Source organism: Ruditapes philippinarum, unplaced genomic scaffold (assembly GCF_026571515.1).
Source record: "Ruditapes philippinarum isolate M1 unplaced genomic scaffold, ASM2657151v2 ctg151_1_1_1_1, whole genome shotgun sequence".
Lineage (NCBI taxonomy): Eukaryota > Metazoa > Mollusca > Bivalvia > Venerida > Veneridae > Ruditapes > Ruditapes philippinarum.
In genome coordinates this window covers 248561-381324 of record NW_026852309.1, presented here as the reverse complement: position 1 = coordinate 381324, position 132764 = coordinate 248561, and the positions used below count along the sequence as shown (strand labels likewise).

General features: G+C 32.2%; 4 protein-coding genes across 12 annotated transcripts; 3 read left to right on the top strand and 1 right to left on the bottom strand.

Moving 5' to 3' along the window:
• The first annotated feature begins 23584 nt into the window (after window positions 1–23584).
• Window positions 23585–26515, top strand: LOC132756368 (uncharacterized). Its single transcript, XM_060747430.1, has 2 exons — window positions 23585–24537; window positions 25494–26515. Exons 1-2 carry the CDS (start codon window positions 23800–23802, stop codon window positions 26337–26339), a joined length of 1584 nt encoding a protein of 527 aa, XP_060603413.1. The 5' UTR covers window positions 23585–23799; the 3' UTR covers window positions 26340–26515.
• A 12197-nt stretch (window positions 26516–38712) lies between these two features.
• Window positions 38713–62101, bottom strand: LOC132756342 (uncharacterized). Of its 4 annotated transcripts, none has more exons than XM_060747404.1 (9): window positions 62006–62101; window positions 56657–57711; window positions 56260–56355; window positions 53995–54096; window positions 51853–51987; window positions 50719–50741; window positions 41240–41382; window positions 39784–39968; window positions 38713–39255 (listed from the first exon to the last, which is right to left on the bottom strand). In XM_060747404.1, the coding sequence occupies exons 2-9, from the start codon at window positions 57683–57685 to the stop codon at window positions 38728–38730; spliced, it is 2241 nt and encodes a 746-aa protein (XP_060603387.1). In that variant the 5' UTR covers window positions 57686–57711; window positions 62006–62101; the 3' UTR covers window positions 38713–38727. The 4 variants fall into 4 exon arrangements, with proteins under 4 accessions (XP_060603387.1, XP_060603401.1, XP_060603394.1 ...); XM_060747418.1 differs by having other exon boundaries at window positions 61986–62068; XM_060747411.1 differs by having other exon boundaries at window positions 61945–62059.
• An 8141-nt stretch (window positions 62102–70242) lies between these two features.
• LOC132756322 (monocarboxylate transporter 9-like) lies at window positions 70243–72359 on the top strand. Of its 3 annotated transcripts, XM_060747376.1 has the most exons (6): window positions 70243–70342; window positions 70590–70733; window positions 70898–71128; window positions 71627–71686; window positions 71816–71866; window positions 72088–72359. In XM_060747376.1, exons 1-6 carry the CDS (start codon window positions 70252–70254, stop codon window positions 72249–72251), a joined length of 741 nt encoding a protein of 246 aa, XP_060603359.1. In that variant the 5' UTR covers window positions 70243–70251; the 3' UTR covers window positions 72252–72359. The 3 variants fall into 3 exon arrangements, with proteins under 3 accessions (XP_060603359.1, XP_060603366.1, XP_060603350.1); XM_060747383.1 differs by lacking the exon at window positions 71627–71686; XM_060747367.1 differs by having other exon boundaries at window positions 70898–71686.
• Window positions 72360–75130: 2771 nt separating this feature from the next.
• Window positions 75131–125317, top strand: LOC132756301 (uncharacterized). Of its 4 annotated transcripts, none has more exons than XR_009629314.1 (20): window positions 75131–75350; window positions 77532–77675; window positions 79176–79514; window positions 79887–79964; window positions 80143–80247; window positions 80946–81003; window positions 81159–81266; window positions 81554–81673; window positions 82806–82971; window positions 83470–83599; window positions 83985–84055; window positions 84708–84883; window positions 86153–86288; window positions 86832–87401; window positions 87571–87631; window positions 88289–88407; window positions 88865–89036; window positions 89221–89317; window positions 90281–90504; window positions 90824–90886. XR_009629314.1 is itself a non-coding variant. In XM_060747345.1 (20 exons), exons 1-20 carry the CDS (start codon window positions 75164–75166, stop codon window positions 124920–124922), a joined length of 3054 nt encoding a protein of 1017 aa, XP_060603328.1. In that variant the 5' UTR covers window positions 75131–75163; the 3' UTR covers window positions 124923–125317. The 4 variants fall into 4 exon arrangements, 3 of the variants coding, with proteins under 3 accessions (XP_060603328.1, XP_060603322.1, XP_060603338.1); XM_060747345.1 differs by lacking the exon at window positions 90824–90886 and adding an exon at window positions 124878–125317 and having other exon boundaries at window positions 90333–90504; XM_060747339.1 differs by having other exon boundaries at window positions 90333–90504; window positions 90824–90904.
• The last annotated feature ends 7447 nt before the right edge of the window (window positions 125318–132764 follow it).

The window sequence follows — 132764 nt, the reverse complement described above, 5'->3', positions numbered from 1 at the left end:
AGGAATTTTTGGGCCGAAATGAATGAACGACATTATTGCTCATTCTTATATATTAGAATATAATTTTGTTCCGGGACAGTTTTTCTATAAATGTATAACGTTCATGTGTGTTAAATAAATGAAACAACTCTTTCCTTACCAAAATCGACAGTACATGTATATTTTGCCGTAGTTCTAAGAAATATACATGACTGAAATTAAGTTAAATAATGAAAATAACATTTAAATACTAAACGAATGAAGAAATATATCCAGATTTACCAGGAATCAAACTTAAAATCGTATTTTGGGTGGGATTCTTAGCCTGGGTTGAGTAAAAAGCTTTCAATGTCTTATTTTATTCTATCTTTTTCGGTCATTTTACATAATTGAAATATCTTTTTTGAAAACCAAAGTTAGAGAATGATTTTTGCACGCAAGACTCTTTACTCTAAACCAGCATCAAATTGTACATAATTTCGAAAGACCATTGCCAGTCTAGTCATATCAGAAAACCTCAGCTGAGTCCCTAAATAAATATTACTTAGTAAATATAATGCACTTTCAATCCGCATGATTTACCAAAAAAGTTTCAAAACATGCCATACATGTACGTCCTTTTATTCATCAGAAACGGGATAAAAGTATACTTGTATCTATACATATTTTAAAATCTATTAATGACAGCATGAACAATGGCAGAAACACCTTGTAAGTCGAATTTCTTTTATCCCAAAGTAAATGCCCGGTCCCCTGAAAATCGGGATACCGAGTCAACTGCACAATATTTATTTATCAATCTAATTTTATTTATTTATTTATTTATTTATTTATTTATTTATTTATTTATTCATTTATTTATTTATTTATTTATTTATTCATTCATTTATTTATTTATTTATTCATTCATTCGTGATAATATGTTTATCCCCTTTCTCAATGTTGATTGTTCGTCCGTCCGATTTGTTTTACTTTAAACTAGCAAATGATATACGAAAGTAAAACAAACACGTTCTTTTTCTCTCGTTGTTTTATTAACATTAATGAAAAATACAAGAGCAATATATCTTTTCTATTATTTGATAATTGAAAAGTAACTAGAATGATTTTTGCGTCGACTAAGTATAGCGGCAACATAAAGGGATCACTCCACCGTCATATGTCTGTCTCTCTGTCTGTCTGTCCGTCCGTCCGTCCGTCCGTCTGTAACAAAACTTAGCCTGGACTACCCCTCAGAAACTACAGATGTAATTTCATCGAAACTTTACAGAAATCAATGATTTTTATAAGAGTTATGGCCCTTTAATGACTTTTATTTTTAAAGATTGTCTGGACTTCTCCTCTTATACCACTAATGTAATTTTAATATATTTTTACAGGGTTGATTGGTAGCTCATCAAGACTGTGCATATTACACGTATTTTTGGATGAGTTATGGCCCTTTAATAAAAAATATTTCGGCCTATTAATGATTTTTGTGTTGCCAGCTACACAGTAGCTTTTCCGGACTACTCCTCAGAAACTACGGCTGAATTTCAGGAATGATCAGTGCCATATCGTCACCATTTTCAGGTTTAAAGTTTTTTGTAAGAGTTATGGCCCTAAAAGGGTTATTTCAGGTTGTATTTGTACATTTTTCCCTGTAATTCTGCAATTACTTGAGAACTTCACATTAATTATTTGAAACAGTAGCTGAGACAAAAAGACAAATCAAAACATTAACAAATCAAAGGGCTGCAACCTCTGTGGTATTTTCTGATCTTTGCAATCTAAATCATAGTGACTATCTGTATGTATTTTCCTGTATAAGTTTATTTTCATATACTATTATTAACAGTTTGAGATTGATACACATGGAATTTTGTATGACTAGAGTTGCATCAAAAAATCATTTTTCATTTTTTATGACAGCCACACTTTATCCTTGCATATCATGGCTACTTCCTTAAAAAAAGACACTTCAAAAAAAAAAAAGTTGCCTCGACTAGGATTTGAACCTTAAGCCTCTCACACCCTAAACGAGCGCGCTACCTCTGCACCACGGTGAAGTAATACATATGTAGCTTGAATAAAAACAAATACATTGTAATTTTAAATTGAGAATTTCCATTTGGTGTTTGTAATCCTTACTAATTTCGAGGTATTTTGTTCACGATAAACCTGTTGTTTAACACTGATGAAAATTTTTTAGCGAAAATCTTCTCGCCAAAACAATACGACATGTATATATTCCACTACTCGACAATCAGATTTATTTGTGTACTACGCTCTGGAGTATTCGGTAATCGACATAGCTAAAAATAGCATTTTCATTGATTAAGCTTTACGGAAATAGCCGAACATTTTTCATTGGGTAAAAAAGATATTCATCCACGAAATTTGTGATTGTAACCTCATATTTCTATTGACTACTCTAAACTTTTAATGCACTGTAATTCGTTAAATGCCTACATTAAAAATTATTCTTTATTTTAAATTGCTGGTTTTTAAGCAGTTTTGAGTGAGAACTATTTTGCGTTGTTAGGTCTGTTAGGAAATTTTGTGTTAGACCGTGGATGTTAGCTTTGTATTTACTGATCTTGCGATCAGAAAATACAAAAACCGTGATAACAATGATAATAATGATAATACAAATTTAGATGAATTAAAAAAATGGTAGTTAATGCATTGCATAGAACTTTGACCAACTTAAACTTCCTAACATCGCCTACCCTTCCCTCGACTTATAAAGCATTCTACACAAAAGGGTAGAATACTAAATAGAAGTAAATCAAATAATTGGTTAGTGATAGCCTCGTTCTGAGTGTTTTTGTTCATTTAATAAACAAGTTCTATTATTATACAATTCGATATTTATGTTACTGTAGCATATGCCTTTGAACTTTCATTTATTACATTTTATAAAGATGCAAAAGTTATACCAAATGTTGTATGTGACGGACGTAAATAACTCTCAAGCTAACAACACTGTACCATAGAAGTCACGTTATTTGCACGTAGTTTTGGTTTCATGTATGTATTTGTAATAAGATAGCTCTGGCGTCCATTTCTCGTAAAAAAAAATGGATGCATGAGGTATGGCAAAGATATTTGAGCCGCGTCACAACAAAACCAACATAATGGGTTTGCGACCAGCATGGATCCAGACCAGCCAGCGCATCCGCGCAGTCTGATCAGGATCCATGCTGTTCGCTTACAGACCCTACAACACGTAAAGAAACTGATAGCGCGCAGGCTGGTCTGGATCCATGCTGGTCGCAAACCCATTATGTTGGTTTTGTCGTGACGCGGCTAATTTATTTTGTGACATCTCGTATATCATGATATAATTACATAATTTTCCGAGAGAAATACCCTTTAGGTGTCAAAGGTCATTTGTCAAGGAATAATTACTACAAACCTTTGTTCGATGATGGAATAACTTTGTAATAAATTGTTAATTAACGGCCAAAACGTGCGAATTTATGACATAAATAAGGAATAAAATAAAATACTAAAATTGGAAATGAGCAAAAATATATGTAACGGAAACATGTTGTACAACGAAATTTCATAACCTCGAACATTGGACAGAATTTTACAAGTTATTGTATTTTACGGAAGTTGTATTCCACTTGGTAAGTAAAACTATTGTGGTTTTTATTTATTTATTTATTTATTTATTTATACATTTACGTATATTGTACACAATATATATATATATATATATATATATATATATATATATATATATATATATATATATATATATATATATATATATATATATATATATATATATATATATATAAATGTATATATGTAAAGAAAAGGAAGAAAAAAACTCATTTTTTGACGAAAAATATTACAAAATATCTTGGCTCAAATGTTTGAAATTAACTGATTTAATTAATTATAAGAGTAATCGAGATTCGTTCGCATGGGAACGACAACAAACAAAACATATACACATTTTAGGGGAAAAATTCGAAACAATTTCATTTATACCTATCTAAATTTATGGCTAGACATAAATTGTTATTACATATATAGAATATTATCACAGACAAGCTAACTTTCATCTGGACAATTTTTTTCTTTCAAATAATGATAATTATATGAGCCGCGTCATGACAAAACCAACATAATGGTTTTGCGACCAGCATGGATCCAGACCAGCCTGCGCATCCGCGCAGATTGATAAGGATCCATGCTGTTCGCTATCAGTTTCTCCACTTGTAATAGAGTTGGTAAGCGAACAGCATGGATCCTGATCAGACTGCGCGGATGCGCAGGCTGGTCTGGATCCATGCTGGTCGCAAACGCATTACGTTGGTTTTGTAGTCACGCGGCTCATATATTAATTCTCAGGATTGTTGGCCGAGTGGGTTCAAACCTCGCCAGTGGCAAGCTGTTTTTTCCATGAGAAAGAAACTTCACTCATTGTTTAGTACTTGTTGATTCCAGGAACGGTTTCGAGAGTGTTTCAATAAGCTTATAGCTTCCAACACAATGAAACTACAATTAATTCGTATAAACTAAACTAAAATTATAGGAGAGATAATAAAACGATTTATGATTAAATAATAGCAACAAATATAATTTTTAAAACATTAAAGCTGCTAACAAAATTGTTCAAGAAAATCAACTTTGAGAAAAAAATGTACCAATATTAAAAAAAAACAAATAAACATATTAGACAGGACTGATTTTGAGAATTTGGCTCCCTATAAGATGCTAGAGGCATTTTGTAGTACAAGTGGTATCTTGGTGTATTTTACCTATTTAATGTATGCTGAATCCGATGAAGGTGGATACCGAATTGAAAAACTTGATCTTGACCATTAAAATGGCCATTTAAAATGGCCGCCAAATTTCTTTATCATAAATGGATGATATATCAATTAAAACTTTAAAGGAAAAGGAAGAGCCTGAAATTTGTCACAAAGCATGTTTAGGTACAAACAAATTAGACACCAAAACAGAATTTAAAAAAAAAACAATCCAATATGGCCGAATAATCCAAGATGGCGGACATTTTTCTAAAGGCTAATATAATAGTAATGTAGAAGTAATATTAAAGATAGTACTGAAAACTTTCAGGCATTTAAACATATGAGACCTATATTTAGGGTTTACGCAGCGAACACTACACTCTTCCCTGCCCTATCTGCTAGATATAGAGCTTTCATGTATTTTATCTGGCACTCTATGCAAGAATATAGAGTGGCTACTGAGATTCCTACTTATATTTGCACAGCGTGCGTATGTGTGAGGCGGTTTAAACGTGTGCATGCATTAATATATATAATTATATTAATATACATTAATTAAAGGCACCTGTCTCTGACTACTCTTGGGTTTTGGTGTTCGTTTTTCTGTTATCGGTCGTCGTCTCTGTTCGCTGGTTGTCAGTTCTTTTGTTATCGGTTATTGGTCGTGATTTTCGTTCTTCAATCGGTCCTGGTCTCAGTTCTTGTGTTGTCAGATGTTCCGATTTCTCGTCTCTGTTCTTCTGTCATCGGTTCTCGTGTCTATTCTGCTGTAATCAGTCTTGGTCTCCGTTTTCTTTTTATCAATTCTTCAGTCATTGTCTTCCGTCCCGGTTATCAGTCCTCGTCTATGTTATTCTGTTATCGGTCCTCGTCTATGTTATTCTGTTATCGGTCCTCGTCTCTATTTTTCTGTCTCCGTTGTCTTATTGTCAGTCCTTCTGTTATCGGTCCCTGTCTCTTTTCGGTTGTTGTCAGTTCTGCTGTTATCGATCCCTGTAACTGTTATTCTGTTACTGGTCGACGTCACTGTTCGCTTCTTGTCAGTTCTTCTATTATCGGTCCCTTGTCTCTGTTGTTCTGTTATTGGTCTATATCTCTGTTCGGTTGTTGTCAGTTTTTCTGTTAACGGTCCCTGTCTCTGTTCTTCTGTTATCGGTCATCGTCTCTGTTAGCTTGTTGTCAGTTTCTGTTATCTGTCCCTGTCTGTGTACGCTTGTTGTTAGTTCTTCTGTTATCGGTCCCTGTCTCTGTTCTTCTGTTATCGGTCGATGTCACTGTTCGCTTGTTTCATCTTCTTCTATTATCGGACATTTCTGTTCGCTTGTTGTCAATTTTTCTGTAATCGGACCCTGTCATTGATCGCTTGTTGTCAGTTCTTCTGTTATCGTCCCTGTCTCTGTTCTTCTGTTATCGGGTCATCGTCTCTGTTTAGCTAGTTGTCAGTTTCTGTTATCTGTCCCTGTCTGTGTACGCTTGTTGTTAGTTCTTCTGTTATCGGTCCCTGTCTCTTTTCTTCTGTTATCGGTCATCGTCTCTGTTAGCTAGTTGTCAGTTTCTGTTATCTGTCCCTGTCTGTGTACGCTTGTTGTCAGTTCTTCTGTTAACGGTCCCTGTCACTGTTCTTCTGTTATCGGTCACCGTCTCTGTTAGCTTGTTGTCAGTTTCTGTTATCTGTCGCTGTCTATGTTCGGTTGTTGTCAATTCTTCTGTAATCGGTCCCTGTCTCTTTTCGCTTGTTGTCAGTTCTTTGTCTCCATTTATCCTTCTGTTATCGGTCGTCTTCGGTCTTTTGTACTTTCGGGTACTTGTTTCCTGTTCCGTTAAGGTCTTCTCTTGTATCTATCGTTTGACGTCATTCTTTGTTGATGTCCTGGTTTTGTCAGTCTTGTAGTCATTTATTCGTTCAGTGGAGTAGCGGGGGATCGAACTCACGACCCCTTGATTTGAAGGCAGACAGTGTTACCACTGCACCATAGCGCCCTCTCTGAATAATAACCATTTTTTTGAAAGTCCTTTATACTTTAAATACTATTTCAATGGCTAAACAAAGGGTGTATTACAATTATATTTTTAAAACCTCTACTATGTAGCCAACCCACGTGACTTTTTATATTATGGACAAAAGCAAATATTACTCGATTTATTACAAGTAATATTTTTTAAAAAGATAACTTTGCAGTTACTTTAAGATATTCCCGGACATTTATTGGAGGGAACCCAGAATTCTAGTGTATATCAAATGATGTGATAATCTTCTTGTAGAATTTTCTCAAAACCATGAACTGAATTCCAAAATTTTCGAGAGCTGCCATGGTATAGCAAGCACACGTAGCAATCTCCCGGTTTCAGACATTTCATGACTCGATGAAATATGGTGTTGTTATTGTTGTTATCAAAAACTTACATGCAGCATACATGCGTAATGTTCACAATGTGCTGAAAAAACGGCTCTTTATTAATTTCAACATTTCAGCAAGTGACACATTTTATATAAGAATGGGACAGAAATGTTGTTCTAACCATTTAAAAATTTAGGATTTGTAAATTTGTAAGTTGGATATTTTTTACCTAGTTTGCTCAACACTTAATTAACATTTTTATATATAAACCTGAGGTACAGAAAACAACTGTCATAGATTGAGATAGAGCCATAGTGTCGTAGATATTTGGGTTACAAAAGGAGTTTTTGATCCTGATAATGTTTTAAGTACAGGATAAACATATTACAAGCCTATATTCTTAAATTTTTGCACTGCCTTAATTCAATTTTTTAAATACGTGCAATTATGTAATTATTATGTCTTTAGTTAATAGTTTCTGGAGAAAAGGCTTAACAAAGGTGGTATCATTTATTTTATAGATAAATTTTATAATGTGTCACATGTCGCCTTTAAAAAGATATACTTAGTCCCGCTTTTGCATGTTGAACATATATATTTTATTTGTTTGTATACACAGCCTAATTGCTTATTTTGTATAGTGTTATTTTATTGACCTGTCAACAATGAATACATTACGTATACAACACTCATTGAAATATTAGATTCCACTTCGATTTCGTAAGTAATGTTTACGAGAATTAATATGGAGTACATGTACATGTATATAGAGGATATTTGTTTGTTGGTGTGTAAGATGAAATTTTATTTCATCGAGTGGACTTTAAAAACAGTATTCCCACGAGTGGCGTAGCCACGAGTGTGAAAAGTTCACTCGATGAAATAAAAATACATCTGACACAACAAACAAACACATTTTCTTTTTATTTTATGCTTAAAAATAAGTAAAAACGAAATTTCCTTGATATTAACTTTAATATTAAAATCTGTTTTCCCCACTGGTAGCCTCTATTATGTACATGTATTAGTCGAATTTCTCATAAAATACAAGAAATCTTGGGCTGAAAAATAAGTTCGACAATCAACGTTAAATTGCGATGATATTATTCATTTTATTAAAAAAATATGAATTATCGTTTATTTTAAGAATAAAAACAAAATATTTTAGTAGGAGAAAAAGTCCAACCATCAATCCATATTTCTGTTACTGCGAATTTATATCAGACCTGGCTCTGTAAAATGTAAGCGGTGGCCATTTTTTAAAGTTTTGTATTTCACGGGAGGAAAATAATTGTGTTTGATTCAGAGGGATACCATTTGGATTTGTTAGTCATACACCATTTTTAAAAAGAAAGAAAACTTATTGAGGATTGTAACAGACAATAAATAAGTGTTGACAGATGTGTAAACATTTAAAAAGTGGCTAGGAAATTGGAAAACTTGGAATTGTTGAAAGGCTGCCTTATTTCGTTTTAACGAAATTATAAAATCTTAATTACGAAATATTGATTCGTTATTACGAAATATTTATTCTGTGGTTATATTTATTAAGAAAGGATTTTGAAACTAAGTTTATTGTTAAATATAAGTCAAGTAAACAAAACATAAAAAGTGATTTTTTTTTTTCAATCTTAGTCTTATACCTTAACGCGCTTGTAAAACATTACTGTATATAACTGCTAATTGAGCCATTAGGCTTATAATCGTTATATTTGGTGGCCAAATCTCATTAAAATCTGTCATATTGAAATAATCATTTGATTTTGACAAGAATAATTAATTAAAAAAATAGTCTTAATGACCTATTTTAGTATTTTTAAGCGGCCATTTTGAATTGACATTTTGAAGGTCAAGGTCAATTTTATTTTCTTGGTATCCACCCTCATCGTCTTCAGCATACCCATATTAGGTTCAAACACTCAAGATATAACTTGTACTATAAAATGCCTCTAGCATTCATATTTTCTTAAAATCAGTCCTGTCTATGTTACATGCAATTAATGACTGATTTTGTAGAATTTGTCACCATATCTTAACTGCATGTTTAACGCAGTAAGGGCTGTTTTTGCATATGCTGGCCTTTTTGTAGATTTTAAGAGCCGCTTGTGTTACAGGGAAGTCAAGCGTCTCGGAGACATTTGCAATATGAAAATTAATTTCTTCGTTCCCTCAACAATATTTTGCTTTTTAATTAATACATTTTAGAGGGTTTTTTTATATAAAAATTAGCACGAATCTGTAGGCATGCTGCTTTAAAGACCTTTTTGGACAATCGTGAAATTCCGTTTATCACGACCTACGCTTGAATGTGATGTTTTTAAAGGCAAAGTAAGCCTCAGAAAGGTTATTCTCCTTTTCAATCGTGACGTGGGTTTTGCCGTTATGTGTCGAAACAGGTAATTATCATATACCTGGTCAAAACGACGCTAAATATAGCGCTATTGTCGCTAAATGTCGCGCAATTGCCGCTTAATGTCGCAACCGCCGCTAAACATCTCAAATATTTTGTTAATGTGTGGCAGTAATGACGTAAGATGTCGCACCATTTTCTCTAACTGTTACATGTCACAACACTGCCGTTTAATGTCGTAAAACATGTATCTCTAAATTCATAAAAACAATTGGTACTACGTCAATATCTACGTTATGTAAGTGATCAGGGGACTAGATAACTGTCAGACTGTGATGTACAGAATACTTGGGTGAAATTGGAGCCATGTTAGTCGGTATTATATAAATTAATGCCAATGAACCCCTTAGGGAATACATGTATTACTATTTTTCATTTAGCAACTCACATGGCGTGGATTCGAGCTACAGCATCAGCTTGAGATGGACCTGTTTATTCTAGAAAGATCCAGTTATAATTCAATATCACATCAAAAATAATTATTATTATTATTATTTTTATTATCATTATTATTATTATTAGTAGTAGTAGTAGTAGTAGTAGTAGTAGTAGTAGTAGTAGTAGTAGTAGTAGTAGTAGTATTATGTCACAATCAGATTACAGTTTTACAAATTCCATTGATACGATCAACACTTTAGGTCACGTATATAAAAATATCAACCCAGTGTGTCTTTTCTTGCGTGAAACGTATAAATCTTGAGGATAACAGTTGTATTCGAGTAAATCAATGTTATGGATTCATAGTCAACATCCAAAGAAGCATGCTAACAAATTTCTGGCCCTGTGCAAGCTTTACTTCACATGAATTTTGATTGAAAATAACCACACTATCCGATGAGATGCGGTATTTTTAGTTTGAAGTCACAAAAACATATATTTTCTCATGATAATTAATCCTTTTTTCATACGATTCGTTAACGTCACATTTCGTCATTAAACATTCCGAACCATACCTTCAAAAAAGCTTTTCTGTTAAAGTTATAAGGTATTTAAGTTTGTGTGTCATCAAAATTTTAGTAACGTTATCAGCTGTTCGCCTCTTTTTAATGATAACATCGACAGCAATTTATCGGCAAGAACGAATAACGCTGAAAGCTGTTCAAAGAAACAATTACATGTATTTACAACAGCGCTTTTGTCCTACAGTAACTAGGAAAGAGTAAAACTTTTTTGTTAATTAAGAATATTACTTTATTCATGATACTTTCTAATTATATTCTTTATATTATTACTTTCTATTATTTGTTATATCTTAGGTTAGAGACCTTGATCTCCATTTACCGCACTGTATTTCGATATAAAACGGTAGCAAAACCTATTAAAGGGACTCCACTAAGGTTTTTTGACACGACGGGACTGGAAATAATTTTTTGAGATTATTTCTTCTTTTGATGTAGATCTATACTAATAACTTATATGCAAAATTTCCGATCATTAGCTTGCTCCGTTTTTCCAGAATATTATAAAAGTGAAAAAATGACCCAAAGTTGAAAAGAGTTTAAACGCCTTTCACTCAAATCGGACTGAGAATAGCACAAACATATGATTTTCAATGTATTTCTCCTATATTTCTTGGTTATATTTTATTAATATTTATGTTTTAGTGCTCATGTTTTTTATGTAAAAAAAATAAAATTTCATGTTTTTAGGCTTATAAACCTCAGTGGAGTTCCTGTAATAGGTTTATGAAATGTTTAAGTCAAAAGGCAAAGGCAAATTTAACGCTTTATATTCAGTCTTGTAAATGAAGACATCCATCAAGTGTTATTATAAATAATTCATATAATGGACAAGTCCTATGCAGTGAATGGCTATGTAACCCAAATTATGAAAGTGCATGGAAAAACATGTTGTTATTTATCCTTGAAATCTGTTTTAATGTTTAGTGCAATAGAAATAATAACCATTCTTAAAAATTATACAAATTTTTATTTTTTAAATAAATCATTTTGCATGGCAGACATCTCGGGTTACACATCCATTTACTGCATGGGACATGTCTACTATATGCCATTATTTATAATAACACTTGATGGATTTAGTTATAATACAGAGTATTCGTATTAAGCGTTAAATTTGCCTTTACTTTCTTTGAATTTAACATTTCAGAAACATATTAATAGATCTTGCTACCTTTTTATATTATAATAAAAATAATAATAATAATAAAATAATATCTTTATTTAAAGAAGGTTATACATTATTAACATACAATAACAATCATATATATCTTATTTCCAATGTGGCTTTCTGAAATAGAAAACAACAACAACAACAGGACATGCATAGGAAGAAAATGAATGTATATTATGTAATTTTTAGAATATTACAACTCATAGACTTTCTACAGACAATTTGTTTTAACATACACGTATATTGCATCATTCGTTCGTGTGTTCATTCGTTCGTTCATTAATTAATGAATTAATTAATTAATTAATTAATTCATTCATTCATTCACTTGCTCATTCATTCATATGAACAATATCAATATTGAAATACAGTGCGGTTAATGGAGATATAGGCCTCTCAGCTAAGATACAACAAATGATAGAAAGTAATAATAAAGATAATACAATTAGAAAGTATCATGAACAAAGTAATATTTTATATAAACAAAAAAGTTTTTCTTTTTCCTAGTGACTGTAGGACAAAAGCTCTGAAAATTGTTTCTTTGAACAGCTTTCAGCGTTATTCATCCATGCTCATGAATTGCTGTCGATGTTATGGATATCACGTGACGAATATGGCGGACGTTATTTTTCCGATCTCGGATTTTTGTCAATTTTTTTGCTAAAAATAGAAAATCACGGAGTATTATGGATATAAAAGTGCTATTTTTGAAGGTTGAACTGTATGGTTTCTCAGTTTGAGTGACTTAAAAAGGAGAAATTTGAGTGTAAATGAGTGTATAGCGATATTTAGTTTGGTTTGTGGTTTGTGTGTTGAATGGAGTAAGCTTTTCATTTTCGATGGTTTGAATGGGTGGTAACAAGGGAAATAAAGGAAACAAAAAGAGGACTAAGTCTGATTCTTCTCCAAATTATACTAATGACCAGCCTGGCAAACGCGTAACAATGACAGACCAATCACAGGCATCGGTAACATCTCCAGGTATGTCAGGGAGTTTTTTGTCTCAGCTTCCACCTTTAAATGGCAGCTTTTACCCCGTAGCTCCCCCACAGTATATAAATCAACAGCCGACGGGTGTTCAACAATTACAAAGTAACGGTACAAACTTCAATCAAATAATATTGGAAAAATTGGACGCCATGGATAATCGGTTACGTAAACTTGATTCAATAGAAACACAAATAACCAAAATGTCACAAAAATTGACCTTGATGGATGAACGTGTGTCTTCTTTGGAGAGACAATCTTTTGACCTAAACAAACAAGTTTCGGATATAGAGCTCAGCAGGCAATATGATAGTCAAATTTGTGATGAGATCAAAACAAAACAAGCTGAAATTGATAATAAATTGATTTCTGAGTCATCAAAATTAAAACATATTGATAAACAATATGAAGCCATTAAGCAGGAAAATTCACGTCTATCTGAAGAGGTCTTAGACATTCAGTCTAGGTCCATGAGAGATAATCTTATGTTTTATAATTTTGACGAGTTAAACACAGTGGAGGAGAGGAAAAGTGAAAACTGTCTCAATAAAATTTTAGAATTTTGTGAAAAAGATCTGGGGATAGTAGGGGCCGGAGAATCCATTAAAATTAATCGGGCACATCGCATCGGTAAATATGTCAGTTCTAAGACCCGTCCGATTGTGGTCAACTTTAGCCACACCCCTGATAAAGTGAATGTTAAACAAAAAGTGTTCGAGAAGCGTGATGACATTGCTATCAGGGTCTCGGACCAATATCCGAAAGAAATTCAGGAGCGGCGGAAAAAATTAATTCCTGAACTTGTTAAAGCCAAAAATCTTAATAAAACAGCAGTCTTGGTCTATGACAAGCTATACATCGACGGACGTTTGTTTGTATCATCTTCAGATTAGGACAGCGATGAGAAGCAGTTTAGCTTTTTATTATGGAACGTTCAGGGGATTAAGAATAAACTAGACGATCCAGATTTTTTGAATTTCGTTAAATCATATGATATACTATTGTTGACTGAAACATGGAACTCCAAAACAGCAAACATTGATATTGATGGATATTACTCTTTTGTTTGTGCGAGACCAAAAACAAACCGTAGAGCGAAGCGTTTTAGTGGAGGAGTTATAATATACTATAAGGAAGAGTATCGAAATAAAATTGATCTAATAAGCTTAAATTCAAACGGTATTGTTTGGTTTAAATTAAAGAAAGAAACATTTTGGGACATTTAATGACCTTTATTTTTGCACATGCTATATACCCCTGAAGAATCTAATGTATATAAAAATGTTAGTTCTAACTTATATCAATTCGATTTTTTCGAACAGTTAAATACTGACATAAGGCACTATAGTTTTCTTGGTGACGTATTTTTGACAGGTGACCTCAATTCAAGGACAGGTCAAAAACCCGACTTCGTGCAAGATATTAATCTTGACCGTTATATCGATTTACCCGTGAATAACCAGTCCGTAATTGATATTCCTGCACGCATTTCTCAAGATAATCATGTAAATGGATTTGGTAATCGTCTGCTATCCATTTGTAAAGAAAATGACATTATTATTGCAAATGGTCGCCTTGAGAGAGGTGAATTTACCTGTCATAATTTGAGTAGCAAAAAAAATGCAGCTAGTGTTGTAGATTATCTCATAACGAGTTACACTAATTTTCCTTGTATATCGAGTATGAATGTGCATAGTTTAACTGAATTTTCCGATCACTGCCCAGTATCTTTTTCTATGAATATTGAAAATAACTTTTTCTATATGACTGATATTTTTACGTATGATAAAATTGTATGGGAAAATACAGACCCAGAACAGTTGCAAACTTTATTAGAGGAAAATAGATATACATTTGATGAGTTGTCACATAAACTGAACACAGGTGAAATTGATTTAAATGTATGTATAAATGAATTTTCAAAGACAGTATATGATATATCTTTTAGGTTGAATGGTCGAACCTACACAAGTCAAAAAAGAAAACATATTAAAAAGAAGAAAGCCCCATGGTTTAATGAACAGTGTAAAAGTGCTAAGGCTATTTTTCAACGCAATAAGAGAATTTTTTATTTTGATAAAACTGAAATAAACAAAGTTAATTTTCTTAAAAGTAGGAGTGAATATTCAATTATTAAACGGGCTGTTAAACGTTCATATTATATTAAAGAGAGGTCCAAATTAAATGATATGAGTAAGAAAAGTCCAAGGAAATTTTGGAAGTACATAAATAAGTTTAAAAATAGTAAAAAATCTAAATCATCAGATGTGAGTACAAATGATTTCGTAGAACATTTTAAGAATATTTCTAATACAATGCAAAATGACTTTTCATTTGACGATGTACATGAAGTGAGGTATGAGGGGGTAAACATTGATGAGCTTGATCGTCCTTTTGATGTTGAAGAGGTTACAAAAACAATTGCATCTATGAATAGGGGCAAAAGTTGCGATTATGACAGGAATGTAGCTGATTTTTTCATCGATTCTAATAGTTTTATCTCCCCATACCTTCTTTCTATTTTTAATAAAATTTATGATTCTGGTTTATACCCAGAAGCTTGGTGTAAGGGTATAATTGTACCAATTCACAAAAAAGGCGATGTAACAAATCCTTCTAATTACCGAGGTATTACCCTTGTGAATGTTATAGGTAAAATATTTTCTTTATTGCTTAGAAATAGATTGAATAAATGGTGTGAGCAAAATCATGTATTAAATGAAACACAATTTGGTTTTAGAGATAGTCATTCTACCGCTGACTGTATATTTTTACTCCATTCCATCATTCAAAAAGTGTTGACTAATAAATCGAAATTGTATTGTGCATTCATTGACTATGAAAAAGCGTTCGACACAGTTGTTAGAGATGCCTTATGGCTGAAACTTTTAAAACAAGGTGTCAGCTGTAAAATGGTTAATATTGTTAAGTCTATATATGCAAATGTTAAATCTTGTGTACAAGTGTCTGCTATGAATTTTTCAGAGTTTTTTGACGTGTCTATAGGTTTAAAACAAGGGGAACCACTCTCGCCATTATTATTTATTCTTTTCGTTAATGACATTAATGAAAATATTGATTTTAACCTATTAACTGAAAATGACCTAAATCAGTTAAATATGTTTATGCTTCTTTTTGCTGATGATATTGCTTTATTCACAACTAACCCTGAATCTTTGCAAGCTCAGTTAGATGTTGTTAATAACTATTCTATAAAATGGGGCCTTAAAATAAATGTTAATAAAACAAAGATATGTATTTTTGAGAAAAGAAGACAAGTAAATAATTTTGTGTGGAAAATTAATGATGCAGAAATTGAGGTAGTAGATAATTTTACTTATCTTGGTGTAAATTTTACTTATACAGGAAACATGAAAAAGTCTGTTAATGCATTGTCAGATCAAGCTCTTAAAGCCTATAAGTCACTTTTGTCTCTTTTTGATAAAGTCAATTTTGATATCAAAATGAACCTTGCGCTTTTTGATTCTTTGGTTGTACTAATTATTCTCTATAGCTCTGAAGTATGGGGTATTTACGAATTTCCTGAAGTAGATAAAATACACATACAATTTTGTAAAGTTGTTTTGGGTGTTAAACACCAAACTCTTAATTTAGCTGTTCTTGGTGAATTGAGTAGGTACCCACTTTCTGTATTTTGTGAAGAAATTGCTATTAAATACTGCTTAAAATAATGAAAAATCAGGATTCACCTAGCAATGTAAATAATGTGAATTGCTGCGCCTTTAAGATTAAACAACTGATAGACAATTTAGGCTACAGTAATCTTCTAATGAATTTTAGGGAAGATGTAAATTATTTTCCTGATATGAAACAGCGTATTAGAGATCAGATTATACAATCTTGGAATGAGACAACATTGAATATGTTTAAACTAGATTACTATAGAAAGTATAAAATATGTTTTGGTTATGAAAGTTATCTGAGCATTATAAGAAACGATAAATTACGAAAATGTTTAACATGTTTCAGAATGTGTTCTCACAAGCTAGAAATTGAATTCGGAAGATTTAGTGGTTCACAAAGAGACGAGCGAATCTGTAAAATGTGTAATACAAAAATGATTGAATCAGAATATCACTTTTTATTAACTTGTCCTGCATATGTTGATTTGAGAGCTAAATATTTGGGTAATTGTTCATGGCCCAATGTACAAAAATTTGTTAATATTATGTCTTGTAGTAGTAAATGTAAGCTGTATAAAACTGCAAAATACATATATGAGGCTTTCCAGTTAAGGAAGATATGTCTAGAAACGGAAGCTGCTTCTTAAACTTTGAAAATGTACACGTTTGTTTGTATGTTTATATGCTTATCTTGTAAACTATGTATGTTATATGTCTTGGCCATATTCGTCATTTGTATTTGTTAAATTGGCCAAAGGTATGTTAAATATGCCGATTTGCCAAATAAAAACTGAAACTGAAACTGTTAAAAAGAGGCGAAAAGCTGATGACGTTACTAAAATTTTGATGACACTCAAACTTAAATACCTTAAAACTTTAACAGAAAAGCTTTTTTGAATGTATGGTTTGGAATATTTAATGACAAAATGTTGACGTTTACGAATCGTATGAAAAAAGGATTAATTATCATGAGAAAATATAAGTTTTTGTGACTTCAAACTAAAAATACCGCATCTCATCGGATAGTGTGGTTACTTTCAGTCAAAATTCGTGTGAAGTAAAGCTTTTACAGGGCCAGAAATTTGTTAGCATGCTTCTTTGGATGTTGACTATGAATCCATAACATTGATTTACTCGAACACAGTTGGGATATGTTAAAAATAGATGAATACTTATCGTACGTCAATTGTATTCCCCGCGCCGACATGTATATACTGGTACAGCTGTGGACGCTGGAACAGCTGTCTGCCCATTTGATTGTACGGTGTGAGTTGTTTGAAGCAGCAATGAGCATTGTGACGTCATAGCCGGTTGCTTCCATTGTTTGACCACATTTTATCCCTCGTTTATCTATAAAAAGTCGATGAACAGAAAGAAATAGTGTTGTAGAAATCCAACAATAGTCGAGGGGAAAATTGTTGGCCCCAATTTTTTGTTCCTAAACAACGGTCTCATAAAATATCGCAGCAAGAAATAGCAATTTTCAGCCGCGATTTTCTGCACAGATACATTTCCCGGCACAAAAAGTCGAAGATTATTGCTCCTACTCGACTTTTTACAAGGTATGCATCAAAACAAAATGCGGATTATAATGGCCGCAATCGGCTCCCTAAAGTAGGCATAAATTATGTTTGTGTGGCTAAGTCTACTATGTAGACAGAAAATGTCGCGGCTTCCTTCGTAAAACTTTACTTTTTAAGACAGAAGTGTGACAGAAAAACTCGAGAGTTTCTACAAGCGGCGACATTTTATATGATTTCGCATAAAATATCGCGGGTTTAAAAGTTGCCCGCGACATTTTATAAACTGACGGTAAAATTTCTCGGGCTTTAAAATGGACATAGCAGAGGCTGATATCATTTTATAAAACTCGCTCGATAAATTCACTTATTTTGTATCCTCTATTTCCTCGATGCACCTTTCACATTGATAGCTTTTCCATCTTTTAAAACTGTTTCAAGTAAATAAATTCAGATGCTACCGTTAAATGAAATTAAAGGCAGATTGAAAATTGTTTAACAGAATTTGTTTAAACTTTGAATGAGCTTAGATCAAAAGCAATTGTGTCAGATTTCGGCTGTTCAAGTTTAATCTACATTGTATTTTTGTAGCCTCTCACATTACCTTTCCTATTAGAAATAGGATAAGTCGAATATAGAAATTAAATGAGTATTTTGGCAAAAAATGTCCTCAGGTTAATATTTGCAAACTAAATGTGAAATATATTTTCCATATTTAATGCATAGAAAACGTTTTTGAAACGTTCATGTTTTGCAAAACATATACATTGAATGAAAGGAAGAAAAAACAACAACTGTAAACTCAAAATTTTCCAAGAAATTTTTATAAATTATGATCTTTTTTCATAGCGAACTTATATAACAACCATTGTTTGGTTACTGTTTGTTGTATATAAACCAATTCAAGACGTACCGCCTTATCAATAACAATAAAGAAATGGCATATTTTAGTCTGCCCTTTAGTTATTTGGAAGAAAGCTCTGTCTGAAGGGGAATCCTGTTACGCGTGTATGTGGTCATTTTCCTCGATGCGTGCATGTGAAGTTTTTATTTTCAAGTGTTTTGGTACAGAACCGTCCGGTCTTTAATATTATTAAAAGTTGTTTAACTCGTAATAAGGAGTTTAAAGGCTTCATTTAAACTTTGTTACGATACTTTAATTAGAAGTTGTTAAAGCCTAATTAGGACTTTGATACTCCCAGTTACAACTAATTACGAATATTTTCTCATATTTAGTAGAAATAAACCTAACTACAAAAAGCCTTATTTAAACTTGAAACTTGAAAACTTGATTTAACGCCTATTTCTACATATAGAATACATATTCAATGGCGTTGTACAGCTGTATACCTTATATGTGCTACTCCCAGTGCTACCATACACAATACTCCCAGCAGTGCGACGGTCACAGTGATTGGGTCGATCCCCACCAACATGTAACAATCTACACCCCTGCACACCTGCACATGATAACACATGGGCTAGACTTTATTATATTATTGTACAATGAAAATAATAAAAACTGATAGAAATATACAAACATGCACAAAACAATTAGGAACATACAATGCCTTCAGCGTCACTTAAAAAAGTGCAAAAAAGTCCTTGAAGTAAAATGATTTCAGTTGTCTTTTGAAAATTTCAACAGATTCACATTTTCTCATATTAATAGGTAGTTCATTCCACAATTTTGGTCCTATCGTGCTAAAAGCTCTGTCAGAAAAAGTCCTCTTCTTATTAAAAGGAACAACATAACAACCAACAGAGGATTCAGATGATCTTAAGGTTCGTTTTGACACTTGATGAGACAAAAGCTCTATTAAATATGATGGTGCGTTTCCTACCGAACAGTTATACATTTATGTCTGTATCTTGAAACTGATTCGTGCTTTAATCGGAAGCCAGTGCAGATCGAATAATGCCTGTTTAGAACTATCATACTTGGAACGACCTAACACCAGTTTGGCACACATATTTTGAATACGTTGAAGTTTGGCTAATTCATTTTGAGATATGCCGTATAGAATGATGTTGCAATAATCTAAATGGGATATTACTAAAGATAAAAACAAGTGTTTTAGCGGCTCCCTTTGTCAGATACTTTCGAATGCTCTTGATCTTGAAATAGTTTAACATAGCAGTTCTACACTTTCTTTTAATGTGATCTTTGAAATTTAGAGACTCATCCAAAAAAGCACCAAGATACCGTATACAATGTTGTGATTCAATAACATTACCACATAATTATATTGATTTCTTTGGTGTTACACTTATTCAGCTGTGGACGACTTCCGAAAAGAATAAACTCTGTCTTTGAATTGTTCATTTTTAACTTGTTGCTGTTCATCCAATCATTTATATGCACTGCACAGTCCTGGAGGTCCTGAATTGCGCTTGCTTCTGCGGTAGGTGATGGTTTTAAAACGTTTATTTGCAAACGTGGTCGTCGGCAAATCCGTACACGGAAATGGAGGGAGGTACAATGTCAAAGATAGTTCCTGCGTACGTCAAGTAGAGCCAAGGGCCCAAACAGCTTCCCTGGGGGACACTACAGTCAAGTTCCCGTTCTGATGACACATTCGAGTTAACACTCACTCGACAGCTACGCGGCCTCAAATATGAATCTATCCATTCCAGCGCAGATCCAAAGACGCCATATTGACTTTCAAGAACATTTAACAGTATGTTATGGTCGACAGTATCAAAAGCAGCACTTAAATTCTAGAGCTATCAGTGCAGTGACCTCTTGATGCTCCATTGCATCAAGAATGTCGTTTACGAGTCTAAGAAGGGGCTGACTCACAGGAGTGAAACTGACGATAGGCCGACTGATTCGTTGGAAGGAGATCGTTTTTCGTTTACATGTTTATTTAGTCGATGAAGGGCGGCTTTTTCAATCAATTTGGACAAGAATGACAAGTTGCTGACGGGTCGATAGTTGGCAAATGTAAGTTCAAGACCAGATTTTTTTCAACAGAGGCCTGACTATTGCCCTTTTCCATTTAGCTGGAAAAAACACCTTGCGTCAGAGAAAGATTCACAAGCTGGGTAATCGTAGGCAAAAGTTCATTTGAAGAAATGATTTCAATACTTTGGTGGGCAGAATGTCAAGCTCACAAGATTTAGTTTGTAACTGACTTATGAGCATTTTAATCTCATCCTCTGTAAGACTTTCGAAAGATCCAAACGGTGGTACGTCTTTGACCAAAGGTTTATAGTTTTCAAAATCTTTCAGAGAATCACGTATCTTCTTGATCTTGTCCATAAAATGGTCTGCGAATTTATCCGCAAGGGTGTTTTCATCTTCCACTAATGGCATTGGGTTTTCTGACTTGCTTCACCAACTGATAAAGCTGGAAGAAATGAAATATTATTGAGAGTTGGGAATTAAACTCCTAATTAGGACTTTATTTCTCCTAATAAGTTTTTAAACTTGTAATTAGGACATGCAAAGTCCAAATTAGTTTTAACACATAAAAACAGTAAGGCCATGAAGCGACTTTCCAGTTTTACTGGTGAAGGAAGATCTCTGATGCAATTCCGGGAACGAACGTCTTGTATCTCGCTTGATAGCTTACTCACATGAAAGAATCCCTGGCGGGAGTTGAACCTACAGCAGTGAGAGGCAAGTATATGACCATCCGTCTGGTTCTAAATTTGCAAAAGAACGCAAAGCAATATACTTAAAAGATCAAGATTTTATGCAACTTGCATTATATGCTTAGTCGTATACTATACTTTAGGTTCTAATTGAGAACCATCAATTCTGATTAAGAACCCTCCGTTTTGATTAAGAACCCTCAGTTAAGATTGAGAACCCTCGGTTCTGATCAAGAATCCTCGGTTCTGATTAAGAACACTCAGTTCTGATTGTGAACCCTCGGTTCCGGTTGAGAACCCCCATTTTGATTAGCTTACTCACATGAAAGAATCCCTGGCGGGATTCGAACCTACAGCAGTAAGAGGCAAGTATATGACCACCTGTCTGGTTCTAAATTTGCAAAAGAACGCAAAGCAATATACTTAAAAGATCAGTATTTTATGCAACTTGCATTATATGCTTAGTCGTATACTATAACTTAGGTTCTAATTGAGAACCATCAATTCTGGTAAGAACCCTCCGTTTTGATTAAGAACCCTCAGTTAAGATTGAGAACCCTCGGTTCTGATCAAGAATCCTCGGTTCTGATTAAGAACACTCAGTTCTGATTGTGAACCCTCGGTTCCGGTTGAGAACCCCCATTTTGACTAAGGATGTAGGAGTGTAGGACAAAAGCCCCCACCGCCATCTTAAAATGACAAGGTGGACAAAAGCCCCCCTCATGAATTTCACACATAAGACAAAAGCCCCCCCCCAATCAAAAATACAGGTAGGACATGGGGGACTTTTGTCCACTTTGACATCTTTTAATTGAGAGAGGGGGGGGGGCTTTTGTCCTACACTCCATATAGCAAACTAGTAAATTAAGAGGTTAACTAGTTAGTTATATGGTTATCTGGTGGCAGAAATATGCCACCATATGTATGCATGAAATTTACGGTGCAGTATTCCGAAAATGATTTATAATGTTTTTGAATTCTTGAGCACTTAAGACGGCGTAAAAAGTGTCGTACACGTTGGACACATATAAAAGTAATTTCGTTAAAAAATTAGACGGCACTAATTATAGCAATCAGTATCGATCTATACAAAACAGAACAGAACATGAACTTTATTTTTTAGTCTTGAGCATTTCGCTCTTCTTTTATACAAATGTATACATTTTTGTTTAACAGAAAAATAACAAGTGTATTATCTTTTCCAGCCAAGTATTTTAGTAAATTGTCTACATTCTATAAGATGAAACTGTTCATTGTGTTACTTGCCACGTGTGCACGAGTATCACTACAAACTTCTGTTGAGGAATCATCAAAGGATGTCGTTCGTTATTTCCTGCCACAGCTATGCCAAGGTATAAATGCTTGTAATGGAAACCAAACATCTGGAAATGACCGGACACTGGAGCATTGCTGTACCGGTAAGGCTACTTTTAAATTGTATAATGTCAGGGATATGTAACGCCACAAGTGCACAAATCTCAATGTCTTTTAGTCATACAATAACTTGTATAAGCTAAATTATCATACCTTTAACTTGAAATCAAAAGGATTTTTCTTACTTTCATATTTTTAATATAACAATAACAATAATTTTGGAAAAACGGAGTGAGCGAAGGATCTGAAATTTTTCACTAAAGTAATTGTTCTAGACCTGCATCAAGTGGAATATTAATGTCGATAATTCTACTCCAGTCCTTTCATGTTCAAAAACTTCAGTGGAGTCCCTTAAACAGAATCAAAAACGAAGTTACTTCCGTTAAAAGAATCATCAAAACTTATAGACAACTTATTCAAATACGGCCATCTTCTTTAAAAGTAAAAAGTTAAAACTTCGCTAAAGAAAAATCACAACTAGGCCTACAGTGAGCACCAAAGTGTGTTTAAAGTTTATACAGGCTATAAACCTGAAACAGTATATATACACAATAGAGTTGTTAGTTTTATTATCGACTAAATAATCAAGGAACAAGTCATAAGTCGTCATTAAACACCTTAAAATTGAAAAAAGTGAGTATGGCTCAAAAAATATATATTTTATATATATATTTTTTAAATTTTACGGAAATTTTTTACTTGAAAGGTCTTTCTATCCACAACTAGACCATCTGCCCGTTGCATAAAAAGTCACCCAATGCATTGTGAATTACTTCCCATAGAGGTACACTTCTTTATTTAACTCAATGGAAATCTCGTTCGAATGAGATAATATGTTGTAAGAGCGAGATAATGTCTCGTGGCCATGAGATAAATAAAGATGTGCCTTGTCACCTCTGTGTCACTATTAACATCTAAAATATTGTAATAATCATATCTATTTTAATATCAGATTGCTCCTGCGACCCTTCTTGTGAGCTCAGTCGGAATTGCTGTTTTCCTAAAGAAAGTTCACCCACTGCGGATACTTCTGTTTCGGATAGGGAATGCCTTTACCCGATGACAATGCAAGTTCTAGGTTCATTTCGACGACTTTATCAATCTTACTGGATGGTTAACGATGTCAAGAACAATAACAAAATTAAAACATATTCTAATCAAACAGCTTTGAAATGTGGAGATGTGAAAGTTGCTCCCTGGGGATCATTCATGCCTGTATTTTCAAAAGAGAAACAGAAAATTTACAAAAACACGGCGTGTGCTGAAGAAGATAACGTGAGTGATGGCATATTGTGGGATTTCCAAATTATTTGTAAACAGTACGACTCTTCGGCGCTTACAAGAGATGCATCTAGTTACATCTCGAATTTGTACTTAGCAACAATTCCAAGGTACTGTCGCTTGCATTTCAGATATCCTGGGGATATCTCGGACCTTAAGTCTGAAAGATGCTTCATGGATTTGATAAACACATGCAAAAACAAAGAGTTCACTGTACCAAAGCGCATGAACCTAACTTCGTCCCAAATCAGAGAAGCTTGCACAAGCGGTCTTGTTTCTCCTTATAGAGCTCGTAATATGTATGCAAATGTATTTTGTTATATGTGCAATGGCTACCAATATTCAGAAAAAGAAACATGCTTTATTGATGTAGATGGTATCAGGGGATTTACTGGAAGTTTAATTACCATACTCCTAAACGGCCAGTTCGTGACAGAGAACTTTCGTAGAATAAAAGAAGCAAAAATAGTAAAAAGATTGCCACTTGCGTGCCCTAAACAATGTAAGGTTGACAAGGTGGGTATTTGTGTAGTTGATATGGTACAGTGTATCTGTTCTTTAATCTGTTTTAAGAAAAGAATATTTTGCCGTCTGTGCATTTAGCGCTATAAATTACTTCTTGAAAAGATAAGAAAAATGTCAACAGTTGACGCCGTAGAAATAACCTTCGCTGGAGTAATAACTACTTTATTCCACAATATGTTTACAATGACTACCCATTTTAATATGTTGGCAGAAAATTGCTTCTCCGAGTACAATATAGATTTGATATGTTTTATTGGACTAAGAAAAATAAAACGAGACTAGACTTAGTAAAATATGGATTATAGATAAAGAATACTTTGCACTCGGAATATGAAAACAATGCTAGATAGGGTATATTATTAATTTGATATGATTTTTTTAACTCTTGAAATGACAATGCGAAATTGATAAGATATTGGGTCCAATTATAAGTTCTTTTGGAACATCACGTGGTAAAAACGTTGAAAGTTTATTGGTTAAAATTTATTAGACGTGAAATAAAAAGCAATATTACACGGACATCTATTTAAATGTTACATCCGAAATACTCTTTTATTTGGAGTACCTGCAATGCATGATTTCTAATAAATGTCACTACTGGGCCACTGACCATGTATATCATCATTATCACAATCGTGATCATGATAATCAGTTACCATTATAATCTTATAATTATTATTTAATTATCATCATCAAAATCATCATCACAATCATCATTACAATCATGATAATCATTTAGCATATTATTTTATCATAATAATCATCGTCATCATCATCATTATGACTCTGGTAGTTGCTTCTGCCGTCGTTATTTGCATCATCATGAGTACATAAAAATTCACTTGTAAGTTTTCTAGTCTTTTTCCTCATCCCCCCCACACACCGTTTTCTTCAGTTTTGTTTGACTTGGTTTCGCATTTAAATTCAGCTTATTTCATATTTTTAAGGAACAAGACTCTTGCAGACCAATTCATTGTTCGTCTGGTCACGAACGAGATAGAAATAGTAACTGCGTGTTTGTGGTCAAGAAATTGTTCATGAAAAGATGTGTAGTTCACTTAAAGCTTACGGCAGATTCCGATTTTGACATTGAAGGCACATTAATTTTTAACAGCAAGAACTTTAGTTTGAGTCATCAATGGCCAAGGATCTGGACGATAACATCTGTCTCTTATGAAGTCCTTAGCACAAACATGCGCAGGAATCTCTATATTTACATGGTCAATATGCTTCCGAAGACGAACACAGCATGGTTGTTACGAAACATTCAAAAGTTCATAAAACTGCCGTGGACTTTAACATTGAGAAATGAAACCAAGGTATCCATGTTCGCGGAATTAGGATTCGCCACTAAGAACCTCTTCAATGACAATTCAGCAAGCGATTTTAATACAGAAGTGGCCGTCGAAAGGTTAAAACACAAAGTCCCACAGTTCAACTATTTGTATAACATTCAAAACCATCGGTCTGACATGAGTATGATTATCGTAACAAAACTGTATTTCTGTGAGCAGATAGAACTGAATTCATCAGAGTATGAGATTTTGGAGAACGATGTCTTATTTAACAAGATAACCAATCAAGTACTGTTTAATGGTGAATATTCAATTATAATGGCAGCGAATGTTGATGGAGAAGAAGCGGTTGAAAAGGCCAGAATCTGTCTTGAAGATTCTGGATTGGTGAAGATAGATACGAATGAAGATATAAACGCTGCAAGTAAATTTGAATCCATCGAGTATGCTGTATTAATGTTCCTGTTTCCAGCTATCATGTGTATGTTATTTGCCTGATAAAAAATATTGCGGACAATCCTGAATGTCAGAGTGATTCTTTGGAAGAACAGACTTTGCGACCGCCAGTATTTCTCTCTTGTAAATACATGTATACATATCTGTTAGTAACTTGCTTATCTTCCTGCAAATTCATTTCAAAATGCTTAAAAATATACCAAAACGCAATTAAAAGATGTGTACATAGGACATTTATGCCTCCACTTTGCTGTTAGAGTGGCACGTTTATGCACCCTCTTTGCTGTTAGAGTGGCACATTTATGCCCCTCTTTGCTGTTAGAGGGGCATATTTATATCCCCCTCTGTTTTTAGAGTGGCATATTTACGTAGTAAGAACATATTTTTTGTAATAGCCTCTCGTTCCGTTCCGTTCCGTTTCGTTCCGTTTCGCAAAGTACCAATAGCCTGTAATAGTATTATAACTACATGTTTCGCTTATCTATGACTGAAAAAAAACACTCTTGGTCTTGATTAGATAGATATCTTAATCATATGACCAAAGAAATTAATAGGCGTCTCCTACAGGTAATGGGCAATGTTTCTAAGAATCTTCATAAACATGAGAGTATGACGTCTAAAGTTAGAGGTAATACAAGGAATTAACGCAATGTCACTGTGACCTTGACCTCAATGACATCAAAACAAGCACGTGATTTTAAGTTAAAAACAACTTAGTCGTTTTCCTTCACATGGTGACCTTGACCTTATAAACTCAATGTGAATAGAGGTCATCTACAAGTCATGACTAACCTACAAACTTAATCACAATTTTACGCAAGCGAGTTTTCGAGTTTTTTTGTCGAAGGCATTTTAGGGATACATGTCACTTTGACCTTTGATCTACTTACCTCAAAACCTATAAGGGTCATCTTCTAATTTTCCTCAAGTTATTGATCAGGTTTGTTTTGTTTGATTTTGTTCAAATCAACACTGTGGAGGTTACATGTGGCGACTTTTCTACTTTTTTTCTGATTGAGTTGGAAACCTTATGTTCCTCTTCGGACATTATTTCAGGCACGAGCGGTAACCTGAGTAGAACCACCGACTTTCTGTAAGCAAGCTGGATAGCTTCCTCACTTAGAAGAAACCAAAGTGCCCAGCGGGATTCTAATCCACGGCGGTGACGAATTGCGAATACAAACATGTTTCGTCTTAAAATATTTGCAGAATCTGTTAAAGCTGCATGCCTCCAGAGCAGTGGAAATATTTCAAGAATTTCAAAAAGTAAAAAGGTTTTATTTAAGTTTCAAGTAATAATTTATACATTTTGTGTGATTAATGACCTATCAGTGAAATAAGAGTCATTGACGTGCCTATAGTATAACGTTAACGTTAAGCGCGTCTTTACACTATGTTTGTATAACGCTAATGACGTCACGTCAAAATATATGCACAGCCGTGCAATACCATATTTACGGAGTTGCAAAGTCGGTGTGTGATAAAAATAGAATATTAAATTCGTGTAAGTTCATTACTGAATTAATTGAACTCGTTGAATAAAATAATATTATGCTCGCCAGAGGCTCGCATAATATAATTTTATAGTACTCGTGCAATAAATTCAGTATTGAACTTACACTCATTCAATATCCTATATTTATTGGGATATTTGTAAGTTGTAGTCAAACTGATACTCTGAATTAAATGATTATGGTAACGAATCAGGGCCACCTGTTGATATATTCACTGGTCCTGCGCGCATTTAAAGCTGTTCTTTTCATTGTTTAAAAATCTGCAGTTTTTTACGCTTCAAATTTGGATCTTTGGTGAAATTATCATAATTTTTAACAAGAAATGTTTGTGAAATGTGTATTAATCGCCAATGGTAATCAACCAATTATCTCATATGGACCTCCAAACTGTTAACTGTGTTAAATGTCACATACATAGAACAAAAAGGACCATCTATACTTTACCGGAACATATATATATTTGATAATGATAAGTAATGGTATGTAATGTTTTTGTTTTGTTTTTTTTGTCAAAGATCTATACAAATTAGAAATAAAGTGCGGGGTTATGTCCACTCAAGTAAAATTAAAGGTGTGGGGGTATTGTCCACTCTATGAAATTTTGAGATGTTAGATTTTGACGTGCGGGGTTTTGTCCTTCTTCCCAAAAAGGGTCATCTACAGATAAGACCCACTGTGCCAACAAGTTTTAGGACTTCAAGTACGTTCTTTAGTTACTCATCAAAATAATTTTGATTGTCAAGGTCACAGTGTCCTTGACCTTTTAAGAACTGACTTCAAAATCAACGAGATACATTAACTTGATAAGACAATGCTATTCATTAAACCAGAGGATAACTGGTCATTAAACATATCTTTTATCAAGGGTACCTTGACCTTTTACCTACTTATCTCAAAATAAATTGGGACATCTGCTTTTCTGACTAACTTTCACCACACATAAACTATCTAGCTTACCTGATGTCTACTTTCACAAGAAAAGCTTAAAATGTACAGTATTGGTGCATGTAAAATCTAACCAATCTCTAGTTATTTGTTTAGCAAGATTTCATGGTATATGCAATCTCTACACTATCTTTACATTTGATCTACGGTCCTTTAAATAAATAGTGGTCATTAACTAGTATTGCTTAATATTCCCCATCAATCCTAATACGATAGACCAAAGCATTTAGTAGACAGACAGTTTGATGTAAAAGGTCACTGTCCTTGACCTTTGGTGTACTGACTTTAAAATCAATAGGGGTGATCTGATATGTCCTGAAACAATTCTTTTTAAACTTGTTAAGAATGGGATACATATATAGTTACTAAAACACAATCCATTTAGCAAGTTCATGGGCCATTTTGCAGTGCTGATATAAATGGGTCATCACCGGTTTGGTGATTACAGATTATTGACCACAAGAAAAATTTGATCTTTCTTTTATAAGGATAATATATTAACTTGTGTTGTAAACTTACATTGGTGTGAACTTTAAAAAAATCAAATTTGATTTATCGAATGTCTGTACATAACAATTATGGAAATTAAGTATATCTATCCCTAGCTTGTCAAGAGTTTGTGAAAAATGTGGTTTTGAGCAATATATATGGATGATCATTTCCATATCAAATCTACCAACAGAACTTGGGGCATCTGTGATGTTATGGCATGTATGACAGAAGGCTATAGCTTTATTTTAGTCAGGCAAGGTTTTTGATTACAGAGACTGACCAACCATGGTTTAGAGCAGTTGTGGCCTGCGGTGTCAGGTGATTACAATAGCTTGGCATAATGAATAAAAAGACAAATTCCACATATTATTACAATTCAAAAGTCAAGTCTAAAAAGACATTTTTAAACTTTTATTTGGAAAACATAATTATAAAAATAACAGACAAAAATATTTCTTAATCATTTTGATTGAATTGGACTGTTTTTTTTTTATAATCTATGTTCTTATATACACATCCAAATAATAGACAAGAGGGCCATGAAGACCACTCACCGAGATCCAGATGCACAAAAGGTCATATTTCCTTAATGGAAAGTAGGTCAGACCGAAGTGTGGCAACTTATATTGAGATCCATTTGGCCATGTTACATGCTGAATATCTAAGCTTCAGTCCATGTTATTTTACACAATGAGATTTAATTATGTTTTTCTATAGAAGTCGTTTTTTTTTTACCAAGTGACTATTGCGAACGGGCCATATTAACCCCAATTGGCATAAACCATGTAGCTTTTGCAAAGAGCCATAACTTGATAAGGTTATAATGTATAATAAATTGATCAGCTATGGCTTAGTAGTTTCAAAGAAGATATGTCAAGTTAGTTACTTGTATAATTCAATCTAACAAAAGAGATCTTACTTAAAAGAACAGACTCATTTTTGCCTTAAGTTAAGGCCATGATTCTTAAAACTTTTGTAAAGGTCCACTTCTACAAAAATTGCTTTTGCTTTACATGTCTAAACACAAAAAGAGTAAGTATAGTTCTTACAAGCATATTTAAAATTTTTAAAACTCTGGGTGAACAAGAACGTGTTAGTTAAACACAAATGCCCCCCGCTCAGATTCTTGTCAGTAACGATATTTAAAATAAAGGCTGTATGGGCAAAAGTGTAAACAATCTATTTTAGCACTGGTGACCTTGACCCAATTGACCCCTAACTCCATCCAAAGGAAGAATATCATGCAACTTATTTTCCTACCAAATATGAAATAAATCTGTCAATATATAAAGGCTGTATGGGCAAAAGTGTAAAAATCTATCTTTAGCACTGTTGACCTTGACCCAACTGACCCCTAACTCCATCCAAAGGAAGAATACCATGCAAGTTATCTTCCTACCAATTATAATACAAATATGTGGATAAATAAAGGCTGTATGAGCAAAAGTGTAAAAATCTATTTTTAGCACTGGTGACCTTGACCCAACTGACCCCTACCTCCATCCAAATGTGAATACCTCAATTTTATGTTCCTACAAAATATACAAGATATCTGTCCATAGAATAAGGTAAATACACCTGAAAAAGTGTAAAAAATCTAATTTTGACATTGGTGACCTTGACCCAAATGACCCCTTACTAAAGGAAAAGGAAGAGGACCTCTCTTGGTATGACTATTATAATCATGAAATACACTAACTTAAAAATAAAGGCTGTATGAGCAGAAATGTTTAGATTAATTTTTTTACACAAGTGACCTTGACCTTGACCTAAAGACACCTGACACCACAAAAAATTAGAGGAACATTTAAGCTATCCACCTACCAAATATGAAAGATATCATCAATAAGGTGAAATTTTTTTATAAATCCAACTTGGCGGAATAGGTTAACCATACAAGGCCCTATTTTCAAAGTGATAAAAAGGGAAATTACTGGGAATATGGATGACACATATATATAACTTGGCAATATCATGTACCTTGTATTGATAAGTAAGTGTGAAAATTATTAAGCCATTAGTTCAGATAGAACATAAGACATTTCCAACTTTCCGGTTAAGGTTAACCATTATTCATTTTCTAAGTGCTGAAAAGGGCCATAACTTGGTGCAAATGGAAGCCATAGTTATGTAACATGCCCAGATCATATACTTTGTATGAATTAGTAAGTGTGTAAATTAAAAAGCCATTGGAACAGGTAGAACTTTAGAAAAATCCAACTTGCCGTTCTAGGTTAACCTCATACGGACAGACGGACGGACGTTCCAACATTTTGGGTTTAGGGGCTATTTTCTTTGTTTTCTTAAGGGCTACTAGCCCCTAAACCCTTTGATCACGGAATGAACCTATTGTTCTCTTTTGATCTCTTTACTGTTATATAGCCCCTAAACCCAAAATGTTTGCTCGGACAGACGGATGGACGGACGGTTCAATTACTATATGCCGGGGGCATAAAAAAAATTAATAAGAACATCATTATCTCACAAAAATTCACACTTACCATTGTAGTATCTTGGCACATTCATATTCTATTCAACATTTAAGTTATTCAAATCCATCAATTTATTTCTTAAATGTGCTTGTACATTGATATATTTCTGTATATTTTCTTAAATTTCAGGGGAAGCAACTCCTGAATTACTAAAACTGACAAAAAATATATAAGCTTTATCAAAACCCATAAATTCCTTTCTTGGTATGCTTATAGATTGATATTTTTCTGCACAGTCTCTTCTGAGTTCAGAGGCTACAACTCTTGACTTTCATAGATGAAAATACTGAACTTCTTAGCCTTATTTTTCTATGGTGAGTGAAAATGTACAATAAATTTCATGTGAAAACAATCTAAACTTTGACAGATCTCAGGTTAAAAAGTATGATGATACTATAGTTATGCTTTTTAAACAAAAAAATATGTAAAGCATATGAACATTCTTAAAAAGTATCAAATCTCCAGAATCTAAGCATTCTTCGCATCATATGAACTGACAAATATCTATTTCCTGTTTGGGCGTCTTCTTTGGGCTCGTGCTACAGCTCTTGGTGGCCGTGGTGCTGTGTTTCCTGCTCCCACTGAAAATGAGCCGGGAGTTGCGCCTGTTTGGGCTCCAAAGCTTGGCGTTGCACCTGAAACATACATGTATATATATATATATATATATATATATATATATATATATATATATATATATATATATATATATATACATATATATATATATATATATATATATATATATATATATATATATATATTCATAAATATATGTTGAAAATTTAGACTAAAGTCTGAATATTTAACAAGGGAACCTTAATACCACATGGTCCACTCACAGGTATGGACAAGGCTTTTGCTACAGCGATTAGTGAAATGATCAGGCTATAAGCCAGAAAATCTGTGAATAAATCTATAAAAGCTGGACAAACTTAAGCTAAACAAATCAATGACATAAATCTTCAAAACTAATGGAAGGGGATACTCACTGTCATTAAAATGCCGGGGAATATTTTATCATTTCCATTCTGACAGAACGATTATTACTGACATTTGAAAAAGGCAAAGCAAAGTAGTATTTATTTATGTATAAGATTTCCACTTGAATTAAGCTGGTGCCACATTACCACCACAAACTGCCAATTTAACCAATTTTATGTAATAAAGTGATTTTCTATTCATTTGAATAAGAGAAATCAAATTGTTTGTAAATTTGAAGTTATCCATCATCCAAACCCCTAAATAAATTAGCAGATAGTGTTACTGTTTATATTTACCATTTAATCAACATAAACTAAGCTGTATTAGTGTTTGAAATTATTTTTTGTTTCAGGTTTTTTGTTGTTGTTCTTTTTACGAATGCAGTATTTCAAATGAATCGTTACACATTTACTTTGGTATATCGGCAAATTGTTAATCAGTCCAGTAAATCGACTGTTTGTAAAAATAATTTAAAACACTAAGCCAATTAAAAATTATTACAATTTAGTACAAATTAATTTTGTTAATACGTACTGATAAAGTTTAACCTATACTTAATTATTTTTGTAAGTGAAAGTGCTTTCTTTTGTTATATATTTTCTGCTAAATGCAAGTTATTCAAGACTAGCTAAGAATGGGAGGATTTTTTATATATAAATGGAGTCGAGGTGATGCGCCAAACTTGTTACATTACAAACGTATAGACTCCTAGCAAGCAAAACAAAAACATCAACTAAAGAAACATCATATAATTATGCTAAGCAAGCATTTTAAGGTCTTTAAAAAGGAGATAATGCAGATACCATGATGAAAAAAACCTTATCTCCCTTAAGCTATAAATAAATTATTAATTATTAAAAATGTGCAGAACATTTCATCTTAGTAAATTAGTATTACATAATTAAAATTTTGAAAATGAATTTACCTTTATATAAACAAAAGCTGTCAGTAAGACAGCAATGCTCGACTATTCTAGGTGCTTGTTGATAGTAAAAGAGCCTTGATAATGTAAAATTTTCTAAGTTAACAAAAGGGCAAATTTTTTCTTTAAATCCATGTTACAGTTTAAGGCCTTGGAGAGAGTCCTATTATGCTCTCTAAGAAAAGTATAAAATTCCAACTTGTTTCAAAGCCAGATATCAGTAGAATATGAAAATATCTGAGGTGGTAGGCAAACTTAAATGTAAAATTTTAAGTTCAAAAAGGGGCATTATTTTGTCAAAATGCTTGATATAGTTACCTCCTCCTGTCTACAGGTTGGGGTAATGATGGTGAACAAGTGTGCAAAGTATCATAGACATATGTCTATGGACTTTGAAAATATTTGAGGTATAACAACAAGAGCTGTCTGTAGGACAGCAATGCTCAACTATTCTAAGTGCTTGTTGATAGTAAAAGAGTCTTGATAATGTTAAATTTTCTAAGTTAACAAAAGGGCCAAATTTTTTTTTAAATCCATGTTACAGTTTAAGGCCTTGCAGGGAGTCCTATTATGCTCTCAAAGAAGAGTATTAAATTTCAACTTGTTTCAAATCCAGATGTCAGTAGAATATGAAAATATCTGAGGTTGTGTGCAAACCTAAATGTAAATTCTGTCAAAATGCTTCATAGAGTTACCTCCTCCTGTCTATAGGCTGGGGTCATGATGGTTAACAAGTGTGCAAAGTTTCAAAGCCATATGTCAATGGACTTTGAAAATATTTTAGGTGTTACAAAAACTTTAACATAAATTCTAAGATAAAAAAGGGTCATAATACTGTCAAAATGATTGATTTGATACAGTTACCTCCTTCTGTCTACAGTTTGGGGTCATGATAATGAACAAGTGTGCAAAGTTTCAAAGCCATAATTGTCAATGGACTTTGAAAATATTTGAGGTATTAAAACCAATAATTACTTCTTTGAAAGTTACATGTATATAAACATAACAGTCACTTATGATATATGCCAGTGACCCTGAAGATACAAAGACCTGGCCTTTCAATCTAAATAGAAATGTGTTGTCACACCACGGATGCCCCCGCATGCAGCCAAAATTTCAGATGTTATAATATTTGGTTCCACATTTGTTTGCATAAACTATTTTTCTTTTCATTTTAAGTTCAAAGCCTTTAAAACTATTCAATGTTAATACACAAAGTTCAAGGCACTGAAACTATTCAGTGTACAACTGTTGGAGAGATAATGAACGGAAACTGAAAATTTCCATTTTTACAAAGTAATAGGGGCATTACTCTGCCAAAAATTATTGAACCATAATCAAATTCAAACTTGGCCTGCAAATTCCTTTGACATATCCACATGTTAAATATGAGTTGAATGTGTACAACTGTTGGGGGAGATAATGAACAGAAACTGAAAGTTTCATATTATTTTCAAAGTGAAAGGGGCATAACTCTGCCAAAATCATTGAACCATGACCAAATTTGAACTTGACCTGCGCATTCCTTTGAGGTATACATATGTCAAATTTGAGTTGAATGTGTAATACTGCTGGTGAGATATTATGAAGGGAAACTGAAAATTTCATATTATTTTCAAAGTGAAAGGGGCATAACTCTGCCAAAAATCATCAAACTATGACCAAATTTAAACTTGACCTGCGCATTTCTTTGACGTATCCATATGTCAAATTTGAGTTGAATCTATAATACTGCTGGGGAGATAATGAACGGAAACTGAAAATTTCATATTATTTTCAAAGTGAAAGGGGCATAACTCTGCCAAAAATCATCAAACTACGACCAAATTCCAACTTGACCTGCGAATTTCTTTGATATATCAATATGTCAAATTTGAGTTGAATGTGTACAACTGTTGGGGAGATAATGAACAGTAACTGAAAATTTTATCAATGGGCATAACTCTGTAAAAAATCATCAGCCCATGACCAAATTTGACCTGTATTTTCTCATGATATATCCATGTGATATTTGAGTTGCATGTGTGCAACTGTTACTTAGATAACTAGAACTGCCACTGTGATGGTGTGAATACCCCCGCCCACCACTTTGTCAGAATCAACAGTGGTCATTTAGAGCTCAAGGACAACCTCCCTTCCAAATCTGACAGTATTAAGCCAAAGCATTGCTAAATTATGTATTCTACATGTATTTTGTGGCAAAGATCAAAGTGACCTTTACCTTTGACCTCAAACATGAAACTGCCACTGCATGACTTGAATACCCACATTCATGCGGTTTTGCCTGGGGATGTTTTATGATGAATATATGAGATCATAATTAATTATATGCTTCAAATGTAAAAATCAATAACACTTAATACAGGCATTCTTAAGCATTTGAGCGGATAAGCTTAGTTTAGTAAAAGCCCCTGTGACCTTGACCTTTGACCCACTCACCTCAAAATCAATAGGGATCATCTACTGATCATGGCTAACCTCCATACTAAACATGAAGACTGTGGGTCAAAGTAATCTTAAGTCATTGGGAGGACATGCTTTTTTCAGTCATGACCCCTGTGACCTTGACCTTTAAACAGTGACCTTAAAATCATTAGGGATCATCTACTGATCATGGCTAACCTCCATACTAAACATGAAGACTGTGGGTCAAAGTAATCTTAAGTCATTGGGAGGACATGCTTTTTAAAGTCAAGGCCCCTGTGACCTTGACCTTTGACCCGGTGACCTCAAAATCAAGAGGGGTCATTTACTCATCATCACTAGCCACAATGCAAAATATGAAGACTGTGGGTCAAATGAATCTTAAGTTATTGGGCAGACAAGCTGTTTGAAGTCAAGGCCATTGTGATGTTGACCTTTGACCCATTGACCTCAAAATCAAAAGGGGTCATCTTCACATTGTGACTAACCTAAAGCATTCTTTAGTTATTGACGGGAAAGCATTTTTACCTATAAGGTCAATGTGACCTTGAGCTTTGACCCCTTGACCCTCAAATTAATAGGGTCATCTTCTGATCATGACCAATCATCATACCAAATTTGAAGTTCCTAGGCCTAAGCATTCTTTTGTTATTGATCGGAAACCATTTTTACCTACATGGTACATGGCTTTGACCACTTGACCCCAAAATCAATAGGGGTTATCTACTGTTCATGACCAATTATCATAACAAGTTGAAGTTCCAAGACCTAAGGGTTTTTTAGTCATTGATCAGAAACCATTTGGTCTATGGACCGACAGACCCGCCGACAGACAAACAAATGCAAAGCAATATACCCCCACTTCTTTGAAGGGGGGCATAACCAAGCTGTTCATAAGCTATTCAATCAGTGCATAATTTGAACATTTCCCTATAAAAGATGGTTTAGTCAAGTATGGAAGATGAACAAGACCAATGAACAAGACCATTTTAATATTAAGCATGGAAAAGGTGTTAACATACAGTGATCATTATCAAACTTTAAGTAGCATAGAATAATTCATGTAGAGCGAACAGTATACACGTAGTTATATATTTCCTCTGTTTTAAGCCTTCTTATATTACCTGTACTTCAAAAATTTAACTGGTACACTCCTTTATGCCACTAAAATAACATTTTACCATAGCGTATAATATCATCATATATATGTATAGCTTGTTTTAATTTTGTTTTTTTTTCTCATGAAAATAATCATTAAAATTGTAACAAGAGGGCCATGATGGCCCTGACATTGCTCACCTGTATATAGGGCACTGGGCCAAGGCCAACTTTAAACCAGTGGCTTTTATTTGAACAAACTTGGTAGACACCCATTAGAAGATAATTCATGATAAATATCTAAGCTCTAGCTCTTTGGGGTTTTTAGAAGAAGATTTTTCAGTTTTTACTATACGCATATAAGGAATATCAATGACTCCTGGGACAGGGCCAATTTTTACCCAAGGGTCCTTATTTGAACAAACTTGGTAGACACTCATTAGAAGATGTTTCATGCTAAATATCTTAGCTCTAGCTCTTTGGGGTTTTTAAATCTTTTTAGGTTTTTACAATATACAAATAAGGAAAATCAATGACCCCCAAGGGTAAGGCCGATTTTCACCCAAGGGAATTTATTTGAACAAACTTGGTAGACACTGACTAGATGATGTTTCGTGCCAAACATTTAAGCTCTAGCTCTTTTGGTTTTCTTTAAAAAGATATTTTAAGTTTTTTCTTTAATAGCAACCAGAGTTCTGCTTGGAATTAAATCCTTTGAACAATTTTTGAAGTTGACTACCAAAGGAACATTCCTGTGAAGTTTGGATGAAATTGGCTCAGCGGTTTATGAGGAGATGTCCATTTACATAAAAGTTTACGGACGGACGCCGGTGGGACGCCGGACGGACAGCAATCACAAAAGTTCACCATGTCACTTTGTGACAGGTGAGCTAAAAAGTCAGCAAATGGTGGAGCAAATTTTGATTCCACGTGCACGATTGATAAAACTTGACAAGAAAATAGGGAAAAACATAATCCATAATGAACGTCAAAAACAACGAAATTGAAAATGTTTCAGGCTTGGTTTGATTGAGCCTGTTCATGGACAGTACTGGTGCAAGTGCATGTTATCATCTATGAAACGCCATGAAGATTTAAATCTTTGGTAAACTTTTGTAAAGGCAATGCTACATGCCAAAAACACAAGCCATGTTAGTTCACACAAAGTTGAAAGTGTTTGAATGTTTGAGACTTAGTCAGCTGAGTGATTATAGGATTGGGCCAATTTTTGTCCCAGAAGAAGATCAAATAACATTAGTAAAAGGGTCAATAAAAATGCTACAGCAAGACCAAATACCTAGCTTTTGGGGTTGACTTTCTATGGTGATCTTTTCAGACATAAGACATGAACAATTTTTAGTGAGTCACATAAAGATCATTTGTGTGAAGTTGGATCAAAATTCTCCAAATGATTGAAAAGGAAATGTTAATTGCAAAAAATATTAGCAATGATGCACAAAGTTATCCTCTCAGCACTTTGTTTTGTATTAAAAGTGCTCAGATAAGTTTAAAACCATCCATACAGTGTTTGCCTCTATTCTTATCATTTTTCCTTTTCCTTACAGCATTTTTATGGTATGAGGTTCAGACACTTTATTTGACAAACCTTTTATTCTCTTTTCCAATGAATCCTCTATATCTTCATCATCATAAGTGTCTTCATCAGTGTCTTCCCCATCTTCACCAGTAGGATCTTTGTTCTTTCGTTCTAAAAATTCCCCTTGAAACGGACTTATATATTCCAAATGCATCTGTTTTCCTTTATGTTTTATATCTTCTCTGTTTGTTAAATATCCCAAAGAATGCTGTTGAGGCAACTTAAATGTTGTGTTACATCTGCTATCCTGCCAACTATAGTGTTTGGGAGATCCTGCTACCAAGGGAGATCGTGATCTTATATCTGCTACCACTTTTTCTGCTTTTCCCTTGAAGTTATATTCAACTACAATTAACATATGAGCAGAATTACCTCTTTCAAGCAACTTATCAGTTGAATTGACAAAGTATTTATAAGTTGGTTGCACCTTCACAAGATATCGACAGCCTCTTTCCAATTTAACAGTTTCCTCTGTATTTAATATCATCTCCTGGAAACAAAATAAACATTTATTATGAAAGCATGAAAATCATCTGAATACAAAAATATAAGAGCACGAAGTCATGTTAAATCACTTAAATGCACTTGTCCAGCTTATATTTTAGGAACTAACCATTATCAATTTTAGGGGTACAATTTTAAGTTTTAGGAACAAATCATTATCAATTTTAGGGTAGAATTTTACTTTATAAGAAGTAACCATTATCAATTTTTGGGATACAATATAACATTTTAGGAACTAACCATTTTCAATTCCTGAGTATCAAGAAAATTTAAAGTTATTCATCTTACAGTATAAAACCAGGTCAGTCTGCTCGGACTGCTGTTCGCTTACCTACTCTATTACAAGTAGAGAAACTGATAGCGAACAGCATGGATCCTGATCAGACTGCGCGGATGCACAGGCTGGTCTTGATCCATGCTGGTCGCAAACCCATTATGTTGGTTTTGTCATGACGCCGCTCATATGTATTTATTACACATACATGCCATCTACAAATAATTCATATAAGATTACCTTCACTTCCATCATTTCTTTTTCATAAACAACTTTACCACAGAAGGACAACTGTAACACGTATTGGACCTGTGTTGAGGGAGGAACAACAGGAATTTGTAGGTAGTCGGATATTTGCAATGGTACTGAATCGGTATCTAAGTACAGCATCATCTCATTAAACTTCACTTCTGGTATTGTGGACACTGAAATGAAATAATAGCCCTTTGATCACAATAATTCAGGCCAAAAATAAAACAACCTGTTTCTGGTCTCCCTACTTTTTCTCTTTAAAAACCGTCAACCCTAGATTTACCTTTACATGATAATCTGTAACTTAACCTATAAAATTGCAAACTGTAACTTCATTTAAAGCTTTCATAGTTAATAAAATGACATATTCATCAATAACTTTCAAATAGCCTTCAGTATCTAATAAAATGTCAAAATAGAGGAGAGCCATTAAAGGGACTCAGCTGAGGTTTATTGAAATGCCAGAACTGAAAATATTTTACAAGGTTTGTGAATAAATTGATGAAGATCTGTACCAAAAACTTGTGTGCAAAATTTGAAATTATTCACTCACTCTTTTTTTCCAGAAAAATTATTCTAAAAAGGAAACATGACTCAAAATTTAAAAGTGTTGCAACGCTTTTTCTTTACACAGGGCAAAAATAGCCTAAATATACGATTTTCAATTAATTTCTGAGTATATTTTCTAACTATCTTTTACATATCTTTCTTTTTTCAAGTGCCCCAGCTGATCTATGTAAGAAATTCTAAGTTTGTGTTTTTAGGCCGGACCTCAATGGAGTTCCTTTAACATACAATAAAAAGAATTGGAATAAATACATGTAACTATAAAAGTCTTACCCTGAGTATGAATTAACTGTGATGATACATTGAAATTATATTGTTGTCTTTGATAATGATTTAATCCAGAAATCTTAATTTTTGCATGTAATGATGATTTAATCATGTCACACTATTCAATATATAGAGATAAATTATGGAAAAAAAACAGGCATAGATATCCTCTGAAGTTCATTATATGGTTGATAATATTATAATAGCACCAATACCTTGAAGAATTTAACAAGTTATAATGAAAATGAAAAAAATGTGAGGTGTTTCTTTTATCTGATGTTAAGCATAAGATAAAATGGGAATAGTGACCAGGGGAGATAATTCATGCAATATGAAAAGCATCTATAATAGATATTTATATATAAACACACCTTACTAGCTATCACATAACAATGCATTCAAAATTTAACATCTACAGTCAAACTTGTAAGCCAAGGCCACCAGGGGAAAGTGTCAAAATGACCTTTGTTCAAAGTGACCATTATTACCTGGATATTATATACATGTATCATTGTATTTCATGAACAATTAATAACCTCCTCTTGTCTATTTTTTTCAGTCATTCAACTAATGAACTAATGAAGAAAAAGCACACTTGATGAAAGTTTACCTGCTGCATCCAAACTTTCATGGAGTTGTCTCTTTTCTAGAAACATACTGAAAGGATTATCAAGAACCTGGCTCTTCTTGTACTCTGAATTTTTTGCCCAATCTCGGTTAAATTTTCTAATCTTATCATAAGCTTGACTGCACCTGTGCAAGAAAATAAGATTTTCTAAAACTAAGAATATGTAACAAAGGATCACAATGCACAGGTTGGTCTGTAATAAGTTTGCATTTACATGTATATTCAATTCATATTAGCTTGTATTTCATTTAATGGAGTCAAGTTTTTAAAGCTCCACTTTTTTAAAGCTGGATTGTTAATTCTAACATGTTTCAAACTACTTCCAATTCAAACAGATACGGACTGTTGAGTGCATTTTAACATGATATAATGCATAGCATAAACAAGAGGGCCATGATGGCCCTGAGGTCGCTTACCTGTATATAGGCCCCCCAACCCCCACCCCCCCAACGTTGCAGGGCCAATTTAACCCAAGGGCTTTTATTTGCACAAACTTGGTAGACACCCATAAGAAGATGTTTCATGCTAAACATCTAAGCTCTAGCTCATTGGGCTTTTTAAAAGAAGATTTTTTTAAAGTTTTTACTATACACATATAGTTAAAAACAATGACACCCCTGGGGCCGGGCAAGTTTTGACCCCAGGGCTTTTATTTGAACAAACTTTGTAGACACTTACTAGAAGATGTTTCATGCTTAATATCTAAACTCTAGCTATTTGGGTTTTTTCAAAGAAGATTTTAAGTTTTTGCTATACACATATAAAGAAAATCAATGACCCCCGGGGCGGGGCCAATTTTGACCCCAGGTCTTTTATTTGAACAAACTTTGTAGACACTCACTAAAAGATGTTTCATGCTTAATATCTTAACTCTAGCTATTTGGGTTTTCTCAAAGAAGATTTTTTAAGTTTTTGCTATACACATATAAGGAAAATCAATGACCCCCGGGGCGGTGCCAATTTTGACCCCAGGGCTTTTATTTCAACAAACTTGGTAGACACTTATTAGAACATGTTTCATGCTAAATATCTTAGCTCTAACTCTTTTGGTTCTTTAAAAGAAGATTTTTTAAGTTTTTACTATATGCATATAGGGAAAATCAATGACCCCCCAGGGCAGGGCCAATTTTGACCCCAGGGCTTTTATTTGAACAAACTTGGTAGACACTTATTAGAACATGTTTCATGCTAAATATCTTAGCTCTAACTCTTTTGGTTCTTTAAAAGAAGATTTTTTAAGTTTTTACAATATGCACATAAGGAAAATCAATGACCCCCTGGGGCGGGGCCAATTTTGACCCCAGGGCTTTAATTTGAACAAACTTGGTAGACACCTATTAGAACATGTTTGATGCTCAATATCTTAGCCATAGCTCTTTGAGTTCTTTAAAAGAAGATTTTTTAAGTTTTTACTATATGCATATAGGGAAAATCAATGACCCCCCCGGGGCGGGGCCAATTTTGACCCCAGGGCTTTTATTTGAACAAACTTGGTAGACACCCATTAGAACATGTTTTATGCTAAATATCTTAGCTCTAGCTCTTTGGGCTCTTTAAAAGAAGATTTTTTAAGTTTTTACTATATGCATATAAGGAAAATCAATGACTCCCCGGGGCGGGGCCAATTTTGACCACAGGGCTTTTATTTGAACAAACTTGGTAGACACTCACTAGAAGATGTTTCATGCCAAATATCTAAGCTCTAGCTCTTATGGTTTTTTAAAAGAAGATATTTAAAGTTTTTTCTTTCGGTTGCCATGGCAACCAGAGTTCTGCATGGAATTAAATTCTTTGAACAATTTTTAAAGGTGACGACCAAAGGAACATTTCTGTGAAGTTTTGATGAAATTGGCTTAGTGGTTTATGAGGAGATGTCATTTAAAGTAAAAGTTTACGGACGGACGGACGACAGACGGACGCCGGATGAAAAGCGATCACAAAAGCTCACCCTGTCACTTTGTGACAGGTGAGCTAAAAATGAAGATGTAAATGATCAGATATGACATCAATAAACAATATGATGTCAGAAAAATCAATTGTACGTTCAATACAGTTCAACATATTTTATCAATACTCTTGTTTATGAGCATGTTAGAATGGAAATAGATATTATTTTTTCTTGCATTATAGTATAATAATGCAAGGTTTATCTTTAAAATGCTTTGTAATTAATCACTCAGGTCTATTGTATTGGCCTTAGTGTTTAAATTCCTGTGCATTTGAACTAAAACTGCATTTTTTTACAACACAGCATTCAAAATTGATATCTATTTTCTAAATAAAAGCCACATAGAAACAAGAGGGCCATGATTGCCCTGAGGTCGCTCACCTGTATAAAGGCACCCGGAGCGGGGCATTGAGTTTAAACCCCAGGGCTTTTATTTGAACAAACTTGGAAGACACCCATTAGAAGATGTTTCACAATGTTAAGTTTTTACTACACACATATAATGAAAAACAATGATCTACGCCCCCCCCCCCCCCCCCATCTGGGCCAATTTGAATCCAGGGGCTTTTATTTGAACAAACTTGGTAGACACCAATAAGAAGATGTTTCATGCTAAAGCTCTAGCTCATTGGGTTTTTTAAAGGAAGATTTTTTAAGTTTTTACTATACACATATAGTAAAAAACAATGACACCCCTGGGGCGGGGCCAGTTTTGACCCCTGCGCTTTTATTTGAACAAACTTTGTAGATACTTACTAGAAGATGTTTCATGCTTAATATCTTAACTCTAGCTATTTGGGTTTTTTCAAAGAAGATTTTTAAGTTTTTGCTATACACATATAAGAAAAATCAATGTCACCCGGGGAGGGGCCAATTTTTACCCCAGGGCTTTTATTTGAACAAACTTTGTAGACACTCACTAGAAGATGTTTTATGCTTAATATCTAAACTCCAGCTGTTTGGGTTTTTTCAAAAAAGATTTTTTAAGTTTTTGCTATACACATAATAAATAATTATAACCTGTACGAAATTTTACTCCTGTATTTTTGCCTAAAAAACACCTGTTTTTCTGTTAAAAATTACAGCCGTATTTTTCTTCAGTTTAGATAAACTTATAGCAAATTATACACTATGTTTTTTCAAAAATACACCTGTTTTACAGCTGTACTATAAACGAAATATGTAAATTAACCGTATTTTTCTACGGATCCAAAAACAGTTGTACTGTTTTACAGCTGTTAAAAATACAGGTGTAAAATTTTACAGGTCTAAAAATACAGGTGTATAATTTTTCAGCTACAAATTACAGGTGTAAAATTTTACAGGTCAAAAATACAGGTGTCCTTTTTGTTTAAGGGATGAAAAAATACAGCCTAATGCAGACATATTTGGCGCTAATGTGTGTTTCATTGTTGGTCAGAAATTTTGTGCATTTGTTGCTACTCAATCTTTAAATATAAGAAATGGTTGAGGGGAAATAATTGAGCTGTGCCATGACAAAACCAAAATAATGGGTTTGCCACCAGCATGGATCCAGACCAGCCTGCGCATCCGTGCAGTCTGATCAGGATCCATGCTGTTCGCTTACCATCCCTATTACAAGTAGAGAAACTGATAGCGAACAGCATGGATCCTGATCAGACTGTGCGGATGCGCAGGCTGGTCTGGATCCATGCTGGTCGCAAACCCATCATGTTGGTTTTGTCATGACGCGGCTCATATCTTTTTAAAGCAAAATGCTGACAAGATTCTGGTACAAATAACAGACATTATACAATCACAAAGAGTTCACATTGGCACTCTGTGCTAAGGTGAGCTGAAATATCACTGAAGTAACTAGAATCACTATCACTAAAGATGGGGATAAATATAACTAATTTTCACTTTGTCTTAAATGGATTACTGTATTTTATTACATTTTGTTACAGTCTTACACTATTGACACTGCATTAATAAAATCCAAGTCTTTGAAAAAAGTAAATGAATAAAACTGCTGGCATCCTGTCATTTGAAGAAACATTCACAAATGCTTAAAATGTTTTTTCCAGTAAAAATTTATCATTACAATTTTTTGTAATTTTTACTGAGGTGCAGCCGGAATTCTCAATTATTATTGCCAAAGTAATGTCTGTGTCTCTAGGTGCTAAATGAAGCCTTATTTGCAAGTGCTTTCTCAACTGGTCCCTGCCATTGTGATGTAAGATCCCATTTGAAGCAACTTCACCTGAATCAAATAAAACATCAATAGTTTAACATTAAATGAATACTAAATGATAATCATTCTTTCAATGCTTGCATTTTGTACTAGTGTCATCAATGCACATATTAATTGTTGACAATTAATGAATACATGTATAAATAATTTTCCGACTTAATGCATTGCTTAAAAACAAATTATTTACTGAGCTGTTTCTATTAGTGGCTTAGGTAACTTAATTGACTGTAAGCATTAAGGTGCAACTAACAAAGAGACTTATTTTGTTTTACCATGAATTTCTTTCAAACTATTCTTATTTATTTTATTATTTCAATTATAATTTTGTTTTACCATGTCTGTTTTAGTCCTCTGCTTTGTTTCCTGAGGGAACGTCTCTCCAGGGGTGTGTACTGTGACCTTAAAGAACAAAATTCATACTTTGTTATAAAAGATATGGAAATAAATAATGACCTATTAATTAAAAGTTAAATACAATTGTATTTAATATCATCTCTTGAAGACAGTATGCAAATATATAAAGCAACAGTTAATATTAAATTAATCAAACTATGCTATTTCATTTTGTGAAAAAATTTACATTTAAAAATTATTTTTCAAGGGTATAAATAGAATGTAAAATAGTATTGTTCAGAATATATAAAGTTGATATTGACAGCAGACATAAAATAACACTTGTTTTTTCTATAAAGGTATCCAAAAGTTATTACCTGAATTTTTATGATTCTGGTGATTTCATCTTCTTGTCCCATTCAAATTTCAATTACAACTGAGCATATCCAGAGATTGTCAACTATTAGTTTTGATTTTCTTCTTTGAAAAGTTCAAAAATGTACCCCCAAATATTTTAAACCAAATATTATCTTGAAAATTTGCTTATAATATATCTCCACAATTTCTTAATTATCAATAAGATCCTTTTAATACATGAGCACTATTTCCAATCTTGCTTACACAAATGCCTCAGATTTCAAATTTTACAACTCAGTATGGGCAGGTCCATTATGCATAATGTTAAACAGGGATATTCCCAAAATCAATGCACCAATCATTTTATTTTCACAATGAGAAAATAAATGTATAATGTAGAATTTCATATTCATAATAAGTTTTTGAAGATAACTTTGCAATGTCCTTCTAAACAGACTCTTCATATAAAATCAATAAAGTTGTTTCCCCCCAAAAAAATCACATGACTGTAGCAGAATTTATGGTGGGAAAACAGGTGTTATCAGATGGTCAGTGGTGTAAAATCGTTGCATGCAGAGTGGTAGAGGCAGTATTTATTTATTTATCCTATTTATAAGAAAGGTCATGTATATTACAAATCTTTATGTTACAATAAGATTAAGAGAGCTTAATGTATGAGTTTAATACATACACAAACTTTACAGAGTGTCAAGCATAACAAATTTCCAAACAATCTTGGGAGTCTTGAATAAATACATGTACCAGTTTGTTTTTTTTGTTTGTTTTTTTTTTCTCTTTTTTTCATACAAAAAAAAAGTGAATCCTTAAAAAAACAGCAAGTGCAGGCCTATGTAAACTATTTCATATATTTTTAAACTAAATGATCATATTCAATGGTCATGTATATTCAAATTTAGATAGCATTCTTAGTTCAATGTTGCTTACATAATGTTAAAAAATAAATCCTAAGTGTACACTGCATCAAAGATACTAAAGTATTTAAATAAGAACAATTCTCTAGGCTGTTTTGGTACAGATTTTCTAAGTGTGTATTTTACATCTGTATCAATGAAAATACAGTTGTAGTTTTGGACTTAGATTATTTTTCATCACAAAATGTCTTGCTGAATATTTTCTAAGTGGCGCTTTTGTAAACACCGCGAGTTTAGTGATACCGCGAGATTAATAGCCCCGAGTATACATCTAAAACACAGGTCTTGTCTCAAAAATACACCTGTAAAATTGTTAAAATAGACCTGTATTACTCAGTCAAAATATCAGATTCAGCAAACACAGGTCTCTAAGACCTGTAATTTTTAAAAAAAACAGGTTTTTTTCAGTCGTTTTACAGCTGTAATACAGGAGTTTTTTTTCTACGGGAAGGAAAATCAATGACCCCGGGGCCGGGCCAATTTTGACCCTAGGGCTTTTATTTGAACAAACTTGGTAGACACCCATTAGAACATGTTTCATGCTAAATATCTTAGCTCTAGCTCTTTGGGTCCTTTAAAAGAAGATTTTTTAAGTTTTTACTATATGCACATAAGGAAAATCAAAGACACCCTGAGGCGGGCCAATTTGATCCCAGGGCTTTTATTTGAACAAACTTGGTAGACACTCACTAGAAGATGTTTCAGGCTTAATATCTTAACTCTAGCTATCTGGGTTTTTTCAAAGAAAGTTTTTAAGTTTTTGCTATACACTGTCATATAAGGAAAATCAATGACCCCCAGGGCGGGGCCAATTTTGACCCCAGGGCTTTTATTTGAACAAACTTGGTAGACACTCACTAGAAGATGTTTCATGCTTAATATCTTAACTCTAGCTATCTGGGTTTTTTCAAAGAAAGTTTTTAAGTTTTTGCTATACACTGTCATATAAGGAAAATCAATGACCCCCAGGGCGGGGCCAATTTTGACCCCAGGGCTTTTATTTGAACAAACTTTGTAGACAATCACTAGAAGATGTTTCATGCTTAATATCTAAACTCCAGCTATTTGGGTTTTTTCAAAGAAGATTTTTTTAAATTTTTGATATACACATACAATGAAAATCAATGACCCCCGGGGCGGGGCCAATTTTGACACCAAGGCTTTTATTTGAACAAACTTGGTAGACACCCATTAGAACATGTTTTATGCTAAATATCTTAGCTCTAGCTCTTTGAGTTCTTTAAAAGAAGATTTTTTAAGTTTTTACTGTATGCATATAGTGAAAATCAATGACCCCCTGGGGCCGGGCCAGTTTTGACCCCAGGGCTTTTATTTGAACAAACTTTGTAGACACTTACTAGAAGATGTTTCATGCTTAATATCTTAACTCTAGCTATATGGGTTTTTTCAAAGAAGATTTTTAAGTTTTTGCTATACACATATAAGGAAAATCAATGACACCTGTGGCAAGCCAATTTTGACCCCAGGGCTTTTATTTGAACAAAATTGGTAGACACCCATTAAAACATGTTTCATGCTAAATATCTTAGCTCTAGCTCTTTGAGTTCTTTAAAAGAAGATTTTTTAAGTTTTTACTATACACATATAAGGAAAATCAATGACCCCCGGGGCGGGGCCAATTTTGACCCCAGGGCTTTTATTTGAACAAACTTGGTAGACACCCATTAGAACATGTTTCATGCTAAATATCTTAGCTCTAGCTCTTTGAGTTCTTAAAAAGAAGATATTTTAAGTTTTTACTATATGCATATAGGGAAAATCAATGACCCCCTGGGGCGGGGCCAATTTTGACCCTAGGGCTTTTATTTGAACAAACTTGGTAGACACTCATTAGAAGATGTTTCATGCTAAATATCTTAGCTCTAGCTCTTTGAGTTCTTTAAAAGAAGATTTTTTAAGTTTTTACTATATACATACAAGGAAAATCAATAACCCTCTTGGGCAGGGTAAAATTTGACCCCAGGACTTTTATTTGAACAAAGTTGGTAGACACCCACTAGAAGATGTTTCATGCTTAATATCTAAACTCTAGCTATTTGGGTTTTTTCAAAGAAAGTTTTTAAGTTTTTGCTATACACATATAAGGAAAATCAATGACCCCCTGGGGCGGGGCCAATTTTGACCCTAGGGCTTTTATTTGAACAAACTTTGTAGACACTCACTAGAAGATGTTTCATGCTTAATATCTAAACTCCAGCTATTTGGGTTTTTTCAAAGAAGGTTTTAAGTTTTTGCTATACACATATGAGGAAAATCAATGACCCCCTGGGCGGGGCTTATTTTGACCCCAGGGCTTTTATTTGAACAAACTTGGTAGACACCCATTAGAACATGTTTCATGCAAAATATCTTAGCTCTAGCTCTTTGAGTTCTTTAAAAGAAGTTTTTTTACGTTTTTACTATATGCATATAGGGAAAATCAATGACCCCCTGGGGCGGGGCTTATTTTGACCCTAGGGCTTTTATTTGAACAAACTTGGTAGACACATATTAGAAGATGTTTCATGCTAAATATCTTAGCTCTAGCTCTTTGGGTTCTTTAAAAGAAGGTTTTTTAAGTTTTTACTATATGCGCATAAGGAAAATCAAAGACACCCTGAGGCGGGGCCAATTTGACCCCAGGGCTTTTATTTGAACAAACTTGGTAGACACTCACAAGAAGATGTTTCAGGCTTAATATCTAAACTCTAGCTATCTTGGTTTTTTCAAAGAAAGTTTTTAAGTTTTTGCTATACACTGTCATATAAGGAAAACCAATGACCCCCGGGACGGGGCCAATTTTGACCCCAGGGCTTTTATTTGAACAAACTTTGTAGACACTCACTAGAAGATGTTTCATACTTAATATCTAAACTCCAGCTATTTGGGTTTTTTCAAAGAAGGTTTTTTAAGTTTTTGATATACACATATAATGAAAATCAATGACCCCCGGGGCGGGGCCAATTTGGACACCAGGGCTTTTATTTGAACAAACTTGGTAGACACTCATTAGAAGATGTTTCATGCCAAATATCTAAGCTCTAGCTCTTAGGGTTTTTTAAGTTTAAGTTTTTCCTATTGGTTGCCATGGCAACCAGAGTTTTTAATGGAATTTAAATTTTTGAACAACTTTGGAAGGGGTCCACCTAAGGATCATTTCTGTAAAGTTTGGTTGCAATTGGCCATGTGGTTTAGGAGGAAATGTTGTTTGAAAAGTTTGACGCCATTTTCTGAAGGACGCACGACACACGACGGACACAGAGTGATGACAAAAGCTCACCCTTGAGTACTTTGTGCTCAGGTGAGCTAAAAAGGGGAATAACTGTGCCAAAAATATTTTAGGATTATCTGTTCCTTTGAAATGGCATCCTTTACTGAAATAAACATGAACGCCATGCCATGTTTGACGTGAAAAGCTGAGAAAATGGACCTTCATGAAAAGGTTAACCAACGCCAAAGCCAATGCCAATGAGTCTAATGTCATGGCAATAGCTCCATCTTTTTTCTTCGAAAAGTGAAGCTATTCATAATATGAAATTTGTATTACTCGCATAGATTACTTTAACATTATCAAATTTATTATTAAAGAGAAACAATTTTGATACTACTATTATAACTTTTAAGAAAAGAAATTGTAGTGATAATATTTGTACAGATAAAATTTGTCTATACTTACAATTCTTTTGCATTGACGCATTCCTGCAAGTAAAAGTTGATGATAAATGGTAGGGGTAAACCAATCACTTTCAAATAACCAAAATAAAAACAAAATCCAAACTAAACATTAACTTCTTTTATCAAAAGCACAAACTTTTTTTTTCAATAATCATTTGTTAATAGAACACAGATGCCCTCACCTAATATTTTTCAATTCACATTTGACAAAATCTAAATATGCTATTTTCTTTTTACTTCATCAGGGCCTTATTTCTGTATAGTTACTTTCTAGCTTAAATGTATTGGTTGAGGAAGACCTCAAGTGTCTTTGACCATGAATTATTTCAGGCACAAACAGCACCTGAGTAGTACCATTCCATAAGCTAGCTGGATAGCTTCCTCACATTATATTGTCTAGCAATCAGTGATCAAATGTTGCCTTATGATAGCATATTCAGCAGTTGTATTTAGGAGTGATTTACCAGCTTGTTCCCTATATGTCCATATAAGTAACATTATGCCCGTCCAAGTGTTAATGACCAATGAAAAGGTAAACATAATCCATGTGGCAGAAATTTCTATAAATATCACTCACAATGTATCAGTAAAATTCAATTCTTAAAAAGAGTGGGGCAAACTTTTTATAATATTAATATACATTGTAAGTTGTTTTTGTATTTTATCATTAATGTTTTTCATTATCAATTAACCATCAATCACCATTATAATAGACAATTTTTTTAAATATATTACTCTTTCCACTCAACTGTATAGTGAAAAATAAGCATAATGTCACTATCTTTGGATACCTCAATGTCAATTGTTTAAAAAAAGCTATCCGAATAACCGTTCTAATGAGATAAGTATCTGAGTAACCATTCTAATGAAACAAGTATCTGAATAAACGTTCTAATGAGATAAGTATCTTTATAACCGTTCTAATGAGATAACTATCTGAATGACTGTTATAATGAGATAAGTATTTGAATAACCATTCTAGAGATAAATATATGAAAAACTGTTCAAATGAGATAAGTATCTGAATAACTGTTCTAATGAGATAAATATCTGAATAACTATTCAAATGAGATAATTAAGTATCTTAATAACTGTTCTAATGAGATAAGTATCGCTGCCTCATTAAAAATGTTACCTCAATAAATTTGGCATCATTTTCTGACTGCACCAATTCTGTCACTGTTGTTGTGAGTAGGGCGTCTTCCCTCTCTAAAGCTACGACACTAGCTTGTAATGTATCTCTGATATGATTCAATCGTTCCTGCACATCCTGTCATAACACGTTAAATTTAAAATAAGAGAAAAATCAGAAATCCAAATAAAACAAGAACTGTCGGAGGACAGTGGGGCTCGACTATTCGAAAATTTGTCACAAGGGTGTTTCATTGAGTATAATAATGCTTACCTATATGAATACATAAAATTGTCCGAAAAGGTACAAACTCTTCAAGTTTCAATACATTCCCTTCAGTAGTTATGGAGATACAAGCTTACATACAAAAACTTAACCAAGATTTTCTAAGTCGAAAAAGGGGCATAATTATGAAATAAAACAATTCAGAGTTATGGGACTTGTACCAATCACCTTAGATTATCACAGAGACCAAGTGTGTGAAGTTTCAATCCATTCCCTTCAGTAGTTATGGAGATACCAGCTTACACGCAAAAACTTAACCAAAAATTTCTAAGTCGAAAAAGGGGCATAATTATGTTAAAAAGCAAATCCGAGTTATGGGACTTGTGCCAATCATCTAAGATAATCACAGAGAACAAGTGTGTGAAGTTTCAATCCATTCCCTTCAGTAGTTATGGAGATACCAGCTTACACGCAAAAAACTTAACCAAGAATTTCTAAGTCGAAAAAGGGGCATAATTATGTAAAAAAGCAAATCAGAGTTATGGGACTTGTGCCAATTGTCTTAGATAAACACAGAGAACAAGTGTGTGAAGTTTCAATCAATTCCCTTCAGTAGTTATTGAGATAACAGCTTACATACACAAACTTAACTAAGAATTTCTAAGTCGAAAAAGGGGCATAATTATGAAAAAAAGCAAAACAGAGTTATGGGACTTGTGCCAATCATCTTTAGATAATCACAGAGAACAAGTGTGTGAAGTTTCAATCCATTCCCTTCAGTAGTTATGGAGATACCAGCTTACATATACAAAAACTTAACCAAGAATTTCTAAGTCGAAAAAGGGGCATAATTATGAAAAAAAGCAAATCAGAGTTATGGGACTTGTGCCAATCATCTTAGATAATCACAGAGAACAAGTGTGTGAAGTTTCAATCCATTCCCTTCAGTAGTTATGGAGATACCAGCTTACATACAAAAACTTAACCAAGATTTTCTAAGTCGAAAAAGGGGCATAATTATGAAATAAAACAATTCAGAGTTATGGGACTTGTGCCAATCATCTTAGATAATCACAGAGAACAAGTGTGTGAAGTTTCAATCCATTCCCTTCAGTAGTTATGGAGATACCAGCTTACATACAAAAACTTAACCACAGGGACGCCGACGCCGACAAATGGGTGACTGCATTAGCTCGATTATTCTGCGAATAGTCGAGCTAAAAATTGTAATAAGCAATTTTTTGGCATTAACAAAGATATCTATCATAAGAATTTTTCTGGCATTTTTTCATCAGAATGAAATAAACTTACTTGGAATACTGTTATCAGACTTTGTTTTCTATTGCATGCATAATATCTACGAAAATAATATACCATCACTTTAGTACAGTAACAGGTTAATTTTTTATATATTTTAATAAGGAGTTAACATGTTACTGCACTGAGGTGATGAATTACATCCAAACAAAAGAATCATCATGATGATTATTTAATCTGATAAAATCAAACTAATAAGAGTAGAAGCAACTGAGTAGAAGCATCAATTTTCCATAGGCTAGCTGGTAACATTGCGATGCTAGTGGTTTGGTGTCAACAACCATAACCACTCCGCCAAGGATGTCCCCTAATTTCCTCACCTGCTGCAAAACAGAAAATGATAAGCATATGCCACTAGGATAGAGCAAAAACCAACTACAGTTAAATGCAGTCTTCGTAACCAAGCTCTATACATGCACTTGTTTAGTTGGTAGCCCAGCTTTTGTATATTTATACTAAAATCCCTTACACTTTGAATGGACTGTTCCAAATTCAATTTAGGGAAAATCCATTACACCAATTCAGCAGGTTAGAATAAAACTGCAAGACACAATTATAAAGATCTGTCTGGTAACATTACAGTATAAAACCAATATTTCTCACCTGATCTAAAACTTCTAACATTTCTGCTTCTTTAGTTATCAACAAATCATGAAATGACACAAATTCCTGTCTTATTTGTTCTTTTCTAAGTAATCCTGTCAACTGAAAAGAAAAAAAATTGGATAAAATAATTGTTAGTGACAATTGGATAAAATCACTGTTAATGGCAATTGGATAAAATAACTGTTCATGGCAAATAGATAAAATAATTGTAAATGGCAATAAGATAAAATAATTGTAAATGAAAATTGGATAAAATATTTGTTTATATAATTGTTAATGGCCATTGAATAAAATGATAATAATGGCAATTGGATAAAATATTTGTTAATGGCAATTGGATAAAATAATTCAATAATTGTGAATGGCAATTGGACAAAATAATTGTTAATGGCAAGTGGACAAAATAATTTGTTAATGGCAATTGGATAAAATAAGTCTTAATGGAAATTTGATCAAATAACTGTTAATGGCAATCAGATAAATCAATTGTTAATGGCAATGGGGATAAAATAATTATAACAGGCATACAGGGGTACAAGACCAAATATCGGGCCACTCTTAAAAAATTATCTGTTTGCTATTGCCGGCCGACCCAGCGAAAATGCCCCGACTCAAAAGTTTTTTTCAGCTTAAAAAAATCAGATTTTTTTTTTATTTCCGCCAAATCAGCCAGGGCATTCCACCTAAAAAATTCCCTCGAAAACAAAAATAAAATCGGAGGAAAATCACACATTTAATATGTAAAGTAACGAGTGATCATTCATGAGGGCATTCTGTGCGTTACTATTTAAAGTATTTACATAAACAGCGACCAAAACCAGGGAAGGATATTTTCCTTACGTCACGCAGTACTGCATGCGCGCGGCAATTAAGTTGAATTAACTAATAATAGAACGTATCAAATTAAGGTGTGGAACGGGATTAAAAATAATGTTTTTTTCAGTTAATGAATATTTGTAAAGCATTTATATGGTCACTAGTTTACCATGTGGTAATTTTAATGTGCTTTGGAGTACATGTTCGTTTGTTTAATGACTGCCGACACAGATTAAATACTTAGCCCATGCAATAAACGTACATTTCTGGTAGCAGCGGGGATTCTGTCATAAAATTGACCGAAAAAAATAATTTTTTTGGAAGCTGTGGTCATTTTCATATGCATTATTGTTTTGATAGCAGAGACACAAGTATTGCAAAATATCTTTCAAGATCATAAAAATGTAAATAAAATATCACAATCAAAATCACAGATTTACATATGTCTAATTAAACTCCATGTCAAAATGCACTTAATAATAATAATAATATGTCAATAATTGACACGATAAATATCCAACATTTTTTACTTGAGCAATAATTAAACATGTGTAATCATTCCTTGACAAAAAGAAATGACAGTTTTTTTCTGATATATACAAAAGAGGTGGAAGTCAATTGAGTGTCGGCATTTCTTTGATGATTTCGGCAACAACTACAGGTGTGTAAACATCAAAGATTCACAGATTCTTTCAGAAGAGCCGACCAGTCATTTGTCAGAGGTTCATTTTCGTGTGTAAAATTTTGTATTTATTATTTAACTAATGGTAAACATTATATTCCTTTTATTTATGGATGCTACTTTTTGCACGAGTTGTTTTTGTGTCTTTTAGCGCTACTGGAATTTCAACAATCGGCGATAATTTTCGGTAACTAACAATTAAATATTTTAAACGACCCGCCATTTCAGAAATTATCGGAGACAAATCTTGCGTGTGTTATTTTTTACAGACGTGTAATAAATTGAGTAATGATCATGCATCCGTGAGAACGAAAATGTCCTGGTGATCCACTATAATTTTTCCAGTTCGTACGGGAATATTTTACGCAGGATTAGTTAATCACATCGGTAATTTGACCATGCTTGAATTTATGTCCACATAGTCATTTTTTTTTTTTTCATGTTATGATTACTAGTGAACATGTTTTTTATTGTTTTTGTCTTTTACATGTTAGTTTTTGCCGATGATGATAGTGTAGCCCCAAATTTTCCACAATCTGTTACAACGTACTAAGGCGTATTAACTTACGTTCAGTTAAAATTATATATCAAAAAAAAAAAAGAAAAGCCTATCTATTGACCCACTCCTTATAACTCTGGGTCGGCAATAGCAAACATATATATTATTAAGGATGGCCTCGGTCATCAAAATAGGAAAAAAACACTCTGAGATTTAATTAATAGATTTAAAATCAATAAGTTAAATTCCATGATAATACAAGTACCTCAACTTGATCATATTCCTTTTCCACCATCTCTTTGTATCTTCCCAGAAATGCCAGCTTCGTAGTTGCTCTTTCTAATTCTTCCACCAACAGTGTCTGCAAATGACGAAAACTTCATAAATGTCACACTAAAAGCCAACTATAGATACGGATATGAATAATTTACAGAAAGTTTGATATTCATTGGGAAACCTGGTTTTAACAGATTAATTTGATACATGTACATGCGTCTTTTTATGGAAAAAACTAAGCTAAAAGTCAACTGAATGAATGTTGGTAAAATAGTAATTTTTGAGTAAATACAGATTTCTGTGGCTTTAATTCAAGCTCCTGATCAATTAGCCTATTCTGCAGACAGAGAAATAAAATTTCTTATGTTTATATCATTAACACTTACCTTTTCTCTTTCGATATCAGCTCCACTCACTTTTCCCTTAAAATGGAGAAAACATTTTGTATTGGCACATTCAGCACACCTTTTCTGCTCACAGTAGGAGCAAAATAATTGAGCTACTAGACCATGCTCCTCACATTTCTCATGATGTTCAACAACAACTCTACCATCTAACAGAATTACTTTATGTGATTTGAATGGTCCACGATTTGGATGAAGATTTGTACGACACTCAATGCAGTAAAAGAATTTACAATTGTTGCAGGTAAACATGGCAGACTTACAAGGATTACAAAAGTCGCAAAGTCCTGAGAAATTATCTGAAGCTTTTTCTACAGAGGAAATGGATGTATTTTCAGGTTCAATAGGTACTTCTTCTAGTTTAATAAAGAAAGGGTTAAACTCAGCTATCTCTGCCTTTTGACTAATTCCCTTGTTTGAAGTACCAACACAATCTTCTAATGGCTCCTCGGGTACATGATCTTTCGGACTAAAATCTTCAATATTATCTGCAAAATCATTACTGCAATTCTTATTTTCCTTAAAAGGTAAATGTAAATCATCTCCAGATTTTCCATCAGCACCACTTTCATTTTGTTCATTATCTATTTCATTACACAATGATTGTTTTGTTTTAACTATGATAGTTTTACTTTTTAACATATCTGAATTTGAATTTTCACCAACACAAACCATTTCGCTTAAGTTATTATTAGTATCAGAGACACAATCCTTGGAATTCAAATCATCTGGTTCTGTCTTAACACTAATTTTAGTTATCTGTTTCTTACATTTTTGCACCGTCTCTTTGAATTCCGGTTTATTTTCATCTTCACTACTTTCAGTTGGATCATCGCTATTACTTTGGTAATCTTTCGCACTATTTTCCTCAGCCTCACTATCTGATTTAGTGTCATCAAATATCTTTACATTTCCTTTCCACTTACATCCATACTTTTCATCTTTGGGTTCTGTAGTTTCCACTCCACCTACAGTATCATCAACTATATTGATATTCCCTTCACTCTCCATTATTTAGGAAGAAATGTTGTGATATTCTGGAAATAACAATGTAAACAATTCAGCAAGTTAAAACATATACAATTGGTTAATCCCTTACAATACCATATATCAGGTTATTTTTTAATACGGCAGGTTATTTTTTAATACAGCATACATTGTATTTCACGATTCTGGCAGTAATATGATTTTAGCAAATCTGGTTTAAGCGATTTCGTTGTAATGTTTCTCTTTTTTTTGCGTTTTTTTGTGACAAAGAGAGACCACTCTTTTTGTCAGAGATTTATTATTTTTATTGTTATTTATAATGTTCAAGTAAACATCTGTTTAAATTTTCTTATTGATATACATGTATTGCTTACAAGTATGTATACGATATTGCACACTTTTTGTCTCGTCTTACCTTATAGTTTACATGTTATTGTTTACCTGCCTTTGTTTGTAAATCTATACTTGCAAGGTGTAAATATCTTATTATATCGGGCAAACAGTTAAATAGTAGTCACTTAAGTTATTTATGTACACCAAAAACATTTAATTCTAAACAAACATGAATATCGAAAATTGATATTTGACAAATTAACTTGTAAGTACCACAATGCAAAATACATATAACTAAACTGAATAGCAAATCTAAAGCAGAAAATAAAGTTCCAGAAACTTGCAAAAACCCAGTATTAAATTGAAGAAATACTTATCAAATTTATTTTTCATGATATTCATTGCCTGTGAATATAGCAAAATTAGATACCTGCAAAAAAACCCTGATATACGTATATGAGTATAAAGTATTACAATACAATAATGTTTTACTTTAATCTCTTCATTTTAATCTCTTTAAAGTGAACAGGTCTATAATGACAGGCCAGCAATACAATAAATTTTTACAATGATAGAAATAACAATTACATAACAACAAACACTGAAAGAAGGCTCTTCAAAGAAAACAGCCATTTTTAACAATATGCTCATTCAGTAATAGATTAAAGTATACAAGATGAAACCTTGATATAGGAGACATAAGAGACTTCAATTGAACAGAATATTATACATTTTTTCAATACAATTGTATACAACTTTTGAGAGTATTAATTGGGACATTTTTAACTGGTTTAAATGACTGGGTAAAACTTTGTTATGATTTATTTTATCTACAATGTAATAGATGTATAAACATGTACCATACAATAAGACAAATGCAATATTAAACATGGTTTACCTAGTATTTGAGTGATAAGAAAGTATGATCATATCCTATAAATGTAAAATATTTTATTACTACAATTTCATGTGTGCATAAATGACATTTCATATCGCATTAGATTACCATACACATAAAGAGACATTTATGTTATCTTAAAGGGAGACACAGGCAAAATTTTCATTTTTCGTTCACAATTTTTCATTCATTATTATGTAATTGTCCTCAAAATGAATATACTAGGCAGTCACAGGAACGAATCATTTCTCATTACAAAGTATTAAATGATGTTTTTTTTTTACTTGACCCACGTGGGTCAGGTTAGATAGTTAAGATTTCACAATAGATGTCACAGTAACATTGGAAACTGTAAAGAACATGTCAAATGAATGACTTTTACTTGTTTCAATCATACAATATCCACAATATCTGTTATTGTAACTTCCAGGGTTTGTTCAAGGCACAAAACTTACTTTAAAAGTACTTGGTGATTCTGTCGGCTTCTAAATTTCGTTCAACATCTATAAATATATTTATGCTTCAAACCCAAAATATATAAAATTTAAGACAGAAATTCATGCTGGAATTTTAAAAAGTGCCATTTTAGAGTGATTTGAGAAAAAAAAAAAACATAAGATTATTTTTATATTTTTGTAATTAGTTTGCCTGAGTATCCCTTTAAAGATATATACTTCCTTAAAGAAATAATGAAATATAGCATGATAAATCTTAGTGTGGTATTTATTATTTTTCCTGTTTTAAATTTATATAAACAGAAATGAAGAAGAATGTTAAAGCCTCATGAAAGTTAACAATAATAATTTCATCTCAGGATTTTTACATAATACAGTACACAAGAAATCATCATTTATTCATTCATTCAATTCATTCATGAGCAAGAAACTTTACACTCATCATATGGGATGTCACGGTTAGCAAACAATGTTCAACAGAGTCTTAATAACATTAAAAGTTTAACTGACCATACAAAAAGAATTCTTTGATTTTTAACATTAACTATTTTATATTATATAAAAATAGCATATTTTGCGTGCATTTTATTGTACTCAACAACGATTGCAAAACATGTTCTATTTTTAAATAACTGTTGTTTGTTTGTTTCATTTTACGCCTTTTTCAACAGTATTTCAGTCATATAGGCGGGTAGTTTCCTAACCATCGTTCCTGGAGAGTTACACCAGTACTAGACTACCTTCCTCCGCGCTAAACTACCAAATCATCTCCCGGGGATCGAACCCACGCCAGAAAGATAACTGGATTAGAAGTCATCGACTCTAACCCCTCGACCACGGAGGCGGTCAACTGTTTAAATGGATTAATGTGACACCCCTACTCAATCATTCAGTACTTATTGGTACAAGGAAAAAGATTCAAGACTATGTCTATAAGCTTATACAGCTTCCTATACTAAAATAAATTCTTTATAAAGTAAGACACTTTCTTATTATTAATCACTTTATAAAAATTTGATATGAAAGAAAGTTTTTCACGTTGGGTTGTAACTAATTCAGACCAAAACATATCAACAAGTCAAAACCTTATATCAATCTGTTATGACAATTTTTTGAAATATTGACAAATTCAATTCATTGATACATTTATATCTAGTACTATTTACCTATAATTCACTTTCATACGTGTTTTTTTTTTATTTCAGTAAATCTGTATAAGTTGTTAAGTTAGCAACAAGGAAATATTTGCAAATTTAGGGAATTGACAAAAATTGCTGAAATTTCCTCTAGCATACATATCAACCAACCTATCATTAAATAGTACCCTTGTATTTTCTCATGCAAAATGTCTGGAATTTACAATCCGCTAACTTTTCATCATACAGAAATATCCAATTATACAGTACATATTCTGCACATTTAATTATGATGTGTGATTGTTAATATTAACAACTGCATAATGTGCGACAAGCCTTTTTAACACTGTAACTGTTTCCAGTCATATTTTTGGTGAATTGTTGTTATTAATTAATTAATAAGTCAAAATAATACATAAATATTGTTTCTATCAATGACAGCTCAGTGTTTGGCTACCAAATCCAAATCCACCGATAAAAAGTTTTGTTTTTTTAAAAAATCCACTATCAAAACTGTAGTTAATATAGACTACACATGTATATCACTATAGTTTTGAAAAAGGATTTTTTTGTTTGTTTTTTAATCGGTAGTTTTGTATTTGGTGGCCAAACACTGATACTGCCATCTGTGCATACATGTGAACACTCCTACCTTTAGCGGAAGATTCCCACTTTCTGCAGCCTTATTTTCAAAGATTTTCCTTAAAATAAGGGGTATTTTCACAAATTAAAGAAATTTCCCTATTTTTGATGTCAGAACTTCCTTCTTTTTTATTGCAAATTCTAAAATCTCCCTCTTTTTGAAGAAAAATCTCCCACTTGATCATCGAAAAAAGTTCATATGCATGCCTGAACTCCGGATGAGCCAAAATATTTCAAGAATATCAAACTTATGAACATTGAATCTACACAGAATTTAAAAGTCAATCGCTATAAGATTAAAGTATTAATTTTTTAAAAAATTCACGAAAATAAGCATGAGTCTAGACGCATGCTGCTTTAAAAGTCCAATACACACATTGACAGTCTCTTTATGATCTACGTAAATACTAAATGTATTTAATTTTACAGCTAAAGCTATCACAGGTCAGATCATTTTACATGCGTTTTATACAGTGAGATAGGCAACAGGTTATTTTTACTAGCAATTCTACTGATAAGAATAGCCTGTCGTCTGCTAGTTCGGAAACTGTCATTGTATATATCATTGCCATCATATCTAGACAGTATTAAGTTCTCCTTTAATCCCGTTTATTCAAACGACTCTTTTTTATTTTTACATGAAAATATTTGATAGAGTGATCCACTTTACATGACAAATCAATACAACTGGTTCAATTTTCCGAAAATGAAACGCTGAAAAAAGAGACCACAGTATAGAGAAGAGCTGTTAGTTTTACTGTTAGATCGGTGAAACAATATTTCAATTTATTTGTCAAACTACTAAATCAGAATACTCACATAAAAAGAATTTATCAACAAAAAAATGAAGATTTTCTTACAATTACTGAAACAAATCTACCTTATACAAATTCGCCTAGTATGCCTGTTTGTGCACGTCCACTTTCGTTTTAGTGTAGGGCGTCTAGTGTTATAGGTATACAAATGGCGTCATTTAAGAAAGGGAAGTAACTTGTATGCACGGCAGTCCTATCCATCGGTGTTCGTGAATAACGGCAATATTGAGATTTACAAATAAGTATAGACATGTTTCCAGTGCGATAATTAATCCTGTAATGTAAAAGATGTTTCCCAGTAACCTGCGAAGTTGATGCAAAATAAGTACATGTATTTTTTTTATTCATAAGATTTGTACAAATTGTACAAATTTTCAAACACCTCAATTAAACTCAATTTTTCATATCTTGAAAATAGAACACAGTTTGTCAAATATGGAAATAGTCATTCAAATAGTGGAACAGTGAAATCAGGGGTCCCTCCAGGGTCTATATTAGGCCCTTTACTCTTCATTTTCTAAGTGAATGATTTGCCATTTACGACATTTAGTACAACACACTCTAACATAGACATGCATGCTGACGATACTACTATGTATGCATCAAATAAAAAAATTGAACTCTGCAATGTGATGTTGATAATATAAATAAATGGTGTAAAACTTTCATAAGTATATTTTATAAAGTTTCAAATCTTAGTGTGAGAATACATGTAGTAGCCTCAGGACGTGTTACAGTATCGCGTTTTCCGGTTACAGTATAGAATTTTCAAGATGGAGGATTATTTATGGGAAGAGAGGTAGGTGATTTTTATTCTGGTCCATACTACAAGTAGTTAAGTTTCTAAAAGATGTTTTTGTGCTTTGCTTGTAAGGAATAGAATCCGGTATCTAATCATATATTTCTTCAGACCCTGCATCGCAGATTTATCTCTATATTATTAATTGTCTCATAAATATGCAGATTTGACAGTTTGAAAATTTGAATCGAGAGACCAACGCATTTTCTCCCATTCTGACATTATTTATGCATACCTAGAAAAAGTAAATCTGTAAAACGTTAGTCCTTTATGTTAGGAAACGTTTATAAAAGTAAATGACCAGTTGAACCTATTTTCCTGTTCGTTAATTGTGTTTGATAAAGTAAACAATATGTAACAGTATACAGCGCGAAGTGATTTGTGAAGGGTTACAGCATAGACCTAGCGATTTTTATCCGATTTTGTTACAGTTTTTACCCAGATTTCGGTTACAGCTTAGACTTCAATATTTTCTATATATACTAGGTAGAATGTATGAATGTTACATAGACTTTTAAGTCTCTGTGAGCTTATTGGCCCGATGGCTATTCGTCCGTCTGTCGTACACATGTGTGTGCAATCTCATCCGCTCAATATAACTACTTGACTAAATGTGATGGAAATTTACATGACTTTCTACCAAAATTGTTCTAAAATAAAATGGTTTCGGTTGCAATCGGGGATACGAAAACCCAAAACATAGATTTTGAAAAAAGACAATGTTTAAATATCCTTCTTATCTCGAACCAAAAGCATTCAAATCAAAGTATGATCATGGCGTCAATTCGAATGCTTCTTTGTTGAAGTTACTATTATTTTGTCCTTATAAAATTAAAAGCCGTTTTTTTATTTCAGACATTCTGTATAGAAGTTTTCATGTTTCTGAAAAAGAAAATAATATTGAAAGTTATAGAGTATAAATTAAGGTCAGACAATTACAATATCTTCTCCAGTGAGCCTGATGGAGGTACATAATCGTCGCAGAGTTGGGATAAGGCCGTCGACTTCAAATCATCTTTCTTTTACTGCTGTCGTTGAAATCCCGTCATGACGTTGGATTCTTTGTACGTGAGGAAGCTATCAAGCTAATTAACGGAAGGTCGGTGGTTCTAGTCAGGTGCCCGCTCGTGAAAAGTTTCACAAAGGGTATATCTAGGGTCTTTCTTTACACTTAAGCAGGCATGTTTTCACATGACCTTAGTGTCGTTGAAACTTAAAATCCAAGAAAGCCAAACGTAACAAATCCTTTTTAAATACTTACTAAATACATTATTGTAGATGGAAATTCCAACTTAAAATAAAATTTAAGGTTGCAGTATTTCTCACTTAAATTAGGGTACGTATCGCCTGCTTTTTAACTGTGTCTTTTTACAGCTTATCTGTGGTATGCAGGCTTCATTACCTCCGATCCCCTCTCAAAATTTCATTTTATTTAGTTTCACTCATTGTATTCTCGTTTAGGGCACACGCAATTTTTAACCGGGGGTAATATGCGCTTGTCATAGAATGGCAATAACGTGTCACATTGAAGGTTCCATGATAACCGCCATATGAACACATCCACAGATGTTAAAAATCTAAACTTTACCACTTCATGTTTAATGTGAATTCTGCTGAGCAGTGCTAGGAGGCACTGGACGGTAGCTTGCAGTTACCCACTACCGTCCATAGAACAGGTTTCAGTCAAAATGACACCCTGCAACATTTTCATGTTTTCTGTGTTGGACTTCTGTTAAGGGGAATTCTTTTTCCTCTGTTTATTACTAATAGGCTTTATTATTAATGTGTAATGAAATCAAGCAATAATCTTTCATACAATTTGATAAAAGTTACTGTTGTTGTCGGGAAAACAGTCCTTACTTAGGACATACTTATTCTGAAAAAAGTCTCAATCTGGAACTTAAAGTAAGGAAAATAGCAAACTATAACTTTTCTGCTGAAGAAAAAAAGTAAAACAACCTTTCAAGAATGTATTAAATAGAAAGGTATGAGTTATTTCATAAAAATAATGGATACACGAACTTTGTTTGAAATTAGGCAAGTATCTAAACTGTTACCGAAATCTTGATATAAATTGCCAGTATTCAATTTCTTATTAAAACAATGCGATTTGTGGTGACATACGGGTTTTATATTACAGTTCCATTGTCAAGCTTTGTAATAGACAGATACAGCTGTAGAATATCGACTATGCTTTCTGGAATACTGTTTACTGAGGGATACTCGGGTACAGCGTTCTCTCCTAATATTCCTATAGCCATCTTCACCTTAGGACTCATTCCAGGTTGGAACTTTCCGTCAAATATATATCTATGTTAACATGTTATATAACAGCTGTGTAAACTATGTTGATGTGGAAGGACACTCAAAACCTGTCTTTTCAATTTTGATATGTCTCTAATGCTCACTAAATTTTTTATTTTTGGGTTCTAGATGATTTTAAATTTTGCAAAAAAGCACAAAAAACTCTAGATTCAATATCATTAATTTTAAACTTTAATCAAATAAAAAAAGGGAACCAACCAGATTTTTTACCCTTTATAAATGTTAGTAAAAGGGAAACCGTTTGGGTACGTAAGCCTCAAACCTTGAAATCCTTTGTAAAATAAAAAAATTTTAAAATAGTGAAAAAGGTAAAAAGAATGACTCCACCCCCAAAAAAAACCACTTTCCCCAAACCAAAATTACCCCAATATTATGTATTTTTTCGATATATGATTTATTTTGGGTTTTTTTTAAAATTTTTTTTTTCGGGACTGGGGCCGGTCTTGGCTACACGTTTATTTGGGGTTTGTAAAAAGGGTTCAATTTAAAAAAAACCCCGGAAGTCCCCGGCATTGGGATTTTTTTTATTTTTCCGGAATGGGACCGGCCCTTTTGCGTTTGCCCGTTGTTTGCAACTTGCACTTTAATTCATTTGAAATCCCAACGAGATTTTTTTTTTACTCAAGCTGAAAAGTTTTTAAATTTTGTTAGATTTTGGAAACCAAACAATTTAAGTAAACAAAAAATGTTTACTGAAAAAAATTGGGGTGGTACAATTGTCTAAAAAAGTTTTCCCTAGATTTGGGAAAATATTATAGAGCTTTATTAAATAACCAATATTTCTTTTAAAATTTTTAAAAAATTTTTTTAAAACTGTCTTGGGGTACTTTGATTTACCAAAACCCTATGGGTTTGTCATACCCGAAAGGTTTTTTTTAATATCCATGAAATCTATATTGTATCACTGGAAACATATTTAAAATGCAGTACCCGTTTGGTCTGTTTTCCCAAACTTTGAAATTACTTACGGTGTCTGTGAATTTTTACAAAATGATGGTTTTTTACATATTTTTTAAACCCCAGCAATTGGGTGTTGGCACTTTTTGGGGGGGGAAATTTGGTTAAAAGTGCTCGCCCAAGGGGTTTTGCGGGTTTAAGGGAGAATTTTAATTTTTAGCAATTCAGCTTTAATTTTTTGCATAATTTTTTCTAGCCCATTTTGGGTTGAGGGAAATTCGCGTTTTAAACCATTTTCGGAGGGAATAAAACATGCAATTCATATCAAAATTAATACAGTTATTTTTTTACAATTTTAAAGGTTTACTGAAAAGAAAACTAAGGGTTCTTTAGACAAATCAATGACTTTTGCGGAAATTTTGGGTTTTTATAATCTGTTTAAAATTTTTTCGTGTTTTTTTTAAGGGTTCTTTAAATTTTTGTTCTGTGTTGTTGGGTTTTTTTTGGCCCCAACACTGTAAAGGGTCTTTTTGGCGATTTCCTGGGCTTGACTTTTTTGGGAAAATCCCTCAATCAATTTTTAGATATTACAAGTTTACTTAAATATTTACCTTACATAGTTCCTTAGGCTTCACAGTTTTCTCCCAACGGGGAGACCCCGGGTTTTGTCATCTGACTTTGGGAAATTTTTTAAAGAAAAGTGACCAGACATCTTGGGGTATTTGGGGGTTTAACATTAAAAACCCTTTTTAAAAATTGGTTTTTGCAATTTCATTTTTAATATCAGTTTCTTTAAAATTTTATTGGTGAAAAATTTTTTAACTAAATGCATTTTCAAAAAAAATTTAATTATTAACAAACAATTTTGCAGAGAGGGGATGTTTTTTTCAATTTAAAAAAATATTCTCACCCCAAAGTGCCAACCCTTTTTTCCCGATTTTTTGATCCCAATCCCTTTGAAAATGGTTACAAAATAGAAATGGAGGTTCAAAAAAAGCGCCCAAGAAAATGTAAAACGAATAAATTGTAAAGCCTCGGGTAAATGGAACAAATTTTTAAAATTTTAAAATTCATAGGTTCTTTTTGCAATTTCCAAAGATTAAAAAAATAGAAAGTCACTGAAAAATCAACAGCTGTCAAAAAAAGTAAAAATTTCCAAAAAGACATTAAAAACAAAAAAATCTTTTCTTTCATTTGTTACAAATTTTTGTAAAAACTTTTTTAAGTAGATTTTAGGGGAAAGTGTGAATTTGCTCGACATTTAAATTGTAAAAAAATTAAAATATTTTTTTTTGGCCATTGATGAACAACTTCTTGAAACCCCGTAAAGGGAACCCTTTTGAAAACCCCCGTTTTAAATTGTCCTTTTTTTTAAATTTTTCAAAATAAACTTTTCCACAAATTTTTCCCCAAAAAAATTTTTACATACCCTTTTGCATGTTTTTTCTTTTTAAATTACCCCAAAAATAAAATTTAAAAAAGAAAATATGTTAATTTTTAAATAACTCTCAAAATTGGTTTCCATGTAAATTTTACTTTTGGAAAAAACCCCTATTTTTCAGGGAACGTGAAAAATTAAGGAAAACTTTAAAATAGCCAATATTTTTTCAAAATAAAACCGATTTTTAAAAAATGGTATTTAGTATAAAAAAAAAACTTAAAAAGCGTTAAAATTTTTTTTTTTTTATCAGTAAAGTTATAATGTACATACATTAAACATTTCAAAATTTTCTTATTTTTTTGGTTTTTTTGTTTTTGTTGTTTAAAAGGGTTTGTGGTTTTCCAATTTTTTCCCGTGCTTCCCTTTTCCCGTGCGACCAAAAAACTTTAAACTTTTGATTTTTTTTTTTAAAAAAAGCATTAGGGCCATTAAAAAAGGGAATAAAACCCAAACCTCCAAAATTTCCACGCAAGGATAGGCTTAGGGGCCAAGGTTTTTGATTCGGGCCCATTGAAAATCCAGAAAATTAAATTTTTTCCCCTCCAATTTAAACATGTATTAAAGCTGTAAAAAGTGTTTTACAACCCAAAATTCTGCTGAGTAATATTTCTTTTAAATGGGGGTTACTTCACAAAAAATATTTTTGGAAATTTTTTTGGAAATTAAATTGAAGGGTTTTATTCTGAACTACAAAAAATGGGAAAAAGATTTAAATGAAAAACAGCCTTTTTTTTAAATTGCTCCCTTTTTTAAAATAAGAAAAAACAGAATAGAATGGGGTTTTTTAAAATGTTAAGAAAAATTTTCAAAACTTTGTCTAAATTTAAATAGAACAATTTTTTAATAGTTTTTTAAATTAAAAACCCCTTTTTTTTTTCATATTTTCTAAAACAAAAAAAACTTTTTTAAAAAATGGGGGTTTTTTTTTAAATTGTTTAATCAATTTGTTTTCAAAAGGTAAAGGGGGAAGGGGGGGGCAAAAAAAAACACAGTAAAAAAACCCATGCCCGGCTTTTAACCCTGAGAGAGTTTAAAATTTACCAAAAACAAAAAAAACATTTGAATTTTGAATAACAGGGAATAAAAATCTATAATAAAAAAGTTTTTCCCCTGGTCAAAAAGCATGCCCTTTATAATCCTTAATTTTGCCAAATTTTTAGGTGCCCCTGCCCAAAACAGCCCAATTAAAATTTTTAAGGTTTTTAAAGGTATTAAAAACAGTGTAGACCCCTTTACTTTTAATCTGATGAGGGTTTTTAAACATTATTAAACCATTTATATACTTTATTTTAATTTTATTTCTCCCTTTTTGATGGTGTATAGTCGAATTATTAAATGCAAGTTACTTTTAAATCATTTAAAAATTTAAAAAATTTTATTTTTCTTCATAATTTTTCAAAAAAATTTGCAAATTTGTTTTTAATTTTTAAAATTGCAGAAATTGTTAAAAATCGAAAGCACTGTTTTTAGTTTGAGATAGTTCCCCTTAAAACCCAAAATTATTATAAAAAGGTTACCTCCCCAAATTTTTAATTCGAATACTTTTTGCCAAAAAATTTTAAATTAAAGGGTTTGGCCTTTTTGGGAAAGGGCCCGGAAAATACAATGAAAAAATTTCCATAACAGTAAAAAAGTTTTAAAAACATAATAACCAAATGGAAAAATTTCTTTTTATATAGAATTTGTTTGGAAAAGTTGGAAATTAATTAGAAAACCATAATTTTTTTTAAAATGGGGTTATATTTCATATATTTTATACAGCAGATAATAAAATGTTCTAGAACAAGATATAATTATTCATTATATAAGTGTTTATTCTGCTTCACTTGGAACTTTATCGATAATATTTGCAAGCAACTTTTCATAATTTTATAAGAATATCCAAATGATACATTTTTATTGTTTTTTATCAATATTTGTAATAATTACGAAGATGGACCTATCTATTGTGAACATATTTGGCCCTGGAATAAAAACAAAACTTTTAATCACACATGTATTTACATGTAATTGAAAAATCTCTTATTTTCAAATACCAAGTGGAACAAAATTATTTGCATTCTACTGACTATTACTTTGATATTAGCCTAGGATCCGGGCGTTCATATTTTTTGCTTATTCATAACATACGCGCTATTTCATACTCGACCGTGTTTTGATAATATCATTGCCGAACAGAAGCACATAAAAACTGACAGACTGGAACCCAGGCTACTTTGATATTTGCAAAGTGCTGTTTTTATTATAATTTCAGTCGAGCTGATGTAGTATTTTATTTTGTAACTATATTCTTAAGTTGCCCAAGGCAATTCTTAATATTAGTATTGAACAACTTAAAGCTACTTGTATTTAATTGAACATACTGTAAACTTTCACTTTGATTCGGTTCAAAAAGTATAGCTTATTCGTTGAGAGAGTGTTAAATATATTTTGTATTGATTGTTACACTTAAACATAAAATTTACTACCGGGATTTCTTGATTGTAGATTTAATTCGTACATTTCCCTTTTATTGATCCAAAATTTATTCTTTTTTAAAAAAAAAACAGGGATTTTAAATTTTTACAAGTTTTTTATTTTGGTTAAAAAGATTTGGAAAGTTTTCGCTTATTTTAAACTTCATTTGGAAAAAATTTATAGAATTATTTTTTTTCGTTTTCAGTTTGTATATGTCCTCAAGGTTTTTGTTATACGAGCGGAAAATATAATGAAGCAACGACACATGTGAAAATGCAAGAAAACATGTTATAGTAGGAATCGTTGTTAAATCTTTGGATACGGGGGTCTTGGATGAAATTTTTACAAGCTTGGGCATTTTCTTAATTGGGTAACATTATGGCGTAGGTATAATGCACGCGGTTCTTCTGGAAAGATACAGGGAGAGCGTATCCCTTACAGCTTGGGCCGGTTCACTTCAGACAGCGTTCATGTCTCTCGGAGGTAACTTTTATTTTCTTATTATTTACGTAAGTATATTCAAATCATAATATATGAGTATATGATTGTTTATAAGTCGAATATCGAACAACTATATCCATTCCCTTGTGTGATTTTTTTTTTTTTTTTTTTTTTTTTTTTTGTAACATTGTAGTTTGCGTAACATGATGATGAAAATCACGAATGGAAATATTTATCTATCTATTTATTTTAAAACCTTTAAATTCTTTTTTTTTTTTCGTTGTTACAGCCCCTCTATCAAGTTTTGTTGTAGATCGATTCAGCTGCCGGACAGCCGTTATGTTATCAGGAATGCTGTTTACAGCTGGGTATTTGGGAACAGCGTTTGCACCCAATATTCAAACGGCTATCTTCACACTGGGTTTCGTCGCAGGTATGATTAATTATTATGGTAACAGGGGATTTTGAACCCCTCGCGAAAAATGGAAACTTGCAAATATGTCGATTTGTATTTTACACGTTCAATGTATTAGCTAAACATATTTTAGAAGGCTACAAATGTGTGCACCGGTGAATTGTTTGTACATTATTTTTCAGGTTGCGGAGCTGGTGTCGGTTATACTTCTAGTATGGTTGTAATTGGATTCAATTTCAAAAGAAAACGGCACCTGGCTTTGGGTTTTGTACTTTCTGGAATGGGAGCTGGTCTCTTTGCGCTTGCGCCGTTGATGCAACTTGCACGTGATTACTATGGATCAACCGGATTCTTTATTATACAAGCAGCGATGGCTTTGAATATTATAGCATTTGGCGCAACATTTTTCCCAAGTAAACTGGAACTTCATACACAAGAAATGCGAAGAGTTTGTAAAAAGGAATGCCATGAAACTCAGACTAAGCCAACGAATGTCTCTACACTTTACTTTAAAGCTTTGCTTAATAAACCAGTTATTTTTCTAAGCGTTGGGATGTTTTTGAACTGTTTCGGGTCACACATTATATATTTGCATTTACCAATATATGTTGTTTCAAAGGAATTCACACAAATGCAAGCGTCATTTGTAGTCTCACTTGCAGGTATATTAGCCGTCGTGGGTCGTCTGATAACCGGATTTGTTGCCAATTTAAATATTATAAAAGATATATGGCTATATTCAGGATCATTAGGAATCGTTGCAGTAGGTACTATAGTGTATCCTCATATTTCGTCTATACTAGCTGGGCATATCATATATTCAATAATATTTGGTTTGTTTTTCGGAAGTTGTTATGTACTTATGACATCAGTAAATGTCCATTTTGTTGGTATAAATTTTGTGTCTGCAGCTATTGGTGTCGAATTGTTCTTTGGTGGAATTGGTGCTGTTTCCGGGCCAGTATTTGCAGGTGATAAAATCAATTTTCTAACATAAATTTTTACATGACTTTATTATGAAATATGTACATATAGATTATACTTAAATATTTTCATTTCTTTAAATTTAAAAACGAAATCTTTGATTATATTTGTTTCAGGTATACTAGTTGACATTGGAGGCACATACGAGCAATCAATTACATTTGCAGGTACTGATATACTTGCGTTTCTACTTTCATATAGGAATAATACATTGAATACAAAAAGAAAAATGTTTTCTGCATTCAAATCTAGTTCAAACATTATGTTCTATATGGGCGCAAACAAATTTTGTTACATTATGTACAACACAATGTTAAAAGCTCTACAAAATTGTCATAAAAGTACAGAACTCATTTGAAACTAAAGTTTTTAATGGTTATATTTTCAGGGATTTCTATTTTCCTGGCAGCATTATTAAGCGCACTGACTGTCTGTTTCAATGCTCCTTTTAAATATGAAGACGTAACAAGAATTGAAAACGTGGTTCCGGAACCAAATGAAGGTGTACCTCTAGTGATCGGGAATAACCACGAAGACATCACTTCAATATGAGTATTATTAAAATGCAAAACATATTTATATATTTGTCATCGTAACATGCTTTATACCAACCTGTTAATTGTTTGAATGTTATATAATTATAGTATCTAATATTAAATTACAGAACAAGAAAAAAAGACTTCTGTTTATTTAATAATATGAAAGAAATATGTCTCTATAAATTTGATTTTTCTCCTGAATTATCAGCGTTTTCCTGGTAATTTTTCTCAGCATGATATTAAACCTTTTAATTAAGAAGTCAGACTAATACGAATTATGATATTGAGGTAGTATATGAGCCGCGCCATGACAAAACCAACATATTGGGTTTTGGACCAGCATGGATTCAGACCAGCCTGCAAATCCGCGCAGTCTGATCATGATCCATAGTGTTCGCTTACAAACCCTATAACAATTAGAGAAACTGAAAGCGAACAGCATGGATTCTAATCAGACTGCACGGATGCGCAGGCTGGTCTGGATCCATGCTTGTCGCAAACGCACAATGTTGGTTTTGTCGTGAAAATATGAGTAAAATATGTGTTAACTTAATAGTTATACGTTTCACAAAACGATTTTCTGCATGAATGAATATCATATCTTTTTTCTTTTAATTTCCTTTAGTAGTCATTTTGGCATAACCTTTAGAGATGATATTGTTTAGGTTTTGTTTCTAAAATCCATTGAATGTGAGCGTGTATATGCAACATAGGTAAAAGTATTTTGACATGATTTGATAGGCATATCCATATACATATTAATGACTGCATATATCGTACAGGGACCGTCAAAAACACACACATTGATTTTAGTACCGAATTTTACCTTCATTAGATTATAAAAAGTATATTTGCACTTCTAAAATAAGATGAATATGCAAGTATACTTATATGAGTGCTAAAATAAATAAATCGTTGTAATAGGATGATTGTTTTCACTAAGAAAACATTATATGTTATTGACTTTCTCCTTGTAAACGAGCATAATCTGCTAATATTCTTTTCAAGTGGAAAGTTTGAATCATTTTCAACTTAACCTTGTTTGAAAACTGAAGAAACACATTTGTACATTGAGTATGTCGGCCGACGAGAGATCCTAAATTTTGATTCAGCATTTACTTGTTTTCCCGCAAGTAAACACCAACTTAACATATCATCTTGTCGTCATGCACTCAAAACGTTGCAGAAAACCATATGCGTCGTCAAGGAATTGAGCTTACAAATCCAATGTCCGCATAACAAAATCTTTCATGTAGAGCTTATCGGCAGTGTTTGCTTGTCAGACAACAAAAAGGTTGATAAAACCATCATTTATGTAAGAATATGACACTCTTCTGCATTTTGAGACTGCCCACTGAATGTTCGCCATATATATATATCCCATAGTAAATCCATCACATCTATAGACTTAATTCTGGACACATCATATCCGTTATATGAACTTGATGGCTATAACTTTTAACAGCAATACTATCCAACTAAATTAAGCACAAAAATAATACATTTGCCCTTGGACTTTTCAGCAGCTTTTTATTTGTGTAATCACTATAAAATAATCCAAATAACAACTGGGGTGTATTCTGGTGCATAGTGCTTCCTGAAACCTTACAAAAGATATACTTGAAATATAACCAGTATTGCCAGGAATGAAATTGCCACTTCAAAATTCAGAAGAACTACTTTTTAAACTACAACGGACTGGGTCTAATTCCGTACCGGGGTGATACCATTAACAAATTGCCCGTATCTTCTTTTCTTTAAAACTCATAAATTTGTTGTAGTACAATATGTAGTATAATGTTATTACTGTTGCTTTCGTCACAAAAAAAGGAAGAAAAGTAATTTAAAGCTAAGTGGGGCTTTTAACAATTCACGCGGAAATGATGATTCATATTTAATGTTTACCGTTCATCTTGAAAAAAGATTGGTTTTATAAGTATAATTATCAAGGATATTTTTACGTAAGTTTGTTTAAAATTTATTATAACATATAACTTACACCCAATACAACGTAAGTTGTTTATGAATTGTGGTTTAAACCATAATATTGATACCATATTATCAATTTCATACTTAATTTTTATTTCATGATAGACAACTTTCGTTTTCATTTATAATTTACAGGTGTATTAAATTTATGTATAAAACTGATATTTTAGGTAATGGGTTATTAATTTAATAAGTAACTTCACAAAAACGATTTGTTTTTCTTTATGATAAATTGCGCCTTTGAATATACAAACGTGTTACTTTGTAGATACTTTCTGTCAACCTTCTGTCAACTTCCTGTCGTAACAAGTAAAACATATATAGGCTTCAAAGTTCGGAATAAATGGTTCCCTATAGTTTGCAATACATGGTACACATTGAATTGTATAGGTTGGCAAGACATGTTACAGTTATTTAGTTAATCAACTGTGGCATTTGTTTACTGACTGTTGTGAATAATGTAATTTAAAATGATATAATCGTTTTTATTTGCGAATGTGTGCTTTTTGATGCATGTGATTTTGTCAATGTTCCTTCGTTGGTTGCAATTTCAAGTAAAAAAATAAACAAAATATGATAAATATATATTAAATATGTGTTAACAAAGAATAACGCAATTGTGTTGCAAAGTTATCAAATGTATTCTAATAAGGCTTGGTGTGTGATAAGAGACCATTCAATACCATACAAAAGAATTGTTAAACAATAAGTTTTAACAAAAGTCCACGTAATTTTTGTTTGTTATGTAAGTTACTTCAAGATGATAGAGAATGATAAAAAATCGTAAAATGCAAAATACCACCTTTTCAATCAAATTACTGTAAAGTTGAACATATAAACAAACATTAAGCTTAAACCATATAAAACTGATAGCAAAACTTTTTTCGAGGACAGAAGCAGAAATATAAATAGTTGTTTCAGGATCGAATACCGCCAATGCAACAGCCCAGTTTAACAACTGTTCCACGTCAGTATCCAGTACATCCAAACATAAATGATGATGATGGGAAAGACACTAATGACGCGGAGTCGAGGATACAATACTATCTCGAAGCTTACAAGCATTATATTGTTCAATGTATCAACCCTGAAGATCTTTTGTTCTATGAACATTTCAGTATTGGTAAGTTCGGTTGTTGTTTTTTCCTTTTTCAAGATGAAAAAAGAAGTAAATAAACATAAGCAAGCTATTTGATGCATAGTGAAACATATAGTATGTGCGATTAAATCCTCATAGAATTAATTACCTATATTACTGAAGGGACTCAGGCTGTTCAGTTAAAGAAATCAAGTTAAAGAAACAATTTCAACAAGAGCCACCGCCGGGCGGGGGCAACGCTCGACTTTTTACTTTTTCTAAACGCAAACATAGAAAGGTTTGAACATATATTGATGTTTCCTTTTTATAAATTTAGTTGGTCTGTCTTGTCACATTAGTTTTGTTTATATATTTTGCATATATATGAATAGAAACATTAAGCATATTTCTAAAAATAGCAACAGTACGCAATTTCTAAAAATAGCAACAATGACACAATTTCTAAAAATAGCAACAACGACGCAATTTCTAAAAATAGAAAAAATGACGCAATTTCTAAAAATAGAAAAAAATGACGCAATTTCTAAAAAAAAAAAAAAAAAAAAGGAAAAAATGACGCAATTACCAAAAATACCACCAATGACGCAATTTCTAAAAATAGAAAAAAATGACGCAATTTCTAAAAATAGAACAAAAATGACGCAATTTCTAAAAATAGCAACAATGACACAATTTCTAAAAATAGAAAAAATGAAGCAATTTCTAAAAAATAGAAAAAATGACGCAATTTCTAAATATAGAAAAACATGACGCAATTTCCAAAAATAGAAAAAAATTAAGCAATTTCTAAAAATAGAAAAACATGACGCAATTTCTAAAAATAGAAAAACATGACGCAATTTCTAAAAATAGAAAAACATGACTCAATTTCTAAAAATAGAAAAAAATGACGCAATTTCTAAAAATAGAAAAACATGACGCAATTTCTAAAAATAGAAAAAAAATGATGAAATTTCTAAAAATAGAAAAACATGACGCAATTTCTAAAAATAGAAACAATGACGCGATTTCTAAAAATAGAACAAAAATGAGAACAAAAGACGAAATTTCTAAAAATAGAAAAAAATGACGCAATTTCTAAAAATAGCACTAATGACGCAGTTTCTAAAAATAGAACAAAAAATGACGCAAATTCTAAAAAAGCAACAATGACGCAATTTCTAAAAATAGAAAAATGACGCAATTTCTAAAAATAGAAAAACATGACGCAATTATATACATGTATATATATGTATATATATATATATATATATATATATATATATATATACATGTATATACATGTTTATCCCTTCAAAAATAGCAAAGTTACAGTCAGTTACTGCCAAAACAATGAAAATTTCAATAATTTGACCTTCAAAGGCAATGTCATTAATGAGTGAAGGTCAAGGTCTTTCGGTATATTTTTAACAGTTATCTTTGAAGATTATTATGTTCAAGTTTGAAGACAATCCATTCAAAAATAACAAAGTTACAGCCAATAATAGCCAAAAAAATGAAAATTTCAATAATTTGACCTTCAAAGTCAAGGTCATTGATGAGTGAATGTCAAGGTCTGACTGGTTATTTTTAAGGGATATCCTTGAAGATTATTATGTTCAAGTTTGAAGACAATCCATTCAAAAATAACAAAGTTACAGCCAATAATAGCCAAAAAAATGAAAATTTCAATAATTTGACCTTCAAAGTCAAGGTCATTGATGAGTGAATGTCAAGGTCTGACTGGTTATTTTTAAGGGATATCCTTGAAGATTATTATGTTCAAGTTTGAAGACAATCCATTCAAAAATAACAAAGTAACAGCCAATAACAGCATGAACAAGCAAAAATTGGACTTTTAACCTTGAAGGTCAAGGTCATTTATGGATGAAGGTCAAGGTTAGTGTGGTCTACTGAAAGGTCTTGTCCCAAGGGTTGTTGTGGCCAAGTATGAAGACAATACACCAAGAAATAAAAAAGTTATGATCCAGGTACAAGTTTTCGGACGGCAACGGCAACGGCAACGGCAACGCCGACCTGACTATAACAATACCTCTACTTTTTTTTTTCAAAAAAAAAAAGTCGAGCTAATAAATGACAAGGTATGTGTAGAATTTGAGAGTATCCTTATGAACTACCAAAGGTAAATTGCAAATTATTAAATGGAATGCCATAATACTTATAACACGATGAAAGCATGTTTATTTATTTTCAAAAATTAAACAGAAAGAAGAAAATACTTTCGGAAGCTGTCAAGTTCATCTCAAGATTCCATCCGTGTAGCGTCTAAAATGATAGACACAATTATTTCAATGAAATATGTTCCAGGCAGATTTTCGGCTCTTGTCAAATTGTTTGAAGTTGAATTCGGTCAGTTTCTCTCTTGCTGGTTTGATTTTTCTTGTTTTTATGAAACGAAGAATGTGCTAAACAGCAACTTTGTCATATCATTGAACTAATATAGATATGCTAAATATTGGTAAAGAAAATATCTTTCATTGTCTAAGATATAAAAATAGAATAAATGAAATTAGAAAAAACTAGAAATGTGTCCATAGGACACGGGTGCCCCCACCGCGCGACTGTTCTGTCAATCTTTTTACTACGTCAAGGGAAATAACTCTACAAATACTGGATAAATCCACAAGCGAAACCCCAGGTGCAAATCTAAATATGCTGAGCAACCAGCCCATAAGGTTTAATGACTATGTCAAATCCTTTTTTAGTAACTTGCGACACAAGTTGAAAATTGCAAAAATTTTCTAAGTGAAGGGCAATAACTCTAAAAATACCCAAAAAAATCCAGACAAAAATACCTGGTGCACAACTGCACATGTTGATCAATATTCCTGTAAAGTTACATGACTCTAGGTCAAATACTTTTTGAGTTACGTGCGACACATGTTGAAAATTGCAAAAATTTTACTAAGTCAAGGGCAATAACTCTTAAATACTAAAAATATCCAGACGAAAATACCCAGGTGCACAGCTTCACATGCTGATCAACATTCCTGTAAAGTTTCATGACTCTATGTCAAAGACTTTTCGAGTTACGTGCGACACAAGTTGAAAATTGCAAAATTTTACTAAGTCAAGGGCAATAACTCTGAAAATACTAAACATATCCAGACGAAAATACCCAGGTGCACAACTGCACATGCTGATCAACATTCCTTTAAAGTTTCATGACTCTCTGTCAAATAATTTTTGAGTTACATGTGACACAAGTTGAAAATTGCAAAATTTTACTAAGTCAAGGGCAATTACTCTGAAAATACTAAAAATATCCAGACAATCTACCCAGGTGCACAATACTACATGCTGAGCAACATTCCTGTAAAGTTTCATGACTCTAGGTCAAATACTTTTTGAGTTACATGCGACACAAGTTGAAAATTGAAAAATTTTACTAAGTCAAGGGCAATAACTCTGAAAATACTAAAAATATCCAGACGAAAATACCCAGGTGCACAACTGCATATGCTGATCAACATTCCTGTAAAGTTTCATGACTCTAGGTCAAATACTTTTTGAGTTAAATGCGACACAAAAGTGAACGGACGGAAGGACGGACGGACGGACGGACAAGGGTAAATCTAAATGCCCGCCACTAACGTGGGGGTTACAAAAATGAAATGAAGTGGTTAGCATGGTTTGTTCGAGTTCGAGTTCTAGAAATAAAAAGCATTAATTAAAAAACATTATGTTTGCAGCTTCATTAATTCATTTATAAATACAACTATGCAATCTTTTTATAAATGTTACAATACAAAAACAAACATGTTTGTGTTTCTATTGATGAATAAATAAAGGTGCATAAAACATTCTGGAATATAATACTAACCGTTAAACATGACCGTGTACATTTAGAAAATGAGAAGATTTCAAGAATTTTGAAAGGTGAAAAGATTCCTACGAATCGAAAAGAAAATAAAGAGAAAATTCAAAAGGTGTGTTCGGCGGAAATATGCAAGAATCTGAATGTAACAGAGATAATTCCACACCTTTTAGAAGAAAAGATGATTTCAGTAAACGAAGGAACACAATTAAAGAACAAAGCGGAAAGAGAGACTCCTTTCAGTGCTGCAATAGACCTTCTTCTTAAATTACCACATAGACATCCCAACTGGTACACGAGATTTCTGTCTTGTCTTGTAAAATCTTGCCATGCAGATCTGGCGAAACTTGTAGATGAGGAATTATGCAAGAGTAGGTCCTAATTATCTAATTATGAAACAGTCTCAAATGAAACAAGTGACTCAGTTTCATTCGCTATTAAAACACGTCCGTTTATAAGATTCCTGAAAATAGTCTATAAATCGTTTCCTTGATTACACAATTTTGCGGCAAAAATAGTGATGTATAACATTAGTGCGATTTGAACTTGAATAATTTTGTTTATATCACATTAAACAAATCTTTCTTAAATTTACAAATTACAAAATATACATAACCAGGAAGTTTTAAAATGAGCATTCAATTTGTGTTACAATATATATATTTAGATATTGCAGCGTCATTTGTATTTGTTCAACCCGGCAAAAAACGTAATCTTGAAGACGTATCTTTTATCTTTAATAGAAATCATCCAGGATATGCCTACCCGAGAAAAGGAAGGGAACCCGCCCGTTGACTATCGTGACGATTTTATGTCATGTGGTACGAAGTTTATACTAAAATTATTTCTCAAAAATGTCAATGTATCATAGTTTGTAACATGATATATTGTTGTATATTCACTTTTTATAGGTATTAACAAGTTATTTCATTATCAATTTAACATACCAATCTTTCAACCTTTCTTAAATGATTTTATGACATAATTATATCGTTTAAGTTTCAGGTTCAGATAGTGTGCACCTCAAGCATCGGAAGGAAGATGGAATAAAAAGCAAAACTTCGACAACATCAGTAACATTAGAAAATGAAACCGATTTAAAAGGTAGGAACAATCGAATCAAAAAGGAGTTCCATCGAGACCTTTGAACTCGGTTGGATTTTGACTGTTCACGAGACATAGTAAAATGTTCAGCATATCATATGATTTTAGGCACGACTTGAGCAACGTTCAATCTTCAATGTTAGAAATATTGGCATCAATAATTTAGAAGGTCCACAAGTACAACAGAGTTAAAATAAAGAAAACAGCAACTTAAACAACTGACCAATAGCAATTTATAACTGTAGATTTGGGTATGAAATATATTATATGAGCAGATTCCTCAAGTAGTAAATAAAAATTAAAATTTCAGACTCAGTTCAAGGGTGTTAACGAAACTTTCAATGACCATTAGCACCGGCTCTAGCAATCTTCAACTTTAAAAGTTTTAAAATCTATAATCCTGAAGGATAAAAACAACACAGCGATTTAGTACAGCTGTCATATAGCACTTTTTAACATTCTGTCAGAAAACAAATAACCTAACATTTGTCTTATTTTTCAAATAAGATTAAGCAATTTACTCCTATTTTCATATCTGTTCTTTTTTTGCATGAACAATGGCTATATGAAAGGGTCGATCATTTGCAGATATCCAAAATTACATACAAGTTTATACAATTCAACATTCTGACAGACGTCATAAAACATATGAGATGCAATTTTGGAAGCAATTTAATTTGATATTGTTTCTCTTTCAGATAAAACTATATATACGGAGACCGTTGTACCGACAGAATGCTCCCTTGAAAATGAAAGGTAGGACATACCGCTCAATACTATACGTAGAATATTCGTTATGATATAATTAAGTATTTGATATATTAAATAGTACTCATAAATTGTCTGTAACTAAAATTAGTTTCAAAGTTGTTGCATTGTCAATTTAGCATTGTTTAATTACCTGCTTCCAGAATAACTGTTGCTGAATGGGTAATTGCAAGTCAAGATATGGATGTGAACTCTGTCAGAGAACGAAGATCCACTGCAACAAATAGACCTTATTCTCTCATATGTGAAAAGTAAGCCACATTTGCATGTTTTATAATGTAAGAATACAAAGATATTGAAATGTTTGACATTATAAACAAAGTTTAGATGATTTTTGTGTATAATCTCGTATTCTACTTTGAAAGCTTTGATTATATCTGATAAAAAGTTTGCTTTATATGAACCACAAATTTAATTTCTAAGTAAGACTTTTTTCTATTTTCTTTCGGTTTGTAATAAATTTATTGTTGCTTTTGAATGTGATCCAGCAAACAACTTTAACATTCAGTCATATATGTCTTCATATTTCCTCCTCTAGACCTTTTCGGAAGACGAGATCGAAACGACACCAGACCTTACAGATACCAATGAACCAGATGGCAATAATACAAAAGTATTTCTTGAAAGAGCATCAAAAGGCAACGCCAGTCTACCATAGGTAAACCAATTCATATATGGTTCATGAATAAAAATTAAAAAGAGGACACATGCTATCATTACTTACTTTTTCTTTTTTCTGGCCGAAAGCCGTCTTAAATCAGTTGACATCAGTTGACATCCTGTTAACTTTACAGGGATGAACTTAATATAGGAAGAATTTTTATTGGTCATCTTAAAATGCAAATGAAATCGAGTTCATTTACCGAAACACGACAAGTTCATTTAGCAATAAATTTATTTGACAGTTTTCATTTATCAAGATTAGTAACCTCATTAATTATTCTGTCGATTGTTAGATAAGTACTTTTACATCAGATTACTTATGTTGTTGTTTTTTCGGATTTTCAGTGTTTTGCAGTATTTATCTCAGTATTTGTTGCACATCTGTGATTTACTATACCAACGAAGCGTTCTCATTTATAAATTTGACTACCTTTTCAAATTTCCATTTGATTAATTTTAATTGTTGAAGTAATTTTTATTAAAGCGTAAATTACATTTAGTATACAAGAGTAAAAAAAATCTATTTGTACCCTACATTTTTAATGTGGTGGTTGGGTTTATGAACCCCTTTTAGGTCTATCTCTGGTAATCACAATTATTTTTGTTTGTGAAAACACCGCTGTAGGCTCAAATCTCTACAGGGAATTTGGATGCTTTCATTTGAGGAAGCTATCCAGCTAACTTGCGGTATGTCGTTGGTTTTACTCGGGTGCCCATGTTGGCTTGAAATAATGCACGGAACGGCATCTGAAGTCTTCCTACACCAGTAAACTGAAATGTGCCATATGACCTATACCGTTTCGATTAACATAAACCCAATCAAACAACAAACGAAATGCATTTTTATTTATGTTTCCTTGATATTATTTATTTCCTGATTAATGTACTTCAAACGTTTAAGATAAACATTAATGACGAAATACTTATTAACAAATTTGCATATTCATCAATGTAAAAAATGTTGTAGTACCGAATTATTCGTTCAATTGTTTTATATATCCTATCAATTTACACAGAAGTTATCGTATACTTATCATAACATATGTAGCTGAACATTACATATTACACTAAATTAGTATTTGTAGTACCATAAGCATTTCTTAAAGCTAATAATTACGTTATTTCAGTTATGATGAAATTCCGAAAGACGCGTCTTTTTGTTCTAGAAGTTCCTCAATGTTCAGTAGTATGGACAGTCTAGAAAGTATGTGTGTGGACCTTCAAATGAGTGTTGATGAGAAAGAACACAGCTGTGTTAACTTAGAATTCATTGGCATCTCAAAAAATACTTCAGTAATGCTTCTTTATAATTATTATGCTGAGAAGGTTTTTAAGATTGTCTGATGGTAACTCATTAACTTTTCTGGTAAATTTTAAAATGTAGAACAATTCACTCACCTAGACTTCTTTGATACCATAACAAATTATTTCTAGATAAAAAAATTATTATAAACTAGTACTTAATTACTTCAATAAATGGTTAGTATTGCATACTTAAATTGAGTTTGACTTCTTGTTTCTTATAAATCCTTTACAACTATTTCGACCTTCATCGCTAGAAAGTCAGTATATGAATACTCAAAGTTTATAATGTATATAGAAACTTTTCAAACAAAACGTTTAGTAGATCTTGATGTATTAATACTTGTTTTGGAAGAGTGTGTGAACTCCCAAAGTCACTGTGATATTTCACTCGCAAAATTATGTGTTTTCTTCAATTGAAAACGTTTTGTCTAATGGGAATTTTTAAATGACGAGTGAACAAGAGAAAAGGTGATATTTACTTTACAGGACTTGAATCAAAACTCTTCTGATGGTGTACAAATTATACATGAAATGGAGGAAAACACAACAACAATGGACGTTGAAACAAAATCACATTTAGATTGTCAAAGAATAGATAGAGCAATACAAACTGAAGGTATAGACTCGGGAAAATATTTTCAGATAGTTTTATCAAACATAAAGAATTTCTTTCAATGATTTATACTTTATGATCAAATTCAGGCTGTAGAAATATGTTCAGAGACTTTGCCAAATAGTAAACGTTAAAAATTAATACAAAATGAATGTTTTATGTTACGACTTATCTATCTCCTTGAGGATTTAATATATTTGTTACTCCAAACCAAACTGCTTGCGATTGTAATAAATATAGAGAAAATAGCTCAAACACTAAAGGAAGACATATCTAGAAATGTCAATGCTTTATATTAATGTAGTATATATAAACATCTTGAATTATAATGAGATGAATAAATGCAAAAATGGACGAACAAATGACTAAAATATTCTACATATTGCAGCAAAGATGAAAACATCAAACTGTCCAAAATTCCAACAGTTGCTTACGATGTCCTTCTTACATCCAGTTAAGGTAAAGATAAAACATGTTTTGTAAATGTACTCGTCAGAACTTAGTAAGGGCTTATTTGTAAGTGTTCTCAATTAAATTAAGAGGGCGAAAACAACATAAATATATGGTTAAAGTGGAAATTTACTAGTCAGCAAATTCGCAGAAAATAATTATTGATCACAATTATTACTGTATATATTTATGCCTTTGCTTAAACAATGTTCAATATATGACGGAATTTGATTTCCAGATATTCCAAATATGGAATACAGATAACAATATTGCTTGTATTGTAGTGTGAAATCATAATATTTCATTAATCTAGATCCTTTGACATTAAAATAATCTTTTAAATATCATACCGGGTATTTTAAATGTCAAAATAGAAAAAAAATGTAAAACTGATATACGTATTTATTAAAAGCTCTATAAACACAGATAATATTTTAAATGACAAATTCATAAAATACTTAATTCCCGACGTTTTGATGTGTTACATGTACCCACTCTCTAACAAGATACTGACTCTCACTGTAACATATTCTTTTCACTTAAAAATGCAAATTGTTGACACGTTGCTTTTGATAACACACCAGAACGTCGGAAAATATACATGAACTGGACAATTGATAAATATATATATATTTCATTACATAATTATATATACCTCAAGATATCACTTGTGGTGAAGGATAACCCGGATATTCATAACCTATGCACAATACTTGACTGGATGTCCCACAGAACGATAGAACTAGAGGATTATTCACTGTCAATTAAGGCTCATTACATTTCTACTGTGATTCAGGCAGCTACGGAAGCTGAAGATATTGATGTTCTTATTAACAAGTTAGTAAATGATATCGTTTTAAAGGTTTTTAAGCTATACTTAGCATAATATAAATTAAAGACATCTAAAGCAGTGCAATCTTATTTTTATGTTTTCATATTTCATATTTAAAGATAAGTTTACAGCCAAACAGGACATCTTTTGTAAAATAGAGAGACATATAATCCTTCAAGACAATAAAAAAGGCAACATTGAAAATGATGCAGACTCGGTTTGATTGAGCCTGTTCATGGACAGTACTTGAAATGGCAAGCTATTGTTCACGCCCCTAGCAGCGGCTTAAGTAGTGCTGCAGTTTAAAAACATCTGCAGATGTGTTCATACGGCTAAGCCGCGTAAATTATATCTGAAAGGTGATACCTGCTGAAACCAGGTGATTAGCCTTTGCCACACGTTTAGAGCCAGGCCAGTCTGCAGATCCTTGCAGTGCAATCTGTGTCTATACTATTAACTGATCAACTTCAATTTTGCATTCTGCATCCCCAAACTTGAAATTTGACAGTTTCTAAACTGTAGCATGAACATGTCCGTTTATCGCCAGAATAAAAAAGGGGTAAACAAGCAAAATATTCAACTGATGTTTCAGTTGATTAAGAGATGTTTTGCACATGGGCGCCGCCGCTTTATTTAAAATCACCAAATATCATTCGTTCAAACTTCATATATACTATGATATGACTTTCATCAAGAAACAAATAAGCTGTTAGTATATGCTAGGAAAAGCATTATACATTCTGCTGTTGCATACCAATGCCCCTTGTGACTGAAGGGTTGCCCTTAAGCAGTCAAGCATTAAAATTACAGCCACCCTGCATGATCTTAAGAGGTCACTAAATACGGCTAAATTACTGGAGTCTATGTCTCTTTTAGCACTGGAAGGTGACGTGGTTTTGACCTATGACGTTACTTTAATTTTGTAGGACCCAAGGTTAGCAGAAATCTGTTTTCCTGTTTCGCAGCCATATGATTTAATTATGTTGGGAAAATCAAACAAACAAAAAAACAATTACATGTTTGTACCATCAGTAAGATGTGTGTCAATCATATCTTAAATGAGATCAAGAAGGGCCACCAACACAGACAACAGTTTCTTATAAAACGGTCGGATCAGATTGTTGATAAGACAATTTTTATTAAGCCTTAAGGTAAACTTGATTAAATGGTACATACGATCATTCAAGAAATAATGAACATTGGTGATATAAATAAACAACCCGAAGAAACTACAATTCAAAATATTGTTTAATCAATATATTCATTTATTTTAGCTTACTAACTGCCAGAGAATCAGATGGTTACTTCGAAAACCAAGACTTTTTGATAAGAGACGTTATAGAAAAATATGAATATAAAGAGACAGAGATATTTAAAACGATCTTTGCAGAGCTACAGCTGTCAGATACGGTATACATTAAATGAATTATACTTATTTGCTTTGATATGTAAATTATCAAGAAACGATTTGGTGTTTAATGAAGATGTGATAATGTATCAGGAAGTAAAAGTGTTACCCGAAATGGTAACTTTATAAAACTGATCATGAATTCTATGTTATTTCCAGCTTGAAGTTTTCTTCAATAGTTTGTCTTCTGCTACTCTGGATATCAAGAACGTTACACCATACATGATTCATTACTCCTAATAGAAACTGTAAATCATGCACTAGATTCAAACTAAAATGTATCTATGTATTTCTGACGCTAATTAATTAATAAACTATTTGAAAACCTATTTCAATATTTCTTTGTAAGATTTTGAAGGCTTAGAAATATTTATATTTCCTAAATGGTTAAATAAAGAGTGGTTTTAATGACGTCATACCAGTAATGTTTTATCAATACTTAATTGGAGAACAAATATGAAACATTCATATCCATGATTATATCAGCCCTATAATAATTAGGAAAATAATACTTAACTTTAGTGAAAACAAATTATTATTTTTAGGGAGATGGGCTGTCATCTCTTAGAATACTTACTCAAATTCTACAAAGAAATTCTACTGGAGATAACAATACTGATAGTGCAAATAACAATGAAATTGTAAAGAAAGATAGTGGCTGCTACGCGAGTGAAGATTTTGAGAAATTGAATCAGTTTACCGACGAACTGAGTGGGAATACTCTATCATTGAATAAAAGTTGCAGTAGGAATGAGAATGTCACAAAACTGAAAGATGAAATGTGTAATACTAATGGTAATGCCATTAAAGAAAATGACCGAATTTGTCAAGTTACTGATTTATCTGACACAACAAAGGAAAGTAAGTGGAATGGGATTACCAAAGTAAAAGTGGGATGCGACGCCAAAGAAAGCGATACCATGAAATCAAATACGTGCAAAACATGCAATAATTGCATGACAAACGGAGAGGAAAAATGTTGTACAGAAAGAACACGCTTGAAAGATGAACAGGAGACCAGGAAAGCTAATAACAGTTTTGAAGAAACGAACGACAAAACCTTAAATGTATGTGCAGCGACTGTAGTAAAGGAAAAGTATACGGATAAATCATCGGTAATCTTCAAAACTTCTACTGCATTTACTAATTCTTGATTTGTAACAATGTTTGAAAAGTATTCAGATAAAATGAATGGGAATTTGAATAAGATATTTGACACTGTGTTTAAAGAACAGTTTCAAAGGCAATATTTCACGTATAAAGAAAATATATACTGCATTTCAGGTTGATCAGGTTGATACCAATATTGGAACAAAATCTAATCCCTGTGGATGTTTTATTAGAGGTAAGTCAAACACTCTTTAAGACAGGAAGCTGGGCTCCATGTTATGCTTACTCCTCCACCCTAGAAAAAGATTCGTTATTAGGGATTCATAAAATAGTGCCCTTTTATGTCATTCTTTTTTCAAGCTTGAAGGTCTTTGGTCCAGTTACGGGTAAAGGATGAATTAAAAAATAGATAACAGAATCAATTTAACTTTGAATGATCTTAGAATATGATATCAGACACATTTTAAAGTTGCATGCCTTTAGATAAGGCAAACTATATCACGAAAATTAAACTTTAGATATGTTAGAATTTTTTAAAGTATAAAGATTTAAGGTTTAAATCATAATTTGCATTTTATGTGCGTTTTTTTGTATTTGTTAAACAATTAAGTATATTATTCTGCCTATAAATGTAAATAATTTAAGCATTAGCCTTTAATTAATCTTAAATTCAAAAAGAAATTTTGACTGTTCTTTGTAGGCTGTTTCGGAAATGTATAAGTGTGTGATCTTGTTTGATGAATCAAAATAAAAGTATTGGATGGCTTTTTCATTTTTTTCTACATAATGTACGCGTGTTTAAAAATGTTTTAAATAAGATACAATGTATGATGTTAGTTTGTTTTAACTCACAGTGCAATGGATGGAGATATATATATATATATCGTTTCAGATGAAGCAGATTCAATATCAAGGTCGGACGTATACTTAGAAACAATGTCTCCAAATAGTCCAGACTACAAAGTTATAGAAGAACAAAAGTTTAAGAGATGCGGTGTGACAATCGTTTGTGTAAGTAGCCTATTTCAAAAGCTTATTCCAAGTTCTCTTTCTTTTACCATTTTTTTTGTTCTGAATTGCGAAAGCCGTGTCAGTTATACAGTACAAAAATACTAACTTTTGTGTCGGACATTGCTACGTGTTGTACCACAATTATTCTGAAATGTGCCTGCTTGCTTAGCTCAATAGGGAAAATATCGGATTGGTTGATTGTTTGCTCTTCGACATATGATCAAAAGCTGTGTTTACATCGGCGCCAAACAGAAAAAAAAACAAAGTAAACAAAAACTTTCTGACTTGACATAACTTCAATATAGCAATACTTTTAGATTTAACTAATCATACGCGTTACAGACAAAAACATTTATCTAAATTAACATCTCATTAAAATGCTCGGTATAAATTATACATATATTATCATTTTTAAGTCATGACATGAAACATACTTATCTTTGTCCATTCTTATCAGATACATAGAATAAGTAATCAAAATATGTTGTCAAGATTTACACGTCAAAAGGAACTCCTTCAAGAAAATAAAGGAAATGCAAATGTGCAGCGACTATTTCATTGGTCAAAACACCTGAAGGCTGTGATTGAGGAAGGGTTTGATGCTGTGATTACAGAGCATGGGTCAGAAGGTAACAAACTTAAAGTGTCTTAACTATGAGAATCAGTTAATGTTTATTTGAGTTTTAAGATTTGAAAAAGAAAAATCTTTATAGTTCTTATAATGATGACAACACTGTTAGATATTCACAAGTTTTTTTCCGGATATTTAAAGTGAATATAATCACAAACTTACTCTAATTTGTATCTTTTCAGAGTTTTACTTTTCAAATCACCCATTATTGTTCGAGCCTGAAATCCACAATTTTGATCCAAATTTGAGGACTAATTCAATTGAAGAAAACTCTCGGAGGTAAACATTTTTTCTATTATTAGCATAGGCTTTTGTAATTACTCGACACAAAGAAAGAAAGTTTAATAAATTGTAATATTTCAGTTATGGGTCCAGTTTGTAATTTTGCAATAAGGAAAATAATGTTTGGTATATTTAATGCAAAATCGTTATAGCTGCATGTCCACAGATGAAATAAAATATTTCAAGAAAACTTGAGAAATATGTTCTACCATTTTAATAAAAGTAAAACGATTCAAGATTTAAATAATAATTTACATGAAATGTACGATTAATTTCTGATTGTGCAGTATATTTCACCATACATCTATTTCTTGTCTATCGCTTGACCATTTTTGTGTTTTACGTGTATTGTACGTGCCGAATGCGCTTTAGAATGTACAAAACAGTCAGATATATCTTAAAGTTATTTGAAAGGAAACCTTTTTGAAAGGATAACGTTTAAGATATATCATTAAAGCAGAGAACACGTCAACTAAAGCTATTGTAAAATACTGTTTAGTGTTGATCAGATTATAAAATATGATTGCCTGATTTTGTTATTACTAAGTTCATTTGTAGACTTTATTTTATGCTTTTGAATGGGTTACTGATTTATCCGTGAAAATTATATAATGATAATTTCATTTCACAGAGAAATTATCATTATATAATAACATACTTTTAAAAGAAAATCTTCATTTTCAAAAGATTTTCCCGATTTCGTTTAGAGCAAAGCAAATAGCTTAAATTTCAACGTTATCAAAAAGATAAAACTTGTTTCAATTCTTTTAATTCATTAATATTAAGGAAATTTCATAAAGTTGTATTTAAGCATAAAATAAAAAAATGTGTTTATTTGTTGAGTAAGATGTAATTTTATTTTATTTCATGAACTCACGTGAGAAAACTGTTTTCAAAGGTCACATACTGAAATAAAATTAATTTCATCTTACACAAAACAAACATATATCCTCTTTTCAGATTGGTAAGAAATATCATTTTTAGAGCCTATAAAAACGAAAATCACTTTCAGGAGGAGCATCTTGTTATGCAGTGTGTGTCTGGGAAAAACGAAAACAGGAACTAACACAAGTGTTCCTTGTGAAGCTAATCTAGAGACTTTTAAAGAATGCCATTCCGTGAGAATGAGAGTTGATTTTAACAACGATTTCTACCTCAAATACAAAATATTGAATGGTGATCAGGTAAAACAATGTTAAATGAGTTAAATGAGATTTACATTTTCATTAACTTGTACAAACCCTAAAATGTCCAATACATTTGTCTAACTGGTATGCCAAATATGATTCGCCTGAGTTTTTAAGATGAATTGGTATTTTAATTTTCTATACAACATTAAAAATTCAGCATAAAATTATTTATTTACTTAATCGTCAGTTTTTGATAAGTAATCTTTTGAACTTTAATGATACAAGTGTCAATCGTTGCTTCTTACTACGAGTATATTAAAGCAATATACATCCAATAATAACACCTTAACTATATTATTCATGTTTATTTCAGGTATACCCAGAGTATTTGGTAACATACGAAACACTTGATACATGATAAATCTTCATTTGGATATAGCATAATAATGGTGATACATATCTTATAAATACAAAGTAAATTTAAAAAAAAAACTATGATGAGTTTTGCGTCATATCTGCAGCGAAAATGTTTTGAACAAATATTTTCATTAGTGCTAATTGAAAAAGGACTTTATAAAAAAGGAAATATATATGATGATTTTTTTCAAAGCACTTACTGTAACTGAATATGTAAAATATTGTAGCAAAGGTATTTTGTATTAATTAGAGTCACATTGTTAATGAATTAAAATAATGAATTGCATAGGCAGTCAATAGGATAATGAAAAGGACACCTAAAATCACATTCTATAGGTAAAGTAATAATTTTTTCTGTTATCTATTATATATTATTGCTTAATGTGTTGTACTTCATTTAATTTACATATTAAAGCATAACGTGTTGATGTATAGTGATAAACAAGAATAAATCATGTCGGCTATTCATAATGTTAGTGTTTCTTTGGAGTGTGCTTATACTGATGTAAAAAAGAAAATCATGAAAAAGATGATAAGGCTCTCTTAATAGGTCAATTGTTCAAACGTACATGTGCACGTAACATTACAGTTATAACAATTGAAAGAAAAGTCAATGCGCTTAGAAATTATACCGACATATTTAATCATCTCGTGCATGCATATCAGACATGTCTAAGGTAAATGGAGACACGAATCTTTACTTCACAGAATAGCGTAAAATGGTCTGTATTATATGTGAACATGCAATTATCGCGAATCGAAAGCATCACCGACCTGAATCGTACAATGAGGCAGCTTGGCAATTGTACCTCTGAAAATAATATTAGACACAATAAAGTGTGTAATAAACAATTAACCAATGAATAAATTGTATGTCTTCTGTGAAAGATGGTATCCTAGGCTTAAAGAATACATGTGGTCAATTGAGATCTGGTGAAAATTATTGTGACATTATGTCCATGTATTGACTTTATTTTCCTAACTATATATCTTGCTATTTATGTGAGAACCGCACAAGGAACATGTTGTTAAAATTTAGGTCTGAACATTTCAGCTGTAACGTAATGATAGTTTATTTTGTTAAAAGTATTTGATTTCATGCGGAAATCTAGTTGCAACGGTAACCAAAAGGAGTAATATATTTTTTCAAGAACAACAAGGTCTAAAGCAGAGTGTAATAGGCAATGTCTGGTGGACCTGTATCAATATCCCTTGGGTCAAAATTATCCCCGACCCGGGGGTTATGTGATTTCCTTATTCTTATATAGAAAACATGTAAAAAAGCTTTTTCTTAAAAACTGCAAGGTAAGGTTAAGATATTTAGCATTTAACATTTTTCGTGAACCAAATTATAGCTTTTACCCAAATTTAGATAAAAATAAAAATTGAACCGGGCCTAGGTTATGGCTTTTCTTCAATCATAGTTAATAATAAAACGGAAATATCTTGTTATCTTGTTTTAATAATTGTTAAATATGTTGAAATGTATTCTTTCTTTGTGTTGTCTTTAAGCCTAACACAGAGTACGCATGTGCATGGGCTTTATTCGTTTCTTAAGTTAGATATATCGTAATGTAAAATGATATTTAGTTAACATTTTTGCATACGTCACAATACCCGCTTTAAAAAGGAAGTAAAGGAGTTTTAAACCAGTGTCACAGAATTCATAATTAATATTCATTTTGTTTAAAATTTGATGACTTGAAACGAAAACTTGGTTTCATTTATACACAACGGCTATTTCTACGTAAGTTGGTTTATATAAATGTTATCTTACCGTTTTGTAAAGTTTAAAAGCCCACTGTATTACATGTAGCTATCTAAAGATGGTTAATTAAAACCATCAAATTTATATCGCATTACGAATTTTATATTTAATCTCGTGTCACGATTGCCAATTTTATATATGATTTATAAATATTATAAATAGGTAATAGGTAATTTGTTAATAATTTAATAAACAACTTTACCTATACATATAATTATGTAATTCTGCTGATTTTAATGCTTCATATGAATAATTGTTTTTCAGGTATTCAATACATTTCAACCTGTTGATAATTGAATAACACAGACATATTTAAAAAATATATTAAATTCAATTTGACAAATTGTCTATTTAAATCGAAAGTACATTAGTTTGTTTACAAGTGTATGCTTTTCTTAATTATAATTTGAGATGTTATTATTTTTTATACGTAGATTGAACATGTTGCGACTTTAGAGCAGAAGATTCCTAATCATATACTATAAGTTTTGACGATATATATGCTCACTTTATTTTGTCAAAGCATAGCAACATTGTTTATTTACAAATGATTGAAGTGATGACCATCTCAAACTTATAGGTTAAGGCACAAATAGCCTACGAAATAGATAGATTTTTAAAACATGTTTTATAATGTTTAAAAATGGATCGAGATGTAAAATCCTTTGTAAATAGCACTGAATTAGGAAAACAATCATAAAGGTAGCACAATGTAAACAAAGTGGTATTTTGACTTCAGTATACTCAAAAATACTAGAGGTGATAAAAAGTCAAAAGATGACTCCGATATATGACCAATGAGTTACATTTTTAAACTATAATAGGGCACCTAAAATATGTACTTTCAAAAAATAAAAACAACAGCATTATTGATACTTAATGGGACTCTTAAATTTCAATTTTCTCGTACCAGATATAGATGTTTGGGCGTATGTGTGACTATATTATCAGAGTCGGTAGCAAGATAACTTGTAATATCGTGTACGTCAATTATCCCTACGGTCTTATAAATATTCATGTGTGATAGCTGGAGATGATTTAAGAAAGAGACAATTTAATACGAGATGAAAACATTATCTTATATTGGCTATGTAATTTTAGTTTATACACTATTTTATTCACAAAATAATACATGGCAGTACATTACAAGTAGTATTGATTTTGTTAATACATATTATAAAAAGAAAAAAATAACGATAGTAATATGTTTCTTTAACATTTTGGAATCGGGTATGAAAACAGGTATAAAATACTTATGTTGATTTAACTCCTAAGGTGTTTGAAGAAGAATGGCTAAGATTCGAAAAGTAATTAATTTGTAAGGATATATAGATTTATAGATTTAAAATAATTGTTATTAGGTTTTTGCTGCTACAGTGCTTGGAGTTTTGGTCTTAGATAGCGTGAAGTAAATTTCTAGCGTAAACAGTAATATTGGGCCGCTGCGACGTAAAGCGACGCGATGCGACAATAAAGTCTCGTACTGTTTAAAAACAGTTGTATTATCATCATATTAAGGTTTTCAGATCCGTAAAGAAGATTTCGAAAAGATGTTGGGCAAAGTAAGTTGGATAAGAGCGCTTGTCTATACGACAGTACAGACGATAATGGCTGGTTGTCTTTATTTCGCCGCATGCCGTTTGGTAAATTAGTAATGGATTTTCTAAACAGGTCATAATTTTGTGAGTAACATCCTTAACGTAATCAAGTGTTCAATATGTGGGCATGTCTATTACCAGAAAATAAAATAAGGGAGGTTTACGTATATTTGCGTTAAATTTACTTTTAAAGATCGTTAGGGTAGGGCTAGATTTAGCATCTTTGGTTTGTTTCTTTTTGCGAGATAATATAAGAGTTGGATTGAAGTCGATTAACCATCATGTTGCCCACGAGTAAATGTTTTGTAAGTCATTAATAAGTGATGTTGCCGTGGTGTTTGATGTATCAACAATTAGATATAGGTGGTGTCGTCAGCAAAGAGACGAATATTAGAATTCCCGGTTATAACAATGTCATTTATGCAAATTAGGAAGAGCAAAGGACCGAGTATTAAGCCTTGTTGCACGCCAGATGAAACCGAACACCAGTCAGATGATGAATTACAATACGTTGTTTTCTATTTGAAAGATATGAATGAAACTACTGATGTAGAGAACCATTTATCCCAATAAATGAAAGCCTTTTCATAAGACCCATGTGCCATACTCGATCACACACCTTTGAGATGTCACAGAAAACCATTCTTATTTCTTTGCCTTCATCAAGGGCTTTACAAATGTCATTCTAAATATATAATAGTTGATTGGTTGTTGATTCACCATTTATAAATCCATATTGATAAGGAGGGAGTATAGTGTTTTGAATTTTAAGTTTGTAGACATATTTTTGAGCGTTCCATTAGTTTAACAATACAGCTTAAAATAAGATAGGTGATCCGTAGTTACCAGGATTATAAGAGTCAGACTTTTTGAAGACAGGGGTGACGATTGCTTTTTTTCCAATTCATCCGGAAAATAAGACATACACAAGAGTTTATTGAAGAAAGTAGAGAGCAGGTTAGCAAGTGCACTTGATGTTTTTTTAAAGCTGTGGAATGACAAAATCTGGTCAAGATGCTTCATTGGGATTGACATTTACGATTGAGTTCAACACGTCTTGTGGTACTATGGTAATATTATTTAGGAATGCTGATGGTGTAGTATTGAGAGATGGTGGTTCTTTGTTACTCTCTTGTAAAGAAATTTGTTGACTGAAGAAATAGTATAGAGGATTGGCCTTGTTTTGGTTTGTGTCCGCTTGGGAGGATCGTGTGAAGAGTTTTGGTGTAAGGTTATCCGTGTAAGAGAGTTTGAGGATTGTTTTTGGTATCTTAAACAAGTTTTTTCATCTACAGTGTTATCATTGATTTTGTTTATCATTTTCTGTTGGTGGTTCAGCTTTGCTTTCTTATCTCTTTCGTTACTTTATTTCGTTTTTTTTTTCTAAATATTCACCAGTGATAAGCTGTATTTCTTGATTTTGCAATTTTATGGAGACGTGCTCGAGTATGAATTAGTTTTCTTATACATCAATTGAACCATGGAACAGCACACGAACGAAAAGTTACATCCTTGTTTTGGTATTGTTTCTCTTGCAGCCACCATTCAAGACTGAATCTATAAGTTGTTTTGTTAGAAGATCGAGGCCATTACAAGATACTATGTGTTCCCAGTTAGCTTCGTTTCTTAAGATATTTCTAACACGAGCAAAGTCGCCTTGGTCATAGTTCAAGATATGTCTTTGAAAGATGAATGTATGTTTTTTGTGTGTATGTTTTATGACGATTTTATAGGACAGTGATCTCTTAACTAAATCAGGGATAAAGGGGTCAGCAACAAAGCTTGTATGGACATTGGTTATACTTTTAACTAAGATGATGTCAATGATAGAGCAAGATGTTTCTGTAGAGTGTGTAGGATCTGATATAGTTTGATGCATATTGTAGGAATGAATCAAGTTTTGGATTTTTTGGTTACTTGGATTGAGTAAGTTACAATTAAAATCGCCAGTGATAATAATGTTTTGAATATTTGTGTTATGTACTATGTCAATGCTTTCTTCCAGTAGAGACCAATAGTGATTGTTGGCATTAGGGGGTCGGTTGTTGTTTGATTTCAATTCAGATAGCCTCGAGGTCAGGTAATGATTTGTCTGGATGGACTCTCCCAGAAAGCACTTTCTTAAGATTTATTGCGACTCCACCACATGTTTTATGTGTTAGATCAAAGCGAAAAGAGGACCAAAATTAAATATTCCTATATATTAATTTTCGCTGTTGGATAAGAGCCATGTGTTATTAAAAACAAGAATATCTTAAGGTTGTGATTCTTTTTCTTATATATCTAGCTCAGGGGCAAGGCTTTGTATATTTAGGTACATAATACTCAGGTCGTTATTAAGTACTTCATGGATGCTGACATCGGAATAACCATCAAAAGGCGATTCGTTTAAAGATGGTTCAACTGGTCCTGGATGCAGATGAATGTTTCCCGAAAGAAGTAATATCAATAAAAGGTATGCAAGATTTATGTGTTTAACACTGTGTAAAATGAAATGCAAAAATAATTCATTTTCCGAGATTTGTATGAGTTTATTAGAATAAATATATTGTTTGAGGAAGTAAACAATCTTATATGCTAAATGATATGTCATCTCGTACAACGGCGCGCATACATTGTTAAATATCATGTGATAAAGTCAAGGACTTCAGGATAAATGAATGCGACACCACAACGTGCTTCCCGAAGCAGCATTCCGTCAAGACGATTGATAACATTATAATAAAAAGCTCACAAAGACAATTGACACCATTCTCTGCAGCACGAAGAACCATACTCATAAAAGGCGAGAATGGATAAGAAGAAAAAAGACAAAAAAAACGAGAAGAAAGCACACAAAGAGAGAGAGAGCATGTGTATTTTTGATATTTAAATGGATTGATGTCATAATTATGGTTTCGTACTGATAAAAAGAAAGATTATTTAATTAAACAATCTTCAAATAAACACATAAAACAACATTCATTTTTGACGATTTTGAATATGAAAACAATATATCATTTTAGGATAGTATCAGAAATAACTATTCAAGAAATAAAAGTGACGTCAATTCAACAATAAAAAATGGCGCATCATCAGTATCCAGCAAAAGCATATACAAAATATGTCGATGGTATTAAAAATGGTGACACGGAGGCAAAGATACAGTACTATCTTGAAGCATATAAGCATTATATTGTTAAGTGTATCAACCCCGAAGACCTTTTGTTTTATGAATATTTTACTATTGGTAAGTTGTTTCTAAAACTAAGAAAGTAAAGGTGAAGCGAACTCCCACTGAAGTAATTGTATCTTTATTTGATTTGCCTTGTAACTGAATTTAATAATACTGCTTTGTCTCACATGTTAAAGAAGTTATAAAAAATGACATAACACAATATATACCTTCTTAGATTTGTCATCGTTACATATTCATCCAAATTAAATAATGCAGTCACACAAGGAACCAGTAGACATCTTACTAACACATTTGGATTAAATGCATAGCATTAAATAAGTTTACATTGAATAATTTTACATACAATATTCATCTCTCTTTTATTCTAAAAGGTCTTAATGAAATGTGAAATCTGATGAACAACTAAAGAAAATAGCAATTTTGTGGATAAAATGTCTCATTTCATTTAAAAAATGAAAATGTGTTGATTTATTTTGAAATCTGAACAGAAAAAAGAGAATATTTTCGGAGGATTTCAAGATCAACTGATGATTCTATCTGTGTAGCGTCTAGAATGATAGACACAATTATTTCAATGGAAGATGTTCCAGACAGGTTTTCAGCTCTTGTCAAATTGTTTCAAGAAAAATTCGGTCAGTTTGTTTGTTTGATTGTTTGTTTGTTTGTGTGTTGGTTTGTTTGTTTTATTGTTTTGTGTCCATTATGTATGTTACTTTCATTTTAATATAAATATGTAGCTATGTATGTTTAAATTTGTTTTAAAGCTGTGCCAATAAAATTTTTAATGAAATTATTAAATTATATATATTAATTAACAAATTAATTCAATAGAATAGTCCAAGGTAAATACAAAGTATGCAGGTCTAGTGCATGTATATAAGGCAAAATAAAAGTTTTGTCACGTCGATTAGATACAGCTCTAACATAAACATTTGATAAAATTTTAGAGAATGAAAAAGTTTTACGGATTTTGAAAGGTGAAAAGATTCCCACAAATCGTAGAGAAAATAAAGAGAAAATTCAAAAGTTTTGTTCGGCGGAAATATGCAAGAATCTGAATGTAACTGAGATAATTCCGCACCTTTTAGAAGAAAAGATGATTTCAGAAAACGAAGGAAAAGAAATAAAGAACAAAGCGGAAAGAGAGTCTCCTTTCAGTGCTACATTAGACCTTCTTCTTAGATTGCCACATAGACATACCAACTGGTACACAAGATTTCTGTCGTGCCTTGTAAAATCGGAGCACACAGATCTCGCCAAATTAGTGGATGAGAAACTAAGCAAACGTAAGTCCTCTTAAAGCAAAATTTTATAATTATAAATGTTTATAAAACAAATACTTAAATCAGTTTTAATCTAAAATATTCATGCTCATGTTCCAAGGAATGGTAAAGCTCTATCATATTTTGTAATGAATATTTATGTTTAACGTTTACTCTAACCTTTCCATTCAAATCTTATTCTTAAACAATAAAAAAGGTAATTGAACGGGCAATTTTATAATGATAATTTTTTCTGTTAAAAAATAAAACTTTTTCAATACAAACAATGCTTATTAAGCTGTAATAGGCGCCTTTTATTTCTGTTAGAAATTATCCAAGATTTGTCTACCCGAAACAATGACGTAGAGAGGCCCATGGACTATCGTGACGATTTTATGTCATGTGGTAAGAATTTTCATTGAACAATCAAATGTTATAGTTTTTAATGTTTTATCTCCTCTTTGTTATATATTGCATAAATAAGGTACGAAACTTCTAGGTATACCACTTTTTAACCACCTTAGCGTTGATCTTTTGTGCTAGCAATGTGACCTTCGAGCGTCGTTGCCAACAATATCTTAAAACAACATCTCTCCCTTAACCTCAAGGTGGATTTTGACCAATTTCTGAAGAATGTTCTGTATGTGCTTTCTACAAAGGTAATATGAATTGTTCCGTTCTGATGCATAAGTTGGTATAAAGGTTTTAAAAAATATTTCAAATCTAAATCTTTCACGTTTTTTACTCCTCAAGACCTTAAAATCCAGAGAGAGCTTAGATACTTAGCATGCCGCAATATTTCTACAGAAATAAAATAAATAACCCGTATGGAGTCAAAATTAGCTCCGATAACGGGTCACTTGATTATATAGAGTTGTAAAGTAAAAAACAAGTATTATTGTGTGGTTTGTAATGTACTTGATATAGATTTATGAATTAAAGTATTGCTTTGTGATCTCTACAAAAAGTATATCATCCTTGCCCCTGGAACAGAGTTTTCCCCGTCCCAAGGGTGTCAAAATTTATAAAGATTTTTACAAGAAAATACATTTAGATCTTCTTTTGTGAAACAAAAGTGCCAAGAGCCTTATTGTTTGACATGCAGGTTCACCTAGCCGGCCTGTGTAATACATCAGGTCTATAAATCATGACCTTTGGCGTCAGTTTGTATGCATAGACTTTTATTGTAATATGTCTTATATAAAACATTTTGCTCCTAAAAGTTAATGCCAATAACTACGATATTTCCTTGTGATCATCTACAAATGTCACATAAATCACACTATCTTGGTGATCAGGTTAAATAGATTTATAAAGTAAAATATATTTAATTTTGCTTAATTGATATTGCTTAAAATGATCACGCTCTAGAAGTCAGTCGGTATTCATATACCTAGTAAATAGTACTATGACTTTAAACGTATTTTTCCTCAGAAAATATTATGTCCACCCAGTGGTCCTCTAAAGAAATCATATTTGTCATGCCCAATTGGTCAACATTTGCCCAGCCTTGGGGTCACTTGGTTTATATTGATCTTATAGTAAAACACAATAATGCCTTCCTGTGAGATCAAATTCGATATGAAACAGACTCCCACTTAAACCCCCCCCCCCCGCGCCATAATCAACTGGTTGACCTTAAAAGTAAGCATTTCATATAATCTTTATTTTCTTCTTTGAAACTACATAGTTTGGATATTTGCCATGTCGATTTGCTTTTTATACTTCATCACGAGAGAATCAAATATTGACCTGGGACTCAACATGATTTAATTTATATTGACTTATTTACAGAAAAAAAGTCTCAAGGTGTTCTCCTAGGGACAACATGGGTCTAGACCTTTGAGTAAACATTTTTGTAATGTCGTCTTGCAATGCAATGCCCAGAAACTAGACTTTTGGCATGTAAATGTTACATATAGACAACTACGGAAAAAAAACTCTAGTTGTTACATAAATTCTAAACTGATCTTACCTAACGGTGTATATATTTTTATATAATAACCTAATGCCTTTTGCAAGCGCAGGGCTTATTACATATTTTGATGCATAGAATGTGTTACTGGCGCTCATGAGCAGGAAATTATGCATAAAAGAATCACACCAAATTTCGACACGCCGCAGTCGGGACTGAAACACGGCTCTTTGGATTGCCGGTGTAACGTTGTAAACTGTCGTACAAAATGTAGGAAAATTGTCCTTATTAATACTAACTATCAGTGCAATGTTTTTCCTCAATTGTTTGATCATTATAACGTGTTTGTGGCAACAAAAATTTACTTTTCTTCGAATTGCGATAACATAATGCTACTTTTAAAATTGCACTTTTACCGGCTTTGCTCAAAGTTTTTTCCTTCCTCCTCACTAAGAGGGCATATTAGCTTTATATGTATAATGAGCAGTGGAATGTAAACTTTCTGAAACTGGAAACAGTGATCTGGTCCGAATTTTTTAAAGAAAATGGATCTGGTCTCATACAACTGGCGGTAAAATATTTCATTTTCTGTATTGTTAAAAGGCGATTGAGGCATGGGAATGCTCTATGTGTAATGACAGCTATGGAAGTGATGTCAAAAATCCTTGATATTTTTGTCATTTGTAAAAATGCTTAATACTCTTTATGTATAGATCAAAAATATTTATATTCTCTGCAGAATGAGGCTAGGCTTCGGTTATAGTAGCTATCCTCGAGAGTTTGAAAAAATTCCGTCAAATAGTTGTGAAAGGATTCGGTCAAATTGTTAAACGGGCGCATAAATTAGTAACATAAAGAACATATTTACCATCTGAGGATAATTATATTGACAGTGTACAAGTATCTTTGAAAGAGTTCAATGAACAAGCTCAATCAAACCGAGCCTGCAACATTTTCAATTTTTTCGTGTTGGGCTTTCTTAAGGGATTCTGTATTTATCTATTTTAGAAAAGGACTTTATAGTTTGGATAAGGGGGGGGGGGGTAGTTATTCTACAAGAGGTTACTATTATATGTAAGGGTCATTTTTCAACATGTAGGAGAGTTAAAATATTATAACCCCCGATCATTTTATTATAATTGGGTTCATTATCTTATATTAAATATTGACCAGGGGACTTTTTATGGGGGTCAATTTACAACTTAACACCGGTCCAGTATGTAGAGCAGCCGCTGCGTTCCTTTTTGCTACTTGACCTTTATTTATAACTTTAATGTGACGTCATCACTTTTATTACCGTAGCGGCGAGCTATTGATAGCTACTTATATCAAGGGGCAGGACGTGAAGTGGTTGCACACTTGGTTCAAGCGAGCGAATTGGTTGCAAACTTGACAAAATGGCGAGCACGGCGTAATATTTTGAAACGGGTGAAAGGATTTTTGCCAGGCAAGTGGGTTTTTTGTTATTTTGAAGTTCATTAGTATGTCTATTCCATAATGCAATATATATGCTACACTCGGTTAAAGGTTTCAGCATCCTAGATTATGTTTTGACGAAGTTATTGAAGACTTAAACTGATCATGTAGATTTTTTGAAATTTGACATGTAACTGTTCTGGTCGGTTTTTCTCCTAATTTATTCGAATTTGTAAGTTTTGAACTGCATTTAAAGATAACAAAATATGTTGCTGTCAATGCTGTACAAGTGGTTTAGTTTGCAAGTCCGAAGATAACGTTCAATACACAAAAAATATCTTGTTCAAGCACATTTTGGTTGCAGACTTATACTTCAAGCTTTTTTGGTTGCAAACTTATTCTTATTCTATTGAAATCCATAGTAAAACTGTAGAAGGTTATTTTTTTCAAAGGCAAATATTGACATTTATGTTCTGTTACTTGTTTTCGTTATAAATGTTATTTATACTTTCTTCTTTTACAACAATTATGCACTTTATGTTTCAAATTACATGGTTTTCAGTTCAATACTATAATCATCAGTAAAAGCCTGCAAACAAAATAATAGCATATAGAAAAATATTCATTGATACTTCAATTCTAAAATATGTCACCATACGTAAAATGCAAATGAAAACTACATACAAAACAAACGTATGTGAGAGTACTGTTGTATGTAAGTGAATTATTTTCATCATAAACATAAGGACATGTGCACACATACGATGTTACTCGTCAAAATTTCCAAAGTTTATCAAAACCACCAGAAATGTTAATTTGTTTGTTTCGTATGTAAAGATCAGCAGTTGCTTTAGACATAAAGTATGTAAATGTACTTAAAATATTTTTACAAACCAAAAGTTAAAATGACATGCTTGTTTACAATATTTCGGATTTGATGTATATCATATGTCAATTGGTATTCTAAAGATGGTTTTGATTATAAGATCATAATATTGATGATATACGGTTGGTTATTTACATTGACTGATACGTGACAAAACTACTTAAAGTCATTGTTCGAGTTAGGGAATTTGGAAGATGTTTTGACTGGTCAATAATAAGGAACAATTTAAAGAAACATGTAAATAATGCCCGTGTGTCAATGTTAATATAGTTTTATCTACTATATAATCAAATTCATTTCAAATCTCAAAAAACGAACAATAATGAAAGCTATGTGTTGCTATTTTTTCTTTTCCTTTACAGTTAGTCATGCCAAGATATAAAAAAGTCATAAGACTCTGTAAAAATGAAAAGAAGTATATCGAGCAGAAAAAATGATGAAGATAAACACAACTTAACTACAATTTAGCATATTGTGTTATATATCTATTTGAAAGACCCTGTGTTAGAATATATCTGCACGCATGCATAATTTGTGTATATATTTCAGGGTATAATTGCTTAATATTGCTAATTATTAAAAAAAAATGATTAGTTATTCCTCGCTAAAAATATGCATGCCACATTATTGACACATAGTTTGCAACCAAAAATGCTTGAAGTATAAGTCTGCAACCAAAATGTGCTTGAACAAGATATTTTTGTGTATTGAACGTTATCTTCGGACTTGCGAACTAAACCACTTGTACAGCATTGACAGAAAAATATTTTGTTATTGTTAAATGCAGTTAAAAACTTGCAAATTCGAATAAATTAGGAGAAAAACCGACCAGAACAGTCACATGTCAAATTTCAAAATATCTACATGATCAGTTTATATCTTCAATAACTTCGTCAAAACATAATCTAGGATGCTGAAACCTTTAACCGTGTGTAGCATATATATTGCATTATGGAATAGACATACTAATGAACTTCAAAATAACAATGAAACCCACTTGCCTGGCAAAAATTCGTTCACCCGTTTCAAAAAATTACGCCGTGTTTGCCATTTTGTCAAGTTTGCAATCAATTCGCTCGCTTGAACCAAGTGTGCAACCACTTCACGTCCTGCCCCTTGTATATCGCAGTTGACTCAATCACATTTACAGTGTTTTTTTTCTTATAAAGAAACACATTTTAAACTTATATGGCCATTACCACCGTAGAATGAATATAAACATATATAATCTTTACTAAAGTTTCATCCATACAAATACAACATTTCAATTACAAATTATAAAACATAAAATCATAAAATTTCCTGTATGATCGTTCTGATACTTAAACATAGTGAAAGGGAAAACAACTCCTCAGCCCATATTGCAAATACTTCCAATATGTACTGAAGAGTTATCTCTCCTTTCCATGCTCATTTACCCTATAACAAAGGCTTGGAAAGTATACATGTACATGACCACGCCCACTTTTTTTTATAAATAAAATATTTTTACACTAATAAAGTAATTTTGAACTCAAAATAATTTTAAAATATTTAATTTTCAATAAAACAACAAAGAAAAGTTGTTTTTAAAAATTTAATTCATAAATACTATAAACATAGTCCAGCAGAACTACCACTAGGCCTTATTTAACCTCCCATATTTTTGATAATTGTCAACCAATTTTCATCAAATAAAGTGCAATCTACACAGATATGATTTCTTTTACGAAAAATGTACAATATGAGACCAGTTGGTACGAGGAAAGATGGAATTTTAAAGCGAAAATGCACTATTGTCTAGGTCGGACATCGCTTAACCGAGTTGTAAGAAGACGATTGTGCATGCTAACAGTTGAAACAGAAAAGGCAGCTATAATACTATCGCTCACCGGTCCAAATGTAATCCAAAACTTCTGTAGGTAGGCACTTTTAGCAGTTATTTGCACTAACTTCTTCAATTTCCCTTTTAGTAAGCATGCCCGGTTTCCGGCTGTTCCCCAGCTTCGCTCAATCTTTTCTATGCAAAACGGGGTACACATCAGGTATATCCGAGTAAGGATTTGTATACATGAAATGTTGTCAAAGTATACCCGACATTTACAAATATTAATACACATACAATTCAGTACATTGTCCATCTGAATTAGTTCAAATATAACTACATCTATATGAGATGTTACTTGAATACACCACTTTGTTTTATACTTTATCTTAATATGAACAGTTTAAAGCTAAAATACCATCGATTATCTGTTAAGAAAATCTGCATAAACAAGTCTTTAAACACTGACAACTCAATATTATGACAAATGTCCTGTTTTCAGAAAAATAGTTTAAAATATGGATCTAAATTGAATCAGAGTCAACTAAAATAAATTAGCAGAGGTACTTTAGTCTGCAATAAAAGTTAGTTAACTGAATCATAAAAAATGTTATTGTAAGTAACATATAAAAATAACACCAAGTATGCAAAAGAAGAAGTATTTCTAAAATTACAAATAATACTGTAGGATAAATGTTATTTATACAACAAATTATTTCCTTCTTTTCAAATTGCGCTGCAAGTTTTGGCAATTTCCATTACAATACCCTTGTTGGAGAGAACAAAAAGTTTTTTTCCTGGTTATTGAGATTAACAAAGCTATTATCTATTTCCATTGATTTAGAAATTAAAATCTGTCTTATATGGTTGAAGGCTAATCATTCGAACAGAACATGAATCTCATTTTCAATTGAGAGTTTACATATTGGACATCATCTTTAATTCTCTGGAATGTTTGGATTTCTCCCAGTCTCAATTCTAACCGGAGCTACACCACATATGAATTTAGCTAAATTAAATGCTGATCTCTGACTTTTAGATATAAGTGATTAACAGTCTCATAACTTGTTCTATATAATTTATAAGCCTATAAGTTCTTAACTTATTTCTACATTGCCTCGAAGGACAAACACCACTATTAATATGTGTGTGCCAAGAACTAATAAAAACTTCCAAAAAAGCATTCAATATCTTATCACAGAAATTTCTTCATATTTATCTAACATTTCCATTAAATTTATATCTGACAAATGACATTTAAATTGGTATTGCCAATTATTACATTTGTTATTGCTTTTATTATTACAAAACTTAAAAATGTTATGGTTTATTCTAAAAGCATAGTACGTTGTCCTAATGTCATTGGTGAGAAAAAGACCTAGACTGCCTTACATGTAGGGGTTGCAGGCTAATTCCTCATACACTCATACAGAGCATTGTTGGGTGTATACTTTAAAGTCCCAAGATAAAGACGCATTGCTCTAGCTTGTACAGCATTGATACAAGAAAAGGACAGTAAAACGTCGCCCGGTACATGCAATCAGAGATGTTATATTTCAGGTCCTTAAAGATCCTTCGGCACGACATTATTGTTGTGTTTGTGGTATTTTTAGTCTTAACTTTTTGGAATTTTCTAGTTGGGTGGTTCCTTTATTTCTACTTCAATAATGTTGAATCACCTCTAGGATATGTGGAATGGCTCTACTGTGTCAAATTGAAGGTTACATGATAACCGCCGTGTGAATACGTCTGCTGATGTTTATAAATTCAAAATTTTACCAATTCATGTTTAAATGTTGAATTTTACTTAAGCCGGTGCTAGGGGCCTGGACGGTAGTTTTAACTTTACCGTCCATGAACAGGCTCAATCAAACCGAGCCTGCAACATTTTGAATTTACCTTGTTTGGCTTTCTTAAGTGATTGTTATTTTCTCTATTGGTTCCCAAAATTGACGCAACGTTGGCCATTACAGGCCATACCAGGCTATCATAACGTTTTTTTGAAAACATCATATGGAACTCCTCCAATAGCTTTACATTTCGCAATTAGCAACCTGAGACTTCGTGTCCAGCACTCTGAGCAACACATTTTGCTGTCACATTAAAGTCCAAATGTTCATCCAATAATAAACCGAGAAAGGTTATCTACAACATTTATATTATGACCTCCACATGTAAAACTGTATGAGGTCCTTTCAACAGAGTTTGGTCTAAAGTGTACAATACTACTCTTAGCTGGATTTACAACCATAGAGTTATTTTAACATCAATTACTTAAATTTTCAAGCATTAATTGTAGATTATTTTCATTATCAGATATCAATACTATGTCAGCAGCATAGAGTAAAATACAAAGTTTCTCATTATCAATATATATGCCTTTGGCTGCTGTAGTTATAAAAAAAACATTGATAAACATTGATAAAGAGGAAGAGTAGAGGTGACAAGCTACATCCCTGTCTAAGACCACAGTGAACATTTAACCAGTCAGTATATAAACCATTTATCCTGACATTAGATGAGACATTATTGTAAAACAGATTTCAGCGCTAGCATTATTTTACCATTTATACCAACTTAAGGTTCAAGTTCTTTTCCATAATAAGCTTCTTTTCTTTCAATATAGTCATCAACTTTTTTATAATCTATAAATACACAGTATGTTGACTGCCTTAATTTCTTCCTTGTGTGAATGATATTTGTGAGTAACGACAAGGGGTCTACAGTGCTTTCTATGTTTCCTATATCCATTCTGCTCATCGACTAGGACGTTATTTCTCTTAGACCATGAGGATAATCTGTCATTCAAAACGCTATGCAATTCCTCAATAAGATAATGGATCCCGTCGATCAGCTGTCCTAGACTTAGGAATTTGAGATAGATGGACTTTTCCCTACTCATATGTTATTAAACAAATATTATAAAATACATGTAAGAAAGAAATACAATTATCATTCTTTAAAACATCAGCAGGGAAAGTGTCAATATCATATGATTTATCCAACTTGGCCTTATAAACAGCCTTCTGAACATCAAATATAGATATGTATTTATTTAAGGTAGAACAGTCAATGTTAGCATTAACAACTTGATCTTGCAAATTATCACTATAATCTTGATTTTCTGTACTTACATTTCTAATCAAAATAAACTACTAAAATCAGATTTCCATTAATTAAGAAGAACAACATAAACATCTTTTGGACTTTGATCTAGTTTGAGCGATACCCACCTGACTTATGGTCTTCTAAAATCCCTGTTGGCCAGAAATACGTTCATTTAATAATTCAGTCTGGACAGAAACCCATTGAGCTCGTTTACTTTTCTGAAATTCACGGTTAAAACATTTTCAAACCTGCACAAAAGCTATTTTTATTTTTATGTGTGTGTTTTAATGCTAGGTCTGAACATTTTAGCCGGTTATTTTCAGCCTGTCACTTGGAGTTCCACAGTTCAGTGAGAGTATCGCTCAACAAAGACTTCGCCCTCGGATACACTGTCCTGTCTGTCCACGGCCTTGTCCTCAACGACCTTTAACATTAATGCTCCTGTTTCCACGATTGTTTGACTCCCATTGTTTTCTCGTTTAGGGCACACGCTTTTTATTACTTGGGGACCATACGCCGCTTTTCATGGAATGGCACGGAAGTGTCACATTGAAGGTTCCATGATTACCGCCGTATGAACACATCTGCGGATGTTTCTAAATTCAAAATTTTGCTATTTCACGTTTAAATGTTGAATTCTGCTTAAGCCGGTGCTAGGGGGCGTGGACGGTAATTTGCACTTTCCAATACCGTCCATGAACAGGCTCAATCAAACCGAGCCTGCAACATTTTCAATTTTGCCGTGTTGGGCTTTCTTTAGGGATTCTATATTTATCTATTTTATTAGAACCAGTGCTGATTTGCACCATTTGCTGTGGTTGTTATTAATACTTCTATGAATTGATGCAGTATTATGACTATTTTGGGTGCCATTAGCTTGATATACATGCATTGCACCATTATTATGGGTGACTTTATTTTCATATATACATGCAATTTTATTTCCTCTAATAGACAGACGTCCTCTCCTGTACACCGCATTTACGGCAGAACGAAGATTTCCTGCATGTATTCTTTCTTCCTTTGACTGGTCCGGAGAGATAAATACATCTTTGTAAATTGTTCTACAAGGTTTGGCTTTTGCCTTCAAAACTGTTTTTATCCTCCAATCTTGAGAATGTTGCAATGGCCACCCCCAGAACTTAAGAATCTCCCTGTGACTCTCTCTCCCTCTCCCTCTCTCCCTCTCACACAAACAATAGAATAGATAATACTTGACGCAGCATCAACTTGTTAATTTATCATGCCATTTGCCTTAAAATAGCCAATTATGTTACATATAAGATGATCTACTATCTTTGAAATTATAGGCTTCATAACCTCTGATCCCCTTCCAAAATTCCATTTTATTTAGTTCCGCCCATTGTTTTCTCGTTTAGGGCACACGCTTTTTATTACTTGGGGACCATATGCCGCTTTTCATGGAATGGCACAGAAGTGTCACATTGAAGGTTCCATGATAACCGCCGTGTAAACACATCTGCGGATGTTTTTAAATTCAAAATTTTACTATTTCACGTTTAAAAGTTGAATTCTGCTTAAGCCGGTGCTAGGGGGCGTGGACGGTAACTTGCACTTTCCAGTACCGTCCATGAACAGGTTCAATCAAACCGAGCCTGCAACATTTTCAATTTTGCCGTGTTGGGTTTTCTTTAGGGACTCTGTATTTATCTATTTTATTGTATCTAAATTGCACATCTTAAATGCTCTAATTACTTACTTTTGCATTTACAAATTGCAAACATTCCTAGCAATGAGTCTCGTGTTAGCGATCCAGGGCTATAATGACAATCTTGTCTAGCTTCTCTTAAAATGCATTCATTGTACCGTTTCAGTATCTGGTTCAGATAATACAGGCCACGGAAGTCGAAAAGGGTATGAAAAGAACAGTTCAACTTCGACATCATCAATGTCGACGTCAGTGAAAAATGAAACTGATTTAAAAGGTAAAAATGCTGGCAAAAGGACCCTCGTGAGCAAAATAATTTAATTTGAAATTTGCACTTTGATAATTTGATTGAAACTGTTACAGTTTAGAAATGTTGCACTGAAGTATCCTAGTCCCGGCTTAAGGGTAAGATTAAGTATTGTGCAGTTATTACAGGTGCCAAAACTTCTGCAGTAAGTATGAAATACCTGGAACAATGAGCTACTTACCAAATATTAAAAATCAAAATTGCACATTCAGTTCAATTCAGTCAGGTCTTAAAATTATGAAATGTTCAACATCTCTCACGCCCACTCACAACGGCTCAAAACATTTTATTTTCTACATTAAAAAATATCGGAATCTTAGTTCCCGAACTGAAGGACCAAAATAAATAGCAATACTAAGATGATATACAGAGCGAAGTTTTACAGTTGCCACACAATACGTAACACCAGCTGTCAGAAATCAGATATGATTTATTTTCATATGCTGTTTCTGTCATTTATGTCCTCTTTTGAATTTTCTGTATGAACAAAAGTGATCTATGTGTGTCCATTGGTTTTAACACGCTTAAGATAATAAATTTGACACAGAAATTCATTGTTTTCGTTCCAATCAAACCCAGTATACAATATTGTCAGTTTTGCCGTTTTTGACGTCTTTTATGTTTATTATTTCCTTTTTTATAGTTCTGACAGATGTCACTTTAAGTTAATATAATGTACAGCAAGTTTATTTTGTTGTACGCATGTATTATATTCTATTCCAGATAAAACTTCTTATACAAAGACCGTAGTACCGACAGAATATTCCCCAAGAATTGGAAGGTAAAGTTGTCATTTTCATATCTAGACATGTCGCTAAATACTGTACATAAAACAGTTTAAATGATGTATATTGAATGTTTAAAAAAAAACTCATAAACGGACAGTAGTTGGAAAAATTCTATGGTAATAGTGTTTATTGTTAAATCTACTTACAGAGCTGCTGTTGCTAAATGGGTAATGTCTAGTCACGATATGGAATATATGGAAGAGATCTCCGATACAGAACGACCTTTCGATGCAAAAGTAGACAAAAAATTAAAACCATCGAAAAAACGGCTTACATATAGACTTAGATATTTACCATGTAAAGTGTAAGCCTGCAATTTATTTTCCTGTTGTCTAATCATATGAATCAAATTTGAATAAAAACAATTAAAAGTAAATACATAGCTAACTTAATGTTTTACCCCTGTTTATAAGTGGAATAATAATACAGCCATGTTTCTTAAGTATATAATACCTTTTTTAGAACAAATATCTTTACGAAATGAGGATGCTATTCCTGCTGCTAAATATGATAACGTTGCAAACGTTTCTTAATATACATGCATATTTTTATAGTTCATCTTCTAGCAGGTTTCGAAAGAGGAGGTCAAAACGACACCAAACCTCGCAGATACTGACGAACCAGATGGAAGAAATACAAAAATATTCATCTAAGATAGCAACAAAAGCAACGTCAGTGAACCACCAGTAATCAATGATTTTTGATATATTTTTTAGAAAATATTGTACACTGTTTTTACTAACATTTATTCTTATTCTGTCTATGTGAACCATTCATGCAATTAACCCAGAATTTAGGTTATAAAAGCAAGATACGAAAATGGGGCATTTTAATGACATTAAAATTTATTGAATGGATGGTTGTTGTTTAATTAATGATTGCTTGGCAAATTCTGATTCGTCTATATCTTACATGGCGTTAATGACAAACTTACATCAATTAACAAATTGACATAAATAAATACATTTATATATATAAAAAAGATTTTTATACAGAATCATTTCGTACAGTGACCATACTTTTTTGGTAAAATAATCTAACACAGACATGCTCGCATACATTGTACAGTCATGTGTTTTTTAGCTTAAACTATGATTTTTATTTTTTTACACATTTCGTAAAGTTAATGCTATCAATATTTCAGTGATGATGAAAGTCAGAGCAATGCGTCTTTTTATTCAAGTAGAGCGTCAATGACCAGTAGCATGGATAGTTTAGAGAAAAATCACAGTTATGTTAACTCAGAATTCATAGACATCTCAAGAAAGATCTCAGTAATGATTCTTTGATTGATAATGAATGTTCTACATCTACCACGCCCTACCTGTATTCTCTATTAAAGTTAATGTATAGGAAAAACTAAAACAAAAATGTTTACCAAATCTTGATATGATAATAACAGATTTTTACAATGTTTATGAGTTTCTTTATACATCAAATGCTCATATTTCACTCTGTAAATAATTGTGTTTTGTTCAATTGAAAAAGTTTTATATCAAGGGATTTTCTTCAAAGAAAAATGAACAAGAGATTAAAACGGAATATTTACTTTCCAGGACTTAAATCAAGACTATTCCGATGGTGAAGACATTCGACATGATGTGGGAGAAATCATACCAACAATGGACGTTGAAAAAAATCAACACTTTCCTTGCAAAAAAAATGATAGAGCAATTCAAACTAAAGGTATTGACTCACGAAAATATATGCAGCTGGTGAAATATATTTGAAAATGAATGTTTAGTTCAAGCACTTTTCATTGTAAAGATGTTCACAACAAACACTACATTATCTGCATAGCATTGACTTACTCTTACTAACCGTGACACAAGTTGAAAACTGTAAATCTTTTACTAAGTCAATGACAAAAACTCTACAAATACCGGATAAATCCGCAAGCAAGCCGCAAGGTGCATAATTACACATTGAAACAACATTCTTGTATACTTTCAGGACTACAGGTCAAACACCGTTGAGATTTGCATGATCAAGTCTATAATTTATCCTAAGTCAAGGGCAATAACTATAACAAAACTAAAAAACAATCAAAATCCCAGGTGTGTATGTGATGTTGATCATCATTCCAGTAAAGTTGGTTTATCCTTACTCAAGCACTCAAGGTACACATAACATTTTGGAATGGTTTTTACAGAGTTAATTGTAATAACTCTAAAAATACTAAATAAATTCACAATCAAACCCCAAAGTGCACAACTACATATGCCAGTCAACATTCTTTATTCATTTTCATGGCTCTAGGTCAAAAATGTTTTTAGATATACACGATCCACATGTTGAAAATTGCAAAAGTTTAACAATAACTCTACAAATACTGTAAAAATCCATCACCGAAACTCTTGGTGACCAACATTTCTCTAAAGTTTTATGACTCAAATACTTTTTGAGCTACATGTACGTGCAACACAAATTGCAAATTGGAAAATTTTTATTTAGTCAAAGACAGTTTCTCTGACAAAGCAGAATTAAATTACAAACAAAACACAAGGTGCACAACTTCACATGCATATCAACAATCCTATAATGCTTCATGACTATAAAAATCATTTTTCAGGCACGCGCGACACAAAATGAAAATTGTTATTTTTTACCAGGTCATGGGCTATAACTGTACAAATACTCAATAAATCCACAAGCAAACCCCAAGATGTACAATTACAATGCTGACCAACATTCATTTTAAGATTTAGGACTCACGGTCAACTTCATTTTGGCTACGCACGACACAAACTGAAAACTGTAAGGTTTTATTAAGTCAGGGGCCCTAACTCTGAAAAATGTGTTATAAATCCATAAGCAAAACATCGGGTGCACAACTTCACATCCTGAGCAACAGTCTTGTAAAGTTTCATGTCCCTAGATCAAATACTGTTTGAACTACATGCGACACACAAATTGAAAATTGAAAACTTTAACTTAGTCAAGAACAGAACTCTCCAAATAATGAATTAATTCACAACCAAATACGCTGGTGCACAAGTACACATGCTGATGAACATTCCTGTACATGTTCATGACTATAGGTCAAGTTGAAAATTGTAAATTTTTACTAAATCGATGGCCGAAACTCTGACAAAACATAATTAATCTACAAGCGAAAACGTTGACAAGGGGGGGACTGTTACACAAAGGATGGAGTTCTTATGATAACTTGTTCAGGAGTTCTTGTGATAACTGTCACGAAGTTCGTCGGAAAACATCTGTATATACTTCAAAAACACACGTCAGAAATGGTTATTTTCATCTTTCAAAAAAGAGTTTTAGTTTTAGAGATTAAGTTTGCCATACATCTTGTATTATGTGTCAATAATAAATTCATATGCCATTTTTCATCGCCTATTGCTTTAAATTTGGTAGTTTTGAGTAATATTTCCAAATTAATTGCCAATTCACAAGTATTGACCTGTTTATTTCTGGTCTTCATCCCTGCCATACATAATTACATAATTATAATGCAAAATTGCAAGCATAAAGTACCCGCTAACAGATTTACGAGGGTTGTCCGGAAAGTTCGTAGACAAGGCTATAACATTTTTATTAGCAGTCATATCAATATGATGATTGAAAAGTTTGCTAAAGTATTTATCTGCTACAAATTTCTTAATTAAAAAAAATGATAAAAGTAATATACGCAAAGCACCTATCACCGTGGCAGCATGATCAACGAATTACGGAGCACTTTGATTTCATGACGATAGCTACACAAATAATAAGTTGTTAAAAGTTATAATTTTAACGCAAACTCTCGTTTTAATTTTGTGACATCAAAGGATACTATTGCATGATATTTAGTGAAAATAATGACGTCATATGCACATAAACAACTTTTTAACAACAATGATAGGCAATGAAGGTGTGTAAATTTTGTGTTGCAAAAATGACGTCAAATTCAAGGACGGAGCAGCGTGGTGTTATTTAACTTCATATTTACGCTAATATGGCACCGACTGATATTTAAATCTTTGCTAAAAAAAATCAACAATAAATTGTTAAAGGTAACTTTTGTTTAAATGTCAAACATGATTTAAAAACGGTGATGACAGTATATCGTATAAGAAACGCTCCAGACGACAAAAAGTAGCATAGCCGAAGTATCTTAGATTGCGTTACAACAATCTTTGAAAAAGACAGACATCTCACACACTGTATGGGAACCAGTTACATCTTTGTTTTAGGATAAATTGTAGTATATGAAATTTATAAAGTAATAGCAAAGAAATACAACATGAAATAATTAAACGCCAGACAGGTACCATGGTTTTTGGAATCGGGAGAAATTGAATAGTTGGTAAACGTGAAGTTAATTTGACGCCTTTGATGTTGTCAAAGTGCTCCGTGACGATGTATATATGTTGTATGTAAATACGCTTAAAAAACAATTGTAAGTCACAGTTCAGTAATTTTTGATAAATGTGTTCGCTAGATATGTATATTTTTGCTGACAAAATTTGAATAACGGATGTATTGTTATAAAATAAAAAGTATTTGAACTTTCCGGACATCCCTCGTTTACCCGATTTTTCAAATGTCCTGGAGTTCTTTTAATAACTCCGAAGATGTCACAGAGTTCTTATGATAACTTTTGTTATTGCCAGTGTGTTTCTTTTGTGTGTTTGATTTTTTTCGGCGAACTCCATGACAGTTATCACAAGAACTCCTGAACAAGTTATCATAAGAACTCCATCCTACGTGTTACAGTTCCTCCCCATGTGGTTGAGACACAAGAGAACGGACAGATTGACGGACGGACAGTTAGACGGACAAGTGTAAATCTAAATGCCCCCAGCATTTAAAATGTCTAGTTCATATAACGTAAGTATGTAGAAACATTTAGAAAATAATGAGATAAAGGAATGAATAGATGAACACACGATTGCATGAGTTAATTAATGAATAGTAAATGCATGCAAAGTGATCAATGGATCAATAAATAAATGAATGAATGAAAAATGAATGATTGATTGATTGTATGAATGAATGAATGAATGAATGATGAATGAATGAATGAATGATGAATGAGTAAATAAATAAATAAATATTAAATGAATAGTTGAGTTAATAAATGAATATAGTGATTGTATGTATGTATGTATGTATGTATGTATGTATGTTTGTATGTACGAACAAACAAACGAATTAATTGATTTAATAGATAAATAAATAAATAAGTAAGTAAATAAATATTATCTTAATTACAGCCAAGGTGAAGACATCTGTCTGTCCAACTTTCCAACAGCTGCTCACAATGTCCTTTCTTCACCCTGTTAAGGTATGAAATAAACGTATTGGTAATAAAATCATCATAGCTCGTTGAGAGCTTATTTAAATGTTCTTCTATATATCTCGTGACAAAAAAAACAGTTTATTTATAGGTTTAAGTTGAAACCTACCAAATTTACAGAAGTGCTGCAGCCTTCTTTCGAAATATAGCCTGAGTATGGACGACAGTGGTTATTGCATATATTTACTGTTTGTACGCAATGTTAGAATCAATTTGATTTCAAAATATTGTCTTTGTTTGAAAAATAAATACACAACATTTCTGCGTGATCTATAATAATTATTCTAAAACTATGATATATAAATTCTTTGATTGAAAAATATATAAAGCTGATAACAGTCCTTCTCGTATTATAGTGTAATTAATAAGTTTAAAGCATAGGATGTTGACATACTTAAAGACATTTTATGTTTTAACTAGAAAGAGGTTGTAAAACTTTATATTTTTATTAAAAACTATGTAAAAATAGGTTATAATTAAATGACAAATTCATAAAATGCTTAATCCATGACGTTTTGATGTGTTAACCCATTCTCCTACAAGAAACTGACTTAATATGTTACATATTCTTTTTACCTAGCAGTATAAAGCATAATTGCAACTAATTGACAGGAAGCTTCTTGAAAAGGTGTAAAACACATTAGAACGTCGGATTATGAATAGTTTTATGAAAGGGGCAATTAATATCTTTATATATTTTATTACATAATTTATATACCTCAAGATATCACTTCTGGTGAAGGAAACAACGGATATTCATAACTTTAGAACAAAACTTGACGAGTTTTCCCACAGAATGATGGAACAAGGGGATTATTCGCAGTCCATAAAGGCTCATTATGTTTCTACTGTGATTCAGAAAGCTAAGGCAGCTGAAGATATTGATGTTTTTATTGATAAGTAAGTAAGATAATGTCGTTTTCAATATTGTTTAGTTATCATTGTCATAATAAAGTGTTAAAAAATCCAGAGCAGTAAAATAATATTTACATGTTTTCATATTTTGTATCTCAAAAAAGCTTTACAGCCACTCTCTTGTAAAATAGAGAGAAATAGAATTCTGAAAGAAAGTCAAAAACGGTAAAATTGAAAATGTTTGATATATATACCTAGAAAAGTTAGTGATAAACGTGTAACTGATTCAGTTCTTTATACTTCAAAAACTCTGTGACTCCAATTATTTGCTAAGAATATAAAAAGCCTGTTAGAAATATCATATTTAATCACAAAAAAGTAGTCTCTGGCTAAGTTATTCAGGCTAATACTCCAACTACTTGAGACTGCAATATTTCTAAATTCTGTAAAGGATCGAAATACAGAATTCCTTCTGAAAATGATCTTAATGCTCATCAATTTCTGATTCTTCTATAATTGAAAATTTTCCAATAAAATGGTGTCGCCGTGAAAATGCGGAAAGTAATGCATTAGTTACATGGAAACGTTACAGCTTTCACGTATTGAAATGAACATCTTCTGCCACCTTAACCAAGTGCTAGATATTGCACGTATTGATATTAAACGTCTTAGAGACTTTGGCGCTATTACGGTACATTACATTTTACCGCAACGAGACGTTGACGTCACTTTTTTTTGTATATTCGAAATCTGACGTTGACTTCACTTTTGTTTTGTTTTGTTTGTATATTTGAAATTAGAGATGAAAATACACTCATTGTAATAAGACATTCATATTAAGTTGTTAATGTCAACTACTAGCAACTACAGTCTTTACTTTAAGACACCTGAAAAAGAAAAGGACATTCATACAGTTGGACACAACGCTTTCCTCTATTGATTATATCTGACGGACAAAAATGGAGAATCTGTGATGGACAGTTCTTAAAGCCCTTTGGGACTGAATTGGCTTAATGTTCGTCTTATGTCTTGCCATTATGTGTGATTTTTTTGTTGCTCTGTCTTCCAATAAAACATTTCATACCTTTGTCATGATCATAGGGTTTACTTTGATGTGTATCTACATAATCATTTCTGTGCTTTATTTATTCAACCTTTTGTAACCATAACAACTGTTAAAATTTCCTTTGGCGGGTATTTAGTTATTGACAATGTCTCGTTCTAAATTAATATCGTGGGGCTAAGAATGAGGCTTGGTGCATCATTAACTGGTTTGAATACCCAAGCAGTACTTCTTCTGTTGTCTGTCAAACGCGGCCCCTCTGTGTCTCGTTGTTTCATACCGTTTTCTGTAACACTTGTTGTTTTTGTTTTTTTTTTGTAATTTTGCCCTTCCTTCTCCGAATCTCGTATCCTTTCCCCTGTTCCCCTTAACTTTGTGGGCCTATAATCCAATCACCTATTTGTTTTCTTTCATTCCTTGTCGCTGACTAATTTTTTCTTTTTAAGTATCATATAAGTGATTAGCCTGACCGTGCCCAGCCTTGCGTCTTGCGCTGTTCTTGATTGGGGTCTTCCTGGGCTCTTTGCCACTTGTTCTTGTTGCTTGGCCGTGTAGGGGTTGCTTTCATTGAACGTCGCCTTTCATTGTTAATCTTGTTTACCATATTTGATTGTACTTGTCCTGGACATAATTTGAAATTGCAAGGTACCCAACACGCCCACTAACACCGGCTGAAGCAGTATTTAACATTTTAACTTGTAATTTTAGAAACGTCCTCAGGTGTGTTCATAGGCATAAGCCTCGTGAATTACATTCGTTTAGGGTTGAGGCATCAGAATTGCAGTCATCGTTTATCCCTGCTTGATCAAAATAGACGATTTAATGGGTCTGAATAAGTGAAGTCTATGCATACCAATGGTGGGGTGGTTTTGACCCCTAGTATTGCTTTAATTCTGTTACACTCAAAGTAGGCCAATAAACGTAAAAAATTCCTATTTCGGCGCCATATAACCTAAATTGTGTTGCTGCGTCGTAAAACCAAACCAAAAAGCAATTACACTTTTGTAACATCATTTAGATGTGTGGCAAACATATCTTAAATGAGACCTAGAAGGGGGACAAACATAAACTACAATTTCTTATAATACGGTCAGACCAGATTGTTGATAAGACAATTTTTATAACGACTTAAGATAAATTTATTTCTATGGTACATACAGTATTCAAAAAGATCATGTAGACCAATAGTAATAACCATTCAACAACCATTCAACATACTATTTAAATCAATATTTTCATTTATTTCAGCTTACTTACTGCCAGAGAATCAGATGGTTACTTCGAAAACCAAGATAGATTGATAAGTGACGTTATAGAAAAATACGAATATAAAGAGACAGAGATATTTAAAACGATCGTTGCAGAAATGCAGCTGACAGATACGGTAATTTAAGTGAATTTAACTTGTTTGCTTTGATACGCAAATTATCAAGAATCGATTTGGCTTTTAATGATGTTGTGCTAATATATCCGGAAGTTAAAGAGTTCCCTGACTGATAATTTAATAAAACTAACCATGAGTTCTTTGTAATTTCTAGCTTGTAGTTTTCTACATTAGAGTGTCTTCTGCAACTTTTTTATGCTTATCCGGAGATCAAGGACGTTAAACCATACATTCATTACTCGTCAAAGGAAATTGTAAAACGTGAAATGGGTTCGAACTAACAAATTTTTGTATGTATTTCTAACGCTTTTTTATTAATTAAGCATCCGAAAACCTTTTTCAATACTTTTATGAAGGATTTTTAACGCTTTGAAGTATTCACATTTTCTTAAATGTAAACTTTAAGAGTGGTTTAAATGAAATGAAAGAAACAATGTCTTACAAGATAAGTTTGATATTCAATTTCCAGAAAATCAAATGTATATCATTCATTATCATGCTTCTTTTATCAGCAATATAATACTAAGAAGAAAAGAATACTTTAATTAAATGCACATTATTTTTTATAGGACGATGGACTGTCATCTCTCAGAAAACTTATTCAAGTTCTACAAAGAAAGTCAACTTCTACTGGAGATAACAATACTCACAGTGCAAATAAAAATGCTACTGTAAAGAGAGATAGTGGCTGTTACATGAGTGAAGATATTGACAAATTGAATCAGTTTACCGACGAATTGAAAATTGAAAATACTCTATCATTGAATGAAATTTGCAGTAGGAATGAGAATATCGCCAAACTGAAAGATGAAATGTGTAATACTAATGATAGTGCCATTAAAGAAAATGACCAAATTTGTCAAGTAACTGATTTGTCTGACACCTCAAAGGAAAGTAAGTGGAATGGGTTTACCAAATTAGAAGTGGAATGCGACGCTAAAGATAGCGATGCAATGAAATCATATACATGTAAAACATGCAATAATTGTATTACAAACGGAGAGGAACAAAGTTGTACAGAAAGAATAAGTTTGAAAGCTGGATATGCGACAAGTATAGCTAATTACACTATTGAAGAAACAAAACTCAAAACCTTAGATGTTTGTGAAGCGACTGTAGAAAAGGAAACCTACACCGATAAATCAGCGGTAATCTTTTAACCTTCTACTGCACTTACTAGTTCAAAATATGTTACAATATTGAAAAGTATTCAGTTAAAAATAACTGGGAATTTGAATAAGATATTTCACACTGTGTTTTAAGCATTGTTTCAAAATAAATGAGGCGTCCGTGGCCGAGTAGTTAAGGTCGTTGACTTCAAACCACTTGCCCCTCACCTCTGTTGGTTCGAATCCCGACAGGGACTTTGGATTCTTTCAGGTGAGGAAGCTATCCAGCTAGCTTACGGAACGTAGGTGGTTCTACTCAGGTGCCCGTTCGTGCCTACCATAATGCATGGAAGGCCACCTGAGGTCTTCCTCCACCAGTAAAGCTGGAACGTTGCGATATGATCTATACTATGTCGATTTGACGTAAAACACAAACCAAACAAACAAACAAAAGTAATATTTTAAGTATAAAGAAAAGATATACTCCATTTCAGGTTGATACTCATATTGGTACAAAATCAAATCACTGTGGATGCTTTATTAGAGGTAAGTCAAACACTCTTAAAGACAGAAAGCTGGGCTCTAATATTATGCTTATTTCCCCCACCCTAAGAAGAAATTCGTTATAAGGGATTCATAAATGGTGCACTTTGATGTCAATTTTTTCAAGCTTGGAGGGCTTTGTTCCAGTAACATATCGACATAAAGGATGAATGAAAAATAGATAACAGAATCAATTCAACTTCGAATGATCTTAGAATATGATATCAGACGCATTTTAAAGTTGCATGCATACAGATGAGGTAAAATATGTCAAGAAAATTAAACTTTAACTTGAGATATGCTAAAGATGTTTTTTAAGTAATATAATTTATGGTTCAACTCATAATTTGCATTTTATGTGCATTTTATATTTTATTTGAGACTGATATAAACATACTGCTGAATCGGTCTTAAACCCTCAGTTATACTGTTCTGCCTTTATATGTAACTAATTGTAGCATTAGTATTTAAGTAATCTTAAATTCATGAAGAAATTTAACCTTTCATTGTGGTACAACATTTTGTGCTGCTTCGGAATTGTATTAGTGTGTGATTTTGTATGATTAATCATAATAAGGGTATTAGATGGCTTTTTCGCTTCTTTTTGCACAAAATGTACGCGTGTTAAAAAAAAGTTTTAATCTATTGAATTTTATGTGGCAATATAAATAAAATACAATGCATGATCTTAGTTTGTTTTCACGCACAATGCAGTGAATATATATCGTTTTAGATGAAGCAGATTCCATATCAAGAATGGGCATATACCTAGAAACAATGTCTACAAATAGTCCAGACTACAAAGTTATAGAAGAATTAAAATTTAAGAGATGTCGTGTAACAATCGTTTGTGTGAGTAGCCTATTTCAAAAGCTTAATCCAAGTTCTTTTTCTTATACCCTTTTGTTTGTTCTGAATTGCGAAAGCCGTGCCAGGTATACAATACAATATAGTAACTTATGTGTCGGACATTTTTACGTGTTGTACCACAATTATTCTGAAATGTACCTGCTTGCTTAGCTCAATAGGGAAAGTATCGGATTGGTGGATTGTTTGCTCTTCGACATATGATCAAAAGCTGTGTTTAAATCGTCGCAAAACAGAAAAAATAAAGTAAACAAAAACTTTCTGACTTGACATAACTTCAATTTAGCAATACTTTAAAATTTAACTAATCATACGCGTTACAGGCAAAGACATTTATCTGACAAAACATCTCATTAAAATGCTCAGTATAAATTATACATATATTATGATTTTTATGTAAGTCATGACATGAAACATACTTATCTTTGTCCATTCTTATCAGATACATAGAATAAGTAATCAAAATATGTTGTCAAGATTTACACGTCAAAAGGAACTTCTTCAAGAAAATAAAGGAAATGCAAATGTGCAGCGACTATTCCATTGGTCAAAACACCTGAAGGCTGTGATTGAGGAAGGGTTTGGCACTGTGATTACAGAGCATGGGTCAGAAGGTAACAAACATAAAGTGTTTTAACTATGAGAATCAGTTAATGTTCATTTGAGTTTTAAGATTTGTAAAAGAAAAATCTTTATAGTTCTTATAATGATGTCAACACTGTTAGATATTCACAAGTTATTTTTTCGGTAATTTAAAGTGATTATATTTGATGATGACAGTACACAAAGTTACTCTCATTAGTATCTTTCCAGAGTTATTCTTTTCAAATCACCCATTATTGTTCGAGTCTGAAATCAACAACTTTGATGCAAATTTGAGGACTAACTCTATTGAAGAAAACTCTCGGAGGTAAACATTTCATCTATTAATTAGCATAGACTTTTGTAATTGCTCAACACAAAGAAAGAAAGTTTAATAAATTGTAATATTTCAGTATAGGGCCCAGTTTGTAATTTTGCAATAAGAACAATAATAGTTGGTATATTTAATGTAAAATCGTTAAAGATGCATGTCTCTAGATGAATTTAAATATTTCAAGAAAACTTGAGAAATATGTTCTACCATTTTAACCTTTTACCCCATGAGCATATTGCGAAAAATGGCCGATTTCATTGAAAAGTCTCCTGTAACAAGTTCAAACTGCCATGCAACTATGAAAAATGATTCAATACTGATGAAACTTGACAGAAGTGGGCACATCCCTCTTCTGGCAACTCCCTGATGTAACATTTGGGCGGGGGACGGCGCCAGAAAAGTGGTCACTTTTTTAACAACATTTCTAAATCAAAAAACAGTATTTGGGGCCTAAATAGGGCATTTTTTCATTGTTTGAGGCCTCAAGGGGGGGGGGGCAAAAAGCCGTCGAAACACGCTTATATATAGGAAAAGGTTAAGAAAAGTAAAAAGATTCAAGATTTAGATAATAATTTACATGAAATGTGCGATTAATTCCTGATTGTGCAGTAAATATCACCATACATCTATTTCTTGTCTATCGCTTGACATTTTTTGTAATTTACGTGTATTGTACGTGCCGATTGCGCTTTAAAATTTACAAAACAGTTGTCTGATATATTTTAAAATTATTTGAAAGAGGATATCGTTTAAGATATATCATTAAAACAGAGAAACTAAAGCTATTGTAAAATACTTTATAGTGTTAATCAGATTATAAAATATGATTGCCTGATTTTATTATAACTTATTTCATTTGTAGACTTTATTTTATGCTTTTGAGTGGGTTACTGATTTATCCGTGAAAATTATATTTGATAATTTTACAAAAAATTATCATTATATAATAACACACTTTTTAAAAAAAAAGATTTGTAAATTAAAATTCTAAACAAAAATGTAATGCAATGTGAAAAAGCAATGACAGTCATACCCCTGAGGGATAAATAAATTACCTGGCATTCGCAAGTTCAAATCGCTTCTTGAATATATACACATCTGTCAACATTTATTGTCTATAACATATCTAAAAACTGTTTTCTTCCTTATGAATAGATAAAATATTATCAAATCCAAATGAAATATATCCGGATCAAACACATTTATTCTTTCCTCGTATGAAATAAACAACTTTTAAAAATGGCGAAATCTTTCATTGCTAAGGATAATCTAATATCTACTTCGTTTCTTTTTTTTTCGGAAATAAGCAGCTCGGCGTGGTGTCACTTTTTCATCTTCTAGAATTGTTTGTTTTAATAATCTAAACAAATGATCACACGTAGCCTTTCTTAACGATAAATTATCTTATTCTCTTATTGCCATTTAATGTTGATTTTTCAACTTACTTTTTAGCTCTGACTAATTCGTCTGAAATCGCGGTTACCAGTGGGAAGAACATATTTTGATACTCCAGAAAATATTAAGGAAATTTCATAAAGTTGTATTTAAGCATAAAATAAAAAAAATGTGTTTATTTGTTGAGTAAGATGTAATTTTATTTTATTTCATGAACTTAAAAAAAAACAGAATTTTCACGTGAGAATACTGTTTTCAAAGGTCACTCACTGAAATAAACTTTCATCTTACACGAAACAAAAAAATATCCTCTTTGTAAAACTGCTCAGCAATTGTAATATCGTTGGTAAGAAATATCATTTTAGAGCCTATTTAAACGAAAAATCACTTTCAGGAGAAGTATCTTGTTATGCAGTGTGTGTCTGGGAAAAACGAAAACAGGAACTAACACAAGTGTTCCTTGTGAAGCTTATCTAGAGACTTTCAAAGAATGCCATTCCTTGAGAATGAGAGTTGATTTTAACAACGATTTCTACCTCAAATACAAAATACTGAATGGTGATCAGGTAAAACATTGTTAAATGAGTGAATGATTTACATTTTCATTATTTTTTACAAAACCTCAAATGTCCAATACATACTAACTAGTTGCCAAATATGATTAGCCTGAGTTTTTAAGATAAATTAGTTTTTTTAATGTCCCATACAATATTGGGAAATTCAGCATAAAATTATCTATAAACTAGATCTTAGTTTTTGATTAGTTATCATTTGAACTTTAATGACACAAGTGAAAATCGTTGCTTCTTACTAAGAGTATATTAAAGGCAGTATACATCCAGTAATAAGACCTTAACTATATTATTCATGTTTATTTCAGGTATACCCAGAGTATTTGGTAACATACGAAACACTTGATACATGATGAACCGTCATTGGGATACATAATTATGGTGATACATATCTAAAATAAAACAATGTATACTAAAAAACTATCATGATGAGTTTTGTCACATAAACTTCGCGTCACATCTGCAGCGGAGATGTTTTTTTAAATAACCACATAAGTGCTAATCTATGATTAATTTAAAAGCACGAACCTGTAACTGAATAGGTTAAATATTACATCAAAGGTATTTTGTATTAATTTGAGTCACATTGTTAATGAATTAAAATAATGAATTGCATAGGCAGTCAATAAGATAATGAAATGGATAATAATTGTTTCTGTTATTTATTATATATTATTGCTCAATTTGATGTACTTCATTACATATTAAAGCATAAAGTTTTGATGTATTATGAAAACCAATAATAAATCATGTCGGCTAATCATAATGTTTTTGTTCCTTTGAAATGTGTTAGAAATAAAAAAAAGAAAATCATAAAAAACATGATAAGACTGTCTTAATAGGTCAATTGTTCAAACGTGCATGTGTACGTTACATTACAGTTTTAACAATTGAAAAACAATCAATGCGCGTTTATAAATTAGGCTAACACATTTAAATCCCCTCGTGCATGTATTTCAGACATGTCTTAGATAAATGAAGACACGAATTTTTTACTTCACAGAATAGCGTTAAATGGTCTGTATAATATGTGGACATGCAATTATCACGAATCAAAAGCAGCAACGACCTGAATCATTCAATGAGGCAGCTCGACAAGTGTACTTCTGAAAATAATATAAGACACAATTAAGTGTGCAATAAATTATTTCCCAATGTATCTATTGTGAAAGCTTAAAGTAAACATGTGATAAAATCGGGTAAATAATTGTCTCAGAGGGTCCATGTATTGTATGTATTGTCCTAACTAGATTTCAGGTCTATGCTATGCTCGTCAACTGAAAACCCGTGTACAAGAAAACCGTTGTTCTCTCGTTCCCGTTTTTGTTGTGTTTATTTTGTTGTTGTTGTTGTTGTTTTGTTTTTTTTGTTGTTTTTTTTTTGTTTTTTTGTTTGTTTTTTTTTTTTTTTTTTTTTTTTGTTCGTTGTTTTGTTTTCGGGGGGGGGGTAATTTTTTTTGTTATAAACCCGTTTGTAATCTACTACGTAAAGCCAAGAGTGAATGAATGAACATAATTTCAATAATTTTCCGAATAAGACTGCATTTTTAGAGCCAATGTAAAAAGTCATGAAAAAGATGAGGAAAAGTTTTATTTGGAATTCTATATATTGTTAACTTTCATAGTATTACATCTTTATCGGATATTTTTTGGCTAGCGATTTCACTCACTTTAATATCAATGTCTTCTCACGAATTTAATGTTGTTATACTTTGCACAGCATAACACATAAGAGTGTTACACTCTTTGGTTATTTAGGTATAAGTTAATTTGTACATTTTTGAACGTTGATTTTTGTTTAACAAAAAAAAAACGCAGAAAAAATAATGGTCAAAATGCCATCATTAAGATTCAGATATAGCCTCTCTCGACGGCGATTATATACAATGACCAAGATTTGAAACAGTTTGCTGTACACCACTGCATTAAGCCAATCAAAGCGAATTCTTCAATTTCAAATGATAACAAAATGGACGTCATGAGGGATGCTTAAATGGACTCGCCCAACCGCCATGGGTTGCTCATTCGTACAACTGAAAAATACCATTATCAATGTACGAACTCAGTACCAGTCTTTAACCTCTTGCAGGATAAACACAGCAAATTGCAATATTCTTTGCTACATGTCATTTCTAATTAAAGAATGTAGTCTAAAAAAGAGTATATTTTGCATTCTTTCCAAACTTTGCACTTAAAGAAAAAAAGCGTTATAAATGCTTTCTTCCGGGCGAGTTTAATACTATGAATGTTGTTATTGTATCATGCCTATAATATAGAAGGTCAGTTATAGTCCTTTTCAGAAAAAACTTCGCAAAGCAGTTGACGGAGTATATAACGTAAATTCCATTTATAGCATGTTCACAGAAATCAATTTTAATGTGTAGCAACTAACTGTTGTTAATTACGCAAGAAGCTATTTTTTTGCAGATTGATGCACGTACTTATTAAGTAATGCATGTAGTCTAACTTGTTATACTACAATCAAGTTATTGCCATAAGTTTCTCATGGGCAATACTGTTCTGACCCAGCAGAATGTAACTGAGCGCGTCAAAACATCTTGACAAGAACGGAATGGTAGAGTAAATCAAGTTTTTTTGTTTGCTTTATGTGTTGACTACATACAATAAAGTATAAGGCAAGAAAGGAATATGATTTCTATATCATGGCTGAACGGCGGTTCCAAGCATTTTTGGAAATGCTAATACTTGTATTTGAATAATAATTAACCATTAAAGCAGTACGCATCCAGAAGATATAGAGGATATTTGTCATTCTTGAAACTACTATTTTTAAAGCTCACTCGTTGAAATAAAATTACATCTTACACAACAAACACACACATTTTCTTTTTATTTTATGCTTAAATACAAGTTTTAATGAAATTTCTTCAATATTATCTTTAATATTAAAATCTATTTCCCCACTGATAGCTTCATTCTTAGTCGAATTTCCTATAAATACAAGAATTCATGAGCTGAAATATAAGTTCGACCATCAACGTTAAATGGCGATGATATTATTTTTTTAATCCAAAATCATGAATGATCATTTTAATAATAAAAACAAACAAGTTCTAGTAGCAAAAAAGTCAAACCATCCGACTTTATTTCCGTTACTTACGGCGAATGTATATTAGACCAGGCTTTGAGTAATGTTAAAGGCGCCATTTTTAAAAGCTGTATATTTCACGGGAGGAAAATAATTGTGTTTGATTCAGAGGGATATGATTTGGATTTTTAGTCATATATCTTCTTATAAGAAAGAGAATTTATTTGAGGATTGTTACAGACAATAAATAATTGTTGACAGATGTGAAACATTCAGAAAGCGGCTAGGAATAAGGAAAACATGGAATTATTGAAAGGCTACTTACGAACGCTGGGTTGTATACTTATTCTACGGGCTGATGACTGTCATTGCTTTTCAAGTTTTCATATTGTATTAGGCAGTTATTGCTCGTAGGATACTTAAATATGCCTAAATGTCATCAAGAGCAGTTTTGCATGTAGAAGGAAGTGAATTTCAAGACGGTAAAAATGAAACAAAAAAATTAGAGACGATATTTGGTGATGGTAAAATAAATTAATTGAAGTAAGTTTATTTTTTTCTTTTTATTACTTTTAGAATTTAAGTTATTTATCAATTTCAGCTTTGTTCTCTCCAAAATAAAGATAGATGGTTTAATATTTTAATATATCTATTGTGCAATATTTGCACGTATAGGTATTAAAATGTATCTTATTTTTTATTTTTTTGAATGCGATAGCAAAATTTTAACCGTGTCGGGATATATGATATGGCGAGTTATATACCTTGTGTATAGTATATACAATAATGCTGGATAGTACTTGTGTAGGGGAAATTATTTTATGATAATATCTTATTTCTATCATGTAAGGTATATATATATATATCACTTGTAGCTATTTGTAGAGTGAAGTAAACCCCATTTAATGTATACCCCGTTACAAATTTTTACTTGATTTTTCGTGAAACGATAGGCAACTTTATCTTTGATTTTATCGGCTGGTGTTATAAATAGGATTCAAACTGATATTATAGGCAGTTTGTTGACGATTAAGTAAGTACTTTACCTAATACATGTATGACTTCTATTCTATTCTGTTTCCATTCAATCAGTTGCTTATTGAATTACATACTATAAGTACATATTTAAAATATAGGTTGTATATACATATGTATAAATACTTTATAAAATTTCTTCTTTTTTCTCGTGTATTTGAAATCGAAAGTACATATGTTTATTTACATATGTACGCTTTTCGTAATTATACCTTGTGATATTAATTTTCGATTAGATGATTCTTCGAGGATGAAAATAATGTGATTCTACAATCGCATCTTCTCGGCCCTTTCCGTCAAACGTTGGATAAGAACCTTAACACAATAGTAAGAATACCCATGGGGGATATGTAATTTCGGTCTAACCTACGCCAAACTAAATATGACAAAAAAGTAGTAATACGTGGAGTGCTGATTAAATCTATTCCGATAATCATATAAGGTAAAAAAATCCACTTAAATAAAGTAATTTTATAGATATAAAAGTTAACAGTACATTATTTATATACTTTTTATTATGATTGTAACAACCGAAAGTATAAAATGTCTACTTGCTGACATTAATTCGGATTTGGAAAAATTGTCAATCATAGGCCATTTTGTTAAATTTATAATTGTCAGATATATTTTTAATCATAATTTAATCGAAATAGATTTTGTTTAGCCTTTGGATTTCAGATATTTTAATTTGTTGTGCGAACCACTATTTTGTAACCATGTGATAGAACTACTTTAAATAGGTATTTAATCTATAGTTTTTTATCGATAATAGCTGAGAAATTCCGATTGGTGATTTTAGGGCAGCAAATCGTTCTCGTTATGCTTAAACTCTTGACGATAAGTATGCTTTTTTCAAACTTTAGAAACACAACATTTTGTAGCTAAGTTACTACCTGCTAAAACTTGTAAACTCTGTTGTTATTTAAGACATGTAAAACCTAAGAAAATAATTGATTTTTCATTCTGTTGAAAAGGCAAACATGTGTTTTTTTAATGTTAAAATGGATTGAGATTATGATTATGATTTCGTTCTGATAAAAAAAATCGATTATTTAATTAAACAATCTTCATATAAACAAACAAAACAACATTCATTTCCGACAATTTAGAATGTGAAAACAATATATCATTTTAGGACAGTATCAGAAATAATTATTCATAAAAATGAATTCAATGCAACAATAAAAAATGGCGCAACTTCAGTATCCAGCAAAGGCAAATACAAAAGATGCAAATGAGATTGAAACTGATGACAAGGAGGCAAAAATACAGTACTATCTTGAAGCATATAGGCATTATATCATTCAGTGTATCAACCCTGAAGACCTTTTGTTTTATGAACATTTTAGTATTGGTAAGTTCTTTCTTTTCGAACAATGGAAAAACTGAAAAAGATAATAGAAATTAAGCGAATGTCCATTACAATTGTTGCATATCTATTTGAAGAATGGCATTAACATAACTCTTTTTGATCACTGGTAGTATAACTACTTTTTCTCACAGCTTAAAGTGAGTCGATTGTTAAAAAAAATCTTTTCAAAAATATTGACAATAGAGAACATATACAGTATTAGATTTGTCATCGTCACATAATTACAAAATTAATGTATTTATACATGTATATAACAAAACAGTCACAAAAGGAACAAGTAAACATTGAGTAAAACATTAGTATTAACTACATTACATGTAAATATATTTCATCACATACAAAATCACATTTTTATTCTAAAAAGATACCGTTAATGTCCTAATGACATGGCGAATAATAAGAGAAAATTGCAAGTGTATGGATGAAATATCACAATTCTTATAAAATATGGAAATGTGTATATGTATTTTGAAATCAAAACAGAAAGAAGAAAACATTTTCGGAAGCTCTCAAGATCTTCTCCAGATTCTACCCGTGTAGCGTCTAGAATGTTAGACACAATTATTTCAATGGAAGATGTTCCAGGCAGGTTTTCAGCTCTTGTCAAATTGTTTCAAGATGAATTCGGTCAGTTTATTTGTTTGTTTGTTTGTTCCGAGCCCATAATGTGTGTTTCTTTCATTATCATATAGATATGTAACTAAAGGAAACCGTTTTATATGCGTTTAAAGCTGTGTCAACTGAATTTGCAATTTAATTATTATACACAGAATATTAATTAACAAAACATTTCAATAATTCATGGCAAATACAAAGTCTGTTGTTCGAGTGCAAGGAGTATAGCCTTACCAAGAATTGATTATGATTATTTATATTCAACACTTTGTTATTGGAAATCAAACAATTAGAACAAACACGTTCAGTAAATAAAGCAAGCAAAGATTTTTTACCGATTAGATATAGCTTTAACATGAATATTTAATTAAACTATAGAGAATGAAAAGGTTTCACAGATTTTGAAAGGTGAAAAGATTCCTACGAATCATAGAGAAAATAAAGAGAAAATTCAAAAGGTGTGTTCGGCGGAATTATGCAAGAATCTGAATGTAACTGAGATCATTCCGCACCTTTTAGAAGAAAAGATGATTTCAGTAAACGAAGGAATAAAATTAAAGAACATAGCGGAAAAGGACACTCCTTTCAGTGCTGCAATAGACCTACTTCTTATCTTACCACATAGACATCCCAACTGGTACACGAGATTTCTGTATTGTCTTGTAAAATCTGGTCATGAAGATCTCGCCAAATTAGTGGAAAAGAATCTAAGCAAACGTACGTCCTGATTGTTGTTATTAGAAATGTTTATCAAACAAATACTAAAATCAGTTTCAATCTAAAATGTTCATGGCAATGCCTATGAGACCTTTTTCTTGCTTACACATCTATGTTTTGTAATCAATATTTGTTTCACGTTTACTCTAACCATAACATTCAAATGTAATTCTTTAACAATTGATTAAGTAAGTAAACAGGCAATTTTATGATGACCAAATTATTTCTGTTACAAAATAAAGCGTGTTCGATACAATCATTTCTGATTAAGCTTTGAAAATGAGCCTTTTATTTCTATTAGAAATCATCAAGGATTTATCTGTCCGAAACAATGACGGGAAGAGGCCCATGGACTATCATGACGATCTCATGTCATGTGGTAAGAATTTCTTTCATAGAACAATCAAATGTTATAGTATTTAATGCTCTATCTCTCCTGCATTGCATAAAATAGTTAAGAAACTTCTAGGTGTACCACTTTTCATCCCCCTTATCGTTAAGTGTCCGTAGATGACCTCCGGTCGTCGGTGTCCACAATTTCGTACCAAGGTGGATTTTTAAAAAACTTCTGAGGAATGTTCTTTATGTAATTTCTTCAAAAGTTATATGAATGGTTTCTTTCTAAAGCATAAGTTAGTCTCTACTATGTCTAAAAAATATTTAAAATTAAATCTTTAAGATTTCTTTCTCCTCCAGAGGTTAAATATCCAGACAAAGCTTAGATACTTGTTGTTTGGCATGCGGATTCACCTAGTGGGCTTGTCCTATAAATCAGATATATAAATCTTTGTCCTGGGCGTCAGTCTGTCTGCAAAGACATTAATTGTAACATGCCTTTGAAAACCCCTTTTCTCCTAAGCACATCATATATGATCTTTTTACTTACTTCTGCATTTGAAAATTGCGGACATTCCTAGCAATAAATCTCGAGTTAGCGATCAAGCTATTATGACAATCTTGTTTAACTTTCTCATAAAAAAGCGTTCAATATACCGTTTCAGTGTCCGGTTCAGATGATTACGGCCACGGACGTAGAAAAGGGTATAAAATAAACAGCTCAACTTCAACATTATCAGTGTTGACGCCATCAGAAAATGAAACTGATATAAAAGGTAAAATCATTCTGGCACAGTTTTTTACGGTTCGGAGATATTTGACTGTAGAATTATAGTCCCGGCTAAATTGACACATAGGTAAGACTAAAGATAGTGCAGTTGACACAGTTGGCAAAACAGAACTTAATGACTTCTGTTGAGAGTATAAAAAAGCCAGATACCTCGAGAAAAAGGAAACCAGAGATTAAAAAATCAAAACTACAATCAGTTCAATTATGTCTGGTCATAAAGTTATAAAATGAGCAACATGTCGCATGTCCATTTCAACGGCTCAAACAATATCTGACTTTTTA

Excerpts from the sequence above, each read along its gene's own strand:
- LOC132756342 (XM_060747404.1), bottom strand. The coding sequence starts at position 57,685 with ATGGAGAGTGAAGGGAATATCAATATAGTTGATGATACTGTAGGTGGA. Across the intron at positions 41,383-50,718 it reads TGCGTCAATGCAAAAGAATT|GTGCAGTCAAGCTTATGATA; the intron begins GTAAGTATAGAC and ends TTTCTTGCACAG. Across the intron at positions 39,256-39,783 it reads AAGAAATGATGGAAGTGAAG|GAGATGATATTAAATACAGA; the intron begins GTAATCTTATAT and ends TTTTGTTTCCAG.
- LOC132756301 (XM_060747345.1), top strand. The coding sequence starts at position 75,164 with ATGCAACAGCCCAGTTTAACAACTGTTCCACGTCAGTATCCAGTACAT. Across the intron at positions 87,402-87,570 it reads AGTATACGGATAAATCATCG|GTTGATCAGGTTGATACCAA; the intron begins GTAATCTTCAAA and ends ACTGCATTTCAG. Across the intron at positions 87,632-88,288 it reads CTGTGGATGTTTTATTAGAG|ATGAAGCAGATTCAATATCA; the intron begins GTAAGTCAAACA and ends ATATCGTTTCAG.
- LOC132756322 (XM_060747367.1), top strand. The coding sequence starts at position 70,252 with ATGCACGCGGTTCTTCTGGAAAGATACAGGGAGAGCGTATCCCTTACA. Across the intron at positions 70,343-70,589 it reads AGCGTTCATGTCTCTCGGAG|CCCCTCTATCAAGTTTTGTT; the intron begins GTAACTTTTATT and ends TCGTTGTTACAG. Across the intron at positions 71,867-72,087 it reads GCAATCAATTACATTTGCAG|GGATTTCTATTTTCCTGGCA; the intron begins GTACTGATATAC and ends TTATATTTTCAG.
- LOC132756368 (XM_060747430.1), top strand. The coding sequence starts at position 23,800 with ATGACAATGCAAGTTCTAGGTTCATTTCGACGACTTTATCAATCTTAC. Across the intron at positions 24,538-25,493 it reads AACAATGTAAGGTTGACAAG|GAACAAGACTCTTGCAGACC; the intron begins GTGGGTATTTGT and ends CATATTTTTAAG.